General features: G+C 35.1%; 5 protein-coding genes across 5 annotated transcripts; 4 read left to right on the top strand and 1 right to left on the bottom strand.

Moving 5' to 3' along the window:
• Nucleotides 1-3,934: 3,934 nt before the first annotated feature.
• Nucleotides 3,935-5,176, top strand: LOC123665538 (lipase 1-like). The gene has a single exon (XM_045599830.1). It carries the CDS (start codon nt 3,935-3,937, stop codon nt 5,174-5,176), a length of 1,242 nt encoding a protein of 413 aa, XP_045455786.1.
• Nucleotides 5,177-7,912: 2,736 nt separating this feature from the next.
• LOC123665537 (lipase 1-like) lies at nt 7,913-9,151 on the top strand. The gene has a single exon (XM_045599829.1). It carries the CDS (start codon nt 7,913-7,915, stop codon nt 9,149-9,151), a length of 1,239 nt encoding a protein of 412 aa, XP_045455785.1.
• Nucleotides 9,152-16,077: 6,926 nt separating this feature from the next.
• LOC123665455 (lipase 1-like) lies at nt 16,078-17,966 on the top strand. The gene has a single exon (XM_045599760.1). The coding sequence runs from the start codon at nt 16,081-16,083 to the stop codon at nt 17,329-17,331; it is 1,251 nt and encodes a 416-aa protein (XP_045455716.1). The 5' UTR covers nt 16,078-16,080; the 3' UTR covers nt 17,332-17,966.
• A 45,097-nt stretch (nt 17,967-63,063) lies between these two features.
• LOC123665565 lies at nt 63,064-101,400 on the top strand. The gene is made up of 12 exons (XM_045599852.1): nt 63,064-63,748; nt 66,099-66,339; nt 77,500-77,666; nt 77,956-78,088; nt 78,129-78,137; nt 78,510-78,634; nt 81,361-81,366; nt 82,949-83,040; nt 83,762-83,939; nt 99,676-99,811; nt 100,386-100,518; nt 101,326-101,400. Exons 1-12 carry the CDS (start codon nt 63,073-63,075, stop codon nt 101,398-101,400), a joined length of 1,971 nt encoding a protein of 656 aa, XP_045455808.1. The 5' UTR covers nt 63,064-63,072.
• Nucleotides 101,401-108,309: 6,909 nt separating this feature from the next.
• On the bottom strand, nt 108,310-125,227 carry LOC123665536 (the record flags this gene model as incomplete). Its single annotated transcript, XM_045599828.1, has 5 exons — nt 108,310-108,455; nt 108,787-108,939; nt 118,377-118,539; nt 123,284-123,490; nt 124,225-125,227. Coding segments are annotated over 5 exons (1,611 nt in total), but the record flags the coding sequence as incomplete, so codon positions are not given.
• Between the last annotated feature and the right edge of the window lie 18,952 nt (nt 125,228-144,179).

The raw sequence follows: 144,179 nt of genomic DNA, 5'->3' as shown, positions 1-144,179 counted from the left end.
GTCTTAATGAAGAGTCGGGACAGATATTTCCTCGCGTCTAATACAGTCTGGGTGTAATATATATGTACTTATTTATATATGTACTTGTGTATATACTAGCGACCCGCCCTGGCTTCGCACGGATGCAATGCTGATAATAAATATACTACAGAATGTCTTTATTTATAGTGTGAAGCTAGCTTATAGCATGGTTATTAACATAATAACAATAACAGTCAAATATGCGTCGTTAGATTACACGTTGTTACAGAATGCGTTGCAGAAATAATGGTTCACTGCTCGTTCCCCGTAGGTGATAGCGTGATAATATGTATTTTATATGTTGACCCGACTTCTTAATAATATTTGTGACAAATTTGAAGTAAATCCATGCAGTACTTTTTGAGTTTATCCCGGACATTCATACAGACAAACAGACAAACAGACAAAAATTCTAATAACTATATTTTTGGCTTTGGTGTCGATTATAGATTACACCCCAAGTATTCTTTTAAAAAAATATTCAATGTACAGTTTTGACTTTTCCAACATTTTATTATATGAATAGATTACGTTTTACGTGTATATTTATCAAAATGAAAATCTATGATCAAAATCAAAAATCACTGTCTATGTCTATCTATTGTCAAAAGGCTTCAATGGCACTTTCAAATCGTCATTTTACATAATTAAAACTATATTTGTTTTAATTTATAATTGTGTTTGCAAACGAAAAAAAACGACTTCAATTACATCGACAAGTAATTCAACGTTACCTACAATGAAAAATTTTCAAGTAAATATCTGTTATCAAAGATTACTTAAGAAGTAGTCATTAGATCTTAATCAAATTAAAATGAGACTACAAGACAAGTATGAACTCAGTTGACGAAAAAATTGTCAAGTAAATACGCATTATTAGATATAACTCGAAAAGTACTTGTCAGACCTCAATTTAAATAGTAATTGACACGCACCACGTTTTTATAAAAAATTTTTTATCAAAATCGGTCCACCCAGTGAAAAGTTCTTAGTTAACATACATTTATTAAATATACAATCGAATTGATAACCTCCTCCTTTTTTGAAAGTCGGTTATTAATAGTTAAGAGTAAAATTCACTCCACACAAAACTGTGCTATTTGATCCAGGAAAAAAGACGAGCGTGCTTTAGCCCACACGACTGAAGAAAACTTCTGCACAATAGGTCTGCATTGTATCTTAGATATACGAAACGTAATTGGCTAAGGGAGAAGGAGAGAAAGGAAATGTGTGCTCGCATCTTTCTTTCTTGCTCCGTTCGCCTCGTGCGATCACACTTTTCGTAACGCTCTCGTCACGCATTCACCAGCTTACTCTCCAAGTCAATCGTGTATAAAGTGGTTACAATTACAAATACACAATTGTTATTTTGATGCTCCGTGATATTTCAGTGACGTTGCAGACGCCACGGTCACTGGTAAATAATATTTCGTAATGTGAGAATCGAACGCGTTATCATAACCGCTAAAGTCAGTTCCAATGACCACTTTTCGCCGTATTTTATTTCGCCACTTTTAACGAAATTTCCGTTTAATTTTCTTTGACAAATGATACTAAGCGAACCGTATCGCTTTGTAATAAGGCCTATTATGTAACGAATATTTAAATAAACGTTATATTCCTTCAAAGGCAAGGAAAATTAAATTGTATTTTTATTTTACTACAGTTCTTTTTCGAAAATCAAGACGAAATACGTATTTTTTAACGACAATGGTCGATAGGATTTTAAAACAAAAAAATTTAAGCCTTAAAATTATTGCGATAAGGTCTATTGTTGAATAAAAGTGGGTTTTAAGGTAAAAATTTATTTCGCAGACGAAACAAGGTGTTAGAGCCTTAATGATGGCTTGTAAGGTATAGAAGTTCTTGTTAGCTTTGATATAAATAATGTTAATTTTTCCTTACGATTCTGTTTACTTTTATAAGGGCCCATTTTATGGTTTCACTCCACATTGAAGAGATTTACTTAATACTAAATATTATACCTACGCGGTTCCACTTCTGTATTATTGAATTGTAACCTTTACCTTTGATGTTTTCCAAGATTCGTTTATTGTTACTCTCCTATATGCAATATTTTTTGTTTTTAATTGTTAGTTTTATGCACACTTTTTTTATGTCACCAGGTCGGCAAACAAGCGTACGGCTCACCTGATGGTAAGCGATTACCGTAGCTTATAGACACCTGCAACACCAGAAGCATCGCAAGCGCGTGCCGACCTAATCCACAATCCCCCAGGAGCTCTGGTCACCTTACTCACCAACAGGAACACAATACTGCTTGAAAACAGAATTATTTTGCTGTGATCTTCTGTAAGGTCGAGGTTACCCCAGTCGGGCTGCTCCATATTTTGAGCAGGAAATTCCTGCTGTGCCCTACCTCAGTTAAAACAGCACATATTTTATATGTGCAACTTTGATATTTCTTTTAAATTTTCCCTGCACAACTTTTAGTGCCTCTGTCAAAAGATCGCTTAGTGATAAGGCCGCCTTATTGTGCACCTTACGCTAATTATATCGCATTAAGTCTTTTGTGTTGTTTAGCGTAGCGAGCAAAAATGTGAGTATCCTCAATTCAGTTGTCGTCTCCAGTAGACGTCGTGAAATGAGTAGTTAATCTACCCCTTTGAAGAATATTCTATCGCCCGAACATCCAATTGGTTCCACTGCAAGCAAAAGTAAAAAATTTCGGTAGGCTGTAGGCGCAGTTTGTAGTGACCCTTTTATATGTTACAGGAGGAAGTTTAATTGCAACCTCATCAGAAGGCAGTCAACACAAACCGCGTCAATTACCTTGTGCCAATATATTATAGAAGGGTAAAAATGGAATGCAGAATTAAGCAAATTCCACAAAAAGTTAGAAAATTTCAGAAAATGTAACATTTATTTAACAAGAGGGAACAAAACTTGTTGGATCAGATAATATCATAAACATTAATATAAGTATATTGAGGAAGTTGTTGATAAATCGCATAATCTGTACTTATGGAAATACAAAATATTGGACTTAATAATAAATAACCTTGTAAATAAGTATTATTCTTAACCATAACATCGCCGTTTGTGGATTTGATTCCCGCTCGGGATGGAAATTTTTTATTTGGACAAATGTTTGTTTTTGATCATGATATTATTTTCTCCTTGTGTTTCGGATAGCACGAAGAGTTTCTGTTCTGTTTGTGTATCATCATTTCATCATCATTATTTCAGCCTATCGCAGTCCACTGCTGGGCATAGGCCTCCACGAGTTCGCGCCGAAAATGGCGCACCGAAGACGCTGCTACCCGTTTTCGGCCTGTGCATTTTAAAGCCAGCAGTTGGATGGTTATCCCTCCATCGGTCGGCTTTTTAAGTTGCAAGGTGTTAGTGGAACTATGTTATCCCTTAGTCGCCTCTTACGACACCCACGGGAAGAGAGGGGGAGGCTACTGGCTGCTGTGCAAGCAACACAGCGAATGCTGTTGGTGCCTGCGGTCAAAGAAACCTGACAGCCATTGTTACTCTTAATAATTCTTAACTTTCTTAATATCCGCGGGCGACATGGGCTATATTATATTTTCAAAAAAAATTAGGGGAATTTTTATTCTGAAATTTTTGTTAAATACCCGTGCGAAGCCGAGCGAGATGTTAGTAATACATAGATAATTTATTTTAGTTATTGTGATGGTGAAGCATATGTCTCGATAGTCCGAAGACGAGAATCTCATGATATATCACTCTAATCCGACAATATATTACACTAATATTATAAACTCAATAATTTTTATCTAAAACACTGTTCAATTGCTCCTTAACTTTGTATTTTTACTATTTATATTTTTATTACTAAAAATTCATAAAGTAATTTGCCTTGGGAAATAACTACCATTTAATTATTCCTACTTTGTAAGCAGACTCGACTTCAGTTGTTATAATGTCGTCAAAGGTTTATATCACGTTCTGTGTGATCTTACTGTCTATAGCTGTTATTCTCAGTAATATTTTAAAACTGACAACAATTACTAAAGAATCGAAAAGATCGCTTGGGTATCATGAAGACACATTGCTAAATTTCACCGAATTAAGTGCACGCTATGGATATAGTTCAGAAGAACATACCGTAGTCACCGAGGATGGGTATGTCTTGACGATGTTCAGGATCAATGGAAGAAAGTGTACTAAGCTAAAAAGACCACCAGTTATTTTAATGCACGGTCTCCTGCAAAGTTCTGATGCTTGGCTCGACGCTGGACCCGATGCTGGATTGGCTTATCTAATATCAGATGCATGTTACGACTTGTGGGTTGGAAACCAACGCGGTAATTACTATTCCAGGCGACATTTGCGCTTGGATCCCGATAGAGATCCCGAATTTTGGGAATTCTCAAAAGACCAAATTGGACTTTATGATGTACCAGCTACGATTGATTATGTATTGAAAAACACAAATGAGAAAAAAATGAATTACATTGGATATTCTCAAGGGGGTGGTACGTACCTTATTATGTGCTCAGAGAGACCGGGCTATTGTGAGAAAGCAAACGTTTTTATTGGCTTAGCACCAGCAACAATTGGGATTCGCATGTCAATGGCGCTACAAGTAGTATTACACATGGCACGACTGTTCGAAGAGCTACTTACTGCAATTAATATTTACGAAGTTTCCCCAAAAGGTTCCTTAATGGAAGAATTTCTTGTGTTCTTTTGCCGTTACAGATTGCCTGCAAAATTCATTTGTGGCAATATTCTGGCACTATTGGATTCCTCTCATCCAGGATCTATAAAAGAGGAAACCATACGCAAGCTATACGCACATTTTCCTGTTGGTACTTCGGTTCGCACGATTGCGCATTACGGTCAGATATTATTGGCAGATCATTTCCAAAAGTACGATTATGGTAAAAGAGGCAATTTGAAAATTTATCAAGCAGTCAAACCCCCAATCTATAACTTCAGTGCTGTGACAGTTCCATTTGTGACGCTGTATGGTAGAAATGACAAAATGGTTTCTAAGGAAAGTATTCTGTGGTTAATCGAAAAATTACCGAACGTTCTGGAAGCTTTCGAGGTTTCAGACCCACTGTGGAATCACTTCGACGTAGCCTACAGTCAGTTTACAAAAAAAATGATCTTTCCGAAGATAATTGAATATTTAGAACGATTTAGTATAAGTTAGAAAGTAATTTATAAAATTACAGTGAAAGAAAATTATAAATAACGAATAATGATAATCTTTACAAAAAAAAATCGGGTTTATTCGAATACTTATATCTCGAGAACCGATGGACCGATTTTTGTGAATTTTGAAACCTCTGAAAATTTACGATAAAATAAAAATCAAATAAATAATCCTATAGAAAATATTTAAGGGTTTCTTAACTGTCAATCATTTAATGTTCATCCCGTCGATACGGTAAGCTCTCCCCTTAAATTGAAGAACGTATTTAAATAAAGATTTCGAATCGACAAGATAAATCCACAATAATAGGTCAATGGCTTATTATAGATTTTAATAATTGTGTTTGCTCACAAACTAAAAAAACCGACTTCAATTATATCGATAAGTAATACATCGTAAGTAGACGAAAATAATTAACAAATGCACTACGCCACTACGATTTTAGAAGATTCCCCTCAATTTTTCAGAGATGACATCATCAGATCCTGGTTTCCGTATCATAATACCACACTTAGGATATCTCCTTTCCAACAAAACGAGAATCAGCAAAATCGGTTCATAAACGAAAAAGTTATCCCCAAACATACATTAAAAAATATATATATAAATACGGTCGAATTAAGTAACCTCCTCCTTTAATATCAGTAAATAAAAAAGGATTAACATATATAATGGATGTCAAATATTTATGCGTGCGTTCAGAAATTTTATGTAAACAGGAAATTATATCAAGCTACGTAAATACAACAAACGACAAATGAACCAGACTCAATTAAAATAATCAATAATCTATACTAATATTATAAAACTGAAGAGGTTGTTAGTTTGTTTAAATGTACTAATCTCGGGAGCTGCTGGTCCGAACTCTAAAATTATTTTTGTTTTGGATAGTCCATTTACCCAGGAAGGCTATATATAGGCTAGACTAGTCAAAAAACGGCTATTTTTTTAACAATGCTGTGAAAATATCATTCATGATGATAAAAAACGTTATCTTCAATGTTTGAGCCCTTAATAATAATATTAAGGGGTGTATCGTCAAATTTTAAGCCCTTAATAATAATATTAAGGGGTGTATCGTCAAATTTTGAGCCCTTAATAATAATATTAAGGGGTGTATCGTCAAAGTTTGAGCCCTTAATAATAATATTAAGGGGTGTGTCGTCAAAGTTTGAGCCTTTAATAATAATATTAAGGGGTGTGTCGTCAAAGTTTGAGCCCTTAATAATAATATTAAGGAGTGTATCGTCAAAGTTTGAGCCCTTAATAATAATATTAAGGGGTGTATCGTCAAAGTTTGAGCCCTTAATAATAATATTAAGGGGTGTATCGTCAAAGTTTGAGCCCTTAATAATAATATTAAGGGGTGTATCGTCAAAGTTTGAGCCCTTAATAATAATATTAAGGGGTGTATCGTTAAGAGTATTGGTTTTAAACATTAGTCGCATATTTTAACTCAAAACTTTCTTTAGTAAATTGATGTAAAACAAGCCGTTTCCTTGTAATCGTGCCTTAAACATTGATTTATTTATTTTTTTCAATTTTGCGTTTCGTTTTTGTTTTTGTGATAGAGTATCAATATTCTTATAAAAAAAATCTTTTTAGATATTTTTAATTAAATTCATTCCTTTCAAAGTTATTCAACGTAGAAGCTAAATTCAATAGTAATTTATCGTTTTTTTTTCGCGTTATATATATATATATATATATATATATATATATAAAATTCTCATGTCGCGGTGTTTGTAGTTAAACACCTCCGAAACGGCTTGACTCATGAAGTTTTGTGTGCATATCGGGTAGGTCTGAGAATCAAACAACATCCATTTTTCATCCCCCTAAATGTTAAGGGTAGTCCACCCCTAAATATATTGTTTTTAATTTTTAGATAAATTGTTTATTTTTTATTTTATTATGATTTAGCGTTGAAAAATACATACAACCCTATATATTCACCCTTCTACCACCAACCCCTATTTTTAAATAGCGTGTAGCGGCAAGACAACGTTTGCCGTGTCAGCTAGTATATATATATATACATACATACATATACGGTCGAATTGAGAAAACACATCTTTTTTTGAAGTCGGTTAAAAACCTGTCGGAATAGATATTATCGCAAACATTAATATGTAATGTACATTGAGGAAATTGTTGAATTCCGTAATCCGTACTTATAGAAATACAAAAATATTGGACTTAATAATAAATAGCCTCAAGTACATTAGTTTTATTCTTAACGATAACAACGCCGTTTGCGGATTTGATTCCCGCTCGGGATGGAAATTTGTATTTGGAGAAATATTTGTTTTTGATTATTATTTCTCCTTGTGGGTCGTGTTTCGAAGAGCACGGAGAGGTGTCCTGTCTGCTTGCTGTCATAGACAACTAACAACCATTGTTAATCTTAATATGGAATGTGTCATATAATACTGTATGCTGTATATTAATAGATATAATTAATAGATATTTTATTTTAGTTACTGTTATGCTTCAGCCTTTTTTCAATAGTTCAAGAATCTCAACAGTTAACACTTTAATCTGACAATACATAATTCAAAGATTATTATAAACATAATTTTTTTTTATCTATAATACTGTTGTTGCTCTTTAGCCTTGCATTTTTTGCTATTTATATTTTAATTGTTAAAAATATATTAATTATTCTACCTTGGAAAATACTTCTATTTATTTGTTCCTACTTTGTAATCAGCCGAGGCTTCAGTTGGTATAATGTCCTCAAAAGCTTACATCGCCTTCTACGTGCTCTCACTATCTATAGGCGTTATTCTCAGCAATATTTTAAAATTGAAAATTAGTAAGGAATGGAAAAGATCGCTTGGATATCATGAAGACACATTGTTAAATTTCACCGAAATAAGTGCACGCTATGGATATAGGTCGGAGGAACATACCGTAGTCACCGAGGATGGGTACGTCTTGACGATGTTCAGGATCAATGGAAGAAAGTGTACGAAGTTAAAAAGACCGCCGGTTCTTTTAATGCACGGTCTCCTCCAATGCTCTGACGGTTTTCTCGACGCTGGACCCGATGCTGGATTGGCGTATCTAATATCAGATGCATGTTACGACTTGTGGGTTGGAAACCAACGCGGTAATTTCTATTCTAGGCGACATTTGCGATTGGATCCCGATAGAGATCCCGAATTTTGGAATTTCTCAATAGACCAAATTGGAGTTTATGATATACCAGCTACGATTGATTATGTATTGAAATACACGCGGGAAGCGAAGTTGAATTTCATCGGATATTCACAAGGGGGTACTACGTACCTTATTATGTGCTCAGAGAGACCGGGCTATTGTGACAAAGCAAACGTTTTTATTGGCTTAGCACCAGCAACACTTGGGTCTCGCATTTCATTGGCGCTACAAGTGGCATTTAATGTAGCCCGACTGTTCGAAGAGCTACTTAATGCAATCAATATTTACGAAGTTTCCCCAAAAGGTTCCTTAGTGGAAGAATTTCTTGTGTTCTTTTGCCGTTACAGATTGCCTGCAAAATTTATTTGTGGCAATATTCTGGCAATTTTAGATTCTCCTCATCCAGGGTCTATAAAAGAAGAAACAATACGGAAGCTATACGCACATTTTCCTGCTGGTGCTTCCCTTCGCACGCTTGCGCATTACGGTCAAATATTAGTGACAGATAATTTCCAGAAGTATGATTATGGTAAAAGAGGCAATTTAAAAGTTTATCAAGCGGTACAACCACCAATCTATAACCTCAGTGCTGTGACAGTTCCATTTGTGGGGTTTTATAGTAAGAATGACGGCATGGTTCCCAAGGAAAGTGTTCTGTGGTTAATTGAACAATTACCGAACGTTCTGGAAGCTTTCGAAGTTCCAGATCCACTGTGGAATCACCTCGACATAGTTTACAGTCAGTTCACAAAAAAAATGATCTTTCCGAAGATAATTGAATATTTAGAAAAGTTTAGTATAAGTTAGAAAAGAATTAATTTGTAAAATTATAATAGAACTAAATTATGATAATAACTAATAGTGGCAATAAACATTTAAAGATGACGACCAGAGTGTTTGCGCAGGCGCCCGATGTATGAGTATGATATTTGTATTTATTGTTTTAAAGTGTCATTGCACCTCTCCGTGGAGGCTGCGCGTTACTCTAATTAAATAAAAAATTCGGGAAGCACTTACTCTATATACTATATTTTTATAACGATGTATTAATATGAAATACACACTATTATGTAGAATACACATCAAAATATAAATTGTCTTTTATTTAAAACTATTATAGTAAAATAATTTAATGTCCGCACATGACAAACATTTGTATTGGCCATACAGGTGTTTGCCGTGGTCTGGGTGTTTGTGCAGTCCTTGTGAGTCTCCCCACCGTGTCTCGGAGAGCACGTCAAGCCGTCGGTCCCGGTTGTTATCATGTACATCTGATAGCGATCGTTACTCATAGTAGGGAATATATCCGCCAACCCGCATTAAAAAGAGGCCTATGTCCAGCAGTGGGATATTACAGGCTGAAGCAGGAATCGATAAAAAAAAAACGATTGAGCTTTAAAACACACGACTGAATTAAAACTTCTGTACTTGCCCCAACAGTGATATGTGAAACGTAACTCTCTCTCTTTCTATTTTCACTAACTTATATCTCTTTCTCAACTTCCGTTCGCCTCGCCCGATCCCACTTTTCATAACTAAGTTTTACTTCAAAATATCCAGAATAACGTCAACATTTTGAATGAATGGATAATAGCGGAATAACGGGAGAGCCACTTGACGAAATAAGCTTATTTTTTTAACCGACTTCCAAAAAAGGAGGAGGTTCTCAATTCGACTGTATATTTTTTTTTTATGTATGTTACATCAGAACTTTTGACTGGGTGGAGCGATTTCGACAAATTTTCTTTTAATCGAAAGGTGGTATGTGCCAATTGGTCCCATTTAAATTTATTTCAGATCTAACAACTACTTTTCGAGCTATATCAAATAATGCGTTTTTACTTGACGCTTTTTGCGTCGACCTACGTTGTATTATATCGCATAACTTTCTACTGGATATACCGATTTTGATAATTCTTTTTTTGTTGGAAAGGAAATATTCCTAGTTTAGTACCATGATAAGGAAACCAGGATCTGATGATGGGATCTCAGAGAAATTGATGGAAATTCTTGAAAATCCGCAATAACTTTTTACTTGGTGTACCGATTTTGATAATTCTTTTTTTTGTTGGAAAGAAGATAGCCTTAATTTAATAACATGATAAGGAAACCAGTATCTGATGATGGGATCCCAGAGAAATCGAGGGAACTTCTTGAAAATCCGCAAAAAGTTTTTACTGGGTGTACCGATTTTAATAATTTTTAATTTAATCGAAAGCTGATGTATGTCATGTAGTCACATATAAATTTTATTGAGATCTGATAACTAATTTTTGAGTAATCTTTGATAACGCGCAGTTACTTGACTATTTTTTCGTCGATCTAAGTTTTATTTCTCGTCGATGTAATTGAAGTCGGTTTTTTTTTTCGTTTGCGAGCAAACACAATTATTATTATGTCAGAAAAGCTTAACTAAAAACCCTTTTGAATACGGAGGCTGGAAAATTCTTCAATTTTTTACAATGAATATTTTAACGTTTCTATCGTCATACTAAAGAATCAGAGCCACCTGTGATTATCTGCAAGAATCAAATCAAGTAATCGAAATAATTATCGTGGTATTGTCGATATTTAATAATAATAAATAAATATTTACAACATACACACACGGTCATCTGTTCCTAAAGTAAGCAAATTAATGCTTGTGTTATAGGTAACATCCGACTGGTATAGCTACATTTTTTTTTCGATAAACATACATATAAATAATACATATATAAACAAATATACGACACCCAGACTCAGGGTGGGAATCGAACCCACAACACCCGGAGCAGAAAGCAGGGTCACTACAAACTGTGCCATCGGGCTAGTCATTAGTTACTAAACAAACTACAAGAAGACGTAATAATTTGTTTACTCGCAAACAAAAAAAAACCGACTTCAATAACATCGATAAGTAATACAACGTAAGTAGACGAAAAACATTAACAAACGCACTAGTCTTCACTACAATTTTCGAGGGTTCCCCTCGATTTCTCTGGGATCCCATCATCAGATCCTAGTTTCCTTTCTGTGGTAGCACCCTTGGGATATCTCCTTCCCAACAAGAAAAAGATTATCAAAACGGTTCATAAACGACGAAGTTATCCCCGAACATACATTAAATATATTGTATATACGGTCGAATTGAATAACCTCCTTTTTTGGAGTCGGTTGAAAATCGTAGCTATCCTCAGCATTTTTTTACATATACCACGAACTTTAAGTTCATAAGTCACTTGTTTTAGAAACAGACGATCGACGAACTTGAAAGAAAGTGAACAAAAGGTTATGGAATTAGGCAGTTGGAGTTGATAAGCTTAAGTTAGTTTTAACCCTTCTATTTCGTATACAGTATAAGTATTTTTACTTATTGAAATATGTATTAATGTATTTAATGTTGTTATTATTTTTAAGTGTTCAAGTACCGTTATCCTATTAAATAGTTTTTATATACTTGCTCAATTTTGACAGTTATTTTCAATTTTTTTTTTTTATCTAGATTTAGAAACTTAATCAATAGTAAAACAGTGAAATAATGTAACAGACAACTTAAATATAAGAATGAAACGAATGATGTTGAACTTATTTACTTGTTACGTACAGATATATACAAATGCTGCAACTTGCTACTGTACCAGTTTTGATGATGTTTTTGTTAAAATTTGATCGAGAACTGACAAGAAGTTTATTGAGTTAAGATTAATAATATGTATTGTAATATACATTTACGTTACGACATTTTTACGTCCCGAGGTGAACTTTGGGGACACCGGGATACAGAAGTCAAGTTACGTTACACATTCAAGTCAAGAAGAGGCGAACAGAGAAGTAGCAGAGTAGAACGATAAACTTTCTAAAGATTACTCAGAATAATAGTACTTGCAAAGATTCATCATCATCATCATCATTTTTTTTCATAAGATTCATAAAGTAAATATATTTTTAAATCACAATAGCAGCAAAAAAGCACATGGTTCTAAATTAACATGGTTATTTTTATTACTAGAATTATTTAAAGCAGGATATTTACCATATTTTAAAATAATAAATAAAAGAAAATAAAAACATAAGAAAATGTTACTCGACTTTTAGTATGTTCTTGGAGGGATGTGAGGAATAGGGTAACTGAGGTAGGGCACAGCAGGAATTTCCTGCTCAAAATATGGAGCAGCCCGACTGGGGTAGTACCTCGACCTTACAGAAGACCACAGCTAAATAATACTGTTTTCAAGCAGTATTATGTTCCTGTTGGTGATTAAGGTGACTAGAGCTCCTGGGGATTGGGTATAAGGTCGGCACCGCGCTTGCGATGCTTCTGGTGTTGCAGACGTCTATAAGCTACGGTAATCACTTACCACCAGGTGAGCCGTACGCTTGTTTGCCGAACTAGTGACATAAAAAAAAGAGTGTAACGTTCCCCATTCACCATTAAAAAGGGAGTCTCCGACCAGACAGACGATTGTTGTCGAGTTCTTGTATATATTTTTAATCTTCGGATAACTTTAATATCGTGATATAGGATACGTCAGTTCTTAGTTCGGATGTTGCGAGATAGATGTCGCTACATGTTTATTTATAAACTGTATCACTTGACATACCGTAAATTATTTATTAGTTAAATTTATACTTAGAGAAGATGTCAACAGTGGCAGAGTGGCGCCTACCTTCTATATTTTTAAATATCCCGTTTTAAGTAATTTAAGTGTATGGTTCGCCTGATGGCAAGATTGCATTAATAGCAATTAGATGCCTGTACCGCCAGGAGATCGCAAGCATGTTGTCAACCCTACCCTCGCTGTCAACACAGCTCATCTCCAGGAAGTTTGGCCACTTTAGCTGCCATAGGAACACATCTCACTACTAGACAGATGTGATGGCTATTACATGCGAATTTTTAACCTTTTAATGCTTGAAGAACAACATTACATCGTTTTATCGATATAAATAATCTTACATTAATATAGATGTATGTGTGTATGTATATTTGCATGTATGTGTGTATGTAGTTAAGTATATATATCACTAATGTTGAATGTAAATATTACAGAATAAGTTTATAGCCCTATTGTTATTATTATTAACCGTTCGTTGCTTTGACACTCTTGCACTACTGTCTCCCGCGGTAACATCTTTTTCTCACCACCATGGATAGACTGGTAGAGATCTCGTATATAAGATCTCGTGTATAAGTTCGCCCTTGCCAACATTTATTATAAACATGATGTGTAATTATGATTTTAAAGTGCCATAAAGAATATATATAGATTTCAATTCTACGGTTATTGCTGTTATGACTAATTTGTTAATATAGAGGTGTTGTCTATATTCTTAAACTTTGTAAATTACATTATTTATAGATTATTTCCTTCCAAAACCAGGTAAGAGACTAGTAGAAATAATTGTGTTTGCTCGCAAACGAAAAAAAAACCGACTTCAATTACATCGCAGAGTAATATAACGTAGATCGACGAAAAAATAGTAATACTTTGTTCGTATTCCATATAACGCGACATTATAAAATTGTAGAATTATATAATGTTCTACTGTTATTTCTAACATTTTATTAGCGATTGTAGGCAGAAATTTCATAAAAGGCCCGTCGTTGATTCGCGCGAAGCGCTGACATCGCTTATTACGGCGGGTTTTTTAGTTGAAGCGGATTTATATTGAATTACGGCTTATGTCTTTTTTATTAAAAATATGTAATGTTCATGTTTTCACACAGCTCCGATGCACGACTGGAGTTTACCCCTTCAGATCAACTGTCTAAATAGGCACAAAAAGGCTTACTAGTCTAAGAAATATATTATTACTATATCAAATTGTAAATAAATGAATCAATAACGCCATCTATCGGAACCTAATTGCGTTATTAGAAAACGTCTGAACGCCATCTCTAACAAGGTCATTCGTTCAGTAGATTTTACTGTTCAATTTTTTCATTCCGGGGCCTTAAATGAAAATCGATTCTTAAAAAGAAAACTCCAAAAACAGTCAAGTAAATACGCCATATCAGATATAGCTCAAAAAGTTCGAGTCAAATCTCAATTATATTTAAATGGGACCACATGAGAAGCACCACCTATCGATTAAAAAAAGAATCATCGATATCGGTCCACCCAGTAAAATAGTAATGAGATTAATGTAACGTTGGTCGACGTAAAATAGCCAAGTAAATACCCAGTATTAGCGAAAACTCAAAAATTAAAAGCTCAAATATATTTATAACGAATAAACTGCTACTCTCTACTCTAGTGGAATATTGTAATTTGATCGATAGTGAACGAAGTAATTTCATTAAATTTTGATAGATGGCGTTGTGGCAAAGTATTGAACATGACCACAGTCGTCTTAACATCGTCATGTAAATACGTGTCATCAAAGATTACTCAAAAATTGCTCATTATATCTCAATCATATTTAAAACGGACGACATGACAAGTATTAGCTTTTGATTTATACAAAAAAGATCAAAATCAGTGTACCCAGTAAAAAGATATAACGTATAATACAACGTAGGGTGACGAAAAAACCGTCAAGTAAATACGCAATATTAGATATAACTCACAAATTACTAATCAAATCTCAATTAAATTTGAATGGGACCACGTGACAAATAGTAGCTTTTAATTTATATAAGAAACGTCAAAATCGGTGCACCCAGTAAAAAGTTATGAGGTATAATACAACGCAAGGTGACGAAAATAATGTCAAGTAAATACGCGTTATCAAAGATTAATCAAAAAGTAGTTATCAGATCTCAATAAAATTTATATGTGACCACATGATAAACATCAGCTTGCGATTAAATTAAAAATTATCAAAATCGATGCACCCAGTAAAAAGTTATTGCGGATTTTCAAGAGTTTCCCTCGATTTCTCTGGGATCCCATCATCAGATCCTGGTTCCTTATCATGGTACCAAACTAGGGATATCCCCTTACCCAACAATAAAAGAATTATCAAAATCGGTACACCCAGTAGAAAGTTATGCGGTATAATACAACGTAGGTCGACGAAAAAAGCGTCAAGTAAAAACGCATTATTAGATATAATTCGAAAAGTAGTTGTTAGATCTCAAATAAATTTAAATGGAACCAATCGGCACACACCACCTTTCGATTAAAACAAAATTTGTCGAAATTGGTCTACCTGGTCAAAAGTTCTGATGTAACATACATAAAAAAAAAAAAAATACAGTCGAATTGAGAACCTCCTCCTTTTTTGGAAGTCGGTTAAAAAATAAACTTCATGTTACTTACATCAAAATCATTAACGTTGTAAAAAATTCTGAAAAACCAGACACATGTTATTAATCAATTAACTACTTAAAGGATAAAAAATATTTAATTACATTCTGTGCGCAAATTCATCCACGTGAATCAAACTCGTTTGTTTCTACTATTTACATTGTTCTATCTTCGACCTTCGTCATGGAAAACTGATAAAATATGTATCAATTTCAATTAAACCAGACTCTTTCCATACTAAAAAAAAAAAAAAATAATAAAATTTAAAATAACTCATTGTAAAATGAAATTTTAAATTTAAAAAAAGTAATTAAAACTGCTTTACGAATAAAAACCGTAAAAAAACATTGTATATCTAGTTTTTTAACCTTGAACGTTACTCCATTTTTATAATTAAAGTAAAAAATATATTAAAAATGACTCCGTTACAATAAACGACGTTAAATATCGTCAAATTCAATATTTCCTACTTCATAACAAGTCGTGGTCTCAGTTGGAAACATGGCGTCAAAAGGAAATGTCATGTTCAATGTCCTTTTTATGTGCGTGGCGATTATTCTCGGCAATGTATTAAGATTACGACTCACCCCAATAAGTAATGAATTTAAAAGATCGCTCGGATATCCTGAAGATTCTTTGTTAAATTTTACTGAATTAAGCGAGCATTATGGATATAGTTCAGAAGAACATACCGTAGTCACCGAGGATGGGTATGTCTTGACGATGTTCAGGATCAATGGAAGAAAGTGTACGAAGTTAAAAAGACCACCAGTTATTTTAATGCACGGTCTCCTGCAAAGTTCTGACGCTTGGCTCGACGCTGGACCCGATGCTGGATTGGCTTATCTAATATCAGATGCATGTTACGACCTGTGGGTTGGAAACCAACGCGGTAATTACTATTCAAGGCGACATGTGCACTTGGATCCCGACAGAGATCGCGAATTTTGGAAATTCTCCATAGACGAAATTGGACTTTATGATATACCAGCTATGATTGATTATGTATTGAAATACACGCGGGAAGCGAAGGTGAATTACATCGGATATTCACAAGGGGCTGGTACGTACCTAATCATGTGCTCAGAGAGACCGGGCTATTGTGATAAAGCGAATGTTCTTATTAGCTTAGCGCCTGCAGCAAGGCAGACGTACACAAAATCTTTGCCGTATAGACTTTTAACTGAAGTGATAAGTCAAATAGAAGGTGCTCTGGGCACCACGGGCATTTATGAAATTTTCGCAAAAGGCTCTTTGAGTCAAGAATTCCTTGCTTTTCTGTGTAAATTCAGTGAAATATCCGAAGTTATTTGTGGCACTGGGGAATCACTTTTCGATTCCTTTCATCCTGATTCTATTACAAACGAAACGTTGAGGATTATGTTTGGACACTTCCCGGCTGGAACATCCGTACATAACATGGCTAGATACGGACAAAGTATGAAAACGAAACGCTTTCAAAAATTCGACTACGGTAAGGAAGAAAATATGAAAATTTACGGAGAAGAACTACCTCCCAGTTACAATTTAAGTGCTGTCACAGTTCCGTTTGTGGCGTTATATGGTAATAATGATTATTTGGTTGACCCTAAGGACATAAAATGGCTAATTAATAGATTACCAAATGTATTAGAAGCGATGAAAGTTTCAGACCCTCTGTGGAATCATTTAGACGTTACGTACAGCCATTACACGAAAGAATTGATCTTTCCAAAGATCAATGAATATTTATTGAAGTACAGTGAATTTTAAAGTACATACTTTTATTTTAATAATGTGTTAGTTTGTGTGTGTTTGTGTGCGTGTGTGTGTTAAACGAGACTCTAATTAACGTTTGAAGTACTTTTAGTAATAAAATGTAACGGATGTTACATGTGTTGATTTTAATTACATCTAGTCTATGTTATGGTACGTAAATTAATTTATGATTATGGGTTTTAACATAACCATGTTCTTAAGTTTTATGTGAAAAATAAAAGTTATGAAAAATCGATATATTCGACTTAAAGGAAGCTATTGATAAAGAATCAATATTTGGTGTTTGATAGTTTTCAGGTCATTTATTCATCTTCATAAAACTTTGTGTATTCAATCATATAAATCGAGGTTTTATTTAAAATTGCAAGAAAAGTCTTACCGACTTATCTCAGTTAGATTTTGTTGCGCAAATATTTATTTTTAATAATGGAACTCTGTGGTTCTAATGATATAAAATTGATGTTTGTTCTGTAATCTTTAACACTTATTTATTACTGATTGTGATTTTTTTTTGCATTATGTATTATTTATTGACGACTATTATTAGTTGGCTTTAATGATTTGATGAATTTGTATTTATAAATTTTACATATTTCAAATTATAAATTAAAATACATTACATTTTGAAATACGTGTTTGAAATGATGTGGTCATTTTATAATAAATAAAAAGTCTACCTTTTACATATAATTATACTATGTTAACTGATATCTATTACATAAATTATTACATCATTTCAATCAATCATTTCAGCCTATTGCAGTCCTACTGAACATATGCCTCCACAAGTTCGCGCCAAAAATGGCATAAACTCATGTGCGTTGCCCATAGGGCTTTGTCGCACCGAAGACGCTGCTGCCCGTCTTCGGCCTGTGTATTTCTAAGCTAGCGGTTTTAAGGTTATCCCACTATCGGTCGGCTTATTAAGTTCTAAGGTCGTAGTGGAACTGTATTACCCCTTAGTCGCCTCTTACGACATCCACGGGAAGAGAGGGGGTGGCTATATTCTTCAATGCCGTAGCCACACAGCATAATAAATTATGACATACATACATATTGTTAGACAAAGTACTCATGGATTTTTGAATTTAAATAATATTCTCGTCTTCATCATACGTTAAATAAAACACTAGCTTAAGCTTGTGACTTTACTTACGTAGAATTGAATTATACACTTCAAACAATCAATGGTTGGAATGGATTGTTGGAAACACGTTAAGCCGTCGGTCCCAGTTGTGATCATATACATCTGATAGCGATCGTTACTCATAGTAACGGAATATTTTCAACTTACATTGGAGCATTGGAGCAGCGTGGTGGATTAAGCTCTGATTAAGGTCTGATCAGAGCTTAATCCACCACGTTGCTCCAATGCGGGTAGGCGGATATATTCTCTACTATGACTAACGATCTGTATCAGATATACATGATAACAAACGGGACCGACAGCTTAACGTTTTCTCCAAGGCACGATGGGGAAACCCACAAGGACTAACAACCCGACCGGAAATAAATATTTGTATAAACACAAATATCCACTCCGAGCGAAAATCGAACCCGCGACCGTCGGTGTTTAGGCGCCGCCGACACGGCACGCGCACCCCTATACCATAGCGGTTGAAAATTAAAGTAGATCAGTATAAATGATCACCACTATTTGTATAAAAAAGGATCATAAAATATTTGTATTTCTATCTGTTTGGACAATTGTTATTATTATGATAAAATACTTTATAACGATTAAAAAAAACCAAAAAAAAAAAAACATTTAGATGTTCCTCTGCTTGTGTTTTCATTCTACAATAAATATATTATTTATTACCTTGAATAAAATGTAAATAATATTTAAATTTCTAGGAACAAAGTATTTGCAACGTGTCTTTATAGCAACGAATAAATTACATTTAATGATAAATTTACTTAATTTTTGCGTAAGGTCACACTTCCTGGTACAGTAAGATTAATTAAACAATAATAAATTGAAGCTAACAAGAAATGACTTGTTTTTTGTATGGCAAACGTAAACTTTCTGTAATCAAATGAACTAAAAGAGAATTAAATTCCGCACTCTTGGACTGTGTCAAACAAACGTACGGTGTGCCTTATGGTGCAACCCCAGAAGCATCGCAAGCACGTTGTCGACCCTGTCCCCAATGCAGCAGCTCTGGTCACCTTAATCAAACAGGAACACAATACTGCTTGAAAGTAGTATTATTTAGCTGTGATCTCCATGTAAGGTTGAGGTAGCTAGAATAGCTAGTAGCTAGAAGTTTTAATTAGGCCCCGATTTATTATTAGTTTAACGTATGTTACTGTACCGTTACGTATGTGTGGTTTATTACTTGTTATAAGTATTCTCTATCAAGATTAAAGTTTTTTGTTTTTTGTTTGAAAAAAATCTTATATTTGAAAATGCCCTAACTTAGAAACTATACTGTGATCAAGCATTTTATATTTTTTCTTGTTTTTGTAATTTATTAAAAAAATTTTGCACGTGTAAAATAAATTACATTATTATTATTATTAAGGTTACATGTTATCAAAACATCTATTAAAATATAAAAAAATATATTTATAACATTGTACTATTGTATTATTAGTATATTTTTATAAGAAACAAGTAATTATAATACTGTTTTAGTAATTACAGTAGTAGAGGATATATATTTATTTTCCTTATTTGTTATAAACTTCGTAACTAGTGAATAGTTTTTTTATAATGATTTCATCATTAAAATTACATTATATCGAAGTAGACAATCACATTTACGCTACACTTCAGCCTATCGCAGTGCACTGCTGGACATAGGCCTCCACAAGTTCGAAATATTGCGGAATACATCCTCCAACCCCACATTATGATTCCTAAGGTGAATCCATGCAGGTTGAACTAGTAACTAGTTTTAGTATGTAATTATGTTATTATATAATTTTAATAACTAAAATTAAGGAAGTCTTATATATATACTAGCTGACTCGGAAAACGTTGTCTTGCCGCTAAACGCTATTTAAAAATGGGGGTTGGTGGTAGAAGGGTAAAAAATTTAGGGTTGTTTGTATTTTTCAACGCCAAATCATAATAAAATAAAAAATAAATAATTTATCTAAACTAAAAAAAATAGGGGTGGACTACCCTTAACATTTAGGGGTATGAAAAATAGATGTTGTTCGATTCTCAGACCTACCCAAATATGTAAACAAAATTTCATGAGAATCGGTCAAGCCGTTTCGGAGGTGTTTAACTACAAACACCGCGACACGAGAATTTTATATATTAGATTTTTAAAGGTCACCTCATTATATGATTAGTTTTTGTAAGTTACCTTGAAGTAAACAATATTTTGATATTTATTTAATATTGTTAACCTATTTCCAAAAAAAGGAGGAGGTTATCAATTCGACTCTATTTTATTTTTATGTTAATGTATGTTACCTTAGAAGTTTTTAGGTACTGGGTGGACTGATTTCGATGATCCTTTTTTAATCGAAAGCTGAGATGTGATCTCCGACAAAAAACTAGGTCAAAATTTAATTCTGTGAACCTAGACTATGAATTATGACATATTATATCGTCCAAGGCAGTCATTGAAAATGAACTTATGGGGTAAGGTCAACATAGGCTCAGAGACCCAACTTTTTGTGTTGTTCACTGCTGAACAGACATTTTATACACCTTTTTTAGTTTAAACATTTTTGAATATCATATCAAAAATTGACCTCTCCAGCGGGGATCGAACCCGCGTCTCGGACTGACCGTGTCGGCGCTCTAGCCAATTAAGCTATGGTATGATGTACCCGCTAGATCGAAATTTGATATGATATTCAAAAATGTTTAGAATTCCTAATGTGTGGGTAACACAAAAATAAAAACGTTCATATTTTTTAGTTTATTTTTAAATATTATCGTGTTTTTAGTTAAATACATCGTTTCAATTTCAATCGACCGTCCAAACTGATTTTAATGCCTCATAATATCATGAATTATTCTACTAGCTAATGTCTGCTACGTCTTTCCAATAATATCTGGAACAGGATCAACAAGTTTTATGGCCTTTGAAATGTTTTTTTATTATTTATTTTCCGACTTGGATGGAATGTTGATTAACAAAATGCTACACGCTACTTTATATTAGCAGTTCTTATATAAATAAATAAATAAATATCGACAAAATACACACACGGTCGTCTGTTCCTAAAGTAAGCAACTTAATGCTTGTGTTATAGGCAACAGCCAACTGGTATAGCTACATATATATATATTGATAAATATACTTATAAATAATACATATATTAATATAAATAAATATTTACATTACACCCAGACTCGGGCAATAACGGGAATCGAACCCTCAACCCTCGGAGCAGAGAGCGGGGTCACTACAATCTGCGCCAACGGGCTAATCAACAGATATATAAAGATTTTGTTATCAATTATTAATATGTATGACATACATGTATTGAATATTTTTATAAGTTTTACCGCCTTCAAACAAAAAAAAATAAATAAACGAGGAGGTTGTTAATTCGATTGTTTTTTTTTAATGTGTGTTATGTAACTTTTCACTGTGTGAATCAATTCACATCATTATTATTATTATTACAGCCTATACAGTCCACTGCTGGACATAGGCCTCCACAAGTTCACGCCAAAAAATAGCGCGAACTCATGTATTTTGCCCATAGTTACCACGCTGGGCAGGCTGGGCGCTGGTGACCGCAGTACTGGCTTTGTCGCACCGAAGACGCTGCTGCCCGTCTTCGGCCTGTGTATTTCAAAGCTTGTAACATAGTCCCAATTAATCGTAATTGAAATCTGACGCGTACTTTTTGAATTATGCATATTTACTTAACTATCGATATAATTATATAAACAAAATTTTTATTAGTGAATGTCTTTATTTACAAATCGGTTAAATGTATGAGTTGATCGAGAACCTTTCGAAAGGTGAAAAAAATGAAGATCTTAAGTTCAAGAACGGATAAACACCTTTGAATTTTTTAGTAACATTTTTCACGCCTTCATTCGTGACTATACCGGTTGTCTGCTTCCGTTTTATTGAGACTTGTTAACCTCCGTGATTGCACCTGTTTATTTATGGCTAGTAATAACGTATAATATACAATGGGGTATAGTATATTAGTTGTGGGTCATGTTGTTTGCTATTGGTGACATTAAAATGGATTAACAATCATAAAATATTAACATTATTTATCGTTGTGTCCATTTGTTATAAATATTCTTTGACGATTAGCAGGAAAGTGGACATAGGGTGCCAATCAAATTTTGATTGGCACCCTATGTCCACTTTCCTGCTAATCGTCAAAGAATAAAATATTAACTTTGCTTAGTATTTTTTTTAACATAAACTTCTCTTTTTGTTGCTACTTGGGCATCGACGAATTTATCAGTAAGCTGAGTAGGCTGGAGCCTAAGCAAATTTAGGGGGGGTGGGAATTATCCGAAAGTTTGGCAATTTGGGCTGTTTTTTTGTCTTACAGAAATAAAAAAAAAACTTTATTACATACACAATCCAGAAAATGAGTCTCCAAAACTAATCAAAAATTTAGATATTTCAGTACTGTATGTAATATGAAATAGGGTATCGAATTTCAGAAGTCAGTAGGGATGGCAACAATTGAATAGTCTACTGGCACCAAATTTGTGAGACCGTCACTGGACTTGTGAGTTACGCTTAAAACTAGGGCTCATTGCGTTTCGCCAGCAATTGTGAATCCCCATGCGGAATAGTATTCGCATAATATAAATTATATAAATATTTATTTCGTAGGGGTTCAGCTCCAAACATTCTCCTATTGCCCAGAAGTGGGGTGGTAAAGACTGGATATAATTGTGTTTGCTCGCAAACGAAAAAAAACCGACTTCAATTGCATCGACGAGTAATACAACGTATATCGACGTAAAAATAGTCAAGTAACTACGCGTTATCAAAGATTACTCAAAAACTAGTTAACAGATCGCGACAAAATTTATATGTGACCACATGATAAACATCAGCTTTCGATTAAAATAAAAATTATCAAAATCGCTCCACCCAGTCAAAAGTTCTGAAGTAACATACATAAAAAAAAATACAGTCGAATTGACAACCTCCTCCTTTTTTGGAAGTCGGTTAAAATCAATCAAATCCATATTTACCTCTTTATTATTTTGGACTAATTAAGAACTAATTAATTGTAAATTATCTTAATACTAGTGTTAATATAAATATTTATAGAATAATTATTATATCTACTAATTTAAATAAATAATTATTTATAGATAATTACTGTACTTGAGAGTCACGTCCGTATGGAATGGTAGCAAGTATGCGGACGGTATTTCCTCATTGAATAATAATTCTGAATCAATAATTAAAAAATGTACGAGTATTCGACATCCTGGAGAAATATTTAGAAGATCTTGAGGAGATCTTTTTGGGAAGTCATCAACCTTGCAGAAGATCACAGCTAAATAATACTGCTTTCAAGCAGTGTTGTGTTCCTGTGGTGAGAAAGGTGGCCAGAGCTCCTGGGGAGGGTGGAGTTGGTGCGCATGCAATGCCAGGTATTTTTGTGTTGTGTGGTTTGGGCAATCTAAAAACTCAACCATTCATAAGCACAAACACAGACCACGACAATCATCAGTATGACCAATAGGAATGTTCGTTTTTTTTTTTATATATATCTAGGTCGGCAAATGAGCGTACACCTCACCTGATGGTAAGCGATTAGTGTAGCTTATAGACGTCTGCAACACCAGAAGCATCGTAACCGCGTTGCTGACCCTATCCCCAATCCCCCAGGAGCTCTGGTCACCTTACTCAACAGGAACACAATACTGTTTGAAAGCAGTATTATTTAGCTGTGATCTTCTGTAAGGTCGTGGTACCCCTGTAAGTTAAACTGCTGCATATTTTGAGCAGGAAATTTCCTGCTGTGCTCAGTCAAAGTTTAGTTTGTGTAAAACTAATTAAAAGAATCGATATATCTACGAAAAAAATTTGATACGAAATTCGTGTCAGCTAGTTTACTATATTTTTAAATATATACTTATTTTGTAAGTATACTTTTGTCATTTTTATTAATAAGTAATGGAAATTCCTTTGTTTATTTCTACAAACATAGAACTATAATATTTGCCCTCTCTACGATGAAGCGGACGTTGACCTCCGATGCCGCGAACGCGAGATCAAGGCGAAGTATAATTACTAAATACATATAACTTTATACTATTTCTATTCAAATGTAGTGATTAAATGTCCGTTGTAGTATAGTGGTGGGTGAATATGTCTAAAATCCGACGATCGCGGGTTCGATTCCAGTTTGAATTACATATTTGTATTTATAACCTTCTCCTATATGGGGAAAGAGGAGTGGAGTTATATTAAATACATGCTAAGCTGTCGTTCCCGGTTGTTACCATGTACACCTGATAGCGATCGTTACTCATAGTAGGGAATATATCCATTATCCGCATTGGAGCAGCATGGTGGATTAAGCTCTGATCCTTCTCCTACATGGGAAAAAGAGGCCTATGCCCAGCAGTGGGATATTACAGGCTGAAGCGAGGTTATAATAAGAAAAAACTTTATATAAACTTTAAATTTCCTTTTAAACCAGTCAATAATAGATTCTAATATCATGCAAATTATTTCATAGACGTCATACGAAATTGTTATTTGACGCAACTTGTAGGAGCAAGTTCATTGCCAACCGGTATGATAATAATCGAACAGGTTTTATCATATTACAGGTATTACCAGACACGCATATAGACTCCCACGTTCAATTTATAAATAAATATTTTTGAGATACCGATACCAACGGAACCTTGTTCTTTAACAAAGGTATTTTGAATTTTGGTACCATACGATACGCGCATATTTGCCTTAATACAAATATTTGTATCTGGTCTGGGGCATATCCTTGCCCTGGGGCTTTTATTATTTTAAACACTTTTTTTTTTCTTTTTTTTTAATCTTATAACATACACACATGGTCGTCTTTTTATACGGTAAGCAACTTAATTCTTGTGTTACAGGTAACAGCCGACTGTTATAACTATTTTTGTTTTCGATAAATATACATAGAAATAATACATATACAAATATATAAATACAAATATTACAACCAGACTCACGCGGGAATCGAACCCGCAACCCGCGGAACAGAAAGCACTACAAACTGCGCCAACGGGCTAGTCAACTCACTATCAAGTTAGTATGTATTTGTTTACAAATATTTTATATCAAGGAAGCAAATATCTTAATTAATTATTTATCAAGTAGTATAAAGACATCGATAATCTTATTAGCATATGTGCAGGGTTATTTTTGTTTGTTTAATTAACGTTTTGCCCTTGTGCGTGTCTGTGTTGTACATGTGTCCATATGCATATGCCTATAAATTTATGAATGTTATAGATATTTATGATATTCTGTGCTATATCAGCGATCGTTACTCATAAGGAATATATCCGCCAACCCGCATTGGAGCTGCGTGGTGGATTAAGCTCTGATGCTTCTCCTACATGGAGAAAGAGGCCTGTGCCCATCAGTGGGATATTACAGGCTGAAGCAAAAGAAGCTGTGCTATATAATTATTGACTATGAAATTATTTTTATTTCAATGGCTATCTAGATTTAGAAAGCCGACAGATGGCGGGATAACCATCCAACTGCTGGCTTAGAAATACACAGGCCGAAGACGGGCAGCAGCGTCTTCGGTGCGACAAAGCCAGCCCGCCTGCCCAGCGTGGTGACTATGGGAAAACACACGAGTTCGCGCTATAATGTCTGGCGCGAACTTGGGGAGGCCTATGTCCAGTAGTTGACTGCGATAGGCGGGAGTGATGAACCAAATTAATAAATAAACTCTATTTGTAAAAAAAAATTTAGATTCTGTTAAGAATCGGCAAAAAACTCGCCATTTTGTCGTTAACATTATATGTACCTACTACAAAAAATTCAATTAAAAATCTCTAGAATAGCATAAAAATGAACATAATGAATGTAAAATATTTGTAATAAAGAAAAACTAAAAATCAATTCATTCAATTTGGTGTTATATTTAAGAAATAAAAGAACTATTGTCAGGATAATACCATTTCAGCTATAAGCTACATGCGAATCTAAGCAAAGAGGTACTTGGGCGACCCTTTCTAGGGTAGATTCCAAACCTCTTAAGACAATACTTTACTTGTCCAATCTTTTTTCGTGAATCAGTTTATTTCTTCAAGTGTTGTTTTATTTAAAACTTACTTATGAGCACCGAACTATAGTGGATACTAAACAAATGTTTGCTGAAACAGTTTTTTTGAAATTTATACTAATATTGTAAAGCTGAAGAGTTTCATTGTTTGTTTGAACGCGCCAATCTCAGCAATTACTGGTCCGATTTGAAAAATTATTGTTCCTCAATGTTAGATAGCCCATTTGTCGAGGAAGGCTATAGGCTATATATCATAATGTTAAGACCAACAGGAGCGGAGTACCAATGAAGAATGTTTCAAAATCGGTCGGTCGGTTTTTTTTTTCTTTTTGAGAACTTCCGCTGCGTTCCCTGCGTAAACAGTAAAAATTTTGCAAAAAATCATGTATGACAGAATAGTTCCTATTCCACGCGGACGAAGTTCCAAGCAGAAGCTAGTAATAAAATATTTTAACACCCGTCTTTATCATGCTGGGTACAGAGTGTCCCGCATGAGAGTAACGCAGTGGATTAACCTCTAATACTTCTACTATTTGGAGACACAAACCTTTGCCAAGCACTGTATCAACACGATGAATCTAATAATCAATATTATATACCATAGTCAGTTCAGCCCATCGCAGTCCACCGCCGGATATAGACCTGAACTCGTGTTTTACCTGTAGTCACTAAGGCGGGTTGGTGACAGCAGGGCTGGCTTTGTCGCACCGAAGAGGCTGCTGCCCGTCGCCTATTTCAAAGCCAACAGTTGGATGGTTATCCCACCATCGGTCGGCTTTTTAAGTTCCAAGATGGTAGTGGAACTATGTTATCCCTTAGTCGCCTCTTACGACACCCACGGGAAGAGAGGTTGTGGCTATATTCTTTACTGCCGTAACCACACAGTCAATATATCATAAAATGCATGTTTAATTTTGATACAAGCAAGCTCTTTATTTTTACTAATATTATATCATTATATTTGCTCGCAAACGAAAAAAATCGACTTCAAATTCGCCGTCAAGTAATACAACGTAAGTAGACGAAAAAAATTAACAAATGCACTACTCATGATTACAGCCTATACAGTCCACTGCTGGACATAGGCCTCCACAAGTTTACGCCAAAAATAACGTGAACTCATGTGTTTTGCCCATAGTCACCACGCTGGGCAGGCGGGTTGGTGACCGCAGTACTGGCTTTGTCGCACCGAAGACGCTGCTGCCCGTCTTCGGCCTGTGTATTTCAAAGCCAGCAGTTGGATGGTTATCCCGCCATCGGTCGGCATCTTAAGTTCCAAGGTGGTTGTGGAACCTTGTTATCCCTTAGTCGCCTCTTACGACACCCACGGGAAGAGAGGGGGTGGCTAAATTCTTTAGTGCCGTAGCCACACAGCACAAATGCACTACTCGTCACTACAATTTTCAAGGGTTCCCCACGATTTCCCTAAGATCCCATCATCAGATCCTGCTTTCCTTATCATGGATTTACCCTTATTTCCTTTACAATAAAAAAAGAATTAACAAAATCGGTTAATAAACGACGAACTTATTCCCGAGCATACATTTAATATATTGTATATACGGTCGAATTGAGTAACCTCCTCCTTTTTTGAAGTCGGTTAAGAACTGGAAAGATTGTTGGTTTGTTTAATCGCGTTAATTTTGTCAACTACTCGTTCGAATTGAAAATTAACATAAAGATTATATTATATTTTAGTACGTTTTCTCTTGAAACTAATGCAGGTGAAACCGCCGGACACAGCTAGTTTTAACTATAATTACGATTCAACAAAGGATTAAAATTAACTTGACTACCCAAAAGGGTAAAACAGGGTCGGATTTAACAGTTTTAATAAGAATTAAGCCATGTCAAATGTTGTTAATATTATTTATCTTGGTTGACTTAATCTAGGTAAACACTGGCGGAATTTGATATAGAACTACCTACACAAATATTATAAAGCTAAAGAATTTGATTGTTTGTTTAAGCGAGTTTTTTCAATGCGCTAATTTCAGAATCTACAGGCACGAATTAAAAAATTTTGTGTTATTTTTAATATCATATCAAAAATCGACTGTACCAGCGGGGATCGAACCTGTATCTCCGACTGACCGCGTTGGTGCTCTGGCCAATAAACTATGGAACGATGTTCCTGTTAAATTGAAATTTTTGATGTGATGATTTTATATTCGGTTCTAAGCAACCGCAGCATAATTGGCTAAAAAATTGCTTAGAATTCCCTAATGTGTGGGTAACACAAAAATAGATCGTGCGAATATTTTCTGTTATGTTATCCTTTTACGGAAAGTTTACGGAATTTTAGGCCATATAATATTTAAATTAATGCAAGTAAAGCTCGGGGGCACAGCTAGTATTGACGTAAACAGGAAGGCAGTCTGTGTGTTCATTTTACATTAGATCCTGTAATATTTAAAAAAAATTGAACGAATTTTTTTAAACTTGATGTTTATTCACGTCTAAAGCTATGCGATGTTAGCTTTTAATCCAAGAGCTCTCGGTCGCCAAAAAAGCGTACGGCTCATGTGATGGTAACCGATAATCGTAGCTTATAGACGCCCGCAACATCAGAAGTATAGCAAGCGTATTGCTGGCTCTGCCTCCGACCCTCCCCAGGAGCTCTGGTCACTTTACTCACCACTGGAACACAATACTGCTTTAAAGCAGTATTATCTAGCTGTGATCTTCTGTAAGGACGAGAGTATAAGTTAGTTCTGAAAGTCAGGCTGCTCCAGATTTTGAGCAGGGAATTTCCTGCTGTGGTCTACAATACTGATATTATAATAGTCTAAGTTAAATCCTTTTGTAATCTACAAAATTAAATACGTCGATACTAATTGTATGTTTCGATTGTGACAGGACGAGGCCAATGACTATCAAAACATCGTTAGTAATTTAATAGTAGTTTTAAATGGTATTTAACTTATAAAAACAAAGTAATAATACAAGTCCGACAACCATTGATCCCCGCTAGGGACAGATTGTATTAATACAAATATTGTGGACCTTCCTACCGTGCCTCGGAGAGCACGTTAAGCCGTCGGTCCCGGTTGTTATCGTGTACATCTGATAGCGATCGTTACTTATAGTAGGGAATATATCGGCCAACCCGCATTGGAGCAGCGTGGTGGATTAAGCTCTGATCCTTCTCCTACATGGAGAAAGAGGCCTATGCCCAGTAGTGGGATACTACAGGCTGAAGCGAAATAAAAATATATTAAATCAATTAAAAAAACATTACACACACTGCAATTTATTTGACAAACAAACGCATATCTATACTCTTTTGTTGATTTTCAGTCTGTAGTGTATTCATTCTTTTTTGTTTTTTTTTTTTTTTGTTTTTTTTTTTTGTGGCGACTACTTGTTTTTATTATTACGTATAAAATAAATTACTTACAATCTTAATAGTTGTTTATCTGAAGGTCAGTTATGTAAACAAAATTTGCTCTCCTCAGCATCTAAGTTGGTGCCCACTCGTTTGTAACAACAATACAAACTGAACCAATAATTGGTTCTCGAATTCAAAGCAAATTCATCACAGAATCTTTCATAGCTGTAATTAAAACAAGTTTAATCGATTCGTCGATACTTCGAAAAGAAAAACAATATTGAAATCCATAAAAACTTATTTCAAATTAAAACTTGTAATGCTAGAAAACTAAAGTAATTTAAATCAACGTTTGAAAAATTTGTTCCATTTATATTAACATACGTTTGTAAAAAAAAAACTATTTAAAAAAATGTTTGTATAAATTTTATTATATTTGGGTTTCCTTTAATTTATTTATTCTTCAATTATAAAAGATTTTTAGAAATACAATAGAATAACGAATACTTAAAACTAAAAAGAAAATTAATTTTCAATTGAAAACCTGTTTTATTATTTACAAAGAAAAGAAGCCTTAAAACTTTGTAAGATTATAAAAGGTTCAATTTCGTTTCGCTATGGAACTATTTCAAATTAATTTTGTCTTAATTTTTATTTAATAGCTCGTTGGCGCAGTTTGTAGTGGCCCTACTTTCTGTGCTGCAGGTTGCAGGTTCGATTCCCGCCTGAATCTGGGTGTAATGTTTGAATGTATATATTTATATATGTATTATTTCTATGTATATTACCAAAAAAAATATAACGTTATAACAGTCGGCTGTTACCTGTAACACAAGCATTAAGTTGCTTACCGTAGGAGACGACGGCCGAGTGTGTATGTTAAAAGATATTTATTTATTTATTTATTTAATATTGTATCAAAGTTTTTGCAACGATGTTCCTTATGGGCCGTTGCCCTAGCCGGAAAAAAACATCCGTAACGTTAAAAAAAGCGTAAGATGTTTGTTTTTTTTTTTTTTTTTTTTTTTTTTTTTTTTTTTTTTTTTTATAGAAGAGGGGGCAAACGGACAGTTGGCTCACCTGATGGTAAGTGAAAACAACATCCACAAACACCCGCTACATCAAAGGATTAGCAGGCGCGTTGCCGGCCTTTCAAAAAGGAATATGCTCTTCTTTTGAAGGTCCCTAGGTCGTATTTGTTCGGAAATACCGTAGGTGGTAGCTGGTTCCAAAGAGGGGTCGTGCGTGGCAGAAAATGGCGCAAAAATCGAGCTGTCGTAGACTTCCAGACATCGAGGTGATGTGGATGAAATTTAGAATTTTGACGCGATGTCCGGTGGTGGAATTCTGCTGTAGGTATTAGTCCGAACAATTCCTCAGAACACTCCCCGTGGTAAATACGGTAGAAGATGCACAGTGACCCGACATCTCTACGCAGCGCCAAAGAATCGAGCCGATCGGAGAGAATCTTGTCGCCAACGATTCGAGCCGCTCGGCGTTGAACACGGTCAAATGGAAGGAGCTGGTACTGGGGCGCCCCAGCCCATAGGTGAGAGCAGTATTCCATGTGGGGCCGGATCTGTGCCTTATATAATTGTAGGCGGTGGCAGGGCATGAAATACTGCTTCGCCCTACTGAGCACACCAAGTTTCTTCGAGGCTAGTTTAGCCTTTCCTTCCAGATGACCACGAAATTGCACATTGCTCGATATGTCGACGCCTAGTATCCCAATAATGGCTGAGGCTGTTAGGGGAGTGCCTTCAAATTCGAGAGGAACGACGAAGGGTGATTTTTTTGCGGTAAACGCGCAAACTTGTGTCTTAATGGGGTTGAACTGGACTAGATTATGTCGTCCCCATTGCGAGACTTTGGCTAAAAGAGACTCGATTTCAGACACAAGTTTGTTCCGACACTCATCGACTTGTTCCCGAGAAATATTAGGACGGCCTGTGTATAAGGCGTCCCCGGTGCTGTCGTCCGCATAACAATGAATGCCACTAGTTTGTAACAGGTCATTGATATGCAGGAGGAACAAAGTAGGTGATAGTACACAGCCTTGGGGAACGCCAGCATTGACAGACTTGAGGTCCGAGCATGCACCGTCAACAACGACCTTGATGTTCCTGTCTGTCAAAAAACTGGTGATCCATTTACATAGTTTCTCGGGAAGCCCATAGGATGGTAGCTTTGTTAGAAGTGCCCTATGCCACACCCTATCGAAGGCCTTCGCTATGTCCAAACTAACCGCCAGCGCCTCTCCCTTGCTCTCAACCGCCTCCGCCCATCGGTGAGTTAAGAATATTAGAAGATCACCAGCTGAGCGACTCCGTTGAAAGCCATATTGGCGATCGCTAATCAGCTGGTGCTCCTCTAAATACCGTCGGAGCTGGCAGTTGATTAAGGATTCCATAATCTTTGAGAACAAGGAAGTTATAGCAATTGGTCTATAATTGGACGGATCTGAGCGGTCCCCTTTCTTAGGGATCGGGTGCACCAAAGCCATCTTCCACGAGCGTGGGACAACGCCTAATGAATAAGAGTGCCGGAAAAGACGCGTGAGGACGGGTGCCAACTCAGGAGCACAAGTTCGTAGCACTAACGGAGGGACGCCATCGGGCCCACTCGATTTATTGATGTCCAACGAAAAAAGGGCTTTGCGTACGGAGCTCTGTTGGAAAATTATTTCCGGCATTATTGTATCACACCGAGGGATCGTCGGTGGTATTTTTCCGCTATCATCCAAAGTCGAGTTGGACGCAAAAAGAGAGCATAAAAGATCGGCCTTCTCCTTCGCGGTGTGGGCCAACGAGTCGTCCCTCCTGTGCAATGATGGTAGGGATGGCTTACAAAAATTCCCTTGGACAGCTTTGGCGAGTGACCAGAATGCACGAGTTCCCGAAGGAAGTCGAACCAATCTCTCCCCAATTCTGCCCACGTACTCCGCTTTTGCCTCAGCGATGACTCTTTTGAAGGACCTGGAGGCAAAGTTATACTCCTTTTTTAATGCGCTGGTCTTTACATCCTGGGACATCGACGCATTAGCCCAAGCTCGGTAGCTTTCCCGCTTATAGCGTGCAGCTATTTTGCAAGGTCGACCAAACCAGGGCTTAGATTTGCCGCCTATAGGCACCGCAGAGAACGGAATAAAAAGTTCCATGGCTTGCAGAACCACTTCGGCGACAGAATCAGCAACGATGTCTGGATCATCCAGCGAAAAGCAGATTCGCCCCCATGGATAGGATGCGAAGAAGGACCGCATTCCATCCCAATCAGCTGACCTATAGTGCCAAACGCGTCGGCTGCCCGCAAAGCGGGGCCATGGTGGGCGTGTGACTGGCACAGAACTCCGGACCAGACAGTGGTCCGACGAGCCAAGTGGAGAGTCCACGGAAACTACATAGTTGTCCGGGTGAGACGTCAGCAGAAGGTCCAACAGGGAAGGCGTATGATCTTCCACATCAGGGATACGCGTTGGTGATGCTACTAATTGTGTCAGATCATATGCTGAGGCAAAGTCGTAAACAGATCTTCCCGCATGAACGGTTGTACGCGACCCGAGCCACTCGGTGTGATGGGCGTTGAAATCACCAAGTATCACGATCTCTGCGGATGGGATCTGTTGTAGCACGGTGTCTGTAGCCATTTGTATGTGCTCCATGAGTCGATCAGTTTCGTCGTTACCGCTGTGGGACCTATATAGGCAGGCATAGACGCGGGGATGGTCGTCGCTGTCTATGCGCAACCACAGGATGGAGAGGTCCCCACCTTCAAGACTGCCGAGGCGACGAGAGCAGACATCCTCTCTGACGTACGCGCAAACTCCAGCCCGCGGTACGAAAAAGTGTTCTAATTTGTACCCCGGACAGGAGAGATAGGAGGTATCAGCTGGAGAGGCTATCTGCGTCTCTGTCAAAAAGAGCAAGGCCGGCTTCGCCGTCTGGAGGTGGTAGTGGACGGCGTTAAGATTAGTATGAAGCCCTCTGATGTTACAGAAATCCACAGTCATAGTGGTAGGGGACTTCTGCCGTCTGCTCCGTTTACCCCAGGCAGTTAATGTTTTGAGCACAGATTTGCCCCCCCCCAGAATTCGCGGGGCTGCCTAGGCTTCTGGAATCAGGTGCAGGTCCTGAGCCCAGAAGTCCAGAGAGGGATTCTCCGGTGCTATAGCGACCGGTACCCTCCTGAGGTAGTCTTTGTGTAGTCTGTGCTGCCATCATGTATAGGGGGGGGGGGGGGGAGGAGCTCTGGTCACCTTACTCACCAACAGGAACACAACACTGCTTGAAAACAGTGTTATTTAGCTGTGATTTTCTGTAAGGTCGAGGTACTACCCCAGTCGGGCTGCTCCATATTTTGAGCAGGAAATTCCTGCTGTGCCCTACCTCAGTAAAATTTATTCAGTTTCAGTTTATGTATAGTCTATATATTATGATGCCTACACAGTGTCTAATGTATAGTCTACGTGATGACTGTTATTATTATTGCAGTTTGCTGCTATTATTATTATATAATTCGATAATTATTATATATTTTTATAAATCATTGTAAATAAAATAATTGTGTTTGCTCGCAAACGAAAAAAAACCGACTTCAATTACATCGACGAGTAATACAACGTAGATCGACGAAAAAATAGTCAAGTAACTACGCGTTATCAAGGATTACTCAAAAAGTAGTTATCAGATCTCAATAAAATTTGTATGTGACCACATGACACACATCAGCTTTCGATTAAATTAAAAATTATCAAAATCGGTATACCCAGTAAAAAGTTATTGCGGATTTTCAAGAGTTTCCCTCGATTTCTCTGGGATCCTATCATCAGATCCTGGTTTCCTTATCATGGTACCAAACTAGGGTTATCCCCTTTCCAACAAAAAAAGAATTATCGAAATCGGTACATCCAGTAGAAAGTTATGCGGTATAATACAACGTAGGTCGACGAAAAAAGCGTCAAGTAAAAACGCATTATTAGATATAACTCAAAAAGTAGTTGTTAGATCTCAAATAAATTTAAATGGGACCAATTGGCACACATCACCTTTCGATTAAAACAAAATTTATCGAAATCGGTCTACCTGGTCAAAATTTCTGATGTAACATACACAAAAAAAAATACAGTCGAATTGAGAAACTCCTCCTTTTTTGGAAGTCGGTTAATACGGATGTTAAGATAATTTTGTAAACTAGTATTTTTTTATAGAAAAATCATAAAAAATGTATACCCGAATAGTTATTTTCTTTATACCTCGAATAGAACTTGAAATTAATATTTTACAAAAAGGAAATTCGTTCCTATCTTGTTTCCCAAGACCCCACGGTTTTTTTTAATGAAACGTCTTTAATTTTTTTACCTGACCTTATAATGAGAGAAAAATGGCCTGTTCACCTTCCTTCTTGTGGTAGCTTTACCGAATTGAACAGTAATCTGTCACTCAATTTCTATTATTAGCGGAAATATTTCTTTCAGAATTACGATTAAAAGACGATGTAACAAGCCGTCATTATATAAATATATTTTAAGTAAATATCTAAAAAATTTGTATATCTATCTCACGATATATATATATATATATATGTTACGCTCAGAGATCGAAAACGCTCATTGAGCGGAAAAATAGCTCACAACGCGATGTGGTCACAGTAAAACATCCACATAGCGAAATTCGTGTTATGGCTCTAATGAAAACGCGCACGACGCGTTGTGGCAATCAAAGAAAGACCAAATAGCGAAATTCGTGTCGTGGCTTACATGCTATTCGATCTCAACGCGTTGTAGCAATGAAGAAAAGTCATGACGCGTTCTGAACATTCATTGTGTTAACCATATCACGACGGACAGGTTGTTGTAACTTGTCGGTGTCGGCTCGGGTGCAAAGACGCATTGAAACCTCAGTTTTATTCATTTCTTTTCTTTTTATGAGAGTGAATTTTAATGTCAGCGCTAATTATGACGAATAAAAAAGAATTGTTTTACGATAAATTACGTGAGTTTGTGGAAACAAGCACTGATCGCAGTTTTATTATGACTACAGAAAAAGTAAAGAGAGCAAATGTAACTTGTAAGCTCTGTTTCAGAAAGAATAGCATAAACGTTGAAAGAGAATGTGCTAAATTAGGTCTACAGGAACAGGCAAACAAAATGGTTTCATTGTCTAATTTGAAATTTCCCTGTGTCGAAATTGGTACTAACGTTTTAGTTAGAGTTCCTGAAGTTGATAGAGGACGTGCAGCACTCAGGAATGTATGTGTGTTGTTATGAGTGTTAATCCATCAGGTCCTTAACAGTTAGGAAACAAGGAAAGTACACTCGATAGACTTTATGCACGTAATGAATTTACACTTTTTGAAACCAACTTTATTAACATTTGTGATGTGCCCTCAACTTCATCGTTAACACTTCGCTCAGCATCTATGTTATCGTCTGGAAGTAAGCAAGGGTTTATAATGTGCCACTGCAAAAGATACTGTATTGATAAAAAGTGCAAGTGTCGCTCCAAGAATATAAAATGCAACTCAAAATGCCACAGTAATAATTCATGTAAAAATAAATAGCAATCAAATACTTATTTTTCACAATTATAGTTATTTCTAATATAGGTGCATTGTTGTTGTTTATTGGTGATCAATAAACATTTGTGTTAAATATTTTTATTTCTTGAAAGAATTTTAATTGTCATGAAAAAATTAAAACCCTTATCATTTTATGTGAATTATGAGTAATTTACAAATGATATGAATATTGTGTGTTCAGTGATTTATTACTTAATACATTGATTTTTTTAAATATAAAGTAATCTCAATAAATAATAAATATCGTTTTATTTTAATTTATATAATTATATACTTAATATATTTGATAATGAGAAACACGTTATGCCGTGATTTTATAAAATGAAAAATATTTCTTAAGGACATCTACCAAAACGTTTCCAGCCTAGGCCTAGTAGGATCTATATCGGAAAGTAGTGTGCGTTGTAATCAAATAGTATTCCATACGCGTCATGGCTTTTTTTCATTGCCACAACGCGTTGAGATCGAATAGCATGTAAGCCACGACACGAATTTCGCTATTTGGTCTTTCTTTGATTGCCACAGCGCGTCGTGCGCGTTTTCATTAGAGCCATAACACGAATTTCGCAATGTGGATGTTTTACTGTGACCACATCGCGTTGTGAGCTATTTTTCCGCTCAATGAGCGTTTTCGATCTTTGAGCGTAACATATACATATACTCTACTACCTTATCCTGCAAATTTCGAGCCGCGCATATTTATTGATCATATCGTTTTTAATTTTTTTTTTACATAATCATTGTTCCGAAAATAGCGAATAGAACAAAAAACAGATTACATTTCGGTAATTAATTTTAAATAGGATTAAATCTAATAAACTTTGAGAGTACGTATTTACAATAAAACTCGCTACTTTGTACATACACTATACGCCAGATGGTATTCAAAATTGCATTATCTAACAACTTCACGGAACATAAATGTTTACCATACAAAGTAAGAAGCCATTGTGTGCGTTATATAATGTTTGCTTCTAAACATATGTTTTAAAATATGACCTTTTACTACTGTTATAAACATTAGTTTTTCACTGTTTCAAAGTGAGGCCGTTACCTGTTTTAATCTTTAAAAATTAATTAATTTTATAAAATAATTGTTTGCTAGCAAACGAAAAAAAAATATCGGTTCCAATTTAAATTGGCAAGTTATGAAATAAGCCGGTCAAAAGAAATAACTGAGGTAAGAAATTTCCTCCTCAAAATAGCAGCAATAGAGCAGAGGGGGTGGTACCTCGACCTAACAGAAGACCACAGCTAAATAATACTTCAAGCAGTGTTGTGTTACAGCAGTGAATAAGGTGACTAGAGCTTCTGGAGTATTGGAGATGTTTGTAGGGGGGGCATCATACATACATACATAACATCAAAAAGAAAAAAGCGTAATAACAAAAAAAAACTAGTAAATATAACACACGTAAAAAATATACAGTCTAATTCAGAGCCTTCTCCTTTTTTGGTAACTCATCCTGTAACATCCCATTGCTGGGCATATGCCTCTTTCTCCGTGTAGGAGAAAAATCGGAGCATAATCCTTCTTTTAAGTCGGTTAAAAGTACAAATATTACTAAATAGTTTTCTCGTGTAACAATTTATAAATTACACGGCTATCCGTAGCCGTAAATCACATTTCTTGATTGCGTGTCTGACACGGAGACGAGCTGCAAGTAAAAGTCATTAGGTTTTCTGACTAATACATACAATAAATAGTAATATTTACATTTGTCAATCATATAAAAATGAAAGATTCCAAATTTAAATTGAAATATTTTGTTTATTTTTAAACAGTATTTATGGCCAGACTGCGAGAAACACTCGGAGATATCGATACACAATCCCCGGAAAGGAAAACACTACAAACTGTGCAGACGGACTAGTCATAATTTTTTAAATATTGTAATAAATTAAATTATTAAAAAAATGTTTAATTCCCAATAAAAACAAAGGAAATGTTATTAATGAACAACAAACTTGAGGTAAGGACAAATGGTCTGAGAGCACGCGAGCGTCGTTCTACCGACGGGTAATGTATCTTACTGATAAAACGAAAAACTTTTTATCTGATACTTATCTGAGACTAGATCTGACCAGTGGTTTCACTCGGGTATACGTTTATAGATCTTGTTTATTAATGAGTTCCAATGGGATAGTAAAATGTGATGTTTTAGAGCCAATAGTCGTCATAACGCTGGTGATCGCATGTTCAGTTCCTGCTCAGGTAATTTGTATTTATATAAATATTGTGTCAAGTTATGGCTTTAAATCAGCTATAATAAAAAAGTATTTGTAAAATTGACAAAAATTGGTATAGGTGACACACTCACATCAGCCTTTTTTTACGTAGGAAAAATCCATCATGGATACCCTCCGACGCGGGGGCGCCAGAGGGTTATGTCAGACTCCTACAGACTAAAAAACCACCACATGTGAGCAGTCGTCCGCCTGGGTGGGGCGAGATGGGGTCGCGCTAGCATTCGCCACCTACACTCACACCAGCCTATTGCATTCCACTGCTGGGTATAGGCCTCCCCCAGTTTGCACCAAATATCCCAGTTTTCCGCAATCCTCATCCAGTCACCAGGCAATCTTACCTAGATCGTCGGTCCAGCGGGCTGGAGCGCGTCTCACATTGCGTTTGCCCACTTTCGGTCTCCACAGCAGGACCTGTCTGCTCCAGCGGCCATTTGTCCTGCGATGCAAATGGCCAGCCACTTCAATTTTATAATCTGTGTGTCTGATCATCTTTCAGACAGTAAAAATAATATTAGTAAATCCGGATATCTTTAGCTAACAAAACAGGTTCAAAATAGCTTCCTCTATATCATAATATATCCTTAATTTGAATATTAAACTTTGAATTAATGGTTTTTTCAGTACTTAAAAGCTTTGGGTTGCGTTTCGTTAAGAGCCTCAACAATTTACATTAACCTGTATCAAAAATGATCACTCCATAAATGGACCCTTTCAAGGGTTGAATTTGCAAGAAGATTCAATCAAAAATCTTAATTTACTTTCGAGTAACCCTTTTAACAGCAATTTTAATCGTCACTTTAGAATTTTAATATACGCATTATTTTCTAACGTTCACGCGAGTTTCACTCATTATAATGAAACAACTTTTTCGGATTTTATCGCGGTTTATTAAGTTTTTTAGAAGCTCGACGTTTCGGATACTTAACAGCAACCATGGTGACGGGAGGACTGACTCCTTCGGGCAATTAAAGAATTTAAAAACTCGCGATAAAATCGGAAACAGTTGTTTAATTATTATATACGCGTTTTTAACTGACTTACAATAAACAATACCTCCATTTTGCATAAGATCATAGTTAAATAATACTGCTTTCAAGCAGTATTATGTTTCTGTGGTGAGTAAGTTTATCAGAGCTCCTGGGGGATTTGGGGTAAGGTTGGCAACGGGCTTGCGATGCTTCTGGTGTTGCAGATGTCATAAGCTACGGTAGTCGCTTACCATCAGGTGAGCCGTACACTTGTTTGTTCTGATGCATAAAGCTATAAATTGTGTTGTGTGTATTTCCGCACCTCTGACACGGGATGCCAATTCTACTCGCGGTTGAGTAAGCTTTTATTTCATTAAATCCTCGTGCACTCAATTCGTGCTTCCTTGTCATTTTCCCGCCCTTCACTAATTAGAACAAAGGCATATGAAATATATTAGAAAACTAAAGCCTTAACGGAATTCAGACTTTCATAATAATTTATTACTTCGATAACAGCTGAATAGCGATTAATTAAAACAAAGCCTTCCGCGTCGAAACTAATGAAAGGATTTTCCGCGACCCGCTTTTATAATCGCTAGGTGTTTTATGGTTTGTTTATTTTGTTGAACACATATTTTTTTTAATATAAAACTACCAGATGACGACTTTGTCTGTATCCACCACTTACGGCGTGAACTCATGTGTTTTACCCATAGTCACCACGTTGGTCAGGCACACAGCAAACTTAAATCATAAAAACAGCCAAATCTTACTTAGATACTACAAATTTGTATATGAATATTGTAAGGAGTCCTCATCTTTATCGTATTAGCTAAGATAAGTCTGTCCGTATTTCTTGCATTTAGTGTATTAGCATAATCAAAAGTGGTTACATACAATTCAAGTAATACGTCTAGACGGGACGATCCTGGACCTGAGAAGAGGGCCCAGTATCACTTGGGATAAGTGGTGTAGGGCTAAGTTTCTTTCTTACGCTTTCACACGAAAACTACTTATCATCATGAACAACTGATCATCATGAAACTTTGTACACATATTCTTTGAGGTACTAGTACTAGAAGTAACATAGGATATCTATACTAATATTATAAAGCTGAAGAGTTTGTCTGTCTGTCCGTCCGTCCGTCCGTCCGTCCGTCCGTCCGTCCGTCTGTCTGTCTGTCTGTCTGTCATTTACAAAATTTATAATATTTTTTAATTACTTAGTAACAGTTATTGCAGAGCACCCACCAATTCCTACTGTAGATTTTACTGAGAAAGATTTGGCAAAACGCTCGACAGCTATCCTTTTCGTGTAAGTTACATTATTTTATAAATTTTCAGGAAATATTATTGTAAATGTAAAATATTTAAAGCAACGAGGTTAATGTTCTTGAAAAAATACCGAAGCGTTAAATTTTTAAACGTTTTATAAATATTTGCCGCCACGCGATCTGTTCACGCGATTTAAAAATTTCAAAGTATTTCAACAAATAGGGCGTCGTATAATCGAGAATAATTAACGCATTTTTGTTTATTTATTTATAAATCGTAAGACCTATTAACAAAATTTAAAAAATTGTAATTAAAAAAACTTAATTAATAAGAATAAAAACCTTTTTGGTAAGCCTGTTGTGACTTAAAAATATGCATTTTTTTTGCAATTTTTTCTCTCTCACACATCACAATCAAAATCTCAACACATCTTTTGAGTCAGATCCTTTCAATTCGCTTCAGCCTGTAATATCCCACTGCTGGTTATAGACCTCTTTCGCCATGTAGGAGAAGGATCAGAGCTTAATCCACCACGCTGTTCCAATGCGGGTTGGTGGATATATTCCCTTCATTTCAATTATAATAAAAATTTATTTTAAATGCTCAAACGTAATGCTTATAAAAATATTTACAAAACTGTAAAAATTGAACTAGACACAAAATTTCATTGAGCACAGCAGGAAGTGCTTAAAATATGGAGCAGTCCTGGAAAATACTTCGACCTTATAGAAGATCACAGCTAAATAATACTGCTTTCAATAAATATTTTATATGTATATTTAAAATCTGTGAAACTGTGTATTTGGAAAAATATTAACAAAATCATTGTACGACTTAAATGGTAGCAATTAATGTCTACACAAGTAAAACTGCGAAATACATCTAGTGTATCAATATACTAAAAAGCACCTTTATACCTGACTAGCCCGTTCGCGCAATTTGTAGTTACTCTGCATTCTGCTCCGGGAGTTGTGAGTTCGATTCCCGCTCGCTTCTGGTCTCGAGTCTGGGTGCATTATATATTTATTGATATATGTCTTATTAGTATGTATGTGTATCGCAAAAAATATATAGCTATATTAGTTGTCTGTTACCTATAACACAAGCATTAAATGCTTACGCTAGGAACAGATGACCGTGTGTGTAAATTATGAATATGTAATTCAAACTTTAATTTTCGCATACCTATTAAGATATGCTTATATAAATATGTATATGCAAACATTCATAGGTAGTATAATATTTAAAATACAATGAAATTGAGATTTATTACTATGATTACACACACAAGTCAATACAAGCTCCAAGCCATGAGCTGACTATTTGCAATTAATCAAAATACCCTCACCGGAACGCCGTGTAAGCTTTGTTTGAGCAAGCGTCGATAAATGGGCCAGGCTTATTTACTGCATTATGTAATAAATCCATGGATTTGCCGTTAAATTGGCTAGGAAGACGTTATGTTAATTTGATGTTGTACATTTAACGTCTGTTAGGGATGTTAAGGATGAAAATATATTAAAAGGAATTTGAATTGTGAACTTTTGTTCCTTTAGATTAAAATGTGTACAAAAGTTATGGAAAGTGTCTCACACCGACATATGTATTATAGTTAATTTATATACACGTGAAGTAAAAACTTTTTTTACGAAAATTCCGGGGACGGAGGAGTATGAAATTTCACACACTTATAATTTATATAGAAAAGCAGTGCAGAATCCTATTTTTATTTAATTAAGCATAAATATATATTAAATTGATAAAAGAAAATACACACACTACCATGTATTTGACACACACCCACACACACACACACGCACGCATATTATACATTTTTGTTGATTGTCAAAGTCTGTAGTCAAATTGAAATTTTTTAAAAAGGTTCGTTATTTTCATAATTTTTTGGGTTTCCTTTAATTACCATTTTTAATTGTGGCCGAATTTCGACCTCTGAGCGACCACTAGTGTAAATAAATATTGAAAAAATTTACCTTGAATTTCTTTATGAAATACGAAGAAACTTATCCCCGACCTAATATTTACAAACGGAATAATTCTAATACAGTCGACGTTGATTTAAAAAGGGTTAAAACCTATTGGTAGTACGTCTATTATTCAATTAAATCGTATTTCTGTACCACTGGGCCGGTAAATTGGTGTTTTGATGAGTTAGAAAAAAAAAACAATTATCTGTAAACTACATGCTGGGAACCGGCAGTTGGATGTGATAGCTCGCCCTAGACAGGTCGAGATACTTTGTAATGTGTATTGTATGAACATTAATTGAATAAAAGTGGTCGATGAAGAGGTGAGTGTGAGTTAGATTGTGAGTACTTTGTGTGATAAAGGTCAGAAGGAATTCAGAATTGGAGAAGGAAAGGGAAACAGGAAGAATTGGAATTAAAGGGGGCAAGGTAAGAAGGGATTTGATGATATTTAGAACACAAATTGTATAATGCCGTGAGGTGTCGGCCGAGTAGAGTAGTTCGGAATAGCACCACCCCATTTCTTCCCGTGGGGGTCGTAAAAGGCGACCGAAGGATAAACCTGGCCCAAAATCATCAGAGTCCTGGAAAAGGAAAACTTTATTTGAAACCCGGAACGGGGTCTCCGTCAAGCATTCGTGGCATAGCTCTAAAATGCGAAAGACTCCTGCAGCCCAACTGGCTCCACACGTATCGACTCGTCGTTCCTGTGGGCCTAGGCAGTGAGGTCGAGAGGGTAGCGCAGAGCTTAGGCATCTCTTGTCTAAATCGTCTGCAATAGACGGACTAAGGCCAATGAGACGATGATTGTTTATAGTTGTATATGATTTTGTGTTTTCATCTTGTACATTAAAAGATCGACTTGTAGAGGATTCTTATATAACTCATCATTTAAATTATTTTAAAGGTATCTATCTCTATATGTCGAAACCAGTCTTTCAGGGACATAAACGAAAACAATAAAGCTTCAAAGTGATATTTTGTATCTGTTGAAAAAAAAACAGATGTGTGGTTTAAGGTTTAAAGCTATAAAGATCTGAGGTGTGATCAGTTCATTTCGGAAAACGTATTGAAAATATGTGTTTTGCCCATAGTTACCACGCTGAGCAGGCGGGTTGGTGACCGCAAGGCTGGCTTTGTCGTGCCGAAAACGCTGCTGCCCGTCTATATATCCCGATATATAGTATCAGTATCTTAGGGATATCATTATTAGGGATTAGGGATAGTGGGATTATCTTAGGGATAGTTATCCCGCCATCGGTCGGCTTTTTAAGTTCAAAGGTGGTAGTGGAACTGTATTATCCCTTAGTCGCCTCTTACTATATACACATGAGTTCACTTCATTTTTGGCGCGAACTTCTGGAGGCCTATGTCCAGCAGTGGACTGTAATAGGCTGGAATAATGATAATTATTGAAAATATCTTTGGGTCAAATCAAATTTTGACTTAGTTTCACAAAAACGTAGGACTTTTATAAAATCTCTTAAGAGTCCTTAGGCCTCTTTATTGCGGCTTTGTCGCAATATTAGTTTTTATTGGACGTCTTCTAACAATTACCTACCGCCTTGACTACGTCCTCCTGAGGTTTTCCCTGAGGGCTATAATTTGGGGGTTTTCAAGCGTCGAGTGTATAGGCATCTTTTTCCTAAAGGCCGGCAACGCACCTGCAACTCCTCTTGTGTAGCAAATGTCCATGGGCAACGGTAGCCGTTTAACATCAGATGGCTTCGTCTGCTCGTTTGCCCCCAGTCTTATAAAAAAATACCATTTTTTTTACATGTCAGTAGTTTTCCGAATGTCATCATGGTATATACGAGTATAATATAAAAAAGATAGGTACGAAACTCGAATAGTGTAATTGAAGCTCTTCAAAAGTTTCACTTGAAGATTTACTTATTATATTTCCGTTTAAATAAATACGTCAATACGTTAATCTAGATAAGTCCACGTCCCCCGGCGTCCGAAATCTTCTTACATAGATATTAAAACAAGATTTCTTCTGAAATATTAAAATATAAGCACGGTAAAACTGACCGCATTATCGCTTCACAGAAATCTCTTCGAGACAGACAACCATACTGCCGTGCTTTGGAAAAAGGCAGTTGAGTTCAAAGCTTTTAATTTGTTTGAACAAAATATATGGTATTATAACTTTGATATATGTAGGTTTAGTATAATTGTGTAGTAGACGAAAAAAAAAAATTAACAAACGCACTAGTTGTCAGTACGATTTTTGAAGGTCCACCGCGATTTCTCTGGAACGCCATCATCAGATCCTGGTTCCCTTATCATGGTACTACTCTTAGGATATTACCTTTCCAACAAAAAAAGAATTATCAAAATCGCTTCATAAACTATGAAATTATCCGCGAACATACATTAAAAATATATACCGTTGAATTGAGAAACCTCCTCCTTTTTTGAAGTCGGTTTAAAATTGGTAAGTGATTTTATTTGCGACTAGCTGACCCGGCGAACTTCGTATCGCCTAACAGTGACTTTTAAGTATTATCACAAATCTTTTGTATGGGAGTATAGAAAAGTGTTGTTTTTAGACTTTTTCAGGAAATTTAAATTTTTTTTTTTTAGAATTTTTCTCTCCGTAAGAACCATCCTCGTACTTCAAGGAACATTTTAAAAAAAAAATTAGCGAAATCGGTCCAACCGTTCTCGAGTTTTGCGCTTAGCAACACATTCAGAGATTCATTTTTATATTATAGATTACTTTAGCTGTTGTGCTTGCGGTCGCTAGGTTGGTTGGCCCCGCTCATTACTAACATTTGTATCAACCATACAGATATTTGTTTTGTGTGTGTCCGGAGCGACACAGGAGAGGAGACCTCAGTTGAGTGTGACACCTTTATTTTTTTATTTTTTACAAAAGCAGTAAAAAATGGTCAATGCCTTCGACCAAATCACGGCAAGATAGAAAAATGAAATCTGAACAACAATCATTTACTGCCCCTGTCCTTAAAGTCACAGATTTTATGATCCTGAACCTTTTTCAATAAATGACCCTTTCGACGATAAAAATATTTTTTATTATGAACTCCTTACTGAGATAAGTGGGTCTTGATAAAGTATTTATTTAATAAAAATTGAGAGCATTAAGGAATTAGTGGAAACTTTACTAATTTCAGTTAATGTAATTAGTCATAATATAATAATCGAATACAAAATTGTATGTTTCTAAAATAAAATAAAAAAATAAAAATAAAAACTTTACTTTGCTCAAAAATTTAATTAAAATCGTACAATTTATGTCAAGTTTAGTGAAATTTTTATACGTTTATTTTTGGTTTTTTTGTCATTATGTTACGCCTTTGTTTATTCACGATTCATCTTGTAACGTCGCGCTACTGGGTATAGAAAGGATAATTCATGCTCAAAATATGGAGTTGGGGGAAGTACCTCGACCTTACAGAAGATCACAGCTGAATAATACTGCTCTCAAGGATTTTAGCGCTATATTATTAGTGTATACTAGCTACACCCGTGCGAATGATTCGTACGAAATAAGTATAATAATTATCACTTTACAAAATTAAAAAAAAAAAGTATTATTATACGTGAGTGGATTTGAAATTGAACAATAAAAAAAATTACCGACCGTCAATCGTGTTGACGCTGTTTCAAAATTAATGCCGTCATATATACCGTACATACAATTTTAATAATTAATTAATTTACAAAAAAAGAAGCAATATTTTTTTTTTTTTTTTTGTTGGTGCAGAGCAAGCAGAGCCGGTAGAGCAAGCAATTATCTATAAAATGACAGATAATTTATGTGGAGTAATTGTGAGGTTTTTTTCTAAAAATAGGAGGCAAACATTATTTATTTTTAATATTAACTTAACCTTAGCGTATTAATATATACTAGCGGCCCGCTCCGTGTTCGCACGGATATAAAATATACTGCCCGTGGCCGCACGCGTTAACTTTAGAGTAAAACAATTCTTCTTTTTCTAAACCATGAAAATTTCTTGTTATCTTTGGAATATCTAAATTCATACACTACATTTTTACTTATTTACTTTTTATACTATACTTATAGGCAGAAATAAAAAAAAAAAAAACTTATAGGCAAGCTCCCGCCGCCCGGCCGGCTGAAACCGCCGCAAACGCTACGTCCCGCAATTTTTAAATTTGTAACATCTTCGAAAATATTCATTTAAATCATATGCTGCAAAGAGCCATATAGATCTATATTAAATGAACGATGTATTTAAGGTATTTAATTAGATAAGGATTAATGCTATATTGATTAAAATCGCTTCGAAAATTAGCCATTATTTGTCGTAAAAAATAAATGACAAAAATTTTTTATTGTAGGATATCCATAAGAGATAGACATATACCATAGCAAAGTTTCCTGTAGACCTTTTCAATGTGTACAATACTTAGTACATTATTTTGATAAGTCTCGTAGGGTTCAGCCTGCGTTTGCAATGTAAGCGAAAAAAATGTAATTATTTACGACATCACATTAGAAACCTCAAAAATAACAGTATTTCTCCACTATTTAATGGATGTTTTTATACACATAAACGTTCCACTTCGATCACTCTATCTATTAAAAAAAACCACATCAAAATTTGTTGCGTAGTTTTAAAGATTTAAGCATACATAGGGACATAGGGATATAGGGACAGAGAAAGCGACTTTGTTTTATACTATGTAGTGATGATTATCAAAAGTATCGTAGGTTCGTATGCTCATACTAAAAATCAACCTTTTTAATGTCGGTTAAAAAAACCGGATCATTACTCTTACTTTGCAAGTTAAAGTGACATACATAAATACATAGCTCGTGTAAGCGGAATGACTAATTACCATAAGACCCCAGCCTTTCTTCAGAGGGGGATATTAAAATTTGCATACACGTTGAGAGACTTAAATTGGCTTAATGGTGTGAAAATTTATATTTGAGATACCGAGACATTTGGATAAAACAATAATCGCTTCGCTTCAGCCTGTTATATCCCAGTGCTGGGCATAGGCCTCTTTTCCCATCTAGGAAAAGGATGAGAGCTTAATCACCAATATTAATAAAATGTAAATTGAAAATATACTTTATTTTAACATAATTTAATATATTTTAATTCTGTGTTTAGATAAAATGGAATCATTAGAAGCAAATGCTCGATTATTGCAAATAATTCTTCCATTAATTAAATTATTAAATTGCAAAGCGATAGCAACCTGTCAGTTTCCTTTACTAAATTGTTATTTGTACAAATTTTCATTCATAATTTTTTATTTATTTAAAAAAAGTGTGTGTGTCAGCTCCGACGCACGATTGAAGTTTACTCCTTCAGATCGACTGTCTAAGTAGGCACTAAAAAGGCTTACTAGTCTAAGAAAAAGATTAATACCATATCAAATGGTAAATGAACGGATCAAATAACGCAACCTATAACGCACATATAGATGGCGATTATGGCGATGATGGTGACTATGGGTAACACATATGCATGTGGAGGTCCATGTCCAGCAGTGGATTGCGTTAGGTTGAAGTGATGAAGTGATGAGATGGCGTATGACATTTTAATACTCATGCCTTAAAAGTGAAAGATGCGCAGTATACGCTGTGCACCAGAACGTAACGAAGTCATTCGCTAGATTTTACTCCTCCTACTTTTTTCAAACGCCGTAAACTCTAAAAAATAACTGAAGTCAAATCTATGAATCACAGATACACAATAATATAATTATGTCACGATACATTTGACTCTTAACGTATTATCAAATGATAGGAAACATAAAAAGACGATACTCATTTATGTTTTGATAACGCCACAAAAATTGAAAATCCAAAAAAAATTGCATTCAATTTTCATTAAATCTTAAAACACCATACAAAAGCCTCAAAAGGGACGCGGTCGACCCTAAACACAGCACGGACAAGTACATTATAAGAACAAACAAAACACAGTGTAGTAGAAATAACAACAACACGACAAAATTCGTAATTGAAAAAAAAAAATGTTCCTCGCTCGCCGGCTTTCTACAATAAAATTAATGAATGCGGTTCCGTAGTCAAGAGTAACAGAGCAGATAAACTGTTTATGACATATAAACTGCGACGATAGCGGATCAAAATGAAAAGGCCCGTTTGACCGTTACACCGTAGCGCTTATACAACGAAGTCGGCAAACAAGCGTACGGTTCACTTGACGATAAACGATTACCGTAGCCTATAAACGCTTGTAACACCAGGATAATCGCAAAATAGCAGCGGATAAGGAGCTCTAGTCGCCTTACTCACCATAGGAACAAAACGTTGCTTGAAAGCAGTATTAGTTAACTGTGATCGTCTGTGTGTGTCTGTGTACTGTGTGGCTACGCTACTAAAGAATATAGCCACCCCCTCTCTTCCTGTGGGTGTCATAAGAAGCGACTAAGGGATAACACAGTTCCACTACCACCTTGGAACTTAAAAGCCGACCGATGACGGGATAACCATCCAACTGCTGGCTTTGAAATGCACAGGCCGAAGACCAACCCGCCTGCCCAGCGTGGTGACTATGGGCAAAACACATGAGTTCACGTTATTTTTGGCGTAAACTTGTGGAGGCCTATGTCCAGCAGTGGACTGTATGTATAGGCTGTAATGATGATAATGATGATGATGACATAAGTCCATGTAGGGCAACGGCCATTAAACATCAAATGGTTACTATTTACTGGTTTCCCAAAAAAATGGTTGTATTAAATAAAATTACTCGTCGGTGTAATATACTCTCCTTGTTGAGTACCTTCGAGACGATTTATTGTACGAGTACCTTCCCTCCACGAAAGTACTCCAAGGGTATTAAAGTCATGGTAGTTACTTAATTCGATTACACCTGAAGATGTATATTTTATTTACGTACAAACGTTAAGTATATATTACTTTTAGCTGACTTTAAAAAAGGAGGCCTTTAACAATTCGACTATTTTTTCACAGCACTGATTTTTGGCTGTTGCGCTGACGATTGCGGGTTCGATCCCCGCACACGACAAACATTTGTATTGGCGATACAGATATTTGCCGTGGTCTGGGTGTTTGTGCAGTCCTAGTGGGTATTCCCGCCGTGCCTCGGAGAGCAAGTTAAGCCGCCGGTCCTAATTGCTATCATGTACACCTGATAGCGATCGTTACTCATAGTAGGGAATTACTGTACTTTATGTAAATTTGTATAAAAACACAGTTTATATATAATATACATAGAGTAACTACTATATAGAGAGACTACTGAATACTATATAGGGTAATTTCTGAATTTCTTACCGGTTCTCTACAAAATTTGCATTCTGAGTCGGTGGTAGCTTCACTTTTCAAAATAATAAAAAATTTGAAAGTAATTTCCATGATACATCTGAAACCTAGTTGAATTAGGCTGTTTTTGATTTTCATTTTATAAATTTAATCTTCATACCAAATCGAATAGAAACGCGCTCAATAAAAATAAAAGGCTCTTGAAACGAAGTATTTTGTAAGCTTTCAAATGAAACCCTAAAAAAAGGCAATCCATTAGACGAAGATTCTTCGATCTTGTAAATATTAAACATTTACACCTCACGTTTTCAGAGAAATAAAATCATTTTATGAGTATTTTATTACTCGAAAATATTCATTGTTCTAGTCGCGACAAATTTCTAGTTTTTATCTTTTGTTTCAAAGAGTTCATTGTGTGATATAATTTAACCTATTTATTTTGTAATTATGTAGGTACAGTACAGAAGGAGCTGTCTTACTCAAAATTTGGGGCAGCCCGACTGGGGAAGTACCCCGACTTTACAGAAGATCTTAGCTAAATAATACTGCTTTCAAGTAGTCAGTGTGGTTACGACAGTAAAGAATATAGTCACCCCCTCTCTTCCCGTGGGTGTCGTAAGAGGAGACTAAGAGATAATACAGTTCCACTACCACCTTGGAACTTAAAAAGCCGACGGATGGCGGGATAACCATCCAACTGCTGGCTTTGAAATACACAGGCCGAATATGGGCTACAGCATCTTCGGCGCGACAAAAGCCAGCCCTGCGGTCACCAAACCGCCTGCCCAGCGTGGTAACTATGTGGAACACACATGAGATCAAACAATTTTTGACGCGGATAGTGGACTGCGATAGGCTGAAGTGAGTGAGTAGTGTTGTTTTCCTGTGGTAAGTAAGGTGGCCAGAGCTTCTGGGGTGAGTCGGTGGCCGGTTTAGCAATGGTCTAGTTCTAATCTTAGTGTTGCATGTATCCGTAGAGTACGGTAACTGCTTGGCATTGGGACCCTACGTTATTTACCCATAACACCAGTGACATGAAAATTATATTAGTAAATTTCGAGCTTTGTATAAATTTTCAACAACTTCAAAACTTAAACTAATATTACAGGATGAAAGCAAAACTTTGGAAGGATATATTCCATCACCCTTAGCCTCTATACAATATATTAACGTGATTATTCCAACTTTAACCAAGTTTTCTTTATGGCCATAGGTATACATGGAAATTGCTTAATATATTTGTAAATAAGCTTCCCATATTTCACTCTTAACGGGTAGTATTTCTAAGAAGCCTTTCTTGTTAAACAAATTGTTCAGATTATGGTTTAAGGCTATACAAAAAATTGTATGTGTGTAGCTTAATACTAGAAGTTTGGCTATAATGAATTAATAAGTAACTTCACAAACGATCCAGTGATGCGAATAATCGCTCTAATTAGTGTTCACGAGGTCAATTCCCGTTTGTGGTATATATTCTATTTACACAAATATTCATTCTGATCAGTGGTCTCCTCATCGTGCTTCGTGAAGTACGATAAATCATTTATCCCGATTGTTATTTTAAGCACCTATTCGCGATAGTTACTCAGGAAAGAGATAATTATCCACCATTTCACAATAAGCGTACGACTCGCCTAATGGTAAGCGACTACCTTAGCCTATAGACGCCTGTAACACTGCAACACTACAAGCATCGCAAGCGCGTTACCGTCCCTACCCCCAATTCCCCCAGAAGCTCTGGTCACCTTATTCACCATAGGAACACAACACTGGTTAAAATCTGTATTATTTAGCTGTGTACTACGGTAAGAGTAAAACCATATTTCCCTATTCGGGCTGCTCCAGATTTTAAGCAGGATATGTCCTGCTGTACCCAGTTTTGTGGATTTGATGCTTGGTAATCTTAAACAACATTAACACTATTACATAAATATAAAGTAAATAAACAACATAAGAGAAGATGGAAAAATAATAAAAAAATATTAATTTCGTAAAAATACAAAATAAAGTATAAAATCTAAATTCAACAATGCCTTCAGCGAGGGTTAATTCTCATTTTGCAGGCCAGCTGAGCGTTAAACGTGAGTGGATACGACAAGAGAGGCGTTAGGATGCTGAGTACAATCAATACTTTATTTAATAATGTAGAAAAAGAAACTTACAAGTAATTTAGAAACAAACTTTAGAAATGGGAGGTGGTTCTCAATTCGACTGTGTCGTTTCTTTATGTGTGATTTTATTGTTTTTTGTTTCAATTTATCCTCAGCCGTGTGATACAATATTTATTTCTTAACTAAATAATATATTTCAATAACTTCAATTAACATGCTTCGCACCTATGAGCGAGTTCCTAAGTTTGTGTATTTGGATGCGCTGAATCCAAATTTGAGGTTCGTTTGGTCCGTACACCTTCTAATTTTGGGCGAATTCCAAAAAAACCACCAAAATGTCTAAATTTTTTTTGGAGTAGCCCAAATATATTTATTATGTATTTCAATGCGCTAAATCCAAATCCGAATACCAAATTTAGTATCGACCAAACTAAAATAGGCTTATGGAAATTGGATCCTATTTTTGGCATTTTTCCGCAATGTAGCAAAACATTTGCAATGTAGACAAAATCGCGTGTAATTAATAATGAAAATCGTTCCACATTCACAACAAGATGGGGGAATTTACGGTAAACTTACCTTTAATTAATTATTGCGTCCATAATGGCCACTTTTAATTAATAGTTAACACCACAAGACATGACAGTGGCATGCAATTAACACCTACATCAATAATCATTAATTTAACCGACTACGGCGTAACGGAGTATTTATAATTTACTTAACACGTAACGGCGAAAACAATTGAGACATTTTCAAAAATTTTTCAACTGATTTTATTCATTCTTTTATTTATTAGAGTTTGATTTAATATTTGTTTGCTTTTAAAGGTTTCAGGAGGTTTGTGAGAAAGTGATTACAAAATAAAACTTAAAATCAAAACTAACTTTGTTCAAGTAGGCTTCAGAAGCACCTTTGAATCGTTATCTTACAAATTGAAATTCACTTCAGCCTATAATACCCCACTGCTGGGCATTACCTCATGTAGGAGAAGCCACCATGCTGTCACAGAGAACCTTGTTGACCAAATACCATAGGAAAACCAGGTCGCCCGATTCCAAGGTAACCGTATCCTTCGGATAAACTTCGGATAAACCTAGATCGTGCCAGCTTATAATACTTAGTTCCAGTTCATGGATATAGAGGCTTTTGTCGAGCCCGTTATACATAAGAAGGTCAATTGATGGCAGTCATTCGTAACCCGGGGATTCTGAGCACCCCCTACCTTACCATAAACAAGGCTGCTGTTAAAATCCGGAACAGTAGGGCCACCAGGAACTGCGGGCCTTAATTTTCTTTGTCTATCGATAAAAGAGATTTGCCCGTAGTCACCACGCTAGGCAGGGATGGGTTGATGCCCACGGTGTAGTTGAGATAGTGTTGGACTCTTGGAATGTACTGGTCACCACATCCCGGTATGCTAGTTAGCCCTCTATCGCCTTTTACTAGAAAATTACTTTTCCAGAGACAAATATGAGGTGATGCTTTTCTACTATGCCAGGAACACACGATAAATCATCATCGTGACCCTAGTACACCAGATTATTTCATAGTTTAATTTTTAAAGAAGACTAATTATATAATAAAAATAAATTATAAGAAAAATATTTAGTTAAGCAAAAAAGTAAGAAAAGTTATTTTTCTTGTAACAAGTACAACAGACGGGGGCATATTATTTTTGCTAACTTTTATTCTAAAAATAATAATCTTTTACAGGATAAAATCTTCGTGCCGTAATGATTTCTAAAGAAATCTTTAAAATAAGAAATCAAAATAAAAGAGATTTTATTATTTATTAATAGCTCCGCCTCACGGTTCCCCTGGGAATGTTCGAATCCCGTGAAATCCCGTGGGATGTGAGAATGATGACGTGTTGGCACAGCGGTCACAGCACTGGCTGTTGCGATTGCTTCACGGCTTCGATCCCCGCACATGGAAAACTTTTGTATAAACCATACAGATGTTTGTCGTGGTCTGGGCGTTTGTGCTTGTATTGTCTGTTTCCAGACCCCCGACACAGGAGTTAATCTTAATGGGCCGTTAAGTGTGAATCGTGTATGTTTAATTTTCACAAACTTTCGAATTTATAATATAACGACCCACCCCGGCTCGGCAATGCAATTCGCACGTAAGCGACCAAACACCCAAATAGGAAGAGAGATCGGGCCTTAACCAAATGGCCTGAACATGGCTGAACACTTCAGCAGATTTTTTATTTGAGATATTGTAATATTTTTTTTTTTCTCTATTTTGCACTACTTTGCCCCGCGTTAACATTATTTGTCAACATCATGGGTTGACTCGAAGAGTCGTCGACTCGAAGAGTCAACGCATGATGCCCTTGCTAAACTTTTCTTGTGATCAAAAGTGTATATATTTAAGTGTAATTACGAATATAATAAAAGGACAACTACTAATATAATAAAATAAAGGAGGTCAAATCGTCATCCTCGACCACATAGAGCTGACATAAAAAAGACAGAGAAGGGCCATAAATTGAAATTCTGAGTTTAGTAAACCGTTTTTCATTTGCGAGTTCATAGCTCAATTTATTTTTTGAAGGTTCACTTCATTTCACCGGAAGAAATTGACTTTTAAAATTATTTTTTTATATTTGTATATAAAGAAAATTTGATAGGTTTTCGTGTCTCAAATGGTTTAATCTCCATACATTTTTGAGCCTCGATCAATGTATTGCGTATATTTAAGAAAAATGAAAGATATTTATCTGGGTCACACAAGTCGCAGACATCAAAATTACAGACACACTAAAAGTACAAAAAGGTTAAGTCATACAAAAACCAAGGACTATGTCTAACGCTAAAGAACACGTCACTAAAAATACTTTTTTTTAATTATTTATCTAATAAACAATAATGTACTTATTTATTATCAATAGCATTTAAAAAACCATGCAGGTTTACGACAATGCTATTCAATAAAAACCAATGAAACAAAAAATATAAAATTATCACATATTCACCCACCCTCCTATTAGAGGCAAGCTAGGACTAAAAACTCAAAAGATGCAAACAACCAAATATATCAAATCACAATAGTATCAAAAAAGTAATTTTTAAGTTTATTTTTTAAATGAATTGGTGTAATACTTTCAATCAATTTTGATGGTAGCTCATTTATTAGTCTAGGCACTAAATAAGCTGTAGTTCGCTCCCGATATGTGTTGTGTATGCGCCTAGTAGTCCATAAACGGTTTTTTTTCGATAGCATGGGTGTAAGTAGGGTGTTTAACATGTTGCCAGAATTTATTATTTAAATAATTTTCCTTTAACATTATATACTTAAATTCAATGTTAACTGGTAAAATATTACAATCTTTAAAAAAAAATTAGTTCATCATCACAGTGTTTATGTCTATCCTTAAAATTTATAATGGCTTTAATTATTTATATTTGAAGTTTCAAGATTCTTTCAGTGTACGTTTTAAAAGTCCGTCCGTAGCTACTTAGACCGTATCTAATGTAAGATCCAGCAATTGCATTGTATAGTAAAATTTTGATTTTAAGCGGTATCCTCTTTTTTAATATCAAACTATTAGCTAAAAACTGGCGGAGTTTGTTGCATAATATCATAATATCACACATAACTACTAGTTTCTGTCATATTTATTCATTTTTACATAAAGTAAAAATATTTGAGAAATAAAACCTTAAAGACTCAATCGACAAATGTAATCGATGCTTGAGATTTTTTAGAACACGTGCACAATTACGGACCTCTACCATCTTCTTATGTATAAAGTTGTCGTGTCTTATGTTAGTTAAAATACTCCTCCGTAACGGGTGGACATATTTTTATGTAATTTTGGGTGCATATCGGATAGATCTAAAAATCGGCCAACATCTATTTTTCATACCCCTAAGTTCTAAGGGGGGAGATTGAGGAGGTTAATAACATATATGGCAAAATAACGTTTGCGGGGTCAGCTAGTATGTATATAGAATGAATCGTCAAAACTTATGTACAATTAAATTATTGTCACTGAAATGGAATATTCGGGAGGAATGGAGGGTTCGGGCGCTTGTGGTCTCTCTCCCAATTGTGAAATAGTTGGGAACATTCCGAATTTATATTGAAATAGTTATTGATGGCAATTGATGGATCACCTTATTGCTGATAGGACTTATATATGACGCGTGCGTCATTTAAATCAAATCGAAATAACGTATTGTAGAATTTATTTACTTTATTTACCTCATAGCACCACTCTAGATGCAATATATATTGAGCGTTAGACGCGCTTGATCATATAGACCCAACTTCAGTAACATTTACCAAGTAACCTCAAAACGTACAAGAAAATTTTGTAAGTAAACTAAGAGAATATTTGGTAGCAAAATGATTTGATATAGCCTATAGCCTTTCTCGACGAATGGGCTAGCAATCAATAAAAATTCATCATCATCATTTCAGCCTATCGCAGTCCACTGTTGGACATAGGCCTCCACAAGTTCGCGCCAAAAATAGCGTGAACCCATGTGTGTTGCCCATAGTCACCAAACTGGACAGGCGGGTTGGCTATCGCAGGGCAGGCTTTGTCGCACCGAAGATACTGCTGCCCGTCTTCGGCCAGTGTATTTCAAAGCCAGCAGTTGGATGGTTATCCCGCATTGGTCGGCTTTTTAAGTTCCAAGGTGGTAGTGGAACTGTGTTATCCCTTAGTCACCTCTTACGACACCAACGGAAAGACAGGGGGTGGCTATATTCTTCATTGTTGTAACCACACAGCTGATATAATAAAAATTATACACAATTTTACGGCACATCGCAACTTTCATTTTGAAATTTCCGATGTTTTGGTGATATTATGTCACCATAGCTAACTAAGGCTTTGTTTAAAAAACTATACTTTGTATTAACTCCCTATATTATATTTTTTTAAACGACTTCAAAAAAGGAAGAGGTTATATCTAATTTATTTTTTATGTGTGTTACCTCAGAACTTTTTACTGGGCAAACCGATTTCGATGATTCTTTTTTTACCCTAATGGTTGTGATTGTTATATAGAACCATCCATTAAAATTTGATTGAGATTTGACGAGTACTTTCTGAGTTTTCTCTATAACACTTGACAAAATTTTTGTTTACCAATGTTGTATTACATGTCAATGAAAATTTAAGCCGGTTTTTTTAACACATTTAACGTAAGGATAGATTCTAAGCCTTATAGATATGTACGTTTACTATGATTTCGCACAGCACCTGAAATCACGGTTTAAATTCACTATAAGTTAACCCTTATTTTCCTTCAAACGTAATCTACCATAAATAAATCCAAAAACAATTAAAATTTATATTAATACCTACTTATGTTAGATGTAGGGTTATGAGCATCAGTTAAACACTTGAGGGATTAAAAATATATCATTGTGGTAAGGTCGGCTGTCTATTGAATTTATAGCGCTAACAATATTAAAATGTTGCGGATGCCGATTAAAAATCGATTAAACATATTCATATCGCTGAAGTGGGTTTTCTATATAAGTTACTAGCTACGCCACGCGGATTCACCCGCGTAATTTCTGATTCCCCCTGGCCGCCCTGTCAGTTTTTGATCGGGTACACTTCGGAGAGCGTGCGCAGGAACTCCACAACCTGATTCCTCCCTGCCCCTTCCAGCTTTGAATAACCAGACGCATCGCATTACGCCACCCTTGTATGGTTGACATACCCACTATACGCACTAAGCGATTCGCTAGTACATTCTTCATGCGTATGATTAAAGAATGGAATTCTCTACCAGCGTCTGTGTTTCCGGATAGCTACAATCTGAGGATCTTTAAGTCGTGAGTGAATAGGCTACTTCTAGATAAGCGTGCTCCATCCTAGACCACATTCTCTCTTAACATCTGGTGTAATAGTGGTCAAACGTAAGCCTATCTAATTATAATTATAATTTAAAAAAACATAGGCTACTGATAGGATTTAGACAAAAATATAAATGTTTCAAAATTGTAAGTCCTTCAACTGTCAATTACAACACATTCAAATATAAAGTGTGTTTATTTGTTAGTTTACGTGATTTTTTTTTACATGTCAATGTAAAAAAACAGTAAAAAAATCTGTATGTTAAAGAATTGAAGTTGTACCTGAACGTACATATATTTAAATAGAAATAAATATATAAAAAACATATTCTTGATTGTCAGTTATTGAACAACATCGCGTGTTATAGTATCAGCTGTAGAGGACCGCAAGCATGTTATTCAAAGCTAATTTTGTATACGGATTTCGCGATCGGAACGACCCTTTCTGTCTGTCTGTTGAACCGTAAAATATTCCAATTCATCTAAAATAAGATATTTTTGAAACAACTGTAGTATATAGTGGAATACTCTAATGTAATAATGCTTCATTGATGAATAGAGTTTTCATACGTAAAGCTTAGTATTTGTAGCTCGACTCGGCCTGTAATATCCCACTGCTGGGCATAGGCGTATTTCTCCATGTAAGAGAGCTTAGAGCTTAATAAACCACGTTGATCTACTGCGGGTTGGCGGGTATATTCACTATCATGAGTAGCCGACAGCTTAATGTCTACGGGACACTGTGGGCCAGCCCACATGGGTGTCTACCTTCCAAGCTGGAAATTATCTCTGGAGAATCGAACTCAAAACCTTCGGTATTTTAGGCGCTTACACACCCCTGTTGTTGTGGTCCCTGATATGGTTAGACTATAGTTCTCTGAGCCACAATCTGAATCAAACTCCAACTATACCGTCACTGGTGAGAACGGATGTCAGCGAAATATACTCAAACTGTAAAACTGATGAAACAGACGCGTTTTCTCTCAACGTTTTCACAGAAATGTTATTAAATATTTAAGTCACGAGAGCACATTTTCCTAAAATGTTCATCGTATCTTCCTAAAGATCGTTTTTATAATATGCGATACGATATTTTCGTCTCTAAAATTTATTTTCGTTCAATCATAATATAAAAAGAAATAAGATTGATAGTCATGAATTACGAGTGTATGTGCATTTTACCTCTGATATTTACAATAATTCAAATATGTGAGCTGTGTTGCTTTATTTCTGCTTTAATTGATCGTTTTTTTGGCTTTAAACAATTAATATATATATAATATTTGACTTTATCTGTGCATATAAATCACGATGAAATATGCTAACAATATTTTCACACCTAGAAAGTAATTGCGGTTACATAGTCAAAAAACATATCGCAGCACGATATATCGTGTCGTATGGTGTTAGTTGCTCAGAGAAAAATATTTAATGTACATATCCCTCATTTGTGTAAATGGAACCAGCGCTAATAACCACTTGAAACGTTTAAATTGATTCCTTTTGCAATATTTTTTGGAAAATGAGGTACATTAGACCTGAGAAATTACCTACCAATGGGATATTTTTTGTAAAACAATAAAACAAGATCCATCCACATATATAAAAGAGTACTTGCGGAGTTTCTTACCGACTCTTCTCCACAGAATCTGCATTCCGAATCGGTGTTAACTTCACATTAGCTGTAACTAATTAAATAAAAAGTTATTAAATTTAAATTTGTAAAATTATGACTCAAAAGTGCTTTTAACTTCAATTAAAAAAATAATAGTTTATATTTTAATACTGATTTAAAGTAGAAGAGTGTGTGGGTCTTCCTGGCAGGCCCGAGGGTCTGTCCGGGTACGGGCTATGAGGTTACCCTCTTTACCCGGGCTTTCTTCACCGGGGCTTCACCTCTGGGGTCACATGCTTTCGGCCCTATTGGGCCAGGGTCATAATGCCCTTGGGGTCTTCGCCTTAATTATTGTTTCCTCATCTCATCTTCCGTCTGTTGGTCAGTCCTGGTCTAAATGGGTCTCTCCTTTGGTCTGGCTATGTCGGGATGTCCTCCCCCTCGTCGTCCAGATTGTCGCCACCACTGTCCGCGCTGGGTCGGCCCGGTGGTGGTTGCAGGAGCTCGCGAGGACGCCCTTCCGGCGGTCTCGCGTGTAGCGTGGCAATCCCGTGGAGGTGTACGCACGCACCCCTGTCCGCGCGGGCGAACATGGCGCGCGCAATGCTGCGGACGTACTCCTCCACGGTGAGCGTCCTGGTGTCTCGATGGAGCACGTCATTCTTGTCGTACCACGGAGTAAAGTAGAAGACAGACTAAGTGCAGTGGTTACGGCTGCTGTCTAATAGATGGATAGCGTCGCAAGTATGATCACTGCATAGATGTGACAATTGTTTGTATAGGCCAGATGTTTGTTAGAATTCAGGCGTTTGCGTTTGTGTTTTGTTTTTCTGGATTACAAACACAAAATTCTGTTTTCGATCTCGTCTTATTGCGTTGTCTATCTATAAATCTATCTAAAGAATAGTTTACTTAATGTTTGAAATACAGGATTTGCCCTTAATTTAGTTTTAATCAATATTATTAAATATCAAAGATATATAATCGATTGAAAACGAGTGTTTTAAGTAAAATTTAAAATTACAAAACTTTCATTCAAAGTTAAGCTCGGAAAGCCTACACCTAACCTTTTAAAACTTTCTTAAATACTTAGAAAGTTTCCTATTGTTTTTTTTTATACCTCGCACAAATTTTTTATATAATATTACAAAATATTATTTCCAAGTTGGCGTACATAATCTCTTTTCATAATGTCATGTCATGCTGTTCTCCTTCTGATCATCACTCTTTAATATCTAAGATTTTATTTTTGTGTTACCCACATTAGGAATTCTAAACATTTTTTGAATATCATATCAAAAATTGACCGCTCCAGCGGGGTTAGTCCGACGTACCGTGTCGGCGCTCTAGCCAATTAAGCTATGGAACGATACACCCGCTCGAGCGAAATTTTCGATATGATAATTTTAAATTACGGTTTAAGCGAACCGTGGCGCCGTCTATAGTGAGCTCTTTACAGAAACCCGTAACTATTCAAAGTTTCATATTACAATGAAAATCTTTGACAGGAGACGACACCGTGCTATTTTTAATATCTAAGATTTTATTTTTGTGTTACCCACATTAGGAATTCTAAACATTTTTTGAATATCATATCAAAAATTGACCGCTCCAGCGGGGTTCGAACCCGCGTCTCCGACGTACCGTGTCGGCGCTCTAGTCAATTAAGCTATGGAACGATACACCCGCTCGAGCGAAATTTTCGATATGATAATTTTAAATTACGGTTTAAGCGAACCGTGGCGCCGTCTATAGTGAGCTCTTTACAGAAACCCGTAACTATTCAAAGTTTCATATTACAATGAAAATCTTTGACAGGAGACGACACCGTGCTATTTTTAATATCTAAGATTTTATTTTTGTCTTACCCACATTAGGAATTCTAAACATTTTTTGAATATCATATCAAAAATTGACCGCTCCAGCGGGGTTCGAACCCGCGTCTCCGACGTACCGTGTCGGCGCTCTAGCCAATTAAGCTATGGAACGATACACCCGCTCGAGCGAAATTTTTCGATATGATAATTTTAAATTACGGTTTAAGCGAACCGTGGCGCCGTCTATAGTGAGCTCTTTACAGAAACCCGTAACTATTCAAAGTTTCATATTACAATGAAAATCTTTGACAAGAGACGACACCGTGCTATTTTTAATATCTAAGATTTTATTTTTGTGTTACCCACATTAGGAATTCTAAACATTTTTTGAATATCATATCAAAAATTGACCGCTCCAGCGGGGTTCGAACCCGCGTCTCCGACGTACCGTGTCGGCGCTCTAGCCAATTAAGCTATGGAACGATACAAATTTTTGATATGATATTCAAAAAATGTTTAGAATTCCTAATGTGGGTAACACAAAAATAAAATCTTAGATATTAAAAATAGCACGGTGTCGTCTCCTGTCAAAGATTTTCATTGTAATATGAAACTTTGAATAGTTACGGGTTTCTGTAAAGAGCTCACTATAGACAGCGCCACGGTTCGCTTAAACCGTAATTTAAAATTATCATATCGAAAATTTCGCTCGAGCGGGTGTATCGTTCCATAGCTTAATTGGCTAGAGCGCCGACACGGTACGTCGGAGACGCGGGTTCGAACCCCGCTGGAGCGGTCAATTTTTGATATGATATTCAAAAAACATCACTCTTTAAGTTGAAATTTTAACAGATTTTCGAAATGTGACACTACTTCCTGGCCAGTAAAATCAATTACATTGTTCAACATTAATAGCTTTGAGTTAATTCATAAGTTAAATGGCTTTTGTTACATTTTCAAAATATTCCACATTCATTATATATATTAATACGCTAAGGTGGGTAACATGTTTGCATTCTTTTTAGAAAAAACCTCACAATAACTCCACATAAATTAATTATCATTTTATAGATAATTGCTTGCTCTACTGACACCCAAAACTAAAAAATTTATTATTGCTTTTCTTTTTGTAAATTAATTAATTATTAAAATTATATTATATGACGGCTTTGATTTTGAAACAACATCAATATGATAAATAAAAAAATAAAAATAAAAAAAATTAGTAAATTTTTCGTGAAATTTCAGGCTATTTTTTTCCTCAAATCAACGCGGGTGAAACCGCGGGGCCCTAGCTAGTATATGAATAAATCGTGAAAAATATATTTTGACACGGCGTACATTCACCAATGCATTAGCTGATACTACTGTAGTATTTAGCTGGGAAAAGATCTTCACAGAAGAAAAGGTCTTTACCAAGGCAAAGCGTAATAAAGGGCTGATAAAGAATAGTATTGCTGAATAAAAGGTAACTCTTAGTAAAACGTATCATTGTCCACAGGTCGTCGTCATGGGCAGTAGCACCACATCAGATAAAACCATCAACACGAGCACCGACTCCGCAGCCACCGCCCTCACCTCCGTCACCGGCACAGACGACTCCATGGACGCTGAACCTGACCTCATCGACGCCGACCCACCCCAGCTCCCCCAACCTGAACCCCCTCAAAACCCACCCAGCACCGCACCCCCTCATTATCACCGTGCACAAAACAGCTGCGAATTTGAGGCCCCTTCGTATACGATTCCCCAATCTGCAACCGATACTCTCGAATCTCCTAGACCAGGCCCAGCGAGATTCATCTTCGACGTACCCTTGCCCGATCCGAAGAAAAATGAAAAACCTCGCAATAAAATACAAGTAAACCAGGCAAACCAAGGCGGGCCGTCCACTTCGATACAAATACCTTACGACCCGAAAGTTGAAACGCCAAAGAGTCCAAAAGCTAATCAAGTTAAATATGAAACACATTTTGATTTTGAACCTGAAGCGGTCAAGAGACGAGGCAGCGAAACACGGTTGAAAAATAAGCAGAAGTTTGACAAACAGGAGTATTACAAGGATGAGGTTGCGAAGTTAAGGAGACAGTTGGAAGGTACGGAAGTTTTTACGGCAACTACGCGGAGAAGATCGTCCACGCACCAACATTCTGTTCCACCTCCTTCTTCTAGAAGACAGTCGACAGGTAAGAATCTTAAAAACTTTATTTTCTAATGTTTATGCAAATTTCACTCATTGAGCTACTTACTAATTTACTTTTTACACTGTGTTTTCAACTTTGCTATTGTGAATATTATTAGCTGTAATCGTAGTCCAAACATGAAATATTAGGTAATCTAATCAATTTACAACTACAGAATAATAAAACCATATCTTCGTGTGTTCAATCATAAAACTTACATAGGATTTAATGGACTGCCTAAATAATCTTTTCTAAGGAAAGAGATTTGTACATTTAGTCTTTGAGTATGACATCAAAACCACATTTGCATTGGCGTATATACTCTGCAATGTTTGCTCTGATGTACAATCAAATGATAATAAATTTTAAGCTTTCTAGAAATTTCTAAATAGTTTAATCCTTCATAATTATTTAGTTGACTAGTTGATAGTTTAAGCGATAAAATTTTGAAGTACCACTGCGATATTTTTGAAGAAGAACTTCTATACGCACGCTTGACTAAGAGAGTAAGCTGGTGAATGCGTGACGAGAGCGTTACGAAAAGTGTGATCGGGCGAAGCGAATGGAAGTTGAGAGGGAGATATATGTTAGTTAAGATAGAAGGAGAGAGACTTACGTTTCGTATATTACTGTAGGGGCAAGAGAGAACTGCGAGCACCTGAAGCTAAGGAAGTTCTACTTCAGTCGTGTGGTCTAAAGCACACTCGTTTTTTGTGTGTCAAGGCTTACCATACGATTAAAAGTTTTTGATTAAAGCATGTTCGTTGATTAAACTTATTTTTAACCGACTTCGAAAAAGGAGGAGGTTACTCAATTCGACCGGTTCGGGGATAACTTCGTCGTTTATGTATCGATTTTGATAATTCTTTTTTGTTGCAAAGGAGATATAACATGGGTAGTGCCATGATAAGGAAACCAGGATCTGATGATGGGGTCCCAAAGAAATCGAGGGAAACTTTAAAATCCGCATAACTTTTTACTAGGTGTACCGATTTACCGATACCGATGATTTTTAATTTAATCGAAAGCCGATGTTTATCATGTGGTCACATTTAAATTTCATCGAGATCTGATTACAACTTTTGAAGTAATCTTTGATAATGCGTATTTACTTAACTATTTTTTCGTCTACCTACGTTGTATTACTTGTCGATATAATTGAAGTCGAGACCTGGGCTGTCCTGGACTCTCTGCAGAGATGTCATATCGACTGGCGATATATCGAGGTACTGAAATCTATGTACGACGCGGCGACGATGACCGTTCATGTCAATGACCAAAGAACAAGCCCTATTTCCCTCCGGCGTGGGGTAAGACAGGGGGATGTAATAGCACCGAAACTGTTTACCACTGCGCTAGAGGATGTTTTTAAGACCTTGGATTGGGGGGAACGAGGCATCAACGTCAACGGTGAATTCATCTCTCACCTTCGTTTTGTCGACGATATTGTCATCTTTGCGGAGACGCTGGATGAGTTAGGCCAAATGCTGGCCGGCCTAAACGAGTCCTCCCGACGTGTCGGTCTCTGTATGAACTTGGATAAGACGAAAGTTATGTTTAACGACCAAGTCATACCGATACCGGTATCGATCGATGGTACCCTTCTCGAAGTTGTTCAGGATTATATTTACCTAGGCCATACTATCCAACTAGGCCGCAACAACTTCGAGAAGGAGGCCGATAGGAGGATTTGGGCTGGGCGGCGTTTGGCAGACTCCGTCGAGTCTTCACTTCGAAGATTCCGCAATGCTTGAAGACTAAAGTTTTCGAGCAATGCGTCCTGCCTGTGTTAACATACGGAGCCGAGACGTGGACACTGACGAAGGGACTGGTCCACAAGTTTAAAGTCGCTCAACGTGCAATGGAACGGGCTGTGCTTGGGGTCTCTCTCAAAGACAGGATTAGAAATGAGACTATCCACGAGAGAACGAAAGTAACCGACATAGCCCACAGAATTAGCAAGTTGAAGTGGCAGTGGGCTGGTCATCTGTGTTGCAAGACCGATGGCCGTTGGAGTAGACGGGTCCTAGAGTGGAGACCGCGTCTTGGCAAACGCAGTGTGGGACGTCCTCCGACCCGTTGGACCGACGATCTACGTAAGATTGCCGGTGTAGGCTGGATGAGGATTGCGGAAGACCGGGATGTGTGGCGTGAACTTGGGGAGGCCTATGTCCAGCAGTGGACTGCGATAGGCTGAAGTAAGTAAGTAAGTAATAATTGAAGTCGGTTTTTTTTTCGTTTGCCTGCAAACACAATTATAATTAAGATCTTAGTATTCAGTTCTTTCGTTTAGGGCAAATCAAACCATTACCAAGGCATTGAATTCAATTAAATTTTGAAAATTTTGTCGCAGCCGCCCAAGTCCACGTAACGGCAAACCCATTGGACTCCGCATCGTCAATGCCAGCTGGTAGAACAACAATTGTCGTGCAACAACCATCCCTATCCCTTGACTACGGAGGCTGTTCCACAATTCTCGTGAGGGATGGAGAAGACGTGCGACGCGCGAGCAGGGTCTGCAGTGATCACATACAGCAACTCCTTGATGTCACCAGCCAGTTTACTTCCGAAGATCTGCATGACTTTGATAAAAGGTGAGTGATGGCGATTGAATGTCATTTGCAACGTTGGCTAATATACCTTCAGACACTTGGTTATTTTTAATTATTTACAATAAAAAAAATTGGATATTAAAAAAAATACAGGTAAGTTTTTCTTTCGATCAACTTTAGAAACTAAAAGACGAATACCGATGAAATTCTCTCTAAAAGTAGTCGACTAAGTTATAAGAAATATCCTAAATAAAAAAGGTCTAAAATAAATAAACTTTTAAATAATCATTGACGAGAGACGTTTATTTATTTATTTATTTATTTATCTTAGTAGTCTAAAATCTAGATATAAATAAGATATTAAATTTAATATGGACAGAGTTTCGGATTAGTTTAACGCAGAGAAAAAATATTACCAATGTACCTAATATACTTATAGGTACTTATGTCATTAAAACATATAGTAGTGTGTATGTAGAGTTTTTTTTTAACTATAAGTCCATTTTTCATTCTTAAATTACTTAGCAAGAAATAAAACATTTGTAACTAATTCAAATTTAATGTTTGAAATAAAGAATTTCACACCGAGGAATAAATTACAGTCATCAGAATCGCGATTCTCGTAATATTTCACAAACCACGCACATTTACGAACGTTTCTTCCACATTAACATAAAATAAATAATCTTTTCCCTTCCATCCAACTTTTAAAATCATTTCGTACCTCTAAAATGTAATTTATTTGAATGGGAGAGTATATATCTATCTCTTTCTTCCTCTGACTGATATTTAACTAACTTTAAAAAAAGGAAGAGATTCTTAAATCGACTGTATTTTTTATCTGTGCGATCTCGTAACTTTTTACTAGGTGTATCGATTATGATCATTCTTTTTATATCCAAAATCTGATCCTTGTAATGTTTATTTCAATTTGATCAAAGTCTGACGAGTACTTCTTGAATTATCTCTAATAATGCGTATTTAATTGACTATTATATCCTACGTCGTATTACTTGTCGACGTAATTCAATTCGTTTTTTTTAGCAAATACAATTACAGGAAAAATTCGCTATTAACTTTGCTTACCTCGTAAACTTCTCTGTTATAAATATTGCACAAAAACGTCCATTGTTGAAACGTCTACGTAAAACATAAATTTATCAATTTCCTGTCTCTTTTATAAATTGAAAATTCTGTTACAACCATCACAAAAGAGTTTTCAATCATTATTCTGAATAATATTATGTAATCCCAAATTAAACGAAAAGAGAAAAAGCGTTTGGTTTGTAATTGAACAGGTTTCTTATTAAATGTAGATATTTCTTTAAGAATTGAATACAATATTTCTAAAGGCATTTTGAAGATTTCATGCCAAAAATATATATTATTCTATCGCGTGAAACCTACGTGTTTGGACTTGTTTCTGATTTCTAAGACAGGGCACAGCAGGAAATATCATTTAACTGAAACCCGATTTTTAAAACAATAGAAAACTTAAAAGTAAACCAAAGCTTTGTCCAGTCATGTTAGCCGTTGATACCGTTGACGGCTAAGATACTCTATGTGCAAAAGAATAACCCCTAAGTAGGAAATATCCTTTTCAAAATTAGGAGCAGCCCGACTGGGGAAGTACCTCGATCTTACAGAAGATCACTGCTATAAAATAATGCTTACAAGCAGTCTTGTGTTCCTGTGACGAATAAAGTGATCAGAGCTCCTGTAAGGATTAGGGGTAGAGTTGGCAACGCGTTTGCCATGCTAGTAGTATTGCAAGGGTGTATCATCATCATCACATCACTTCAGCCTAATATAGTCCACTGCTGGACATAAGCGTCCACAAATTCGCGCCAAAAATGGAGTGAACTCATGTGTTTTGCCCATAGTCACCACGCTGGGTGGGCTGGCTTTGTCACACCGAAGACGCTGCTGCCCGTCTTCGGCCTGTGTATTTCAAACCCAGCAGTTGGATGGTTATCCCGCCATCGGTCGGCTTTTTAAGTTCCAAGGCGGTAGTGGAACTGTGTTATCCCTTAGTCGCCTCTTACGACACCCACGAGAAGAGAGGGGTGGCTATATTCTTAATGCCGCAACTACACAGCAAGCGGGTATAAGCTATAGTAATCACTTACCATCAGGTGAGCCGTACGCTTGATTGTTGTGTACGTTAAGAGACCAATAATGACTAACTTAAGACTATTATTCATAAAAATGAACGGCACACAGTTAACATGTTAACATATTATGTACTACGAGTATTAACATCCAAATCTCTATTTTGATATTGACAACACATTCGAAACGTAGATTCTGCTGAGAAGTATCGTGAAGAAACTCCTCAGTTACTATTTCAAAAAAGCTATCAAAAATTATAAATTGACTAATTTCTTGCATGATATACAGTGTCACTAAACTGTATCTTCATCATTATTATTATATGTTTTTTTTTATATATATAACTAGGTCGGCAAACATGCGTACCTACGGTTCACCGGCTGGTAAGCGATTTACATAGCCTATAGACTCCTGCAATTCTTCAAGTATCACAAGCGCGTTGCCGACCGTACGCCCTATACCCCAGGAGCTCTGATCACCTTACTCACCACATGAACACAACACTGTTTGAAAGCAGTATTATTTAGCTGTGATCTTCTGTAGGGTCGAGGTACTACCCTAATCGGGCTGTTTCATATTTTGAGCAGGATATATCCCGGTGTTCCAAACCTCGTTAAAATTAGATTAGTAACAAGTTCCTCCATAAAAAAAAATTTAAACTCACTCAAACATGATAAAGATAATCCTAACATGGTAAAAAATACAAAAGATTTTATATAAAGTTTTTATTAACTGCTTCTGCCGTAAAAACTGAATCTAAGAATCCCTATTTTATTATCCTCAAGGGTTCCCATAAAGAAACAAGGTCAGAGAGAATTATCTTAAACAGCTCATTAAAAATATTGATCTGCTTACAACTTAAAATAACATTTGGCGCAAAATTCGGATTTAAAGCCATACAACCTTATCTATCAGTTAACCTTGTGACGTACAAGGACAAAAAATCTGTAAGATTTTGACCGATATGTAGCAGACTTTGAAAAAAAATTTTAAGAAAAATTTGAACAATAAAACAAAACCCGTGAAAACGTAACCCAAGAAACTATACCATTTAAGCTGACAAATTTCTCCAATGTTTTATTTAAATAACAACTCAAGTCACACTATTGAAGAGATTTAGAATCAAACACTTCAAGCAGCGTTAGGTTTAATTTACCCTACCTCGCTAAATTTCCCGCCATCTTGTTTACGCATTTAATTCAATTGATATTATCTATCTCTTTTCCTTATCGTGCTGTCTTTTTCTACGCTTAAAATATTTTATTAATTTATAGGAATCGATTTTATTGTTTTTATTTGTTATTTGCGTTCGAATTTTAGTGGCGCTGTATTTTGAATTCGACGATTCGAAGTTGCTTTTGGAGACTATTTGAATTAATAATTAAAATTAATAAACGCTTCGCGCTCAACGGATCCCCCAGTAGGATTTTCTCCTGTGTTGGGGGTTCGGAAACACAATATACTAGCACAACCCCAGACCACGACTGACATCTATATGGCCGATACAAATGTCTGTCGTGAGCGAGAATCGAACCCGCAACCGTCACCGCCAACGCTAGCTAATGAAGTGTAACTTACGTGCGTACATAAGTACACACACACTTTTTTATTACAATACCATTCTATGCAAACAAAACTACGCAACATAGAACATAATTAATCCAACTTATTTCTTTGTATTTAAAAATTAGGCCTTTAGGTCATTGTTTAGATAACATAAATTATTCTATATAAAAAAATCAGAAATAAAGCCTTTGTGATATGGTGTTAAACTTTTACAAACGTTTAAAATACTACGTTTCAGATGTCGTGACCGCGGACGATGTAACTTGTGTTGCCGGTTTGATGGAATTTATCTTGATCGCAAATAAATTTACGTCTTTAGCCTAATTTGAAAGAATATACTATAATTATTTAGGGCATGAATATTTACGTTTATATGAAGTATTAGTTGAAACCGCGATTTCATTTGTGCTTAGACATTTTGATGTTTGACCCAAGAGAACTTTATTGGATTTTGGGATATAAATACAACAATTGTTTGGAATTTATACTGTTTATGGACTATGCGGTCATGATGTTAGTAATTTCTGGGCTAATAAACGAAAAATCATGAAACATATATGAAATGAAATTAGAATTATTAAAAAAAATCTAATCGCTGAAATCACATTTTCATTTTCATTCCCTTATACTTCTTCTGGAGAACTTATTAATGATTACTACTAATAATATAGGTACTAATAATAATAGAAAAAATTATATAGTATCCTCCAAATTATTTTATACCCATTCGCAACGCCATTGTTGCGCTCTTGAGCTTGTAACAGTAACATCCCACTGTTGGGCATGGGCCTCATTCTCTATGTAAGAAAAGGATCTGAACTTAATCCACCACACTGCGCCACAACGGATTGGCGGATATGTTCCCTACTATGAGTAACGATCTCCATCAGGTATTTATGATAACAAGCGTGATCAAGGGCCTAGCGTGCTCTCCGAGGCAGGATAGAGAGACCCACAAAGACAGGCATCCGAACCGGAAAGAAATATTTCTATAAATACAAATATCCATCCCTACCGGGAACCGAACCCACAAAGCGCCGTTGTTTAAGCGGCTACTCACACCTCTAGACCAGAGCGGTTGTTTTTATACAATCTCTTCTAAATACTAAACATTACCAGTCGCCTTCGAGATGATTCTTAGCTACTGGTTTGTAAATATCCGTTCAGTTGGTAATCATCAGCTCCTAGATATATTTTCGTATTGAGGACATTCTCTTAGAAGTTTTTGAAGTGAAACTTCTTTAAGCGCATGAGGGTAATGTGTTTACGGATGAAACGGTAACGTTTTGATGAAACGACAACGTTTTGATGAAACGGCAACGTTTGGATGAATCGGCAACGTTTTGATGAAACGACAACGTTTTGATGAAACGGCAACGTTTTGATGAAACGTCAACGTTTTGATGAAACGACAACGTTTTGATGAAACGGCAACGTTTTGATGAAACGGCAACGTTTTGATGAAACGGCAACGTTTTGATGAAACTGCAACGTTTTGATGAAACGGCAACGTTTTGATGAAACGGCAACGTTTTGATGAAACGGCAACGTTTTGATGAAACGGCAACGTTTTGATGAAACGGCAACGTTTCGATGAAACGGCAACGTTTTTGTCGATGGCGCTGGAACGGAAATCTAAAGCTTTAGATTTGTATAAATATAAACGAGACTTGAAAATTAGTTTGTCAAAGAAGTTTCACTTCTGACATGTGTACTTTGTACGCACGCACTTTTTTTTATTTAATAATTTGAGATATACAAACATATATTTCTTCTTTATTTTCAGCATACATATAATTAATGTAACAATTAACTCCGATTACATGGCTGAAGGCTTCGCGGAAAATATTGTAATTACGATTTAATTTATAAAGGTTATATGTAATTTATTTTCTTTAAATTATTTTATCTTAAACTCGCTAACGATTTTACTCGCATTGTACTTTAACAGGTTTTGACTGACACTAAAAGGCTTTACATAGACAGAAGCTTACCTATTACATTATACATTACCTATTACATTACATCAGACAGCTTACCTATTACCTATACATCTTAAAATTTGTTTTTGTCAAGACTAGGTTTGTATAAAAAAAGTTCATATATTCACAAGCAATATAGCAGTACGTAGTTCAACGCTTCAGCTAGCAAAATATAATATTCTGTAATTATACATTAGGGCACTAAAGATAACGGATGGTTGGAGAGCTTAATTCTAATAATAGGGACATTGTCACCCTTTGGGTACGGAAACCCTGTCCCTACAAAGGTACACGTATGGCAGAGTTCACGGTAGCTTAAACCTTATTTACGGATAGGCTAATTAAACTGTAATACATCATGAACTGGCGTTAACTGTTCACCACAAGCCATCCATCATTGTGTACACGACATTATGCCATAGGCGTTATGAGTGAGGCCCTCCACATACGTAGCGTTCGATAAATAAAATAATTTAAAAAAAAACACGCTTTAAACTCTATTACCCCTAGTAGGATTTTCTCCTGTGTTGGATGTCCGGGAACACAACAACTGTCTGTCGGGAGTGAGAATTGAACCCACGACCACACAGTGAGAGCACAAGCCAGTGCTGTGACCGCTGAACCAAAACGTCGTCAAAATCGTCGACGATTTATAACAAAACTTTTTAAAATAAGATTATTAAACGGCGCCACGGTTCGTTTAAACCGAAAATAAAAATCATCATATCAAAAATTTCGCTCTAGCGGGTACATCGTTCCATACCTTAATTGGCTAGAGCACCGACACGGTCAGTCGGAGGGTTTCGAACCCCGATGGAGCGGTCAATTTTTGATATGATATTCAAAAATGTTTAGAATTCCTAATGTGTGGATAACACAAAAAATCTTACATATTAAAAATAGCATGGTGTCGTCTCCTGTCAAAGATTTTCATTGTAATATGAAACTTTGAATAGTTACTCTGTGAAGAACTCACTATAGACGGCGCCACGGTTCGCTTAAACCGAAAATAAAAATCATCATATCAAAAATTTCGCTCTAGGTGGCTCTGGGTACATCGTTACATAGCTTAATTGGCTAGAGCGCCGACACGGTCAGTCGGAGACGCGGGTTCGAACCCCGATGGAGCGGTCAATTTTTGATATGATATTCAAAAATGTTAAGATTATTAAATTTTTAGTTTCTTGCGTTAGTTGTGTATAAGGTCTTCTACAAACGTTGTATTTTATTAACTGCAGCGTTTTTGTTCACGCTATATTTTAGAATTTTATATTTATTTTTAATTATTATGATTTGGTTATTTTATGTTTGCATATTATTAAAAAATTTAGGTCACTTAAAGAACTATATAGATTCGGGTTTTTAAATTCAAACTGACTGTAATTAGACTTTTGAAAATTTGTTTTGAACCTTTTTTTAAGTTACAAACTACTTAATTTTGAAAATATGGTTACAAAACGTAGCTACATATTATTATTATGGTCATAGATCATTCATCACGTTTACATGGTAAATAAAGAATAATTGTGTTTGCTCGACAACGAAACAAAAACCGAATTCAATTACATATACAAGTGATACAACATACGTAGACGAAAGAGTTAAGTAAATACGCGTTATCAAAGATTACTCAAAAAGTAATTATCAGATCTCAATTGAATTTAAATGAGACCACATGACAAGCATTAGTTTTCGATTAAAAGAAAAATCATCAAAATCAGTACAGCTAGTAAAAAGTTATGCGGTATAATACAACGTAGGTCGACGGAAAAAATAGTCAAGTAAATATGTATTATTAGATATACTTAATTCGATAAGTACTTGTCAGATCGCAATCAAATTTAAATGGGACAACATGACCAGTACCACCTTTCGATTTAAAAAAATCATCAAAATCGGTCCATTTGATTAAAAGTTCTGATATACATACATTTAAAAAAATACAACTGAACTGAGAACTTTATCATTTTTTGGAAGTTGGTTAATAATACATCAACGATTAACTCGCGCGTAAACTGTTCACAGCACGCTATCTATCTTCATTGTCCAGCGGACAACGTATTGTTTGGATAAGGCCTTCCGAACACATCACGTTTTTAATATAAAAACGCCCTTTCTAAATATATTAGATTTTCGTTTGCCTATAAGAGTAAGCCTTAGGTTGGTCGAAACTGTTCCACTGTCGGTTGGCGGAGAGTTTTTTGAAATAAAACGTCTTTACGAACGCTTGACTTGTGGAATAAGGTGACGAGAGCGTTACGAAAATTTTGATCGGACGAGGCGAACGGAAGTTGAGCGGGAGATATGAGTTAACAACATCGGTTAATAATAAGTTGACAAACATCTCAGACATTTGCCATCTGTGGGAATCGAAACCATGACCAGTAGTATCAGCCAGTTTTAGGTAACTTATACACTAATGAATCCTCTTCATTTTATGTCAAGATCCAAAAATGAAATATAAATTAATGTCATGAAATAGAAAAATTAAATCTATACATATATTAATACGTGAAACAAAAACCTTGTTCCCCTTTCTACGAAAATTTTGCGGACAAAGGAGTACGAAATTACGCACGCTTATAGTTTATATAAGGAGTTTTAAATACTAATATTTTTTTTATTGTGCACAACAAAACATTAAATCAATGAAAAAAAACCTTACACACAGTCAGTCAGTTAGTTCAGTCTATTGCAGTCCACTGCTGGACATAGGCCTCCCCAAATTCGCGCCAGACATTCCGGTTTTCCGCAATCATCATCAAGCCTACATCGGCGATCTTATGTGGATCGCCGGTCGGTCCAACGCACACATATACACACGCTACCGTGTATTTGACACACACGCATATATACTCTTTTGTTTATTATTATAGAAGTATAGCTAGTCTTTGACATCAGAACCTTGATAATATTCAACTTACAATTTAAATTAATAATGGTCGAATTTCGACCAATGGGCGACCACTAGTAATAATAAAACATTTAAGAACATTTTCTATTCACAACACCATTTATAATCCACTTTTAATTTATACCCTCGAAAGTCGTAAACCCAAAAACAGTCGACCAAAAACACCAGAAATGCGTCCAACGTTAAATGAATCAAAACATTATACGTTGAGCTTGCATTTACCACACAATATGTCCCTAAATGATTCAACAACAATGGTCGGTGATAAATGATTCGTGCATAATAAATCACGTCACGACAAAATATCAAAATTTCAGAAAGGAAATTCATTCATAAATGTGGATTCATGATAACGTGAAATTATTACAATTAATTTTAAAAAAGTGTGTGTGTCAGCTCCGACGCACGACTGGAGTTTACTCCTTCAGAACATCTGTCTAAGTAGGCACAAAAAAGGCTTAATAGTCTTAGAAAAACATTAAAGCCATACCAAATTAAAAAAAAAACAATCAAATAACGCCATCTATCGGAACCCATATTATATTGGCGTTACGACAAACGTAACGAAGCCATTCGTTCAGTAGATTTCACACCTCATATTATTTCATACCGTGGGCCTTATATCAAAATCGATTAAGTAGTGAACACCAAAACATTAAGTGCATTATTATGATGTTTCCGTAATAGCAATGACGTACAAAAAAAAACGCAAAATGTACGTAATTACGAAATTAACTAAAATAATATAGATGTGTGTACGTATATATGTATGTATGTATGTATGTGTGTGTATATGTGTATTATATATTATATACCAAAATATTAACTTATTTGTATGTTTTTTTATCTTTTTTAATAAATATGTAAGTCTATCATATCGTAGCTTTTGTCTATTTATTATTGATTTTTCCTCCTTAATTTGTGCACACCTCTAACCGCTGCTACTGTATCGTGTCTAGTACCCAAAGGCTATCTGGAAGAAATCGATATTTAGCTATAAGATCGTCTTTGTACATCTTGTATTGTATCTTTCTTTTTATGTGTCTGTATTTCGGTGTACATAAAGAATAAATAAATAAATAATACACTGAAACGAAACAAATGGAATATTTTTATTTTATAACTCTTAACGGTAATATCCACTTTATTCCCGTACATAATAGACTCAAGGAAAACGTTGCACCGGGCACAGAATGGGAGGGGGAAAAGGGGGTTATAGAGGAGGCAGGATTTACTGAGTGTTTAACATTCTTTATTAAGCAATTTTGTGTTTTTTATTACCTTCAAATTATATTTTCGTTTCCTTTGCTCTTTAATTATTATTTTTAAAGAATTGTGTTTTTTTTTACCTCTTTAACTGAATTAGTTATAATTAAAAAATAAACTTTTCATATAAAACTTTTTCGTTTGTCGTGAGGTTTACGTAGATCATAATAGAAGTACTCGTATTTAAGATGAATTTATTTAATTTTCTTGTTTATCTACATAGGTTATTCTCGCGACAAGATGTTTTTTTTAATATATATGACTAGATCGGCACACAAGCGTACGGCTCACCTGATGGTAAGCGATTACCGTAGCCTATAGATATCTGCAACACCAGAAGCATCGCAAGCGCGTTGCCGACCCCATCCCAATTCCCCCCAGCAGCTCTTGTCACCTTACCCACAAACAGGAATACAACACTGCTTAACAACAGTATTATTTAGCTGTGACCTTTTGTAAGGTCTAGGTACTACCCAAGTCGGGCTGCTCCATATTTTGAGCAGATTTAAAGTTTGTTTATCGCCTTTATAGTATAAAATACATATAAAAAATAGCATATAATGTAATGATAACAGTTCCCTCAGGTATAAACGTTAAGTCCTATTAATGTACGGTAATTTTTTCAAGCGTAGAGTAATCCTGAGCGAAGCGAACTTTGTTTCAGCCTTTAATACCCCACAGCTAGAAATAGGTCTTTTCTCCACGTATAAAGGAGTAATAAGTTTATTTAGTCATAACTGCGTAACGATAAGGTAAAATACAGGATATATTTCTAATAATATTAATGGTTGGTTGTCTTTATCTTTGTGTATTGGTCTAATTAACCGTTGGCGCAACGGTTACAGCCATAGATTGTACCAAACATTTGTATTGCCCATACAGGTGTTTGCCGTGGTCTGGGTGTTTGTGCAGTCCTTGTGGGTCCCCACCGTGCCTCGGAGAGCACATTAAGCCGTCGGTCCCGGTTGTTATCATGTACACCTGATGGCGATCGTTACTCATAGTAGGGAATATATCCGCTAACCCGCATTGGAGCAGCGTGGTGGATTAAGCTCTGATCCTTCTCCTACACGGGGAAAGAGGCCTATGCCCAGTAGTGGGATATTACAGGCTGAAGCGTAATATTAATGGGCAAACTCGAAAAGTACTTAAATGGATTAAAAAATTCTTTAACCAGGAAGTATTTTTTATCACAGATTGACGTAAGCTGTATTGCAGTTGTAAAGCCATAATCATGTAATTCGCAAAAAAAAAACTACATAATTGTATATACCATCTAAAGTACATAAGATCAAATTATCGGAAAGCTCAAAATCGTCTTCTTATGCACATTTAAAATGTTTAATAATCGTTTTGTTCAAGGTATGGAAGTCCACACCACTCGCGCTCGCAGTCGGTCAAGGCGCAGAGATCTCGGACGGGGGAGAGGCAGCTGCTGGGGCTACCACAGCAACGCGCCAGGGTCGCCTCCATGCCGAACACTGGGGTCGAAGAGGAGTACTACAGACTGAGGCATTTCAGTATTACTGGTGAGGGCTAATCTATTTCATGTAAAATACATTATGTCGATACTGGACACTGTTCTAATTCTTTGTTCTATATAAGTAAAAATTATGCCTAAAAGGCTTTAAGGCTAGTTTTAATCTTTAACTAGAAGGCTTTCACCTGAAGGTAAATGGTTTCAGACGGTCGCCATCTACCTAGTTTGTGTTTGTATTACATTTTTATTATGACTTTCTGTTTAACTTTCATTCAAAAAGATAAAAATTGAAGTTAGCTACTTCACTCCATGATAATATGCTGGTTTATTTTCGTCAGGTAAAGGAGTAATTAACAGAGGGGATTCCTTGCGCTCCCGAAGGTCCAGATCCAACACCTCAGTTGCGTCAAGTGCGTCCAGCACGGAAGCCGTCACGAGAGCCTCCGCACCTTGCTCACTAGCCTCGTCTAGGTAAAATTACTTGCTTGATTGATTGATGGTTGAAATTTAGAATCATTTGGCATAATTTATGGGCGAAAAGGGATAAGAGGTATGGGGGAGTCCCCCTCAAAGACCCAAATCACTCGCAATACAAGGGAATGCACCATTTTTGAAAAAAAAAAAAAGAAATATCATAGACTGAAACTCCGTAGACACTCTTATGAAAAACGACTGAATGGACCACACGACTGCAGTAAATCTTCTTTAGCAATAGGCCTGCACTGTGTCTTAGATATACGAAACGTAACTGGCTACGAGAGCAAAAGAGAAAAAAAATTGTGCTCGCACCTTTCCTCCGTTCGCCTTTCACCAGCCTGCTCCCCAACTTAATCTTGTATAAAGAAGTTTTACTTCAAAAACTGTCTGTTATAAATCCATATTGTTTTGACAGGGATTCCTCAGCTGGTCTCAGTACATATCGAGTGCTCGTACTTGGAGCCCCAGGCGTGGGCAAGTCTAGCCTCGTGGGACAGTTCATGACGTCGGAATATCTGCATGCATATGACACCAGTATTGGTAAGACCATTACTTATTTCATATTCTACCCTACCCCCAGGAGCTCTAGTCACCTTACTCAACAACAGGAACACAACACTGCTTGTAAGCAGTATTATTTGGCGGTGGTCTTCTGTAATGTCGAGGTACTTCCCCAGTCGGGCTGCTCCAAATTTTGAGCAGGATATTTCCTGCTGTTCCCTGCCCCAAGAGGTTAGCATATGCAAATCTCCTCACAAACTTGTCAGTCGGACTTAGTATTAAAAAATCCATATAACACTTCAACGCTTAAGTGGCTGTTTTGCTTAAGCGTTTTGTTATTTTCTGCAGAATTCAAACTCACTTCGTAATATGATAAACGTTTTAGAATAGTAGTGCGAAAGTTCTACTAATTGCCATTGGTGCAATGTTTAATGCCCGCTTGGGACAGATATTTGACTCTGGTATGCTTTGAAGGCTACGTAAAGGCATTGCCCAAATTATTAACTTAAACAACTGGAAATTATCATTATTCTTGGGAAGGAAGGGAAATTATCTACCAATAGTCTGCCGCCCTAAGATTTAAACCTTTTATTTATTATGGAAAAATGCATTAGCCCAAAATTAAGATATTATAAAAGCATTTCAGTTGAATTTAATTTATGTCACTATTAAAAATTAGTTTTGCTAAACAATTCATTATACAACAAATAATTGTGATTGCACGCAAACGAAAAATAAACGACTTGAACTATATCGAAAAGTAATACAACGTAGGCGGACGAAAACATATCCATATAATAATGTCCCACTACTGGGCATAGGCCTCTTTCCCCATGTAGAAGAAGGATCAGAGCTTAATCCACCACGCTGCTCCAATGCGGGTTGGCGGATATATTCCCTACCGTGAGTAACGATCGCTATCAGGTGTACACGATAACAACCGGTACGGCTTAACGTGCTTTCCGAGGCACGGTGGGGAAACCCACAAGGACTGCACAAACACCCAGACCACGGCAAACACCTGTATGGCCAATACAAATGTTTTTCATGTGCGGGGATCGAATCCACAACCGCCAGCGCCTATAGTCCTGAAAATACACATTATTAGAGATAGCTCAAAAAGTACTTGTCAGATAATTAATTTAAACTGGATAACATGACAAGCACCATTTTTCGGTTGAAGAAAGAACTATCGAAATCGGCACACCCAGTAAAAAATTATGAGGTAACACATAAAAAACACTTGATTTGGGTACATCACACTTTTTTGGTTTAGTTTGAAACTTATTTTTAAGGAAATTTCTAGACAATCAAAATAAAAAAAAACGTCGCTTATTTTATTTTTTTTATCATCATGTCGGCAAACAAGCGTACGGCTCACCTGATGGTAAGAGATTACCGTAGCTCATAGACGCCTACAATACCAGAAGCATCGAAAACGCGTTGCCGACCCAATCCCCAATCCCCAGGAGCTCTGGTCACCTTACTCACCAACAGGAACACAATACTGCTTGAAAACAGTATTATTTAGCTGTGGTCTTCTGTAAGGTCAAGGTACTACCCCAGTCGGACTGCTCCATATTTTGAGCAGGAAATTCCTGCTGTGCCCTACCTCAGTTACTTAGCAAATATCAATGCAATTAAACTTATAGAAAACATCTTGTAAGCACTAAGTGTATCTATACACAGTCAATCTCACATACATAGCATTTGTACGCTTTCTAAAGCTTCTTATACAAATAGAATTTACTAAAGATTCGTATCTACCGCCGTGGAAGGCCCATTAAATCCCTCAACGATCAAAGACATCAAAGAAGTCAAGCAATTAGATTTGGAGATTTGAAGGATCAACGAATGTCTCGTGGTTCGCAATTCGATCCACTTGTAAGTCTATTAAACAGATGTCGTTTAAGATGCTAAAGTATTTCAAATATACTTGATGCGACTTTTTATTTTTATTTTAATTAATTTAATATTAATAGTTAGTAAGTTGAAATTTCCAGATCATATTTATTTATTTACTAGCTGCCCGGACAGACTTCGTTCTGTCAACAGTTAATCACTACATATATATAATTGTGTTTGCAGGCCAACGAAAAATAACACACGACGAACGAACAACGAATAATAACGACAGTATAAAATTACATAAATAATTTAAAAAAGTGTACTAGTAATATTATAGTTTTACAAACGTCATATTATACAGTCGTGTGACTGATATTACGTCACTTCCGTTATATATTTTTCTTACGGTTTTAGTATCAAAGCCCAGCCAAATGTCAAACCTGCCGTAAGGAACTTTGTTCCAAAAATAGTCAAGTAAATACGCATTATCAAAGATTACTCCAAAAGTTGCAATCAGATCTCGATGAAATTTAAATGTGACCACATGATAAACATCGGCTTTCGATTAAATTAAAAATCATCAAAATCGGTACACCCAGTAAAAAGATATGCGAATGTTCGAGTTTCCTTCGATTTTCATCCTCCGGGATCCCATCAACAGGTCTGGTTTTCTTATCATGGTACCACACTAGGGACACCTTTACAACAAAAAAAGGATTATCAAAATTGGTTCATAAACGACGAAGTTATCCCCGAACATACATTATATATATACGGTCGAATTGAGTAACCTCCTCCTTTTTTGAAGTCAGTTAAAAACAAAGTCGCTTCCTGCTGTCTGTAGGTATGCTTAGGTCTTTAAAACTACGCCACAGATTTTGACAATGATTTTCTTTAGTAAATAGAATGGATTCCAGAGAAAGGTTTATATGTATAATACATACATAGAGTTATAGAAGTACACTGATAGTTTCAGAGGTTTCTAATGTAATGTCGTTATAAATACATTTTTTTGCGCTTAAATTGAAAATGTTTATTACCCGACTGCCAAGGAAGGGTTATTTTATATTTAGTACCAGCATTGCTATTACTGCATTAGCTCTGTGTTGACGGCAGTAAAAAATATAGCCAACCCCTCTTTTCCCGTGGGTGTCGTAAGAGGCGAATAAAGAATAACACAATTTCACTACCACCTTGGGACTTAAAAAGCCAACCGACAGCGGGATAACCATCCAAATGCTGGCTTTGAAATACACAGGCCGAAGACGGGCAGCAGCGTCTTCGGTGCGACAAAGCCCTGCGGTCTCCAACCCGCCTGCCCAGCGTGGTGACTGTGGACAACACACAATGAGTTCACGCCATTTTGGTGCGAACTTGTGGAGGCCTATATCCAGCAGTGGACTGTATTAGGCTGAAGTGATGTAATGAAACCAATTCCATAGTTCTAAAGGACAGACGATCAATAATATATAAATCATTATAATATTCATATAACTGAGACAGAACACGGCAGGAAATATCCTGCTCAAAATCTGGAGCTGCCTGCCTGGGGAAGTATCTCGACTTTACCGACAATCACGGCTAAATAATACTACTTTTAAGCAGTGTTGTATTCCTGTGGTGAGTAAGATTGGGGGTAGAGTCGGCTACGCGCTTGCGATGCTTCTGGTGTTGCAGTTACGGTAATCGCTTACCATCATTAACAAAAGTTAATGTCCGTTGGTATGATAAATAGTCATATTGCTTTTTATTCTACGTTATTGACGCACATACATAGTATTGGATAAGGTTTTTTAAAATGGAAAAAATTATCAAAATCATGAACAAAATATTTTTCATGATAACAATAGCAGAGATAAAATTAAAAAGATAACGAATCTGTTGAGGCTGAGAAGCCAGCAGAAAAGCGGTTAAATCGAGATTGTTCCAGACTTTACATTGTAAATATTTGGTACTGTGTAAATTGATGAATTGACAAATGAATAGGCAAATAGTTTCAAATACTTTTTTAGTTGGTTACCGTTGACACTTTTTGATTAAACTCAATCTGAATTTTTTAATTAGTTATATGTTATATTACTAGATTAAATATACGACTGACTCATTTTTCTAATGAATACTTGAGAAAATGTTTTTTTTTTTTGTCTGTACTTGATTGAACTGAAATAGTTAGTACATTTTTTGCTTCTATGCAAAAGCCCTCTTTTCCATATAAGTGGAGGTTGGTTGACGCTTATTCTATCGCGCTGCTCTACTGCAGGTTTGTAAATAGTTTCTGCGACAATATCTACGATAATATACGGGACCACCCTACAATACCGACAAATACTTTTAAAAATTCAAATAAGTGCTCTTAACGAGTACAGAATTCGCAATCAACGACGCCTTAGGCGAATTCACGTCATCTCTAGATCAAGTTTAATTTCAAAAAGGTTCAAAACTTTTAAAACTTTTTCAATACAATTTATTATTACTTATTACAGTTAACAATAAAACTATTTTCAGATGACGAGTCCGGTGAAAAATCGGTATGCGTACTGTTGGCTGGTGAAGAATCGGAGATCACATTCCTTGACTCGCCACCAGATAATGTCATCGTAAGTTTATTTCAATAGTGAGTTTATTGCGTGGTCACAAAATTGTGGCTATAATCTTATCGTAACATTTTATAAAATATGAAATAGGGCTAGTAGAATAAGGGAAATAGCAAAAGATTTACTGAGATTAGTATATTTTTACCTTATGTCTAAAATCAACAGTCAGAGAAATTCAGTGACTATTCAATAGTAACAATGAGTTGAATTCATTAAACTCTTGATTGGCTTTTCTATATTATTAAGTTTATGTTTATATGATTAAAATTCCTGGTCGTGTAATGAAAATAGTGGACAATATTTTCAGTAGTTTTTTGTGTTCTTCTTTGTCTTCGCCAAGTTTCTGTCAATTCAAAAAAGGTACATTTTTTGCACATTGAAATCTGGTATTTTATTTTTTATCTACTAAGACAATGAAGAAATAAAAGCACATGGCGATTCAATGAAATTTGCGTAGTCACACGAATTACAGAGAGTTATACACACACGAAATTAAACAAATTAAGATGAGTTGAATGATCTAGACTTGATTGTATCAAATCACTTAATATATGCAAATACTGACTCAGCGTTATAAAAGAGAAAATTAACGCTCGCTGAAAAGGGTCGAAATTTTGCAGACAGATGTTGAAATCGAATTACTATTTATTATTCGACTGGTAATTTTCCACTTTTCATGAAGAATTTAGAACTGTTGACTAAAGATGTAATTGTATTGTTTTAGTCGGAAGGAGCGGCCCATGGCTATTGCGTAGTCTACTCAACAGCAGATCGAGCAAGTTTCGCAGAAGCAGAGAGGCGTCTTCAAATATTATGGGCAGCTGGACATACCTCCAGGAGAGCGGTGATCCTCGTTGGAAATAAGGCGGACCTGGCGCGTTCGAGGGTTGTGCCCACTGACGGTGAGTATTTACGATTGTGTAACCTTGTAATGTCTAAATTTTGGAAATTGATGCAATGAACTCACTAAAAAGAGAAAAATAAACACCAAGTTAAAAAGCAATGGCAGTGAATGGAATAACAATATTTTTATTATTATAATATAACTGTAATCATTTATTATAGTATGATAGTAAATATTTTTAATGATAAACTCCTATGAACTCCGGGGCGTATTATGTCCGCGTGGAATGTCGAAGAGAATGTTGGCGGTATTTCTCGGATCGCAATTCCAAATGGCTAAAATTCCTTCAGGCGTAAAAAAAACATACGAAGATCGTATTATTTTATAAATAAATACATTAATAATATAAATACTAAAAGAAAATAGAAAAAAACGTTAGTGTTCAAAATATGGCCTGCTGCGATATGGTACATATTTTTCATTCTATTTTGCGTTGGAAAAAAGCATAATTGAAATCAGTGCTATTCTCTCTTGCTCTCATTGATGATTATTTTTAACTGAATGAAAGGAAGAGGATCTCGAATTCGATTGTATTTTTTGTTTAGGGCAACCTCATAACTTTTTACTGGGTGGAACGATTTATTTTTTAAACCTGACGCTAGTCCTGTAGTCCCATTTGTACTTGAACGAGGTCTAACTCGTACTTTTTGTGTTATCTATACAAATAAATAAAATTTAAGTGTCTGTTTGTAATATTAAAATAAGCGCTTTTTACTTAATGCATTTGGATGTATACACGGTACATATACCAAAATAATATTTTTTACAATTTTTGTCTCTCCTTCTGTCTCTCTGTTTGTTTCGGCTAATCTCTGAAACGGCTGAAACGATTTTGTTGGGACTTTCACTGGCAGATAGCTGATGTAATAAAGAATAACTTAGGCTACTTTTACTTTAAAAAATTATTTATTTTTTTAACTCTGTGAACTGAAAAATAACTTTTTTATTAAATGACACGCGAACAAAGTCGCGGGCATAGCTAGTCTTTAATATTTCTATCTGTTCTCTTTGTTTAAGAACTAACACAATTATTCTACAATTATCTATTGTAGCTTATTTTTGTGTTTTTTTTTTTTTTTTTGTAGTTCTGGTGTTTATAAAAATCTGAAATTGAAACTTCAGATTTCTTTCATTCAATAAACAATAAAAATATATAATTCGGCAAAATGTAAGAATAAGTGATCGGACATCAAGATAAGGATTGAAGTGGGATCAATTAGGTCAAAGGTCGTTTGAAAAGGAATGAAGCGCGCTACTACTGACCTCTTAAACGTCTGAGTGTTGTATATTTTATATATCTGACTGAATTATTTATTTTTGGACATACCACGCCCAAAATCTGGAACGGCTGAAGTGGAGAAGTACTTCGACCTTACAGAAGATCGCAGCCAATTAATACTGCTCATAAGCTGTGTTGTTATTGTCGTGAGTAAGGTAGCCAAAGTCTCTCCAGAGACTTCTCAAATTAGAAATAGTTACTAGTAGCGTTGGCAATGCGATTATCTATGTACTATAGTTTTATGGTACTATGGTTCTATATAAAGAGCGTAATTTTTTAAATTTATTTAGAAAAAAGGTTAGTTTATAATGTAGAAAATACATCTTTGACAGCAATTTCAACCAAAGTTCTCTGTATTATTTTAGGGGATAGGACTGAATCGAAACTGTATCCTGTAGCGTTACACGCGTCCATTGTGATACAAGCAATTCCATTTTTGAACGACTTCCAAAGGTGGAGGAGGTTCACATTGAGGAGGTTGTATATATTTTTTTGTACGTCACCTCAGTTATTTTGACTGGATGAACCGATTTCGATGATTTTCTTAAGTCGTTAGGTGGTACGTTTTATATAGTCGCATTTAAACTCTAACAAGTACTTTTCAGGCTATATCTAAATATACGTATTTACTTGACTATTATTTCGTCCACCTACGTTGTATTATACCGCATACCTTTTCAGTGGGTGTACCGATTTTGATAATTCTTATTTTAATCGAAAGTTGATGCTTGTTTTGTAGTTGTATTTAAATTTCATCGAGATTTGACGACTAATTTTCGAGTACCTAATCTTTGATAGCGCGTATTTACTTGACTATTTTTCGTCTTCCTACGTTGTATACTGGTCGATGTAATATTGAAGTCGGTTTGTTATCGTTGGGCGAGCAAACAAAATGATAATTTAATTGCAAATTAAACACTTGAAAATTAGGCGATGTTAACCTTAATTTGGACTTGACCTTTCAGAAGATTACGATTTTTGTGTAAATGTTAAATAAATAAATATGTACACAAATTTCTGAACAGAAAGAGTACTGCGCTACAGTTTGTGGATTACACGAAAGTATTTTCGAATACTATGAGTTATCCACTCTACAACCCAGCCCTAAGACATTTATCACCACTCGTCTTAAAGAGTGCTGGTGCAGTGCACTCTTACTCCAAATAAATGTGATCCCATTTTTTATATTTCAATAATTGATTGTGTAATTTTGAATCCTATATTTCATATTAAATACTAGAATATACTACATTACTGAATGTACTGTGTGGCTACGGTACTAAAGAATATAGCCACCCCCTCTCTTCCCGTGGGTGTCGTAGGAGGCGACTAAGGGATAACACAGTTCCGCTATCACCTTGGAACTTAAAAAGCCGACCGGTGGCGGGATAACCATCCAACTGCTGGCTTTAAAATACACAGGCCGAAGACGGGCAGCAGCGTCTTCGGTGCGAGAAAGCCAGCCCTGCGGTCACCAACCCGCCTGCCCAGCGTGGTGACTATGGGCAAAACACATGAGTTCACGTTATTTTTGGCGTAAACTTGTGGAGGCCATGTCCAGCAGTGGACTGTATAGGCTGAAATGATGATGATGACTACATTACATTATTTCTATTCCACTATGCCTATACAATAGTGTATTTGTAACGTTGTATTACTTGTCGATGTAATTGAAGTCGGTTTGTTTTGCGAACAAACACAATTATGATTCAATTAAAACCGTTTGAAAGTTTAAAGCTCATAACTAACTAGTATCTGATTGAAAGAGTGTGGCTCGTGATGTTATCTACACGCTGGGTGCGTTTAGGTTAAAACTTTAAGTGTTAGGGTTACATTTTAATTTAAGTTCAGTTACATGCTGAAAATTGCATTATACGGTTTCACTCGCGTTGAGAAAACAACGTACGTAAATTTTATATAGCCTATATATAGCCTTTCTCGGTAAATGGACTATTTAATAGAATTTTTTTTATGTGAACCAATAGTTGATGAGATTAACGCGTTTAAACAAACCAAGACATTTTTCAACTTTATAATATTAGTACATATAGATAATTTATGTAATTGGGAGTTAAATATACATTATATTCAATTAAATAAGGTATCATATTTTATTTTGTTTTATACCGAGAAACATGAAAATTGGTTTCGTTAAATATTAATTATAATATTTCAATCAGGCTTCATGGAATATAAAATAAAATCGCTTTTAATTTATCGTATTAAAATTAAAATGTTACGTTCATTCGCTACTGGTCCAATTTGTTAAACGTGTCTGGGTCATCGATTGCCTGCTGTTTATTTTAATTTTAATGAATGTATTGATTGCTCCTGTTTTAATATAATTGTTTATCATTTCATGTTCTTTTGTCTGTTCTTGTAAATATTCATTTGTTAAGTTTCCGATCTATTAAATCGGTGGAAATCGCCTGAGAATTTTTGTTAATTTGCAAACACGTGTTTTGCAATAAAATAGTATTTATAATTTTTTTTCTTAATTTAAGAGCTGATCTTTCCGCTGGATCTCGTTCGACGGAATTGCTTTAACTGAGGTAGGGCGCAGCAGGAAATTTCCTGCTCAAAATATCGAGCAACCCGACTGGGTTAGTACCTCGGCCTCACAGAAGATCACAGCTAAATAACACTGTTTTCAAGCAGTGTTGTGTTCCTGTTGGTGAGTAAGGTGACCAGAGCTCCTGCGGGGAACTGGCGATGGGGTCGTTAACACGCTTTCGATGCTTCTGGTGTTGCAGACGTCTATAAGCTACGGTAACCGCTTACCATCGGGTGAGCAGTACGCTTGTTTGCCGAACTAGTTACATTTAAAAAAAATCTTTTTCTCATTTCCTGCAAGTGATTTGTCCTTACTACAAGATATAAGGAAAAACTTAGTGTGTGCTTAAAACCGCACGGCAGAAGTGAAAACTTTATTGTCAATCACAATCAAGTAATAACATAATAAGTCCGGAGTTCACCCGATCGAGTCTTTCACCGTACAGCAAGAGCAGCTGTCTGTATCTTTATCGCTCGGGAAAACTCGGCAGTCCCGAGTTCACCCGATCGAGCCTTTCACCTCAGAGCGTGACGGATCAGTCTAAATTACACCTACGAAAAAATGTGTACGCCAAAGTAAGTTTTACTTCAAAAATATTAATTTATATTTTTTGTTCAATGTATCAGTGAGATTTGACCTTCCGTATATAAGCATTTAATTGCCTACCATAGGAACAGACGACCGCGTGTATATGTTAAAGATATTTGTTTATTTTACTTGTTTATCGATTTGGTATTCTTAGATAACAATTTAAATAACATGGTACCATGTTACTATAATGATGTCAGAATGTTGTAACCTTGACCTGATGCGGCAGGCATAGCTGCAGTTTTATTCACTCATTTTACCAACTTTTTATTGTATTTCCTTACTTAGCGAAGGTGTTGTGATGAGACTGACTGGAATTATCTTAATCGAGATTAAGGACTCTTTGTGATCATCTGATGATAAAATAGGATAGAGGAATTATGACGCACTTGACTTACTCCATTACAAAGAACTTCTTTTAATATGTTTTCATTATAGTAAAGTTTCTCGCAAATAAAATTGAGTATCCTATATACATTTGTATTATAAAATAAATATTTGGATATAACAAATGATTTTTTTATACGTTTTCTGCACTATGGCAATTTGTTGGAAAAAAAATAAGTCACTTGTTTGGCTGGAACTACATGTCCTGATACTCTTCTTGTTATCATCGAGAGCAAATCAATTGCTGAACTTTCCAGCAAACCCTCTTCTTGACTCAGTCTACAAATCTTTGGGCGAGACTGGGAATGGCTTGTCTTTTCAGTCGATAGTACTTCAGTCCACTCTCTTCACTTAAAGCCTGTGGGAGTTCGTTTGCATGAGTTGCTAGTCTATCCTCGTATTTCAGACTTGCCTGATTCCTCACGAACATTGTTTAATAAATGTTAAAATAAATATAATACACAAAACGCTTGTATAATACCTAAAAGTGGTTTTGAAGTAAAACTTCTTAACACACGCTTGACTTGGGGAGTAAGCGGTTGAATGCGTGACGAGAGCGTTACGAAAATTGTCATCGGAAGCGGCGAACGGATGTTGAGAGGGAGATATACGTTAGTGAAGATAGAAAGATTTACTTCAGTCGTGTTGTCTAAGGCAAACTCGTTTTTTGGCTACTCTCCAATAAATAGATTCCTCATTATTTCTTCAATATCCACCAAACTACTGTAAATAAACGTAGTGAATCCTCCAACTCTTCTTACATATTCTTCTCCAAAAAAGAAGGTCTACTCGTATGTCCAAAAATGGGACGTTTACAAGCACGTTACACTTAATTATTATTTAAACACTTAACGTGAATATCTCAGATAGGTTGCCTCAGTAATGTTTAAAGTTTTAACAAAAGTTCACGATTTATTCGTAAGGTAAATAAAACACGAACGAGTGAAATTCAAAACAATTAAAAGGTTTCCATTAAGAGGAAAAGTTACTTACAAGAACTGTACTCGTAAATTACGAAATTGTAATTAAAATTTTCTCTCTTAGCGATATTTTAGCTCATCGGTTCCCTCTCTCGTTGTTTCGAATATTTTCGTTTTCTTAACGATATATTTATTACTTTTACTAGCGGTATTCTGATGTCATTGTACAAGTAAGTTTCAACTGAGGCAGGGCACAGCAGGAAATTTTCTGCTCAAAACATGGAACAGTCCAACTGGGGAAGTACCTCGACCTTACAGAAGATCACAGCTAAATAATACAATTGCTAAATACTGTTTTCAAGCAGTGTTGTGTTCCTAGTGAGAAAGGTGCTGGGGGGATTGAGGATAGGATCGGCAACGCGCTTGCGATGCTTCTGGTGTTGAAAATGTCTATAAGCAACGGTAATCGCTTACCACCAGGTGAGCCGTACGCTTGTTTGTCGACGTAGTTGTATTTAAAAAAAAAGTAGTCGCCTTTACTTTATCTCTAGGATTGCGGAAAACCGGGATGTCTGATGAGCTTGGGGAGGCCTATGTCCAGCAGTGGGGTTAACCTTAACTCTCAGGGATCAACTCGATACATATATTTGTTTTGTACTAATATTTGGTTCGCATTAATGTCTGTAGCAAAGATTAAATAACTAGATTACCAAGAGTGAAAACCTTTCCCTCCATCCAACCTTTCTCAATCGCCCCTTATTCATTGCGTCTCCACTCAGCGCTGCTTAACAGTAAAAGCTTAAGATACGTGATTTTGATACTAAACATACAAAATTACTACGGCTGACTGATTTATCGAAATTAGCTTGATTAAGCCTTTTTTCCCCGCCCCGGCCTTGGCCTAAGGGAGCTGTGTGTTATATCAGACTTGTACCAACCAAAACCCATGGGGTGTCCCTTCGTCGCCCTTATGGCCAAACCGATGGGACGCTATCGTACCTCTGCAATGTTTGATTCAGCCTGTAACATCCCATAGGCCTCTATCTCCACGTAGGAGAAGGGAAAAACACTACTGGTGTTTTATTGGGTTTTTTTTTCTATTAAAACAACAAAAAATCCTTTTCCTGATTATTAAATTATTCTCATAGTCAAAAAAAAGTCATCTAATTCAGTACGATTTCAATTGAAGAAAAATAATAATCAAATGAAACACATACCAAGTCAATTTCCATACATTTATTCAATACTAGTTGTGCCTTCTAGTTTCACCCTTTTTAATTTTTTAAAAATAAACAAACAAACAAATAAACTCTTTAGCTTTACAATCTTATATATAGAATTCTCGTGTCACAGTGTTAGTTATAATACTTACAATACTCCTCCGAAACGGCTGGACCGATTTTTATGAAATTTTGTGTGCCTATAGGGTAGGCCTAAGAATCGTCCAACATTGATTTTTTATACCCCTAAGTTATACGGTGGGGGGAGTTAGGGACTTTATAACATATATAGCCAAACAACGTTTGCGGGCTCAGCTAGTATTAATATAGATTACACTCGAATCTTATTTAAATAATATTTAAATATTATAATTTTTACCGCCAGCTGTCACCGCATTTACAATTCAAAACAGCAAGAAACGTTTGGATTTAATGAAGTTATTATTATATTATTATCCTTTTGTTTATATTCAAAAAAACCGTCTCTGAATTTGTTTAAAATTTTAATAAATATTTTGCAAAAATGAGACAAATACATTTCAAATACACAGTACATTTGTAGTAATACAATAAATATTCACAAAAATGTCGATTATTTTGACATCATCATCACTTCAATCTATCGCAGTCCATTGCTGGAAGTAGGCCTCCACAAGTTACAACCTACGTTGTATTATACCTAAAACTTTTTGCTGGGTGTACCGATTTTGATGATACTTTTGCTAATTAAAAGCGAATGTTTGTCATATAGTCCCATTTAAATTTGATGGAAATCTGCCTATTTTTTTGGCAACCTACGATATATTACTTGTCGATTTAATTGAGTCAGTTTTTTTTTTCGTTTCCGAGCCAACGTCATTATGACACCCATAAGTAAATAATACCTCAAACATCCTCCTCTGATGCTAACGTCACTAGAGTCGATAATACTACTAGTAATGAAGTAAATATAGCAATACCAAAGCGTAGTACACGCAAATAAACATATGCCTAAATAAACAAAATACTTTGACTTATATTGATACAAATATCAACAAATCCATCTCTGTAAATATTTTTTCCTAACGTATTACTATGTACGTACAAATGTTTGCCGTTACTTACGCAAACTGACTTTATACTTACCCGTTAAACTTTCTGCCACCATACTACTTTTTCCGTGATTATATTTTTAATTTTTTTAATTTTTTTTTAATTCTATTATGTTATACAAACCTTGTCCTGACAACAACGAAACAAAAAAAAATCTAAATAGGCACAAAAAAGGTTTACAAGTCAATGAAAAAGATTAATACCATATCAAATGGTAAATAAACGAATAAAATTGTGTGTGTGGGTCTTCCTGACAGGCCCGAGGGTCTGTCTGGGTACGGGCCTCGAGGTTGCCCTCTTTACCCGGGCTTTCTTCTCCGGAGGTTCACCTCCGGGATCACATTATTTTGGCCCTATTTGGGCCAGGGTCTCATTGCCCTTGGGGTGTTCTTCTTAGTCTTGGGGTGCTCGCCTTGATCTTGGGGTGCTCGCCTTAAAAATTGGGGTGTTCCTCTTATTTAGATTGGCGACGGGATGTCCTCCCCCGCGTCGTCCGGATCTGTCCTCCCCCGCGTCGTCCGGATCATATACGAATAAAATAACGTTCACTAATCAAACCCCTCTTGGGTTCCGATAGATGGCGTTAACAAATACGTAACGAGGAACGACCTCGTTCAGTAGATTCTAATCCCTATATTTTTTTCATACCGGGGTCTTTATATAAAAATCGATTCTTCAGGTGATATTTCGTGATTTTTATGGGAACTCCTACCCAGATTTCGAGCCTCGCGTAACGACCCCTTAGGGTAAATTAAATAGTCATTAGCTATTAAACCGACTTCCAAAAATGAATAAAACTAAATTGCCTTTTTACAATATAAATACTTGCTTTAAGCTATCTGTAGGCGTTAAAGTTTTATAAAGATGTCTGTAAAATACATAATAAGGGATTCTTCAGAGCTTCAGTCGAATGGTTCAATTACGTTGAATTTTAATGGCATTGTGTGAAGTTCTTAGACAGGTAAAGTACCCTTTACATGTATGTTTAAAATAACAAAAAAGAAATCTGTATTCGTTCACAAATAAGAAGCTGCGATGACTAAAACAAGTGAATTGAAGCTGACAATAGCAGATTTATTTGTTGACTAGCTGTACCCGCGATTCCGTTCGCGTGGAATTCAAAAAAAATATTTTTCAGTTCGAAGAGTTACAAATAAATAAATTTCTAAAATAAAAGTTGCCTGAGTTACTCCTTGTTATATTAGCTATCTGCCAGTGGAAGTCCCGTCAAAATCGGTTCAGCCGTTTCAGAGATTTGCTGGAACAAATAGACAGGCAAAAATTGTAAAAAATGCTATTTTGGTATGTACCGTGTATACATTCATATGCATTCAGTAAAAAGTGGTCATTTTAATATTACAAACAGACAATCCAATTTTATTTATTTGTATAGATAATTATTCTCTTGCTAGGTTCAATCATCACTAATTATATTATAGGAATAATTGTGTATGGTACAGTCTATGGTTGAGTGAGAGATAACATGTGAGGGGAGGTCACGAGGGATCAAATCAAACCCAATGAAAGTCGATCTAACACTAAGTTTATTAAGATTATTTTGAGTATATAGGCAGAAGTACAGACGTAATCCGCTACAAGCAAACAGCAATTTCGTGAGAAATAACCTAAATTAAAGGTAAAAGACTAATTATTAGCTATCTACAAATTGAAATAGCACAAACATTAAAATGAATATCAGTAACTAAATAACTATTAAGTTTACGAATTTTGTCTATTTACAATAATTTATCTTCTATTAGATTGATATCGCTTTAGCCTATCGCAGTCCACTGCTGGACATAGGCCTCCACAAGTTCGCGCCAAAAATGGCGCGAACTCGTGTGTTTTGCCCATAGTCACCACACTGGGCAGGCGGGTTGGTGACCGCAGGGCTAGCTTTGTCGCACCAAAGACGCTGCTGCTGCATTTCAAAGCCAGCAGTTGGATGATTATACCACCATTGGTCGGCTTTTTAAGTTCCAAGGTTCCTTTTTATTATCCCTTAGTCGCCTTTTATGACCCCCACGGGACTCGTTCCGTATTATTACTACTTCCTATATAGTTTACTGCCGTAACCACACAGCAGATTGTCGATAAATAATTGCCAATTATAAAACAGACACATTAAAATCTCTGCCAATCCAGTCAATTAGAATAACTTGACGTTTACGCACCAATTATAATTTTCGCCACAAAACCTTTATATACAAAATCAATACGATAAAAAACATCATACCCCTTCAAGAGAATTCGGTTAAAAATCTTATTAAACACAATCTGATACGACAAAGCCCCGTTCAAGATCTATTCCAGAAATTCCATTTGTCCAATACCCGAGCTTAATCAAATAAGAAAACTTGGTAATTGCCATTCCTAATTTTTTTTTCACAAGGGACATCGTAAAGTGTGCGGAAAAGGTTCAAGGTCGGCTGTTAGGGTGTCATTGCGACCGGTTATAGACTTAACGTTCACCTGTAATATAGTAATGCAGTACTATGTAATGCTATAAATGTATCTCATATAAAAGTATCACAAATTGACGATTAACATAGTCCTTTATATAACTACAAATATTATCAATTAGGTAAGCTTTATTTTTTGTAACATGCAAAAACTGGCTTAAGTCGGATTTTGCACAAGTTGGAACCGTTACATAGGCAAATATTTACCGCTTAGGTATGGCAAATAAAAATATTAAAAACGTCAAGCTTAGTATGGGAAAATGTATGTTTCGACTCTATAGAATTTCTTGGCTTTTCCGACTCCAAAAAAGGAGCAGGTTCTCAATTCGACTGTATATGTTACATCAGAACTTTTGACCGGGTGGACCGATTTCGACAATTTTTTTTAAATCGAAAGATGGTGTGTGTCAGTTGGTCCTATTTAAATTTGAGATCTAACAACTACTTTTCGAGTTATATCTAATAATGCGTTTTTACTTGACGCTTTTTTCGTCGACCTTACGTTATATTATACATTTTGATTTTGACAATTTTTAATTTAATCAAAAGCTGTCATGCTAAGCTATCATGTGGTCACATTTAAATTTTATCGAGATCTGATAACTACTTTTTGAGTAATCTTTGCTAACGCGTAGTTACTTGACTATTTTTTCGTCGATTTACGTTGTCTTACTCGTCGATGTAATTGAAGTCGGTTTTTGACTAGCTCATTGGCTCAGATTACGATTATTACTCGATTCCCATCCTGAACCTGATTTTAATATAAATTATTTTTATATATGTATTATTTGTATTTATTTATTGAAGCAAAAAAACATATTATTTATACAATTTAATGTTTGTGTTATATATACCTATAACACAAACATTAAATTGCTTACCTGAGGACCAGACGCACAGATATCGTCCTATAGCGCAATGTATTCAGTGAAGAGACATCTTTGTATTTACATAAAACCCTAAATTATCGTTTTATCGCTAAGTTATGGAGGGAATGTATTTAAATTGGGGTTAATTAGATAAAATTACGTATGCAATTAAATGGAAACTTGCAAATAATTACATTTATTTAAAATTGGTATTAAGCTGTCACCACATTAGCTTGCCTTTATAACATTTAATACATACAAAAAAAAAATCATAAACGCTTCACACTCAACAACTCCCGGAAGGATTTACTCCTATATCCTTCCGTAATCACACACAATACACAAACACAAACGCCCAGACCACTACAAATAGCTACATATATGTATATGACCAATACGTAAATAAATTAATCGTTAACATAATTATTATTTGTGTTTATTTAATAAATAACACAACAACTTATAATTCTTATATACACATAATTTGTGAATCCTAACTGTTTGACGATCCCGGCTTTATATAAATGTTTGTATGGGTCATACAGATGTATATTTGTATGGTCTGGATTTTGTACTACTTTGTACTAGTATAGTGTGTGTTGAACCATAAATATGTGCGCATATTTATTATATGTTATCTTTCTCATGTTTATCTATATTAGCTTTGCCCTGCGGTTTTACCCACGTTGATTTGAGGAAAAAAGCTACTTAAATATCCTAAAGCATATAGCTTTCTTCAGTAAATGGGCACCGAATTGCACACCGAAAATTGGTAGAATATGCTGGATAACTATTAATTTGACAACCTGTATACCATATTCTGGAAAAATAAATAAATAATTATTAATTATTACTATCCAGCACAAAACGTATTTATTCATTAATTCCAACCGGTAGTTCTTGAGATTAGCGCGCTTAAACAAACAAACTTGTCAGCTTTATAATAGTAGTACAGATATTACTGATAAAGTGTCAATCATCATCATCATCATCATTACAGCCTATACAGTCCACTGCTGGACATAGGCCTCCACAAGTTTACGCCAAAAATAACGTGAACTCATGTGTTTTGCCCATAGTCACCACGCTGGGCAGGCGGGTTGGTGACCGCAGTACTGGCTTTGTCGCACCGAAGACGCTGCTGCCCGTCTTCGGCCTGTGTATTTCAAAGCCAGTAGTGGGATGGTTATCCCGCCATCGGTCGGCTTCTTAATTAATTAATTAATTAGTGTCAATGCTAGGCGAAAATATCTCATCGTACATATTAAGACTAGAGCTTAATCCTTTTATTTTATTATTATATTTATATTTTTTATTTAACTTGCAATGTCTATAATTTAATAGGGTGGAATCTTGCACTTCAATTTCGAAGAACCTGAAATCTTGTATAAACGTTTAGTTTGGATGACAATGCATGGCTAGCTACGTGACGTAATTCCAAATCCAACATGGTGGAGCATCCAAGATATCGGAGTAAAACTATGAGGATAAACTGTTATAACAAATGTGGTGACGGCCCTGACCGACCCATCTCATCCGAGCTAGACAAATTATTATATATAATAATATTTGATGGGTCGGTCGTAGTTCCATTTATCATACGCTAAAGCGTCCAATAGCTGTTCACCACTTGGACCATTAATATTAAGTTAAATGTCAAGAGCTTTAGATAGGATAAATGAATATAATAGAATTTGTTGACGATTTGGTCATATGAAGTTTTTTATAAGAATAGGATGGCAAATAAGCATACGGCTCTCCTGATGGTAAGCGGTTAGTGTAGCGTAGCCTACAACACCAAAGGCATCACAATACAATTATTAGCTATATATATTTAGGGACACGAAAAAAGTATCGATACTTTGTGGTATCGAGTACATTAGATAGCGACACTTTTGTACTCGATACTTTGCATTCGATACTTTTACTCAATGAGTACTTTTTGACAGGTATCGTATCAAAAGTTGTAAGTGAGTAATATTCTTTTTTTTTTGGTTGACCGAAATTTGAAAAAATTTTGTTCAGTGTTTGTACGATAATTTGAAGCGACGACTTTTTTTTTGGAAGTCGAAATATCAATACTTCTAGGTATCGAGTACTTTTCTGTTTGTACTCGATACCTAGAAGTATCGATACTTTTGTTTCGATACTTTTATGAGTAGGTACGATACTTTTTTTTTAATACTACTCGTGTTTCGATACTTTGTATTCGATACATATTGTTACAAAGAAAATGAGAAAACAATCATATAAAAATGACAGATTCCAAATTGAAATGTAATATTTTGTTTATTTTTAGTTGTAACTGTATTTATGACCAGACTGCGTATATAGACTAGCCCGTTGGCGCAGTTTGTAGTGGCCCTGCTTTCTGTTCCGCGGGATGCAGTCTGGGTGTAATATTTGTATTTATATATGTATTATTTCTATGTATATTTATCAAAAAAAAGGTTATAACAGTCGGCTGTTACCTGTAACACAAGCATTAAGTTGCTCGAGCACAGCCTCAGGATGGCGATTCACCACAGGGATGCCGCCGTCATTGAGGGTGTGCTCGAAATGTTAAAATTGTAGCACACCTTATTTGTAGGAATAAATTGTAATTTAATGTAAGGAAAAAACTTAGGAGTAAGTAAAAAAAAAAAAAATACTAATAATAACATAGGTTAAGTGTATATTGTAAGTAGGCCAAGTAGGCCATAAGTGTACATATACGTTAGCTAGACAATAAGTGTACATATATTATAGATAGCAAGTAAGTGTATATATAAACATAGATAATAATAATTATTATAATAGTGACAACAACAGTCTTTTTGCATGTAAGATATCAATTAAGTTTAGCATAATTTTGGTCGGTGGACTCACGTCTGCATTAGGGATACTAAGATAGAATAATTAGGTCTCTTAATGTAAGCTGCAGTAGTGTAACAAGTAAACGATCAGTAATAAAACTCAAAATCGGAATAACAAAAGCATGGGCACTTTAAGCCTGTGGACATAACTTTATTTATAAAAAAAAAAAAGCATTAAGTTGCTTACCATAGAAACAGACGACCGTGTGTGTATGTTATAAGATATTTATATTTATTTATTTTATTTATATATGCATCTATCGTACATTATTGTTTATGTTTAACAATTTCCTAATTTTAATATCTTCTCAAACGACATATTTTGGAGTCTGTGTAGTGCATAGTATGTAGACACAGACAGACACTTAGTTCCTACAAATATTCAGTAATTCCTTCTTGTCTTTTTCTGTTCTACGTGACATAAACAAAGCATTCGTGACATGTTGTCACTGTCGGAAGCCAATAATCCAAAAATGAAAATGCTTGGCTACTTGATAGCCTAAATAGATATCTATAGCTTCAAATATTACCAAGCCATACTTCGCAATCATTCCGATTACGAACATAAGAATAATCTCACATCCACATCCCAGACAATGTTTTGTTCTTCCGTGACTTTCAAGTTGAGTTGGACGAGCGCCAGAACTTTACAAATAACAATTGCAGTGGAAGCATTTTACAGTTTTCAATGCGATTCTCATTATGTTAAAAGAAAACTGCAACAAACACTATTACATTATGTTATACCTACTTAAAAATTGTTATATATATTTAATACTACCTTCATTGAAGTAAAGTAAGGTCTCAACTGATATATCGCACAGCAGGAAATATTCTGCTCGAAATATGGAGACGCCCGACTGGGGAAGTACCTCGACCTTACAGAAGATCACAGTTAAATAATACTGCTTTTCAAGCAATGTTGTGTTCCTGCGGTGAGTAAGGTGACCAGAGCTCCTGGAAGGAATTGGCGGTAGAGTAGCAAAGCGTTTGCAATATTTCTGGTGTTGCAGGCGTCTATAGGCTAAGGTAGTCTCTTACCATCAGGTCAGCCGTACGCTTGTTTGTCAACCTAGTTGTATAAAAAAAGTCTGACTCTACAAACATTGTCCTGTGTTGCAAACTACCAAATTTAATTTAATGAAACAGTTTAAATCGATATTTTCTTCATCACAGCAGCCTTTCGCAGTCCACTACTGGACATAAGCCTCCACAAATTCACGCCAAAAATGGCGTGAACTCATGTGTTTGTGACTGCAGGACTAGCTTTGCCCCACCGAAGACGCTGCTGCCCGTTTTCGGCCTGCGTATTTCAAAGCTAGCAGTTGGATGGTTATCCCGCCATCGGTCGGCTTTTTTTCTTACGTTTTCTATTTTTTTTATATTCCATAAGAATCATATACAAAGTATAAGAGAAACTTAAAAAGAAATAAGCGTGAAATAGTTACTGTGATTCTGAATTACAGTGTTATAAAGGTGCTAACTGACGAAATTTTTACCGCTTTCAGAGGGAAAAGCGTTAGCGACGTCGTACGAGTGCAAGTTCATTGAAACGTCTGTCGGCATAAACCACAACGTGGACGAGCTGCTGGTCGGACTCCTCACGCAGATACGACTAAAACAGCAACACGCTGAGAGAGTGAGGTTGGAATATTTTAAATTGTATAATTTCGCTCAAAAAAATGAAAGCAAGTGAAAAATGCTCGGATATTATGTACAATCGAGGAGTGTATGGATAGGTTAGGGTTATTTTTTTTTGTATAACGAAACTGTCGTTAAACGTTGTACTTTTTAAGTTAGATAGATTAGGGTTATTTTTTTTTTAAACGAAACTGTCGTTAAACGTTGTACTTCTTAAGTTAGATAGGTTAGGGTTAAATTACACTCCTCGATTACATAATTACCAAATGCTCTATAGAAAGAACTCATAAATCTTAACAGACGATCATGAGTTCAAATTATAGCACAGTACTGGGAGGGTATAATAGTACATGGGAAAGGAGACACGGTGAAGATTGTAGTCGGCGACGCGCTTGCAATGCTTCTGGTGTTGCAGACGTATATATACGATTAAGCTACGGTAAACGCTTTTCATCGGGCGGAACGTAAAATTGTTTGTCACTTCAGTAATGATTCATTAAAAGACCTTTTTATCATATTAAATCTTTTAATGCTTCTGCGCTAAGTATGTCTTTATTATTATCAATAAATGTTTCAGAAAACGTAGCGGCTCGCGTAAGAATCGCAGTCGAGCGCGTTCTCCGCTTGAAGCGGAGACGACGACAACGCCCGCACCTGCCTCCGCTGCCAGTACGCCTAGAAAACGCACGAGACTTTCTGCCAGTGTGAAGGTATCTTATAAAATATATTTTGATTTGATTTAGTTTAAATAATTTGTATGTGTTATTCGCAAAAAATAGCAATTTGTTTTTGTAATTTACTAAATATATTTTTATATTTAAAATAAATTATGGCAAATTTCGATATTGTACTGTAAATATAAATATAAATGTTATGATTGAAATGCTGTTACACCTGGATTAACCTGGCGAAACAAAATTTCATAGCTACTGCTCTCAAGTGAGTATTGTTTAGTGTACGAGTATGATAAGTAATGTAAAACCTCTTTGGAGGGAACATCGACGTATTCGCCTAGCATTGTAAATGTTTGAAATATCTATAAGCTACCGTAATCATTTATCACCAGGACCGTATCTTTGCTTTCCATCACAATTACAAACTGTACTGTGTGGCTACGGTACTAAAGAATATAGCCACCCCTTTTCTTCCCGTGGGTGTCGCAAGCGGCGACTAAGGGATGACACCGTTCCGCTACCACCTTGGAACTTAAAAAGTCGACCGGTGGTGGGATAACGATCCAACTGCTGGCTTTGAAATACACAGGCCGACGACGGGCAGCAGCGTCTTTGGTGCGACAAAGCCAGTACTGCGGTTACCAACTCGCCTGCCCAGTGTAGTTACTATGGGCAAAACACATGAGTTCACGTTATTTTTAGCGTAAACTTGTGGAGGCCTTTGTCCAGCAGTGGACTGTATAGGCTGTAATGATGATGATGACAATTACATAAAGAATGCTAATAAAGCATAGTTAACACATTCCCTTATCAACTACTAAAACTCCATTCTTTCGTCTCCAGGTCCGTGGTCTCCTCGGTCGTGTCTGGGCACGTGACTCCAAGTCGAAATCGTGCGAGAACCTCCACGTGCTCTAGCACTCAGCCGCCGAGCCCGTCGCCTGCTTCTCATTCTTCGACTGTGCCGCCAACTACGCCTAGAACATTCTTAATCCTATAACTTTGGTCAAACAGAATACGTACTCACCTAAAAGCGTTAATCACATGCCTTCTGATATTGATTCGTACTGATTTTATAATGGCGTGACATTATCAAATATGTCAGTTCAATGGACAGTTTATGATGTCGTAATATTTAAAAGTTCCAAGCTGTATTTATTGAAGATTTAGAACGAATTTAGTTCATTTCAAATCAAGTATAATATAATGTAAACTCTATTTCAAATGTTCAAAAGTTGTCGTGCGTGGAACATTACCGTCTGAAGCGCCATGTGTATCATCTGACGTGAACTAAGTACGTGTCCTGTTTGACAAAGGCGCATATACTGATTGAGGAGGTGACAAAGAAAACACATATTTGCATATGATTGATTTATCCATAATTTTGCTAACGTTAAATTATCGAAAAAAAAAAACATATTACACATTCATAATCTGTTGTTACTAAAAACAAAATAAGAAATATTTGCATCGTTTTTATTTATTTTTTGATAGAAAATTACACTATTGCGATTATATTGTTTTCATCTCCTTATTATTATGAATAATTTTTTTCTTTTTATTAGAAATTTACGTTTATGGTGAAAAAGATTTTATACATAATTACTACTTAGCTTATTGTTTTAAAAGTTATATTATCGAAAAGTGTATTGAAAACATCGTGTTTAAGGGTATTTAAAGGTAGTCGAAGTTGGGTAAGGCGCTTTCGCTAAACGCTTACGGCAGACGGGCCGGCGGTGATATCATATTGACAAAAATATATACAAAAATAATACTTATATTGACATTTCGTACGATATTTGTTCCGTAAAATAATTATATTTAAAAAGAATTAAATGTGTTATATTAATTCGATTTTTATAAATGTAACTAGTTACGCCATCTATTGGCGGTTGGGAGACAACACGTCTCATAATTTATAAGAATATTTAATTTGGCTTTTTGTTAAAGCAATGGAATTACTATTGTAGGCTGTCACTATCTTAAATTGTCAAACTTTTGATTTAAAATATTTGACAAATTACTTGAGATACAGACAGCTTTTTTATATAAAATTATGCGTGTTAAGATGTCAGTTGAAAAAGTATTAACAAAAAGTATTTGAATATATAGTAGCTGTAAGGAATATATGTGATCCCATCGTGTCTCCTTTATTGATTCATATTCAAGTAGATGTTAGTTATATAAAAAATACACGTTCATTATTAACTATTATAATAACGACATTTAAAAATAAATCATTATTATTATATAAAATTATACATTTATCATTATAATCATGTCAGCACATTTAAAATTAGAACATATTCGATACTAAATTGTCTTACAGGTTACAAAATTTTGTATATGCATTTATTATAATATTGCATTTTTATTATCAATTATTATTATCGATATATTTAATTATTATTAATAATATAAGAATCATTGTACATTTATTGAAAGGTCAGACATATTAGTGATTGCATACAGTATTGTAAAAAAATTAGGTGTTTATGTATAATTAATGAGATAACTATAATAGTCTACTCTTCCATTTCCACTTTATCGTTGTAAAATTTTATTTTATAGACAAATTATCTTCTAGATTTTTATTTTCGGGCTTATTTAGTTAACTATACAATATAGATCTTCCGAATCCTTCTTGAACTGTTGAAATGAATTAAAATACCAAACGGGTCCACGGCTTCGAAATGTAAGCTAACGAATTAGGAGTAGATATTTAAGGACTTTTTTGAAGAATTGTAGTAGAAACGAGATTATAACTACCGTTACAGTATAACACGAATTTTGATACATTAAAATGAAAATGCAAAAGTAATGTTCTAAGTCAAGTATTATCAGAATTGTATAGATCTACAGTTCATGTTATATTGTCATTGGTTTATTGCATGGTAGAGCAAAGGCAGCTAAAATGACAGGGCAATTAAATTGTAACAAGTCGTAGATTGTAGAACAACAACGTTTTGGTAATGGCATTATTATAAACTAACGAAAAAAATTGAATCCATCCAAAATTATATTTGCCAAATACGAAGATCTACAGACGTTCGAATAAGTTTAGACATTTTAGTGACCCGTAACCCTTTGAGTTTTGTAGATCAACAACTATGGACATATAATTCGGACAGTGTTAAGTACATCTTAAGAACGTTAACTTTGTAAAAATACTGAAAATATAAATACTTAAGATGTCATGATCGCGAACATTGGTAGGGAAACAGACTGAACGGAAGAAATCCGTGAGAATAGTACCTGAAAAACTACCGAAGGATTTACAACTCACGTCAAGTGACGACAAATGTGATTGAAGGTTATTTCATTGATTGTTGGTGTACCTAGTAAACAAGTACAGGATTTAATGATTAAAAACAGAAATATGAAACAAATAAACATGAAAAAAAAACTACCAAAATCTTTTGTCAGATGACGTATAACCTTAGACAGCAATAACATAGGTCGAAGAAACAGACCCTAATATAAATGTGCAAGCATAAAGTCCGACTTATACGTCTCTGTTGTCGATTTAGTTCTTAGTCTCTTAGTAACCAAGTATAGCATTCAGTTTCTAGAATAACCACCCTAGACCTATAAGCGTTCCTTTAAAAATAATTTCAATTTGAGTGCCTGATATTTAGTGGACATTTTTAATCCCTCCGTAATATCCGATTTGCCTTATTTTATTAGTGTTTGTTTTATAGCTGATGCGTGTATTTTAGACGCTAGATTATAAACAATTATATATACTATAAATGTATTTAGAAATTGAATTACTGATTACAATTATAAGACGTAGATGAATATGTAAATGTTTCGATGTTTCCGTAATTCGATCGTGTGAAGTCGTGACATATATGAAAAGGTAAAAAAAAAAACGTAAATGAAATATGTCTAGTAGTGGAATATATCGTAGTTATGTGTGAAAGATGAGTGCTTATAGTATCCTAAATGTATTTAATTACGCCAGTTTATGACGCTTTATTATATCCCAGGGTCCAAATAAAAACACCAATTTCACCTCACCCTTGGACAATCCTGGACTATCCTAGTAATGATCTAGTCCATCAGGAGTCTTTAGTCAAATTAGAGGCTTAGCTTATGTAAACTACTTTGATCATTGAATATCATTATATTATAATTATTATTTAAAAATAAGTTATTATATTAAACGTTATTTCAATTTACAATATTTTTTTTATAAAACGATTTATAATTGCATATATGTGATACAATTAAAATGTGATTTGTTATTTATGTTTTGTAATAAACAATTTTTTTTATAAAAAATTTATTGAAATTCAATGATCGGATAATCAATTAAATAAAATGAAAGTAGAAAGAAAAAACCAGGGAATTGACAATAAGGGTATATTAGGTATTATCAAGCTTAAATTACTTCGGGCATAAAATGTATGCAAAGCTTCTTTTATAAAAAAAATATTATCGTATTTTTTTGTTATGACTCATACAAAAAAAATGACGCAGATGCCATTCTAAGAAAATAGACCCAACATTAGTATCTCAAGATAAAACTGAAAACAAGAGGACTAAGTTAGTATATCAAACCAAAAATTAAACATATAATGATCAATAAAGAATGCCTATAGAGATGTGTTAAAAAGCCAAATATTTGACTCAAACACTAACAAATATTCAGCCTCTTTTAATCCTTATCCATCACCAGATCCCAAAGTCTGAACTTAAGTCCAAACCTAATTATTCATTGGACCATATCGAGCAATATGACTAAATAATAATAATTTTCATAGAATTTCGTAGGCGTAGCTTACCTTAGATTTTTATATCATTATAATGATAAAATTAATGAAAATGATGCCCCTGTAACATCGTTGTGTCCTTTATAAATATTTCACCCAACTTTTTAATCTTTCGAAACTTAGTATGTGTTATTCATTAGGTGTCATTAATATTTAATAGTGTAAAAATGGATTCATAGATTTTCTGCAGCTTTCAAATAATCGATCGTTATGATTACATGAAATTGTAATTTTCAGTATTTTGAAATCATTATTTTATTTATAATCGCAAATTGAAATCAAACAATTTTGTTGTAAAAAGTAATATAATTATATTATAAATTTACAAATTGTACAACTTTATCTCATTAATAGTAACAATAATTCATTTATTGAAATTCTTTATTGTATAATAAATACACTAATACAAGTGTGTACAAAAGGCGAGCTTAATGCTAATACATTTTCTACCAGCCAACCTTGGTATGTGCAAGAAAGTATAGTGTGTTGGTGTACAATAAAAAAATTAAATAAATAAAATATCATTTCATAGTTCATAGCTCTAGATAAAGACTCTAGCATTCATACAAAGTGAAAATTTGTTTTAAATTGCATAATTTCATACATAAAGTTAACGTAGCTTATTACATTATTTCACTTACATATTGTAACAATTTGGTATTTATGGATCTGTTACATAACTAACATTTATTAATTTCAAGCAAAATTTTCTGGAGTGTAAAATCTACGATCGAAAGATCCGATGATCTAAATATTTTACATCAAAGGAAACTCGCACCATCGAAAAAATATTGAAAAGTCACTATGTAGTGTCATATTATTATCATGAATTTGCAAAAAAGTTACCGAAATTGAGAATTGGTTATGATCATAAATTAGCAAATATTTTGCATGTTACGATAGTTTTAATTTTCGTTCAATTTTATTTCTTTCTTATTTTGATTAATAGCAAAATGGTCTTCTAATAATATCCATGTTAACGCCTCTTTCCCCGTGAACGAGAAGGATCAGAGCTTAATCAACCGCGCTGCTCCAATGCGGATTGGCGGACCATATTATATTGTACATTTATTATTTTGTTAGTTTTGTGACAATCCATAAATATTAATTTGTAATTATCATTTAAATGACTGGACTGCACATTAAACTATATTTTATATAAAAAAAGGTACATATCTATTATACACAGATTTCTGATAAATTTTTGCGCACAACACAATAGATATCACACTGTAGAATCTGCGTAGGAAGGGACTTTGGGTGTATATTTTTGACAACTGACTTTTTGACAACAAGACAACTTTAGTAGTTTTTTCACAACAAAAAATTACTTTACAATCATTATCTTTATTGTAATTATTAAATGTTGGAACATTTGTTTTATAATCTTTTTTCATTAGTAGTGTTTTTTTTTTTGGGAGTTGTTTAAGAAGTTGTCAAAAATCTCCCCGTCCTAATTAAAGCGAACTTTTGGAATGTTTATTTTGTTTTATTTACATAGATATTTTCTTTTATAGACTAATTACATTGTATATTAATTTATCTGTTGTATGTGACGTTTCTATATATTCTGATGTTTCTTATAAAAAACAATATTAATCGTAAATTGTCTTTTTTTACACCCTCGTGTTAATTTGCTATTCAAATATTATATAAAAGGTAAGATATATATATATATATATATATATATATATCACGTGCGTAACTTTCGAACGATTGCACCGAATCATATCTCTTTTGTCGTGTCCGTTATTGTCAAAACAAGGTAAAAATTATGGTGGTACGAAGTTCGCTGGGTCAGCTATAACTGTTCAGCTTTAATAAATAAAATAAATAGATACACGTCCTTTTCTTAAGATTCAAATAAATCTTATCTCAAATTCGTATAAATGAATAAATCGTATTCATTTCATTGGCCTCAGTCCGTCTATTGCAGACGATTTAGACAGTGTCAGAAAGACACTGTATCGCCTAGGACTCTCTTCAGGAAAACGCAACGTTGCCTAAGCTCTGCGCCACCCTCTCGACCTCACTGGCTAGGCCCACAGAACGACGAGTCGATACGTGTGGAGCCAGTTCGGCTGCAGGAGTCTTTCGAATTTTAGAGCCTTGCCACGAATGCTAGACGGAGACCCCATTCAAATCATATTATTACTAACATTTAAAACATTTAATTTTTTAAAAAGCTACTAAGTTAGTTTATATGGGCTAGTCCCGAAATAAAGATTATTATTATTAATATTATAAATTTAATATTCAAAAAAGATTAATAACATGTTCTTTAATACGAGTTCAGTTACAGGAGATATTGAAAATAAAACCTTAGAAAATTTAATTTATATAGTGAGTATTGTTTCGAATATCGACCTACTAATTATTAAATCAAGAGTGAATAGGCATCTTCTAGGCAAGTGCGCATCATCTTATGCTGCATCTTCTTATTACCAGCAGGTGATATCGCAATCAACCGCTAGTGGGTATATTTAAAAAAAAAACTAAAATTTGCCATAGGCCATATTTCATCATATCATTCATCATCATCTTTTATCAAAAACCACAAATATAACCCAAATAGTTGCGCTGTAGTCTAAAAACTTGAATCAATAAAATCGTACATAGATCATAAAACACATTTTTAAGGAATGTGGAGTTCTTGGCTATTCTTCTCTTCTGAGTCTAAATTCAGCACAAAGCCAGCCCTGCGGTCACCAACCCGCCTGCCCAGCATAGTAACTATGGGCAACACACATGAGGTCACGCTTTTTTTGGCGCGAACTTGTGTAGGTCTATGTCCAACAGTGGACTGCAATTTGCAATTGCAATAGGCTGAAATGATGATGATGATAATGATGATGATGAGTCTAAATTCCGAATCGTTGGTGGCTTTACTTTTAACTATAATAAATTAATAACTAATGTAATTTTAATTTTTAAAATGACATTTCAAAAGTGCGTATGTAACCTTTTTTTAAACATATAAGGAACCATGAAATCAGAGATACCGTTTCACAAATAAGTCATGAGCCAAAAAAGTTAATAAAATAAGGAGTCAGATTCTTCATATTTAATTTGTAGTATTTACAATAAATTAAATTCAATGTTGTTTTTAGTTAGTATGTTTCGTTATCGAACCACTGCCACATTTTTGGTTTCGTGTAATCCAGTTCGTATTCTTCGCATTTTAGGCCTGTTATCCTGAAATTAAAAAAAAAAGCATAATTATGATGATAAATAATAGTAATACGGTAGTGTGAAGTGTTTATTTTGTACAAAATTATGTGTCTAGAAAAAAAACTCAATGGTTCTCACTAGGATTCACTCCTGTGTCGGGGGTCCGGAAACACACACAATACACAAGCACAAACGCCCAGACCACGACAAACATCTGTATTGCCAATACATTTAGCATCCCACAGCACCGTTGTGACCGTTGCACTAATGCGTTGCATATATAGTAAAAAAATGTAGATTACAACTAGATGATCGCGTATTCTACAATTTAATTTTTGGTGCTTAGTAATCTTACCTGGTCCGTCTAACGCAGCGGACGATAGGATGAGCTTTCCTGAAGCACTGTGGCCCCAGGACGTTGAAGTATGTGAGGCCGATTTGCGCTGATACCAGAGAGTTGGTCTTCCGGAGACATTCACGGAATTTAGCGTCACAACTGCAGTGCGATCTACAACATACATCGAGTGAAAATTTTATGAAATGGATTTTTCATACCACACATTAGCATACACATGAGTTCATGCCATTTTTGGAGCGAACTTGTGGAGGCCTATGTCCAGCAGTGGACTGTATTAGGCTGAAGTGAGTGATGACACCACAAATTAACGTCCACCTGTTGAAAAGCGGTTACCGTAGCCTATGGATACCTGCAGCACTGTAAGCATGTTGCTGACCCTACTCCCAGTCCCCCCTTCCTCCCAGGAGTTTTGGTGACCTTACTCTCCAAGCATTGCAAGCACGTTGCTGATCCTACTCTCAACCCTCTCCTGGATTCTGGCTATCTTACTCACCACAGGAACCCAAAACTACTTTCACAGTCGGGATATTTCCTGCTATCCTCAATAATTGAAAAAAAGAATCGGATTTGTTGTCATGGTTATAGGATACGAGCCAGTCAAAAGTTATGAGGTACCCACAAAAAATACAGTCGAATCCTAGAATCAGAAGAATTTTTATAGTCAGTTAAAAGAGAAAATCGGCCCCCTTTTAACCGATTTCAAAAAAGGGGGGGTCAGGGTCAAAAAAAGGGCAACTCAGTTCGTCCATATATATATGTATGTTCGCGGATAACTTCGTCGTTTAAGAACCAATTTTGATGATTATTTTTTTGTTGGAAAGGAGATATCCTAGGAGGATCCTAAGAGAGGTACTATGATAATAAAACCAGGTATGATGATGCCATCCCAAATAAATCGAGGGGAGCCTTCGAAGATCGTAGTGACGACTAGTGCATTTGTTATTTTTTTTTTTTCGTTTACCTACGTTGTATTACTTGTCGATGTAATTGAAGTCGGTTTTTTTTTTCGTTTGCTAGCAAACACAAGTACATGAAGCTGAAAATACGATCTGTAAAATTTGTTTTGAGATGAAACGTTTTTTGAATAATAGAGGCATGGTTTTTTGACTAACTTCCGCTGCGCCGTGATATAACAAAAAAATTATATAAATTCATCATGGACGTCAGCAATTTGCTTTTGATTAATGTTACCGCGAAAATGAGGACACTTATTGTAATGACGACAACCTTTTGTCGAAGCAAGTTATTTTAATGTTTTAAATTATTACATAATACAAACTTTAAAACATTAAACATGTCAAGTTTATACAATCCTTACGTTTTTTCTGGGCATTCTTAAATATTAGAAAATCTTAAAGTAATTAATTTATGGTCCATCCATTCTCAAGTTATCGCTTGCGCTTTCGCTGTTTGAAAAATGGATGTGCAATTTAGACCCCGTGGTTGTTGACTTCAAATATAAAAAAAATTACTATATTACAAAAAAATATAAATGAACTAGCTATTCGCATTACTTCTTCCGCGTGGAATAGTGACTTTAGACAGCATTTTTTGGGTATATCTTTTGGTTTATATTGGATTATAAAAACCGTCGTTTGGGTGTTTACCAAACCGCAACCCAGTGCTGTGACCCTTGCGCTAACGCGTATAGATATATAGTATAATTGTGTTTGCTCGCAAACGAAAAAAAAACCGACTTCAATTACATCGAAGAGTAATACAACGTAGATCGACGAAAAAATAGTAATACTTTGTTCGTATTCCATATAACGCGACATTATAAAATTGTAGAATTATATAATATTTACTGTTATTTCTAACATTTTGTTAGCGATTGTAGGCAGAAATTTCATAAAAGGCCCGTCGTCGATTCGCGCGAAGCGCTGACATCGCTTATTACGGCGGGTTTTTTAGTTGAAGCGGATTTATATTGAATTACGGTTTATGTCTTTTTTATTAAAAATATGTAATGTTCATGTTTTCACACAGCTCCGATGCACGACTGGAGTTTACCCCTTCAGATCAACTGTCTAAATAGGCACAAAAAGGCTTACTAGTCTAAGAAATATATTATTACTATATCAAATTGTAAATAAATTAATGCAATAACGCCATCTATCGGAACCTAATTGCGTTATTAGAAAACGTCTGAACGCCATCTCTAACAAGGTCATTCGTTCAGTAGATTTTACTGTTCAATTTTTTCATTCCGGGGCCTTAAATGAAAATCGATTCTTAAGGAGAAAACTCCAAAAACAGTCAAGTAAATACGCCATATCAGATATAGCTCAAAAAGTTCGAGTCAAATCTCAATTATATTTAAATGGGACCACATGACAAGCACCACCTATCGATTAAAAAAAGAATCATCGATATCGATCCACCCAGTAAAATAGTAATGAGGTTAATATAACGTTGGTCGACGTAAAATAGCCAAGTAAATACCCAGTATTAGCAATAACTCAAAAATTAAAAGCTCAAATATATTTATAACGAATAAACTGCTACTCTCTACTCTAGTGGAATATTGTAATTTGATCGATAGTGAACGAAGTAATTTCATAACATTTTGATAGATGGCGTTGTGGCAAAGTATTGAACATGACCACAGTCGTCTTAACATCGTCATGTAAATACGTGTCATCAAAGATTACTCAAAAATTGCTCATTATATCTCAATCATATTTAAAACGGACGACATGACAAGTATTAGCTTTTGATTTATACAAAAAAGATCAAAATCAGTGCACCCAGTAAAAAGATATAACGTATAATACAACGTAGGGTGACGAAAAAACCGTCAAGTAAATACGCAATATTAGATATAACTCACAAATTACGAATCAAATCTCAATTAAATTTGAATGGGACCACGTGACAAATAGTAGCTTTTAATTTATATAAGAAACGTCAAAATCGGTGCACCTAGTAAAAAGTTATGAGGTATAATACAACGTAAGGTGACGAAAATAATGTCAAGTAAATACGCGTTATCAAAGATTAATCAAAAAGTAGTTATCAGATCTCGATAAAATTTATATGTGACCACATGATAAACATCAGCTTTCGATTAAAGTAAAAATTATCAAAATCGATACACCCAGTAAAAAGTTATTGCGGATTTTCAAGAGTTTCTCTCGATTTCTCTGGGATCCCATCATCAGATCCTGGTTTCCTTATCATGGTACTAAACTAGGGATATCCCCTTTCCAACAAAAAAAGAATTATCAAAATCGGTACACCCAGTAGAAAGTTATGTGGTATAATACAACGTAGGTCGACGAAAAAAGCGTCAAGTAAAAACGCATTATGAGATATAATTCGAAAAGTAGTTGTTAGATCTCAAATAAATTTAAATGGGACCAATCGGCACACACCACCTTTCGATTAAAACAAAATTTATCGAAATCGGTCTACCTGGTCAAAAGTTCTGATGTAACATACATAAAAAAAAAAAAAAAAAAAAAAAAAAAAAAAAAAAAAATACAGTCGAATTGAGAACCTCCTCCTTTTTTGGAAGTCGGTTAAAAAAATGTAGATTACAACTAAATGATTGCGTATTCGAAACCGACCTGGCTCCACTGATATTTCAAGTACTTAAGTTCTTTAGTCTTGTTTAAGCATGATTCCGCGGGTTGCGGGTTAGATTCCCGCCTGAGTCTGGGTGTAATATTTGTTTTTACATATTTATATGTGTACTATTTCTATGTATATTTATCAAAAAATATATAGTTATAATAGACGGCTGTTACCTGTAACACAAGCATTAAGTTAATAATAATAATAATAAACAATAAATATCTACACAATACACACACGGTCGTCTGTTCCCAAAGTAAGCAACTTAATGCTTGTGTTATAGGTAACAGTCGACTGGTATAGGTACATTTTTTTTGTAAACATACTTATAAATAATACATATATAAATATTTATATTACACCCAGACTCGGGGTGGGAATCGAACCCACAAGCCTCGGAGCAGAAAGCAGGTTCACTACAAACTGCGCCAACGGGCTAGTCAAGTTGCTTACCATAGGAGCAGACAACCGTGTGTGTATGTTATATGATAGTTATTTATTTTTATTTATAACAGTGAGAGATCTTGCAAAACATAACACGTTTCCGAACACTGCAAACCTGTTTAATAACGCCAATAGCAAAAGCAACATATCATATACCATAAACAATGTATCGAATTAGGCTCGAATGGATTTCTCCTAAGGATTGATGTTCTTTACTACGAGTATAATATATAATAATAATAATTGTGTACGCAAACGCAAACGAAAAAAAAACCGACTTCAATTACACCGATCAAACAACAATATAAATACAACGTACATAATACAATACATATATAAAACAGTAAATAATACAATAGATACAAGTAAGTAGACGAAAAAATAGTCAAGTAAATACGCGTTATTAGATATAACTCGAACAGTGCGATATAATTGCATTTTAAAAAATTCCAAAGATAAACATTAAACTTGTTCCAAGTTGTTCAAGTTGCTTAAGTCGTGGAAGTTACGACTTATGCTCTCGTTTTGCTTGTCGTTTAACTTTTGACATTGTTAGTAATGTCTCTGTCAGACTGAGTGCGTAATTGCTTTGCGTATTTATCGCGCGGTAGTTTTTTACTTATTCCGTTTAGTGACGCATCCTATTGTCACGTTTGTCATCATAGATAGCTGATAGCGATTGTTACTCATAGTAGGGAATATATCCGCCAACCCGTATTGGAACAGCCTGGTGGACTAAGCTCTGATCCTTCTCCTACATTGGGAAAGAGGCCTATGCCCAGTCGTGGGATATTACAGGCTGAAGTTAATTTTAAAAATTGATTTTATATTTTTGATACTTAATTTTAAAAAAAATAAAGCCACTGACACAATTAACACGCCTCCAAAAGGTGTTTTGAAATAATACTCACTCACCTAATACAGTCCACTGCTGGACACAAGTTCGCACCAAAAATGGAGTGAACTTACGCGTTTTGCCCATAGTCACCACGCTGGGCAGGCGGTTTGGCGACCGCAGGGCTGGCTTTGTCGCACCGAAGACACTGCTGCCCGTCTTCGGTCTGTATATTTCAAAGCCAGCAATTCCAAGGTGGCAGTGGAACTGTGTTATCCCTTAGTCGCCTCTTACGACACCCACGGGAAGAGAGGGGGTGGCTATATTCTTTGATGCCGTAACCACACCAAATAATTACTAGTAAATACTAAATGTTTAAAAAGTTCTATATTGTTTTCTTTTGATTAAAGCTTATGGTTCAAAATCAAATCGGGCTTTAAGTCGGTTTTGATTCGTCATTTTACAAAAAAGAAAATTAGTGAAGTATTATAGTTGTAAGTTGAATTTGGTTCTGCTGTAGCCAACATGACTAAAAATGATTTTCATTTTGGATTTTTACAACACGAGAAGTGTTGCAAGCGCTTTGTCGATCCTACCCTCGCTGTCGTAATAACGTATCGAAGCTTAGCTACGAAGGAGCCATTATAAAGTCGATAATCTGCCACTGTGATACGCGTAACACTAAAATATAGTGCCAACTAACAATTAATCCTAAAATATGATAGCAATTATCTTAATATAGTTATGCAAATATACACAAATAAACGAAATAAAGTATTATTTTGTAATAATTGCACGGTCTTGAGGAATTAAGTCCGTTGCGTTTTTTATTATCAAATTATATTTTATGGACCATTAGAATTCCGCATGCGAATCAGAAATTTACCAGATTTATCAAAGATTAGGAGACCCAAGGTTAAGTTATTTATACATATTTATCTACCTTTTAACCGACTTCCAAGAAAAAGAGCTTCTAAATTCGATTTTTTTTTTTTTTTTTTTGTATATTATTTCAGAACTTTTGACTGGGTGGATCGATTTCGATGATTTTTTTTTTTAGTCGAAAGGTAGTGTAAGTTTGTATTCCCATTTAAATTTAATTGAGATCTGACAAGTACTTTTAGAATTATATCTAATTATGCGTATTTACTTGACTATTTTTTCGTCGACCTACGTTGTATTATACCGCATAACTTTTTACTGGGTGTACCGATTTCAATAATTTTTATTTTTATCAAAAACTGATGCTTGTTTTGCAATCCCATTTAAATTTTATCGAGATATTTATTAAATATCAAAGATGACTCAAAACACTAGATGTTAGAAACTTTCATGGTCATTAAGTTGACCTAGCTATTTATTTCTTTACTTTTTAACCGACTTCCAAAAAAGGAGGAGGTTCTCAATTCGACTGTATTTTTTTTTTATTTTTTATGTATGTTACATCAGAACTTTTGACCAGGTAGACCGATTTCGACAAATTTTGTTTTAATCGAAAGGTGGTGTGTGCCGATTGGTCCCATTTAAATTTATTTAAGATCTAACAACTACTTTTCGAATTATATCTAATAATGCGTTTTTACTTGACGCTTTTTTCGTCGACCTACGTTGTATTATACCACATAACTTTCTACTGGGTGTACCGATTTTGATAGTTCTTTTTTTGTTGGAAAGGGGATATTCCTAGTTTGGTACCATGATAAGGAAACCAGGATCTGATGATGGGATCCCAGAGAAATCGAGGGAAACTCTTGAAAATCCGCAATAACTTTTTACTGGGTGTATCGATTTTGATAATTTTTACTTTAATCGAAAGCTGATGTTTATCATGTGGTCACATATAAATTTTATCGAGATCTGATAACTACTTTTTGATTAATCTTTGATAACGCGTATTTACTTGACATTATTTTCGTCACCTTACATTGTATTATACCTCATAACTTTTTACTGGGTGCACCGATTTTGACGTTTCTTATATAAATTAAAAGCTACTATTCGTCACGTGGTCCCATTCAAATTTAATTGAGATTTGATTAGTAATTTGTGAGTTATATCTAATATTGCGTATTTACTTTACGGTTTTTTCGTCACCCTACGTTGTATTATACGTTATATCTTTTTACTGGGTGCACTGATTTTGATCTTTTTTGTATAAATCAAAAGCTAATACTTGTCATGTCGTCCGTTTTAAATATGATTGAGATATAATGAGCAATTTTTGAGTAATCTTTGATGACACGTATTTACATGACGATGTTAAGACGACTGTGGTCATGTTCAATACTTTGCCACAACGCCATCTATCAAAATTTAATGAAATTACTTCGTTCACTATCGATCAAATTACAATATTCCACTAGAGTAGAGAGTAGCAGTTTATTCGTTATAAATATATTTGAGCTTTTAATTTTTGAGTTATCGCTAATACTGGGTATTTACTTGGCTATTTTACGTCGACCAACGTTATATTAAAACCTCATTACTATTTTACTGGGTGGACCGATATCGATGATTCTTTTTTTAATCGATAGGTGGTGCTTGTCATGTGGTCCCGATAAAATATAATTGAGATTTGACTCGAACTTTTTGAGCTATATCTGATATGGCGTATTTACTTGACTGTTTTTGGAGTTTTCTCCTTAAGAATCGATTTTCATTTAAGGCCCCGGAATGAAAAAATTGAACAGTAACATCTACTGAACGAATGACCTTGTTAGAGATGGCGTTCAGACGTTTTCTAATAACGCAATTAGGTTCCGATAGATGGCGTTATTGCATTCATTTATTTACAATTTGATATATATAGTAATAATGTATTTCTTAGACTAGTAAGCCTTTTTGTGCCTATTTAGACAGTTGATCTGAAGGGGTAAACTCCAGTCGTGCATCGGAGCTGTGTGAAAACATGAACAGTACATATTTTTAATAAAAAAGACATAAACCGTAATTCAATATAAATCCGCTTCAACTAAAAAACCCGCCGTAATAAGCGATGTCAGCGCTTCGCGCGAATCGACGACGGGCCTTTTATGAAATTTCTGCCTACAATCGCTAACAAAATGTTAGAAATAACAGTAGAACATTATATAATTCTACAATTTTATAATGTCGCGTTATATGGAATACGAACAAAGTATTACTATTTTTTCGTCGATCTACGTTGTATTACTCTTCGATGTAATTGAAGTCGGTTTTTTTTTCGTTTGCGAGCAAACACAATTATGTACATAAGAGGGACATACAGTTTAGTTCTAAAACAATAGAATCTTAACAACAATCTCTTTCAGACCAAGGTGAAGAATACGGTGATATAAATGACAATAAAAATTGTACAGATTAATTTTTAATTTTTAATATTTGACAGAATTACCTGAAACATGTTTCTCTGAATACTATAATTCTTTTTAAGATTTTTGAATTTTTATTAGCGCAGCTTGTTAATTAAAAAATATTTGTTGTCTGTTCCTAAGTTGGATTAAATGCTTGTGTTGCATATAATAACAAACTGATAAATTAGTTTTTGGCTCTAATAATAAATAAACATATAACGGAAAAAAAACCGTTTCATATTAAAATAATCGTATTAATGTTACACGCACCATAAAAAAAATATGAATTTTTTATTTTGTTTCTCGAAGACATAAATGATATTAAGATTACGAAACATAGTATAATAATATTTAAAATGTTATGCCTTCTGGTACGCGTATCTGTGTTAAGTTACTTAAACGCCAAGGGAAAGTATGTTACTACATATTATACCATAAAGGTATGGCTTGGCCTTGCTGACGGCTCGTTTCAACCCACGGCTCCGTTTTATTTTTTTATTTTTTTTTACAACAATTTTGGCAAACAAGCGTAAGGTCGACCTGATGGTAAGCTGATACCGTAAACCATTAGACAGCTGCAGCACCAGGAGCATTGCAAATGCACTGCCAAACCTAATCCGATCCGATTGAAGTGAGACCTCTTAGCAAAAATTCAGATATCTTTAACAGACTTCAAAAAAGAGGTTCCAATCTCTTTTTTTAATTTGTTTTTATGTGTCTTACCTCACAAGTTTTTGTTGGGTATACCCATTTTAAATGGTTCTTTTTGCAATCGAAATCTGTCGCTTGTCATATATGTATATTATTAATCTTGGGCTTGATGGCTTTCGATTTCGCCAATGTCACGTGGGATAGAAAAAACACGAAGGAGAATGATCAGCGTGGTTGAGATTGGAAGCTACATTGATTATACAGATCGAAAAAAAAATAGTCAGGCTTTTGTATAATTATGTATATTCCGTTTAAATTTGAGCGTGACCGACGAGTACTTTTTGAGTTATACTTAATAATGCGTATTAAATTGACTATTTCTTCAACTACCCACGTATTACTCGTCAATGCAAATTGCAGTTGATTTATCATGTAAATGTATCAATCGAGAAAACCATACATGTAGTTTAGTTTGCGTTAGGATGACTCTTAAAAAAATTTTTTTGGCCTGCCGTTTGGAGGGAACTCTTAAAACACTTTAAGCTGACATATGGTACGAGACTCGAAAAATTAAAGATTCCTTTTTGGGCCTGCCCAAATTGACGAGACTAACGAGACTCATTTTTCGTTTGTCGATGTAAATTCATTCGCTATCAGCCATTTCGAATTGAAATCACACGTATCTGGATATAAGAATTTATTATTGAAGTCATTATTAGTAAGAAAAATTGACCCAGAAGCCTTACCTCGTAAACAATCCAGTGTTGGTGAGACCGAACCTAGTTTCCCCGGCCGCGATGTACATCTTGCAAGCGTCGTGCTGCCGGCAGCACGTGTCAGTGAAGAAGAAGAGGCCCAGGTCACTTGACCGGGCCTGGGGCGAGTGGCCGTCCCCGCACCATATTGTACCTGGAAAGGAAAACCCATACTGAACATTTTCAGATTGAAGGATTTGTGTATTTGACGACGCGTTAGCGCAACGGACATAGCTTACGGCTGTTGCTTTGGCTGTTGCGGATTCCCGCACGTGTCATTGTGCAGGCTACACATATGGTTCCACATTCAGCCCTTGTGGGTGATTTATATTCCGAAATTTCGAGATTTTCCATACGAAAATCGCCGTTAGTCCTGTAGAAGTTTGTCTTTGTAGCGACCGTGACAATTTTAAAAGATATAGTTACCTCGACAGTGTTTCTTGTATTTATTTATTTTATTTAATAGTAACCCGGGGTGGAAGCTTCACACGGGTGCAATGTCGATACTAAATATAAAATATAAAATAATTATTTGCAATGTAAGCGCAAAAAAGTGTTTATTTACATTAGAAACCTCTAAAACTCAGTCCTCTAAACATCAGTGTACCTCTACTCTATTAAGCATGTATTACACATATAAACCTTTCTCTGGCATCACTCTATTTACTAAAGAAAACCGCATCAAAATCCGTTGCGTAGTTTTTAAAGATCTAAGCATACAAACAGCGGGAAGCGACTTTGTTTTATACTATGTAGTGCAAAACAAATACACACAGTTACAAACAAAGCTTAAAGATAGTTTGAACAAGAAAGAAGTACAATGGGCGGACTTACGGCTAATTAGCCATTTCTTCCAGACAACTCAGACATAAAAAGGTTTATATCACTTTGTCTTAGTAGAATCTAATAAACAAGGTAAAAATATTTTTTTGAAAGTTGAAAAATTAAATAAATTTAAAGGAATTAAAAGCAAAATTATAAAGATTATATTTAAAGAATGCCTAGATTGTTTCCAACCCTTTATTATACTAACTAGAATAACTAAGTTATAGTACATAATGTGATAATTATGTAGTCACCAGAACTACATAATTATTACTTTAAATAACATTTATGTTAACCAATAGTCGACAATCACATGCTTTGATCTTATTTTACCGGTAACCGTTTATATATATATATATATATATATATACAACTAGGTCGACAAACACGCGTACGGCACACCTGATGGTAAATGATTACCGTAGCCTATAGACGCCTGCAACACATAGAAGCATCACAACCCCCCAGGAATTCTAGTCACCTTACTAACCAATGGAACAACACTGCTTGAAAGCAGTATTATTTAGCTGTGATCTTCTGTAAGGTCGAGGTACTTCAGATTTTAAGCAGGATATTTTCTGCTGTACCCTAGTCCTAGCTTCAGTTAAAATATGATTATCTCTTTCTTTGGGACTATATCAGCAGGAGGTAAAACAGACACTTCGGACCTCTTTCACTTTATCTAATTAACTGCAACCCTTAATTTTATAGGTAGAGAATAGAAATATATGAGCGATAAAATGAAATGGAATGGAGAAACAGAAAAATTCGCTAGAATTCAATGTCAGCTTTATCCGTTAGATATAGTTACACATGGAATAACCTTTCGATACTTATGCGCAATCAATGATACGGACTTTTACTTAACCAGCGCATAACAAAATCAATATAAATATCTCTTTATTCGGCTTAGGAGTTACTTTAGCTAATAAATACTTTCTAAATTAAAATTAAAATTACACAGAACAATAACGCACTGTATAAACAAAAAAAAAACGTGCCAATTAGCAAACTTTTAACGTTTTGTAATTCACGTTTCAACTTTCAAGACACGCAATGACTTGTGACATTTATTGAAATGTGAAAATTGGGACTTCACCAATTCGCACTGTTGACTCTGTTACCTTCAAAAAGGAATAAAACGATCATTTCGTGTCTGTTTTTAACCGACTTAAAAAGGAGGAGGTTACTCAATTCGACCGTATATATATATACATATTTTTTTCTTTTTTTAATGTATGTTCGGGGATAACTTTGTCGTTTATGGACCGATTTTAATAATTCTTCTTTTGTTGGAAAGGAGATATCACAATGGTGATACAATGCTAAGGAAACTAGGATCTGATGATGGAACCCCAGAGAAATCGGGGGAAACCCTCGAAAATCGTAGTGACGACTAGTGCGTTTGTTAATTTTTTTCGTCTACTTACGAGAGACACTATACACGACTTACACAAATTACATACTTGAGCAAACACAATTATGTAATTTGTGTTTTATTGATATAAAAATAATTATATTTAAATAAGTGTATATGTATGTTTTTATAAGAATTCTTACGTTCATAATTAATTATTAATGTATTAATTTTTATATAATTTGTCATAATATTTTAGTTTCTGCTTTCATTGTTTATATGATTCTTATTAATGTGCGATTTTCAGCTCTTCTGTAAATTGTTTGTTTTTTAAAACTTTCTTGATATATGAATTTTTTGTATCAATTTTTAATTTATTGTAAAATAAAAAAATGTGTCGTTTAATAATAGCAATAGTTTTGTTTTAATCACATCTTTTATAATATTCTACAATTTTAAATCGTACTTAATGTTCGTAATAAGTACTTTTGAATGTGCTGGAAGACATTTCTTCTACAGATAAATAATAAGAGAGAGGCGTACACATTTTATATTTGTGTGCTAATATTGAAAAGGCTAATGATTTTAAGATAACTATGTCTTTACACAGTTTGAACGTACTTTTCCTTACTCATTAGTCAAATTGGACACTATGTGCGAAATTTATCTAAATAGCTTTGCGCTTTCTCTTGTGGGGAACAAAATCATATTTTATGTCACTTTGTGTTTCTGTCAAACAGTTATTTAAAATAACACATTTATAAAATAATTTTCTCTCTAACTCAACAACTTTTACAGATAAAAATAGACTCAGTTTGGATATTTGTAAAGGCTTCTATCACGTTATTTTATTTTTAGGTTTTGTTTTAGATCATTATTTTTCGAATACATTACAATTAGAATACGTTTTTTCGTCTTCATCTGGACATCATTGATAAAATATCGCTTCAGCCTGTAATATCCCACTACTGGGCATAGGCCTCTTTCCCCATGTAGGAGAAGGATTAGAGCTTAATCCACCACGCTGGTCCAATGCGGGTTGGCAGATATATTCCCTACTATGAGTAACGATCGCTATCATGTGTACATGATAACAACCGGGACCGACGGCTTAACGTGCTCTCCGAGGCACGGTGGGGAGACCCACAAGGACTGCAGAAACACCCAGACCACGGCAAACACCTGTATGACCAATACAAATGTTTGTCATGTGCAAGGATCAAACTCGAAACCGCCAGCGCAACAGATACAATCCATGGCTGTAACCGTTGTGCCAACGCGGCGTCTATATAGATAAAATATCGGGAATCTTAAAATAATATTTATTATAATAATAATATTTATTATTTTGAGATTCCCAATTTTAACGCCATTTTAACCGACTTCCAAAAAAGGATAACGTTCTTAATTCGATTAAATCTTTTTTAACTTGTACCGCTAAGTTTTGTCTGAGTGGACCAGTTTTGTTGATATTTTTTAATCGAATAGATTCGCGTGTCATGTGGTCTCTTTTAAATTTAATTGCGATCTGACAAGTACTTTTCGAGTTAAACAATATCTAATAATAGGTGTTTACTTAACTATTTTTTCGTCGACCTACGTTGTATTATACCGCATAAGTTTTTACTAGCTGTTATTTTGATGATTTTTGTTTTAATCAAAAAGTGATGATTGTCTTGTTGTTCCATTTTTCAAATTTGATCAAGATTTGATGACTAATTTTTGCGTAATCTTGGATAACGCGTATTTACTTAACTATTTTTACGTCTGCCTACGTTATATTACTTGTCGTTGTAATTGCAGTCGGTTTTTTTTTTCGTTGGCGAGCGAACACAATTACATAGTATAAAACAAAGATGCTTTCCGCTGTCTCTATGCTTAGATCTTTGAAACTACGCAACGGATTTTGATGCGGTTTTCTTTAGTAAATAGAGGAATTACAGAGGAAGGCTTATATGTATAATACATGAATAATATAGTAGAGGAACACTGATAGTTTTTGCAACCGAGCGAAGCCGGGGCTGGCGCTAGTTAGTTATAAATTAATATAATATAATAAAATGGTAGGAAAGTCAAAACTGTACATTGAATATTTTTTTAAAAGAATACTCTATCTACAATCGATACCGAAGCAAAAAATATAGTTTTTAGAATTTTTGTCTGTTTGTCTGTATGTATGTCCGGGATAAACTCAAAAAGTACTGCATGGATTTACTTCAAATTTGGCACGAATATTATTAACAACGTGTAATCTAACGACGCATATTTGAATGTTGTTGTTATTATGTTAATAACCATGTCATAAGCTAGCTTCACACTATAAATAAAGACATTCTGTAGTATATTTAGTATCAGCATTGCACCCGTGCGAAGCCGGGGCGGGTCGCTAGTAAATTAATATCATTGAATAATATCATGAATTTGTAATTTCATGCCAATATAATACAAAATTATGGATATAACGTTATTTTGGACATACATAAATAAAATGTATCAAGATTGTCTATGGTTTTTAAAGAAGCATTAATTAATATATTTTAATGTATGTGTGTGTGTATGTGTGTGTGTGTGTGTTAATATGTAACATACAATTATAAAGTTTTAATAACAACCTTATACAATAATTAATTTTGAATAATTGTTTTATACAAATACTACCATGTACGCGTATGTGTTTATGTGTGTGTTTTATGTGAGTTAAAATAGAAGAACTTACCAGGATAAATAGCCTGTACTCGATCTTTAAACACATCGACCATAGAGTTGGCAACGTTGGCAACGCTAGTTACTCCAGACGCCAAGCTGTTGATGAAGCCCCGGTCGCTGTCCAGAGAACCGATGTCTCTGACGCCGGCCATAAGCTGGCTGAGTGGTTTGCTCAACCCTGAAGATATTGTCTTTATCACACCTCGTGTGAATTGACCTGTATTAGAAGGATTTATACTTTAGTCCTGAACTGAGAAATATCCTGCTCAAAATCTGGTGTAGCCCGACTAGGGAAGTACCGCTACTTTACCGTAAATCACAGCTAAATAATGCTTCCAAGCAGTGTTGTGTTCGCCCGTGTTGCGATTAAGGCACCACAGTTCCTGGGGGTATTGGGGGTAGGGTGAACAACTAAATGAGTCACAAATATTAGTAGTAGGCTGAGCGTGAAGATCGGCCACGTTTGTATTGGTGTATGTCTTAGTATTACGTACTTCATAAGTAAATTGTAAAAGTCTTGTGAGTAAATAAAGAAACATATATGTAATTTCTAACAAAAATAATAAATTTAAAACAATGCAGTTTTCATAGCATGACGTCATTGCTGTTGCAGTGTGTTTTTTTTTATATTTATGCTTATTATTATTATTTATATTTTTTAAATTTATGCAGTTCAAATGTATGCAAAAAACCGACACGGAAATCTTAAGGTTATTTTGATGAATGTCCTTACCATATAAATAATTATAACTTCAGCTAAGCTAAAAAAAAAATTCAAGTTGAAATTCAAAACATTTACATGTACGTCTTTCAAATATTATTTTGAGAATATCTCGATAAAACGACAGAACTACAAAAATTAAGCACTCCTTCCTAATTTAGGGTCTTTAAAAGGTGTAGAATTGTCAAGACATCAAAACGGTATGAAAATATATGCAAGATTTACTGTACCTATTCCTCCATTTTCCTCTCGGCTCCTCAATTTCTCAGCTTCTAACATTTCATTCTGTCTCTGCATCCGCTTGAACAAATCATATAAGCCTTTTGGAACTACTTTTTCTGCTACACTTTCTACTACGCTTTCTACAACACTACCCGCAAAGCCGAATATAACCGATAGAGCATCTGTTTTCGGGGCAGGTGTTGGAACAATGTCTTTAGTGTCATAGTAATCTTCTGGAACCTCGGTTGTATCTTCTATATCTAGTTCTGTGAATAATGGTACTTTTCTGTTAATTTCTGTACTGTCTTCATCATTTCTCTTTATAGTAGCATTTATTTCAGTATTACTACTATTTAATGCTGTTTCTGTTGTGTTTTTAACTATTATAAAAGCTTCCGTCGTGTCCTCAACTGTTAAAAGCTTAACATCAGGATTTTCTGTCACTGATTCATATGTGTAATTTAGTTGTGATTCGTTTGGTATTATTATTTTAGCTTCGGTTGTTATTTCATTTGTTGTAAATCTTGTTGTCATTTCATAGAATACTGTTGTTGAATTAACATCTTCAGGTATTTCTGTGGATACTGGTAAAGTCACTGTTTGATTTATAATAATATTGACTGGTGTTTTTTCTGTAGTTGATAATGGGATTACAGTTAAATCAGGTTCTGGTGTAGTTTCAACTAATGTTAGTGTGCTTTCTGTTGTACTCAATAATTCGATGGGTATTACACTTATTTCTGTTGTAATTTGTTCTGTGGTTTCAGTTGTGTCAGCTACTGGATATACAGTAGTTTCATTAATAGTATCTGTGTTACCTTTTTCACTTACGTTAACACTTTTGTTTCGTTCATGTGACTCTTCATCTTCCTCAAATTCGTATCTGTATGCATTTTTATTAAAATTACTTGAACTCCACGGAAGTACTTCATGTTTCTTATCGTATTTAATGGAGTATTCATCGTCGAAGTCTATTATGTCATTATCAATCTCATTTTGATTATTTTCATTAAACGTTTTTATATCAATGGACTTAGATGTTACAAATGCTAAATAACTTAAAAATATGGCACTTATTTCAAGCTTCATTTTTCACCGCGCGTTCATATCCATGTCCGTCTGAAACAATAAAAATGTTTTGTGAACGAGAAAAAAACAAATAGAAAAAGGTTAGTTTGTCATTGATCTAAATGTTTACTAGACTGTAATGTTGCATCAATTTTGATATCAGCAATTTTTCAAATCTAAACTAATTTTTAATGAGATTATCTGTATGTTTGTTACGTTTTCATGATTAAATCGCTTACCGAAATTGTATATACATACAGATATTCCTATATATACATAAATATATTACATTTGTATATGACTTTCAAATATTTTTCTATATACATGCCAAAACATTGAACACTTTTAGATGAATGGTTGAAAGCCTTATGTAATTAATATGTAAATATATAACTTATTAGGTTCTGATAATCGATTATAAACGCTGCGTTGGCGAGACGGTCACAGTCATGGATTGTACCTGTTGCGCTGGCAGTTACGGGTTCGATCCCCGCATATGACAAACATTTGTATTGGCCATACGGGTGTTTGCTGTGGTCTGGGTGTTTGTGCAGTCCTTGAGGGTCTCCCAACCGTGCCTCAGAGACGTTAAGCCGTCGGTCCCGGTTATTATCATGTTCACCTGATAGCGATCGCTACTCATAATATGGAATATATCCACCAACCCGCATTGGAGCAGCGAGGTGGATTAACCTCTGATCCTTCTCCTGCATGGGAAAAGAGGCCTATGCCCAGTAGTAGGATATTACAGGCTAAATCAAATGTTTTCTATATATTTATTACATTATTATATTAAGAAACAGCGTTAACCTTCTGTTTTGGGTTTGGTTATATTTTGAAGTGCGTTTTCGTCTTTTAATTCGTTATAAGTTTTTTGTATTTAAACTCAAGAATATTTTTATGTATGCGTCATTCGTTGCTTAATGGCTTACAACACACAATAAATTATAAATGTCACAAAAATGTGGACACTTTGCTGTGAAATATACAATAATGGTTTTGCACAACTTATTACAATCAAAATGTAACTGATTAATTAAAAGTTTGAGTTTACCAACAATAAAAAATAATTACAATCTCTTAAAAAAATTTGTTATAAAAAATTGTTCAAAATTCATTTTCAGTCAATGTATGTTAAAATAAAGACTATACCCAGATGAGACGGACAACCAGATCCACAACCCTTGAAGGGTACATTAGGCTAGTATCATCTGCAGCAACAAAGCAAGTAAGCAAGCAAATCTTCTTTAAAAAAAATCAAAAACAGAATGAGATTCTAAATTCGAACATATTTTTTATGTATGTATCCTTACAACTTCTCACTGGGTGTACCATCTTCGATGATTATTTTTTTATTCAAAAGCAAACGCTTGACATGTGGCCCCATTTAAATTGGATTGAGATATGATGAAGTTGATTTACGCCACGGTCACAGCACTGGTATGTGCCTGTTGCGCTGGCGGTTGCGGGTTCGATTCCCGCACATGACAAACATTTATATTGGCCATGCAGACGTTTGCCATAGTTGAGTGTTTGTGCGGTACTTGTGACCATCGTGCCTCGAAGAGCACGTTACACGAGCAGCGTAGTGGATTAAGCTCTGATCTTATCCTACATGGGGAAAGAGGGCTATGCCCAGAAGTGGGATATTAAGTGGGCTGAAGCGTTGTATTCGAGAGCCTATTTATCTAGAAAGGTAATAGTCATACCATCACGGTTTGACTGACTGTCCCTGAGAAAACGTACCCATCTACACAATACAGCTCGCGTCTCATATAATCCTAACATCTCATTATCTTTTTATGCATTATATAAAGAAGCTAAATTATGGAAATACGTTTATAACAACAAAAATTTCACGCCATTGTTAAATAATATGAGACTTCTGTTATATATTTTTTTTAATGGTCATATTTCGTAACACTCGCGAGAGAATTGGACCGTGTGAATGCATTCAAATTGTAAAAATTGAATAAAATAAAATATCTACGTCCCTAGAGCGGGCCTTAAACGTTAATTCTATTACTTATTCTATGTAAATTACCGCATTAATTAAACCGCATATACTAACTTCTACCTCTGGCTTCACTCACACGAAACCAGCAGATACAATGTTTTTATATCGCTACCAATCGTCTCATTTAAACATTTTTCATTGATTCAGTGAGTGATTGTCATATTGTGTTGTTGTACAGCCTCGCGTTATAACTTAATAATCATTTTTCAATGCCATAATTACTTCTTGAGTAAAATAATTACAAAATTAAATTGTTTTTTTAAAATTACATTAAATAGTGGTCACCCAGTGATCGAAATTCGACCATAATTTAGCCATAAGCTTTAATAATAAATAAAAAATATATATATGCGTGTGTGTGTCAAATACATGGTGTGTCTAATTTTTTTTTATTGATTTAATGTACTTTTTAGGCATCATTTTAAAAAAATATTAGCAATGTGCACTCTGTCTCCATAAACTATATGTGAGTGAAATTTCACACTCCTCCGTCCGCGCAATTTTCTTAAAAAGACGTACAAAGTTTTTGCTTCACGAACTATCTTGTATATATATATAAAATTCTCGTGTCACAATATTAGTCACAATACTCCTCCGAAACGCCTAGACCGATTTTTATGAAATTTTGCGGGCATATCGGGTAGGTCGGAGAATCGGCCAACATCTATTTTTCAAACCCCTTAGTTATAAGAGGGAGGATTAAGGAGGTTAATAATATGTATGGCAACCCTATCTCCCAAGTCGGACCAAATTATAGATGCTTACAAAATTTGATGAAAATTGGTTCAGTAGTTTCGGAGTTTATCGCCCACATACATCGTGACACGAAATGTTTGTATATATAGATTTTGATAAAATTCTCACATCTAAAAAATAAAAGACTTGTATAGTTTTATAAGACATCTGTTGGTTGAATGATCTTACAAAAACAAGTTGACCACGAGCAGAGGAATGCGAAGTGAACGGATCGATTCCAGTAACGTGATATAAGCCTTATCTATTAACTTGTACATTATATACTATTAAATGAACTATTTGTATATAAAAAGGAATGATAAATTGTGACTTACAGCTTTAGCCTTCGAAAAGTAAACGTTTCCTTTATGGACCAAGGTGTGTATAAGATTTGTTGAATTAGTAATTATGTTTTTGATGCAGGCTACGTACCTACTTATTATTTATTATAAGTTTATTAAAATAATGTTACATCATACTGTTTTTTGAAGTAAAACTTCTTTACGAACGATAGACTTGTGGAGTAAGCTGGTGAATGCGCGACGAGAGCGTTACGAAAAGTGTGATCGGGTGAAGCAAACGGCAGTTGAGTAAGAGATATAAGTTAGTGAAGTTTTACTTCAGTCGTGTGGTCTAAAGCGCAATCATTTATTGGAGCTCACGATATTTCGACGATGTTTCAGACGTAATGGTCAAAGGCGACGCAAACGTATACGTAAAGATGTTAGAGCAAGTATTATTTGTCTACGATCTTCTGTACCGTTGAGAGTCTTTCCTTTTTTATGTAACTAGATCGGCAAACAAGTGTACGGCTCACCTGATGGTAAGCGATTACCGTAGTTTACAGGTGTCTGCTAATACCTTACCCTATCCCCAATTCCCCCAGGAGCTCTGGTCGCCTTACTCAACAACAGGAACACAATACTGCTTGAAAGCAGTATTATTTAGCTGTGATCGTCTGTAAGGTTGAGGTCCTCAGTCAGACTGCTCAATAGTTTTAGCAAGATATTTTTAAAAATTAATGTTGTTCTAACTTGACGAATATAATTATGGGATTTAAAAAAATGGTTTGCAGTACGGTGCCAGAGTAATTGTGACCACGCTTCGTTGACTCTGTTTAGGTGAAAGTGGCGAGTGAGGCAGACGAGCGAATTATTCGGTAAGAGGTCAGTTCAGATTTAATTCTACTCAACCTTAGTTTTAATAATTAGGCACCAAGTGAAAAATAAATAAAATAATAAACGCCTCACTCTCACTGATCCCCACTAGGATCTTGTGTCGAGGGTCCTGAAACGCACATTACACAAGCACAAACGCCTAGACCACGGCAAACATTTGTATGAACAATACATATGTATGCCATGCACGGGGATGGAAATCCCAAACCGCCAGCCCAACTGCCACTATCCAGTGTTAACGCATGATCTAAAGCTTTTTGTTATGTAACTAAGTCGGCAAACAAGCGTACGGTTCACCCGATGGTAAACGATTACGGTAGCTTATAGACGCCTGCAACACCAGAAGCATCGTTGTCTCTTTATAGATAAAAAATCATAATAAAAAATGTATTCCCGAATAATTATTTTCTTTATACCTCGAATAGAACTTGCAATTAAAATTTTACAATAAGAGACTTCCTTCCTGTCTGGTGTCCCACGACGCCACATGTTTATTTTATTCATTTTTTTTATGTCACTAGGTCGGCAAACAAGCGTACGGCTCACCTGATGGTAAGCGATTACCGTAGCTTATAGACACCTGCAACACCGGAAGCATCGCAAGCGCGTTGCCGACCCAATCCCCAATCCCCCCAGGAGCTCTGGTCACCTTACTCACCAACAGGAACACAACACTACTTGAAAACAGTATTATTTTGCTGTGATCTTCTGTAAGGTCGAGGTACTACCCCAGTCGGGCCGCTCCATATTTTTAACCGACTTCCAAAAAAGGAGGAGGTTCTCAATTCGACTGTATTTTTTTTTTTTTTTTTATGTATGTTACATCAGAACTTTTGACTGGGTGGAGCGATTTCGACAAATTTTCTTTTAATCGAAAGGTGGTGTGTGCCAATTGGTCCCATTTAAATTTATTTGAGATCTAACAACTACTTTTCGAGCTATATCTAATAATGCGTTTTTACTTGACGCTTTTTTCGTCGACCTACGTTGTATTATACCACATAACTTTCTACTGGATATACCGATTTTGATAATTCTTTTTTTGTTGGAAAGAAGATATCTCAAGTTTAGTACCATGATAAGGAAACCAGGATCTGATGATGGGATCCCAGAGATATTGATGGAAATTCTTGAAAATCCGCAATAACTTTTTACTGGGTGTACCGATTTTGATAATTCTTTTTTTGTTGGAAAGGGGATATCCCTGGTTTGGTACCATGATAAGGAAACCAGGATCTGATGATGGGATCCCAGAAAAATCGAGGGAAACTCTCGAAAATCCGCAATAACTTTTTACTGGGTGTACCGATTTTAATAATTTTTAATTTAATCGAAAGCTGATGTTTGTCATGTAGTCACATATAAATTTTATTGAGATCTGATAACTACTTTTTGAGTAATCTTTGATAACGCGCAGTTACTTGACTATTTTTTTGTCGATCTACGTTGTACTACTCGTCGATGTAATTGAAGTCGGTTTTTTTTCGTTTGCGAGCAAACACAATTATAAGCAGGATATTCCTGCTGTGCCCTACCTCAGTTAAATTATTTATTCATTTACTTGTACTTACTTTTACGTCTTGTCGGTTTTAAACTGTAAACGTAGACTTAAACTAAGACTTAATTAAATACGATTAATATTATATAATTTATATTTGTCTAGAGGTTAATCGAATTGTAACCGAAATATAATCAAGTCTCAAGCGTTGTGGTTAACGGTCGCCGCAGCGAAAGTGAACTCCGGGACAAAACAACAGTTCAATGACACTTCGATTTAGATCGACAACTGAAACGCGCTGTTGAAGTGTTGTAAATATACTAGCGGCCCGACCCGGCTTCGTACAGTTGCAATGCTGATACTAAATATACTACAGAATGTCTTTATTTATAATGTGCAGCTGGCTTATAGCATTGTTATTAACATAATAACAACAACATTGAAATGCTTCGTTAGATTACACGTTGGTACAGAATGCGTTGAAGTAATAAAGGTTCACTGCTCGTTCCCCGTAGGTGATAGGGTGATAATATGCAGCCTATATGTTGACCCGACTTCTTAATAATATTCGTGCCAAATTTGATGTAAATCCTTGCAGTACTTTTTGAGTTTATCCCGGACATACATACAGACAAACAGACAAAAATTCTAAAAACCATATTTTTGGCTTCGGTATCATTTGTAGATCACACCCCAAAGTATTCTTTTAAAAAAATATTCAATGTACAGTTTTGACTTTCCTACCATTTTATTATATGTATAGATGCTATTTTTTAACTTGCAATATGTGTATGTATGTATTATGTATAAAATATGATGTGTGTTTATTAAGATGTTATCTTGCAACTGAAATTTTGTACACACGTTCAGTTTAGACGACGATTTACGGTTGGCTATGTGACGTCATTCTAAATCTAGCATGGCAGAACACCCAAGATGGCGGAGTAGTTATTTTTAATTTAATTGTACAATATGGGTATCAGATGAAAGGCTGAGAATAACTCGAAAGATTAACGAAATGGCGGACTCGTGAATATGGTGGACTAAGTTTTTTATACTTTCATATATTTATGGGTATCAAAGGACAGGATCCAGCGATAACTAAAAATAAATTAAAAGCTTTTATTTTAAAAACGCTAAAAAGTAATAAAATGAACTTATCGTGTAAAACTTTTACAATCAACATATAACGTTATTTTACACAATTTAAGCTGTGCCCGCGACTTCGTCCGCGTGAAATTTAATAAAAAAGTTATTGTTCAATTCCCAGAGTTATAAAATAAATAAATTTCTAAAATAATAGTAACCTAAGTCACTCCTTACATTAGCTATCTGCCAGTAAATGTCCCGTCAAAATCGGTCCAGCCGTTTCAGAGATTAGCCGGAACAAAATAACAGACAGACAAACACACAGACAGACAAACAAAAATTGTAAAAAATGTTGTTTTGGTGTACCGTGTATACATCCATATGCATTTAGTAAAAAGCGGTTATTTTAATATTACATTCAGACACTCCAATTTCATTTATTTGTATAGATAAAAGTTTGTTGTATAGTAATAGCTTTTTTACTGTTAATTTTAAATGATGTAATTACATGTATACTAGTTTAATGTCATAGAAATATACATATCTAGAAAGAGTATTGGATTAAATAATTTGCAACCAGTCGTAACTAATTCATTTGCAAATTGTTCCGATTATAATCTCTTACAATGAGTGTATTCAAGTAGGTTTAAAAACCACGTTTAAAATCGTCATTTTTCAAATTAAATTTATTTACATATTTTTAATAAATTAATTACAGTTAAAGCGAAGCTATCATCCATTCGAAATGTTGATTCTGCAGAGAAGACTCAGTAAGAAACTACGCAGTTACTTTTTTCATTCTATCTATCGACTTCGTAAGTCTTAGTTTAAATATTTCTGTAGTGCAATGCGCCGTGACCCTATTTTCTGGCCTGGGGGGTGATGGGGGGACTGCTATGGGTGGAGATGATGGATCAGATTTTGACTCCAAGTTTGAGTGCAATATATGTATTTAATTACACATGTTTAAAAAAATATGTAGCTATGTATATTAGTTGGCAGTGGCAGTTGACCATGTGTGCTTGTTAAACAAATTCCTAGTTTATTTAATGCAATCATCTTAAGGATGATTAAAAAAGCACGTATATTAAGTAATCCGCGTCTGTAGGTCTGTAAAGCCCTATTCAGAGGCGTGTCGTGTCGTAAGCGTTACGTAATGTTGAGTTGAAACCAGCCTATATCGAGTATCTTATAATGAATGAGATATGTGCACATACATGCCTGTGGTGTCTCCATAGTCATCTGTATACATATATTGACTAGCCCATTGGAGCAGTTTGTAGTTGCTCTGCTTGCTGCTCCGCGGGTTGTGAGTTCGATTCCCGCCTAAATCTGGGTGTAATATTTGTATTTATATATGTATTATTTACATGTAAAAAAATTAGCTATAGCAATCATTTGCTACCTGTAACACAAGCATTAAGTCGTTTACCTTAGGAACAGACGACCGTGTGTGTATGTTATATATATACATCATTACAGCCTATACAGTCCACTCCTGGACATAGGCCTCCACAAGATTACGCCAAAAATAACGTGAACTCATGTGTTTTGCCCATAGTCTACACGCTGGGCAGGCGGGTTGGTGACCGCAGTACTGGCTTTGTCGCACCGAAGACGCTGCTGCCCGTCTTCGGCCTGTGTATTTCAAAGCCAGCAGTTGGATGGTTATCCCGCCACCGGTCGGCTTTTTAAGTTCCAAAGTGGTAGCGGAACCGTGTTATCCCTCAGTCGCCTCTTACGACACCCACGGGAAGAGAGGAGGTGGCCATATTCTTTAGTACCGTAGCCACACAGTACATATATATACGAATGTTTTTGAATGGTTGTAACACAAGCATGACAAAGCAACTTTTTAAAAGTTTTTATTTCATTTGCAATGTATGTACCACTTAATTTTAAATCATGTACCTTAATTCGGTAGAACTGAAATTTCGTCCACACGTTAAGTTTGGATAACAATGCATAGTTAGCTTTGTGACGTCAATCTACATCCAAAATGACGGAGTAGTTTACAATATGGCCTACTACAAAGGCTTGTCGCGAAATTTACCGTTGTAGGTAAACAAGGAAATTAAATAATTTGGTCTTCTAATTGGTTTAAATTTTAAATATATTTAAAATAACATTTAAGTAAACTTAAGTATGTTTAAGCCTAAATCTCGCGACAGGCTTTGTTTATATATAATTATGTAATGACGTTATTTGTTGATACTAAATGTTTAGGACGATTTTTTTATCGCATTTAATAAAATTACACTTTTTTTATTTCATACTATAAATGTGGCAAATAAACGTGCCGCGTTGGCGCAACGGTTACAGCGTTGGATTGTAGCTGTTGCGTTGGCAGAAGTGGGATATTACAGGCTGAAAAAAAAAGTACGGTACGTTATGTCTGATAATAAACGTATACCATAGTCTAAGGACGCTTACAACACCAGATGAGTAGTAAGCGCTTTACCGTCACTAACCCCGACCCTTCTCAGAAGATTTGGTCACCTCACATTTTAAATATAATATAAATATGAATGTTTGTGATGATGGATGGATTTTTTGTACTCTTTCACTCAAAAACTGTTTAAGTTATTCTCATTAATTCCGAAATTCCGAAATCTCTTAAAACATTTTTGACGCCGTATTACATGAAAGATGTTACTGGTTTTGTAATAAAACACCGTTTATATATTAATTTTAAAAGATTAATCACGAAGTTTCTTGCCGATTCTTCTCTGCAGAATCTATATTCCGAATCAGTGGTAGCTTCACTTTTTAACCGACTTCCAAAAAAGGAGGAGGTTCTCAATTCGACTGTATTTTTTTTTTTTTTTTTTTATGTATGTTACATCAGAACTTTTGATCGGGTAGACCGATTTCGACAAATTTTGTTTTAATCGAAAGGTGGTGTGTGCCAATTGGTCCCATTTAAATTTATTTGAGATCTAACAACTACTTTTCGAGTTATATCTAATAATGCGTTTTTACTTGACGCTTTTTTCGTCGACCTACGTTGTATTATACCGCATAACTTTCTACTGGATGTACCGATTTTGATAATTCTTTTTTTGTTGGAAAGAAGATATCCCTAGTTTAGTACCATGATAAGGAAACCAGGATCTGATGATGGAATCCCAGAGAAATCGAGGAAAACTCTTGAAAATCCGCAATAACTTTTTACTGGGTGTACCGATTTTAATAATTTTTAATTTAATCGAAAGCTGATGTTTGTCATGTGGTCACATATAAATTTTATTGAGATCTGATAACTACTTTTTGATTAATCTTTGATAACGCGTAGTTACTTGATTATTTTTTCGTCGATCTAATTGAAGTCGGTTTTTTTTTCGTTTGGCAAACACAATTATTAAAAAATAATAATCCCTTTTAATAAATTTTAATTTGTAAGGCCTGCTTTTATATCCAGTGCGGTAAAATGTACAATCGAGGAGTGTAATTTATGGGGTTGGGGGGAAAAAGAGGGGTTGGGGATGGGGAGGGAGGGTGGGTTTTCACCCCCACGGCAAACTATTTTCGTGTAAACCCCGTTGTTACAGAGATATCGTGGTTAATGTTTTAAGGTTAAATTTTTAAATCGGTCACTAATTTATGGGGTTAAGGGGGAAAAGGAGGGTTGGGAGGGGGAGGGTTTCTATATTAAGCCTATTTGAATAAAATTATTTGTGGATAGCTGTGCCCGCAACTTTGTCCGTGTGGTATTGAAAAAAAATTTATTGTTCAGTTCACATAGTTCTAAAAAAACTAAAATAAAAGGTGCCTAAGTTACTCCTTATTACATCAGCTATCCTAGTCCTGCAAAAATGATTCAGCCGTTTCAGAGATTAGCCGGAACGAACAGCCAGACAGAAAAAATTAAAAAAAATTGTTTTGATATATGTACCGTGTATCATATCCATATGTATTTAGTAAAAAGCTCCAATTTTATTTATTTGTAGGTATAGATTTTGATTTTGACATTTACCCTAATTTCGCCGTTAAATATGAAATATTTACACATATTATTTACATTTCTATAAAGTCTATGAGTGTTGCGATAATAACAAACAATTTACAAGTCTCTTAAGTCGTAGAGGTTGTTTGAGAGCTATCAAGTATTGATTCACAGTAAATTCTAAATTAACGATAGTCAATATTATTATAAGCGATAACATGACCACAAACATTGCTTCAGAGAACCTTCGCTGTTCCGAGTATAAGCTTTAGGTGATAATTATTTCATAATAACACTAGTTGATGCGACATACTTGGGTTGAAAATGCGCTTGTAGTGCTCCTTGGAGACATCAGATTACAGCTAAATGAAACTGCTTTCAAGCGCTCTTAAGTGTTGTTACTGTGGAGGATAAGAAGTACAAAGCTCCTCGGAAGGGTCAGGGAGCAAGATAAGCAACGCGCTTGCGATGCTTCTGTTGTTGCAGGCTTCCATAGATTACGGTAATTGCTTAGTACGGTAATTGCGTAGTGTGTAAGTATATAAACTAAACAGGCGTGTTTTCTTTACCTACCATGACTACTACTGTACTATACTAACACTACATAGAAACTTATTATTTCATCATCATCATCACAGCAGCCTTTCGCAGTCCACAACTGGACATAGGCCTCCACAAGTTCACGCCAAAAACAAGGTGAACTCATGCGCTTTGCCCATAGTCACCACGCTGGGCAGGCGGGTTGGTGACCGAATCATTAACTTAGTCGCACATAATTAAACATGCGTTATTAGAGATAATTTAAAAAGTACTCCTCAGATCTCGCTGGAATTTAAATGAGGCCTCTCAATGATAACCAGCTTTCGAACAAAAAAAAGAATTATCATTTAACCCGGTAAAGAGTTATGAGTATGACAGATAAAACTGAGGTAGGGCACAGCAGGAATTTTCTGCTCAAAATATGGAGCAGCCCGACTGGGGTAGTACCTCGACCTTACAGAAGATCACAGCTAAATGATACTGCTTTCAAGCAGTATCGTATTCCTGTGGTGAGTAAGGTGACCAGTACTCCTGGGGGAATTGGGGATCTGGTGTTGAAGACGTCTACAATCTACGGTAATCGCTTACCATCAAGTGCGCCGTACATTTGTTTGCTGACCTAGTTGTATATACTAAAAAAACATACACTCATTCTTTTTCGTTAAACCATTAAATCAAATCTATAGAATCAATAGTCACGACCTCAGTATGGTGAAACTCAAAAGTCGGTTAACGTAGCCGTGATAACAAAGGGCACCTTGACATTTGTACCGTTTACTATAATAAGTACATTATGAAATACATGATAATCAACTAGTTCTGCCTCTTAGTTATAATTATAGCCCTTACAGTGTTGGTTTCAAACCTTATGAGGGCCGTTATATTTTTTAAGTAAAATTTCCGCTACGGGAACTTCTTTACGCACACTTGACTTGGGGAGTAAGCTGGTGAATGTGTGACAAGATCGTTACGAAAAGCGTGATCGGGTGAGGCGAATGGAGCAAGAGTGAGAGCTGCGAGCAAACATTTTCTTTCTTTCTCTCATATCCAATTGTATCTTATACTAGCCGACCCGTGCCCAATTCGTTGAGCATTATTTATTTTTGTGATGCAAATTGTAGAAAAGTTTTCTCCTCGCTCCCATTTCTCCGACTTGATATACTATTATTTTTCACTGAAGTTTTTGTTCAATAACAATAAAATATTCCAGCTTATATAATAATAATAGTGTAGCTAGCCCTAATAGTGTAGCTTTCTGTTAGTGAAAGAATATTCATGATCGGATCAGTATTTGCGAAGATTACCCCCTACAAACAAACAAAGTTAGAAACTACCTCTTTATAATATTAGTATAAATATAAAATTCTCGTGTCACAATGTTATTTACAATACTCCTCCGAAAGGACTGGATTTTTATGAAATTTCATATGCATATCGGATAGGTCTGAGAATTGGCCAACATCTATTTTTCATACCCCTAAGTTATAAGGGTGGGTTAATGGGGTTAATAACGTTTGCGGGGTCAGATAGTTATTTACATATAGTCGCTATATGAGTTGGCAGTAATAATAAAACAAGAATTATTTTGCTTATTATAGCAACAGCCGACTGTTATAACTATATAATTTTTTAGATATACATAGGAATAATGTATTATTTATATATAAATACATAAATACAAATATTACACCCAGACTCAGGCGTGAATCGAATCCGTAACCCGCGATACAGAAGAAAGCAGGCAGCACTACAAACTGCGCCAACGGGCTAGTCATACAATGTTACATTATTTTTCGGTGGTGTAAATAATAGTATAAATAAGTTAATAAAAATATTTAATCACACGATACGACTAATTTGAATAATAATAAACACTGCACTCCTTTCTGCATAATCGCGTAAAACGTAAAACACAATCGACAGTCAATCATACTATCAATAAGTATTGCAATACTATCGGACACGCTCGACCACGCGTGAAAACATACGGAAAGATCTTCTCAGTTAAAACGCAGCTTTTTTTAAATATTTTACAATCACTTTTTTTGTTACTAAAATTAGCACAGCCGATGAACTTTATACTATTTTTTTTTAATTGACTTATATAGCTTAACAACTGAGGTAAGGCACAGCAGGAAATATTCTGCTAAAAACCTGGAGTAGCCGGCTGGGGAAGTACCTCGACCTTACGGAAGATCACAGCTAAATACTGCTCGGCAGCGCGCTTGCGATAACATAAGCTTGTTTGCCGACCTAGTTGTATAAAAAAAAATTATGACTTACAAGGCTCTGTAACAATAGAAAAATACAAATAAGTCTCACTTACTATATCACAGTTGACATGGCGACCTTTGTACTGCTATGGGTTCTTTTTTCGGAGAATATATAATAAGAATATATAAAAGAATATACAAATCTTATTCTAACAATAACGAACTTAAAGAAAATAATTTATCCATTTAATGCAGTCATTTCGGTGATTTATTCTTATTAACAGAGAAAAACCTCTATTTAAAATATATACGGTTGAATTGAATAACCTCCTCCTTTTTTGAAGTCGATTAATAAAATAAGAGATATGAGTAGAGTAATGATGAAGTAAATGTGTGAAGACGTTTTTATTGCTATTAGCAATTTCTATTAAAAACATTATTTTTAAAGTAAAATAATTTAATCACACTCGAAGAGTGCAAGTTGTGGTACTTGAGATTTAATCCGATATGTTGAAATAATAATGTTTTTATTACTTCTTCTGTAAATTGTACAATAGAGTATTCACTTCAGCCTATCGCAGTCCACTGCTGAACATAGGCCTCCACAAGTTCGCGCCAAAAATGGCGTGAACTCATGTGGCAGGCGGGTTGGAGACCGCAGGGCTGGCTTTGTCGCACCGAAGACGCTGCTGCCCGTCTTCGACCTGTGTATTTCAAAGCTAGCCGTTGGATGGTTATCCCGCCATCGGTCGGCTTTTTAAGTTCCAAGGAGGTAATGGAACTGTGTTATTACTCAGTCGCTTCTTACGACACCCACGGGAACAGAGGGGGTGGCTATATTCTTTACGGCCGTAACCACACAGCACAGAATAGAGTATTATAACCTAAGATTTATCCGCGCCAACTCGCGCCGCGGCCTGACAATTAATATCGTATCGTGTGGGTCGCCCCTTGCTCTATAGTAAAGCAGTATTAGACGCGTTCCCAATGTTTCGGAACTCTTAATTAGGACTTAATTATTCTTAATTAATTAGCTCTTAAATTAATTAGGATTTTTAAGGACGTTGCATATTTAATTATACTTATTTTACATTAAATGGTAGCTAAAAGAACATTTTGTAACGATATTATATCACTGTCGAAGCACCAACAAATTGATCGAAATAAACGCGAAGTTGGGCTGGTGGTCGCTAGTTTTAAATAAATTAAATAAAAATAAAAATTAATTAAATCAATTTATTTTCCGTTGCGCTTTTTCTCGTGATAAAAGACCGTGTCTTCCGAACTGGCGTGACGAGGTAACCTTCTGTATGATGAACTTTTACTTTTCATTCACTAACGGCAAATCTACGATCTATCTGTAATTTTAACTGCCTACTACTTAACTATCATATTGGCGTAAAGTTTTGGTCAGAATTTGTTTAATATTTAATTTCTTTGTATACTACCTTTTACCCACGGCTTCGCTTGCAATGAACATTTTTTTTAAAAACAAGTATCCTATGTTACTTCTAATACCGCCAAAAATATGTTTACAAAGTTTCATGATGATCGGTTAAGCAGTTTTCGCGTGAAAGCGTAACAAACAATCTTACATTCGCATTTATAATATTAGTAGGGATGGGAAACAAAAAGTATGATAACACATTAAGGGCCTCTTTCAACAGTTGTAGATACAATTTATCCTACACTTAAGTTACGTATAGACTCTAACAGCAGGAGGTAGAATAAGCCATTAGGACCTGTTTCATCTCACTTAATGAACTATGAATTTTAGATTAACTCGTGAGAATAGAAATATCTCAGAAATATAGAAAATTCAATGTAAAAAAAATGTATCATAATCAATTTAACGAAAATGAAGTATTAAAAGTAATAAAATCTCTGGATATACAAAAAGGTGCTGGTCCGGATAATCTTCCTCCTCTTTTCATCAAGCGGTGTAGTTCAGCTATTGCTTTTCCACTAACCCTTATTTTTAATCTATCGTTAAGGGAGGGAGTTTCCCTGAAGAGTGGAAAAAGGCGAGAATTGTTCCCGTAAACAAAAAATGTGATCGCATGGATATACAGAATTATCGTCCAATATCGATTCTCTCGTGCTTTGCTAAGCTATTTGAAAAGATATTATATCCGGTAATATCGAACCATTTTAACGTTTTCTTACACGAGCACAGCATGGTTTTAGGAGGGGTCTTTCTGTTCAAACCAATTTATCAGTATTTATCTCTGATTTGTCGCGCGCGATTGATGGTGGACAGGAGGTTGATGCAATTTATACTGACTTCAGCAGTGCTTTTGACAAAGTCGATCATGTTTTGCTAATCCAAAAGCTGGGTCAGTATGGAATTGAGAGTGCTTTATTAAAATGGTTTGAGTCGTATTTAAGCAAGCGGCCCCAAAGTGTTGCTATCAATGGCTTTGAGTCTGGTACATATTTGGCAAATTCCGGTGTACCACAAGGTTCACATTTGGGACCACTCTTATTTCTGGTGTTTATTAACGATATTACGAGTAAAATAAAACATTGCAAAATTTCTTTGTTCGCTGACGATTTAAAAATTTATAAAACAATAAATAATAATGTAGATGCAAGTTTAGTTCAGGAAGATCTTAAATGCTATTTCCACATGGTGCTATACCAATAACATGACTCTCAATGTTAACAAATGTTTCTTTATCAAACACACAAGGAAAAAAAAACCGCTTGTTTCAAGCTACTTAATTGGTAATAAATCACTTCAGGAAGTGGCGGAAATTAGAGATTTGGGAGTCATGATTGATAAGAAATTGACATTTAAATCCCACATTGACAAAGTGGTTACGAAAGCGACTCGTTTGCTAGGTTTTATTAGACGTAATACCAACGGTTTCTCTTGGTCTACAAAAATTGTATTGTATAATGCCTTGGTTCGCAGCCTTCTCGAATATGCTAGTGTTGTTTGGAACCCCACCTATATTGTGCACTCACAGCGCGTAGAAAGTATACAACGTACTTTTACGAGGTATCTTGCTTTTTCTGCCAGTGGCATCTCACACAGACAGCCATACAATCAACGATTGGCTTGGTTTGGGATGATGAGCCTTCGGGACAGGCGCGCACTTCTCGAGCTATGCTTTTTATATAAAATTCTGCATCATGATGTACATTGTAGCAGCTTGGCTGAGCGTATATCTCTTTCAGTCCCACGTAGGTACCCAAGAAATAAAATCCATAACATCTTTTATATTCCAAAATCAAAAACTCATATGGGAAATCAGGCGCCCGTGGTTAAACTGTGTTTGAATTATAACAAAATTGCAAAAGATTTACCAGGCATTGACATATTTGGTGATCATTATAATGCATTTAAAAAGAAACTTATTGCTCATTTTCACAAATAATATAGTTTTTTTTTTTCTTTTTTAATATTCTCTTTTGTAAACCTTTTTTATATTCTACTTGTAATCCTTTTTTTAAGTAATTAATAGTTTTATTTTGTGTTATGCAAGCTGAAAAAAAAATTGAATGTTATGCATGCTAGTTATTGATATATGTATTAAGGACCTTACTGTATACCTAATGTGCTTATTATAACAATGTAAAAATATGTATATTGTTAGTATGCTTAAATAAATAAATAAATAAATAAATCATAACCTTTTATCTCTTGGATACCGCCATCCGTCAAATAGCGTACCAAAGGAAATAATAACAAGATATCGTATATATCTGTAGTAACACCCCTTCAGGAAATAGGCGTGGGGAGTTAACTGTCTATAATTGTGTAGTTATTATCTAACTATCTTATTACGTGTCTGTGTAAGGTTACACAGAGTAATTATGCATTAGTAGTAACTAGTTAGTAACGTCGTGTTCTGGAGTGAAGGCCGCGTATTAGCACACGCAGTAGCAGGAGCTGCAGTATCGCAAGCGTATTGCCTACTTTACCCCCAATTTACCCCCATCCTTCCCCAGGAGCTAAGACACCCAGGCGTAGTATGGTTTTTTCTGTCCTCGGCCCATCGAAAATTTGCCGATTCTACCAATTCATTTAAATTTTTTTTAGTAAATTAATTTAACACACTCATTTAGCAAGCTCAATTTTCATTATGTTCATTAATTGACTTCAAAAAAGAGGAAGATCTCAATTCTAATGTATTTTTCACGTTAGTTATATTGCGGACGCGATTTGGAGTTATTTTTTTATCATTTGAAAACATCGTGGTACTTTTGCTGCGCCATGACACCCCCCCCCCCCCCCCCAACACCACTGAAGATACCCAACCTTACTACTAAAATAAGTATTTAAGATCAGAATAAGAAATCTCTATCAGTAGCGTCAGTAACAAGTTGGTTTGCGTCACTCTTTGTTACGAGCGTGAGACAATACAGAGAGGTTGTCACTTAATAAATAATGAAAACACTTATTTTATTAAAAATTATTTGATGTTTTAAAAGTTAAATAATTTTATTATATTGTTAATTTAATAAATTTATATATTGACATTAAATGAAAGTTAATTTGCGTTTTATATCATTTTTATAAATTTAAAAGTACTCAAGGATAGTCTAGTGGGAATAAGTAATAGGGTTATAAGGGCTATAAAGTCTAAGCCATCGCGCATAGAGTAATAATTGGATTTGTTATAAAAATAACAAATCTATGTATGTAAACTATCATTGCATATATATCATTTACACACCTAAATCTCTTGATTTAGGTGTGTAACTTTTGGATTTCTATTCGTGTTTTTTTAACATAAGCAAAAAAGTCGCTAAAGAGTGTTTAAAAATTTAAAACTGATATAATGAACTTAACAATATATTTTTAATATAAGTGTTGACAACCCTGAAGTCGGTAATTACAGCAGAACAAGTTATGAACAACACAGACATATAATCACACTCATATTATAAATGTTTCACTTTTCCGTATTCAAACACTTATAAAATGTTTATACTCATGTCACTCGAAAAGATTACACTATTACAAATTTACTGGGCTTGCTCTTATGTTGCTTGACTGTTTGCTTGCAAACGAAAAAAAAAAAACAAAATACACAGGTTCTGCCAAAATAACAGCAAAAATTTGCTGTCAAAAACAACGCTGAGGCAGTAACCTAGTTAGCCTATTCTTTTTCTGCTGTTATATGTGTATACCTCGTTCTTTTTTTCTCTTTTTGTTTTAATATTCTTTTTTACCATCTAACTCTACTATATTTGTGAAATATTTCTTTTCGCATATATTCATGTTAAAGTTGAAGTTTAGTCAATTTTGAATTATCATTTTACAAATTAAAATTATATCATTTGATGGTGTGATGTTACTACCGATTCGATTGTAGGTTCTTCAGAAAAAAATCGACAAGAAACTCCGCAGATACGCTTTAAAAAAAAACTGTGTTTCAATACAAAATCGGTAACATCTTGCATGCAATAAAGCGTCAATAAATCCACATATCTTTATCATTGATATAATTCTGCACCGAATAATATGTTCTAGCTATTAATTTCTTTTTAGTAAAAAAAAATATATTCTCAGACAATTTCAAAATTGTATGTGAGATTTTATTATTATTATATACATGCGAATATCATAACTAAAATAATTGTGTTTGCTCACAAACGAAAAAAAAACCGATGTCAATTACATCGACGAGTAATACAACGTAGATCGACGAAAAAATAGTCAAGTAA

The sequence above is a fragment of the Melitaea cinxia genome, chromosome 24 (assembly GCF_905220565.1).
Source record: "Melitaea cinxia chromosome 24, ilMelCinx1.1, whole genome shotgun sequence".
Lineage (NCBI taxonomy): Eukaryota > Metazoa > Arthropoda > Insecta > Lepidoptera > Nymphalidae > Melitaea > Melitaea cinxia.
The sequence above is the reverse complement of the archived record's forward strand: the minus strand, read 5'-3'. Positions and strand labels throughout refer to the sequence as shown.

What these genes read in the sequence shown, in the direction of transcription:
- LOC123665565 (XM_045599852.1), top strand. Translation starts at nt 63,073, where the DNA reads ATGGGCAGTAGCACCACATCAGATAAAACCATCAACACGAGCACCGAC. An exon ending in CTGCATGACTTTGATAAAAG is followed by an intron (nt 66,340 to 77,499) that starts GTGAGTGATGGC and finishes GTTTTGTTCAAG; the next exon opens with GTATGGAAGTCCACACCACT. An exon ending in GAGGCATTTCAGTATTACTG is followed by an intron (nt 77,667 to 77,955) that starts GTGAGGGCTAAT and finishes TATTTTCGTCAG; the next exon opens with GTAAAGGAGTAATTAACAGA.
- LOC123665455 (XM_045599760.1), top strand. Translation starts at nt 16,081, where the DNA reads ATGGCGTCAAAAGGAAATGTCATGTTCAATGTCCTTTTTATGTGCGTG.
- LOC123665537 (XM_045599829.1), top strand. Translation starts at nt 7,913, where the DNA reads ATGTCCTCAAAAGCTTACATCGCCTTCTACGTGCTCTCACTATCTATA.
- LOC123665538 (XM_045599830.1), top strand. Translation starts at nt 3,935, where the DNA reads ATGTCGTCAAAGGTTTATATCACGTTCTGTGTGATCTTACTGTCTATA.